This window comes from Acinonyx jubatus, chromosome D4 (assembly GCF_027475565.1).
Source record: "Acinonyx jubatus isolate Ajub_Pintada_27869175 chromosome D4, VMU_Ajub_asm_v1.0, whole genome shotgun sequence".
NCBI lineage: Eukaryota > Metazoa > Chordata > Mammalia > Carnivora > Felidae > Acinonyx > Acinonyx jubatus.
This window is the reverse complement of record NC_069391.1, coordinates 28,526,748-28,656,647: the sequence shown is the minus strand read 5'-3', so window position 1 is coordinate 28,656,647 and position 129,900 is coordinate 28,526,748. Positions and strand designations below refer to the sequence as shown.

Genomic DNA, 129,900 nt, shown 5'->3' with positions numbered 1-129,900 from the left:
TCAAAACTCTGCTAGCCTCTGCCCACTGTCTACTTCCAAAGACACTTCTATCTACATTTCTAGGTATTCATTCCAGTGGAACCCCAGTTCTTGGTACCTATTTCCATCTTAGTTCTATCTCCCATCGTGGGGTTTCCGCTCCTATGACCTCATGTAAACCTAGTTACTTCCTAAAGGACCTACCTCTCAATACCATCACATTGGTGATTAGGAAGTCAACATAGGAATTTTGAGAGCATAGAAACATTCAATCCATAGCACTACCATACTACCCTACCATAAAGTTTGTCAAATTCTACTGTTACTACCTATTCACTTTTCTACCTTCCTGTTGGACTGCAGAACAAGATCTTTGCCATTTTATGGTCGTATTGCATGTATCTAGCACAGGGACTGTAGGCCCCAAATTAATATTTATTGCATGACCAAGGAATTGATATGTAGAATAGAGTAATATAATTTTTTTCTTTTTATAATAGAATGTTTTCAATATTTATTAATACCTCTCTAAGGGGTAGCACATACAATTTTATTTTATGTTTTCCAGCGAATTTACACTTCTTTTCATTAATTTATCGTTTGTTATAACTTTTCCTGAGAAGCAGAAGAAAAAGAGAAATTGCTTTCAGCTTACAAATAAGATCATTGAAGCTCAAAGCAAGTAATATCTCTTTTAGAAGTTAGTGCTAGCTTTCAGATAGAAATCTCCTAAAAGTCAGCATTCAACACACAAAAATGATTCTTTCAAATGTTCAATATTATGATGGTTCCTTCTGTGATGTGAATAGAAAAAGAAAGAGCTCTGTATTTCATATAAAGAATTATAGGGTGCCTCTGTGGCTCAGTCAGTTAAGCATCTGACTCTCGATTTTGGCTCGGGTCATGATCTCACATTCGTGAGGCTCAGCGCAGAGCATGAAGCCTGCTTGGGATTCTCTCTGTCCCTTTCTTTCTGCCCCTCCCCTGCTATCTCTTTCTCAAAATAAATAAATCTTTTAAAAAGCTTAGAAGAAAAGAATTATATATCTTAATGTGGAATGTGAATGATGTAATCAGCTAAAATTCACACAGCTAAAAAAAGGTGTTCTCATTTTTTCAAAACATGGCCCAAAAGATATTGAAAATACCATTTTTAAGAATTCTTTTTTTTTTCCTTTTTCCCAATCAAAGATGTAGTGAAGTGTTGAGGTGAGTAATTGTTTCATCATTCATTCTAAACTCTACACAGTGCAGACTACATAAATTCAAGCCTATTATTCCTATGGTATTTATTTCAGGTTGATGTCAATTTACAGCTACAAGAACATTTAATTGAACTGTTGAAGAAAGGAGATGAAGCATTTCTGGAAATAGGAAATTACACTGATATTGGTAAACTGTAAAGAATCAACTTATAGGTGCCTCTAAGATCTGACATAGGAGTAATTAGTTCCATTTTATTAATTTCTAATTCTGTCTTCTATTTGTAGCACTAAAGGCATTATACTAATAATGGAAGAAATAAATAAAAAGGAAAATCTCTTACAATCCCACCTCACTAACAAATCCTGTGTTTTCACATTTTGTGTTCTCTTGATCAAAGGGAAACAATTTTGTGTGTTTGGAAGGATAGTGTACATTTTAATTTTTTTTAATTTTTTTTCACTTGACATTATGTTATAAACATTTTTATATGTTGCTCTTCTTCACAATAATACTTTTTTTAATGTTTATTTATTTTTGAGGGAGAGAGAGAGAGAGAAAGAGAGAGAGAGAGCACAAGCAGAGGAGGGGCAGAGAGAAAGGGAGACACAGAATCCAAAGCAGGCTCCCGGCTCTGAGTTGTCAACACAGAGCCTGATACAGGGCTCGAACCCACAAGCCATGAGATCATGACCTGAGCCGAAGTCGGATGCCTAACCTACTGAGCCACCCAGGCACCCCCACAATAATACTTTTTACTGCATGGTTTCTAGTCTACAAATTGATATTCTAGTATTTACTGAACCAGTTCTTAGTTTTCAGACATTAAACTGCTTTCAGATTGTCACTGTTATAAATAAGTTAGCAATGAGTACTTTTGCATGTGATTTTTACTTTTTCCTTAAAATAATACCGAGTGTCAACAATAGCAACAGCAGGTCAAAAAACTTGAAAATTTTCAAGGTTTTTGCTACTTCGTGTTCAAAAAATGACTACAATTTATACTCTCAGTGGTGTGCATTAGCGCACTGGTTTCAACATAAACTCGCATATATTTGCTAATAGTTGTGAAAAGATACAGCACTGGATTTTACTCCTTTAATAAATAGTCACATTAGTTTTGTTCTGTATGCGATTGTTGGTGTGTGGACTCATTATCCCTTTGTGGATTGTAGCCCCCTGATATAAGAACTCTTAAGACAATGACAAGTTTACAAGGGCAGCTGATAATCCTCTGAAGGGAAAGCGATCCCACCCCTAATTTACCCCTTTCCAATTTGCTGGCTCATTCTTTAAGTGTGTGATAGGGACTCATATTACACTTTATTCTTACCACAAAATCACCAATTCAGTATTTTCTGATGTTGGAACATGATATATATCATTTTGCACCTGATCTTGTAGAGGAAGTAGGGATTAAGATGAGTTTCTGCAGGCTCCATAATTGCATAATAGTGTATGTATTTCTGTTTGACATATAATCTAAAATTACAGAAGTAAAATAAGAAGAATCCCTGCACTTATGAGCGCCACCGAAATTATTCATGATTGTGTCCTTCTTTGAGATCACTATTGACACTTTGATTCTAAGGGGATTTATTTTTTTAAGATTTAATTTTTTTAGTTTTTTTTTGGCAGAGAAAGAGAGCATGCACATGTATGCACAAGTGGGGGTGGGGGGTGGGGAGGAGCCAAGAGAGAGGCAGAGAGAGAGAATCCCAAGCAGACTCTGCACTGGCAGCACAGAGCTCCTTGTGGGGCTTGAACTCACGAACTATGAGACCTTGACCTGAGCTGAAATCAAGAGTGGGATGCTTAACCCACTGAGCCACCCAGGCACCCCAGGGATTTTTTTTAACGCATGAAATGTTGAAATGTTTTTAAATTATGAAATTTTGTCAAAATAACTACTATGTACCACGTGCCGACTACATGCTAGATATTTCTATATACCTTATATCTAATTTTCCCAACAATCCTATGAAATACACATTCATTGTCCCACTGTGCAGGGTAGGAAAAAAGGACTCAGCGATGTTAGGGGTGTTGTCCAGGTACAAGCAGTAAATGGCTAAGCTGAATTTCACATCCAATGTTGTCTCTCTAACATCTATAACCTTTCATTTATATTGAAGTCATTTAAAAGTATAAGTATATTTTCTTCTCTAAACACCTATTTTTTATTATAAATTACACTTTGACATTTGTATATTTTAATTCAAAACATGATGAAATTATAACCAAAGTAATCAAAACACTCAACCAGTTATTATTTCTGCTTATAAACTAATAAAAATTTCTTTCTATATGAATGAAAAAAAGAACTAGTATAAATAAAAACCACTTTGGGAGCCTTATCTCCCAATGCTCTTTTCTGACAACTGTGCTTTGTGGGTAACAGCCTCATTGGCTAGTCTTTGAACATGATTTTCACCTTCCTGCTTTTGTATCTTAGTTCATTTTCAACTGCAAGCCTCCTTCTCCCACTATTAAGGGCACAATCCAAAGAATATCTTCCTTGTAATAGGTTTTTAAATCATGTCAATCAAAGTCTTCCCTCTTTGGAATAGCCATACTACTTTAGCCGATAACACTTCTCCATTATTTATATCCCATGCAGTGTATGGAAAGAACGGGAGCTTTGATCTTTTACAGGTGTGATTAAATATTCACCTCTAATCTAAATTATATCACTTTTTAAAGATCAGTGTGTCAGTTAACTATTGCTGTGTAACAAATCACTCCAAAATCCAGTGGCTTAAGACAATAAGCATTTCTGAATGCTTTTTTTTTTTTTTTAGAAAATGAGAACTTTTAAGATTTACTCTTAGCAACTGTCAAATATATAGTCAGTATTTTTATTTTTTAATTGCAGTTTTTAAATGTTTGTTTATTTTTGAGAGAGTGCAAGTGGGAGAGGGGCAGAGGGGGCAGGGGCAGAAGATCCAAAGCAGATCTGCACTGACAGCAGTGATCCCGCTTGAAATCATGAACCCTGAGGTCGTGACCCGAGCCCAAGTCAGATGCTTAATCCACTGAGCCACCCAGCTACCCCCAGTATTATTAATTATAGTCTTATAATTAACTGATAGTCCTAGTTCTCTTAAATCTATAAGTAAGCTAGGTGGCTTGTGGGCTAGCTGGGCTTATTTCTACATCTGCAATGAGACTTATATCAAGGGTGCAACTTTACTGATCTTGGCTGGGTTCCTTTCCATGTTTGGTAGTTGGCTGGCAATAAGATGATCTAGGATAACCTCTCAGGACAACTGGTTCTTTCCACACAATTTCTCATCCTCCAGTAAGCTAGCTTCAGCTTTTTCCACATGGAGGTGAGAATGCCAAGAGAAAGTAAGTGGAAGATTTCTTAGAGCGGAGCTCAGAAATGACAGTCGATTCTACTGCATTCTATTGACCAAAACTAATCAAAAGGAAAGTTCACATTCAAGTCATGGGAAATAAACTCTACTTGATGGGAGGAGCTGCCAAAATCAGTGTAATGGGAATATCTACATTTTAGAGCTACTATAAAATAAGGTATATGAGTAAAAAGTACTTGGCAAATCCTTTGAATATATAAATTCAACACATGCTAAATTATGTGTTCCTTATACATCTTGGTCCCCACATCCTGCACATGGTAAGTCTACAAGAAGTACCAAATGAATGGATTATAGAAATCTATAATTTAGAAGACTTGAAAAAATATTTTAATAAAAGTTCAAAAGTTGAAAAAATATTTTAATAAAAATACACAATTAAATAGACACATTATTGTCTCAAAATTATATTTAATTCAAGTTATGTAAAATACCTAGCAAAATAAAAACTGATCCTAAAAGCATGACAATTTTAACCATTTTTCTTTAAACTCTTGTTTCCTAATTCATATTTTTATGTCATATAAAAAGTGGGAATTTTAAAAGGAGGTATTTGATCATTTTCAATATATAATTTGTGCAGGACCATTATTTTTGGCAATAGATTTTCTTTTATGGGAGTGAAATAGAGTATATAAATTCTGCATCGCACGCTGGGAGAAAATCAGTATGGCTACACACTTCTCATGCTTCAAGGATTTTTACTATAATAGAAATCTACAGGAACATAACACCTTCGAACTTCACTGCCTCAATGTGTCTTACACAGACATGGTGAGAATGCATTCCTGTGAGTTTTACTTGCTGAAATAAAGCACACATAGGGTTTAGTAGCCAAACAAATATGCTGACTTTACTTACGATTTTAGAAGCTACCTTTTCTTGTCAAAGAGCTTTGCAACAATAATCTGAAAAAAAAAAAACCAAACAAACCAATATGTCAATTTTAGAAATGGGTAAATTAGAGAAAATTGAAATACCTGTGTTTATATATGTAGTAAAACTCAGAGCTGGAATATGAGTCCTACAAATGGATAAAATTTCTCTCATTCAATAAGAGAATAAAATCTTCTATCATAATGAAACCCATAATTTCCCTAATTTATCTCCTTTTATAGGTTCATATGTTTCTACAGAATCCTGAGGTGGTAATTCATTGTTTCTAACATTTGATTGGCATCTCATCTTTTATACATGTCAAAGGCAAGTTTTTATATCCATTAAAAAATACACAAGCTTGAATGTGCTACATATAATGTTTAAGATTTTTAAGTTAATGTTTCAAGATTAAGTAGTTCAAAAACTCAGACAACAATACTGAATAACATAAAAATCATATGCTCAGGACCTGGCTTTTTCATACTTTCACATTATTCCATATTTGCTTTTGTTGTAGTTAGGGTTCTCTCTAAAATCCTTGGTATTTCTATTACCTTTGCTCCTTCTCAGAGGTAATCTGGTCTCATTAATTCAATGTTTATCATTTATAGTTAGGTTTTCTAATATTTCCATACTTGCATTTATCTCTAATAACATATAATTTCATTTTGCAGAATTTTAAGCTTGATATAAATGATATCCTATTACAGGTATTATTTTGCAAATTGCTTTGTTTTACTTAACATTATGTTTGTGAGCATCACCTGTATTAACGTATGTGTTGCTCTGGTTTGTTTATCTTGACTGTTATATGTTTATAGCATTCTATTTTGTGACTGTATCCCACAATGTATTGTTTCTCTTATTGATGGACATTTCAATTATTTCTAATTCTTTCCATTTTCAACCAGTGCTGTGCTGCTGTAAAATCTTGAACATTTCTCTTCGTATACACATGGAAGAAATTCTCTGCCAGAAAAGAAGATGCTGAGTTGTAGGGAATATACACCTTCAACTTCACTAGACATTACCAATTTACAGCTCATTCACTGCATATGAGAGTTCCCTTTATCCACATTTTTTTTCCTTAAAGTAAGTTACATGCTTTCTTGTTATAAAGTAACATACTGTGATCCCTTTCTCCTCTTTGACCTCAGGGTATACTTGGCTACGTAGCTGCCAGACACTTTCTTCATCAAGATCATGGATCATCATTACACAGTAGGGAAGAACTATATCCGTTCCTCCACCATGGTTTGCAGCAAGAGAGGTTTGTTTCATTCTATGGGAGGAAGATATCAGGAATATTGAAAAGGGGCACCTCTCCCTGCTTCCATACGGAGGGAATGTGTGATTAAAGATTGACTATCTCCAAGTGAGTCCTCTGCAAATAAACATACAGATTTCACAGGACAAGACTCATGGAATTGTGTAGCCTGGGAATCACTAAACATCCTTACTCCTTCACCCCCAGATTCTCCTAGAAAGCTTTATATTAAAAAGCTCATTTTGTCTTTGGAATGAGGCACCTTTGGTATGCGTTGTGTGACCATCCAGGAGTCAGCAAATTTCCCCATCCTTCCTCCATCCCCCAGAAAGTGATAAACCTCTTTTGCCTAGTGCTCTCATTCTGATGTTCCAGGTAGCATCGAGTTTGCCTGATATTACAGCAAGACATTAACCTCTTCACTTCCTAACTGCCTCATTGATGATAGGAGAATCAGAGGGAGAGTTGGGAATCAGAGGGAAAGCATTTTCTCAACACAGCCGGAATGTAGCAAATCCTGAAATGTAACTCAGTCCTGCTTCTTAGAAAAAATGTTTTTTCTACTATACCATTTTTCCAAAATAATTCCCTTCAGTTTCTCTAGTTTGTCCTCTGAGGTGGGTGTTTTTTGTGTCTTTTTTTTTTTTTTTTGTATTTTCTAGAGAAAATTGGGTTTTATGATATATTTCTAGAAATGATATATAAGCATGAACTTTAGACTCAATATTATATAGACCCTCTGCATACAGTATTCTGTCTCCTGTCAAGTCGTACAAGACACAGAATTTCAGAGCAAGAAGGGATCCTCAAAAAGATCCTCAAAAAACCCTATATATATATATATATATATGCGTGTATATATGTATATATATATATACACGCATATATATATGTATACACACACGCGCACACACACACATGTATATATATATATATATACATATATATATGTATATATGTATATATATATATATATATATTTTTTTTTTTTAGTAGGCTTCACACCGAGCACAGAGCCCAACACAGGGCTTGAGCTCACAGGCCTGAGATCAAGACTTGAGCTGAGACCAAGAGTCAGATTCTTAACTGACTGAGCCACCCAGACATCTGGTAAAATTAAATATGGGAAGAAGGTGTCTGCTAGAAACATGCAGAGCCATAGTCATATTAATTTTTCCTTATTGTAACAGTAAAGAAAGAATAAAACTAAACCACAAAATCCTACCAAACAGAGATAACTATTAAAATATCATTGTCTGTCTCTCCAACTGAAGGAAGCATTAACAGGAGAATAGATAACTAAATTGGGTATTTACTTAACACCATAATAATTATCATAATCCTCTTGGGTTTGATTTCAGTCTAGGCATTTATTAAAATGTCTTGAGCAAATTATTTAATCTCCCCGAGCCTCAGTTTCCCCATCTGTAAATACAGGGAAATAGTTTTGAGGATTAGATGTAATACATTAGAAACTGAGAACAATATCTGCCAATTATCAGTGCTAGATAAAGCCTAACTCTTATTCTGTCTAAGTGAAAACGTAGATTGTGCTTCATTACGATAGGAAAGATATTTTTATATTTCATGTGTGTTTTATTTGGCTGTATACACATAGTTTTACATAGAGTACTCTATATTTTTCAATGTGCTGTGTGTTTCTCCCTTTATTTTCTTAAAGTTTATTTATTTATTTATTTTGAGCGAGAGAGCACAAGTGCAAGTGGGGGAGGGGGAAAAAGAGAGGGAGAAAGAGAATCCCAAGCAGGCTCAGTGCTATCAGCACAGATCCCCATGTGGGGCTCAATCCCACAAACCTTGAGATCATGACCTGCGCTGAAATCAAGAGTCGGACACTTCACCAGCTGAGCCACCCAGGCACCCCTCTCTTTCCTTTTTTATAAAGCAAGCTATCAGATCAATCAAAAACTTGATTATGTTGACACAATTTTATCTTAGGAACTGGCATCCTGCTAAGCCACACCCAAAAAGTAATTATGTTGTGGGAAAGACAATCAGTTCAGTGGAAGCATTTATATCACACACCAAACCACAACTTCCTCTTGAGCAGTTAGATTTATATATGCATTACAGATCAGAAAAAAGTGACAAGGTCTATAAAATATGACTTATATTAATATGAAGAATATGTGTATAATACACAAACATATATTTAAATTAGGAGAAAATATGCCAGAATGTTATCATGTACTTTTCTACATTTTCTGAATTCCCAGTATGAATTATGGTACTTTTATAATAAGAAAATTCATAAAAGAAAAGTAAAGGGATGTCTTCTCCCCTCTGTTAATTGTTTATATCTGAAACATAATACTTTTTTAATGTTTATTTATTTGACAGAGAGAGTGAGCAGGAGCAGAGGAGTGGCAGAGAGGGAGGGAGAGAATCTCCAGCAGTTTCATGTGGGGCTTAGTCTCACCAGCTGTGAGATCATGACCTGAGCTGAAATCAAGAGTCAGACACTTAACTGACTGCGTCAACCCAGGCACCCCAATACATTTTTTAATGCAATTCAAAGACAAGTCTGCAGGTGTCCAAATTGATATAATACTTCAATACATGACTGATGGAATACTTTATGTCATGAGTTAGGCTGCCTCTTCATGGCTTTGACTGTGCTGCTGCAACTGCCTGTATCCCCTTTTCTCCTTTTGCCTCCAACATTCCAGTATCACCTTAAAGAAGAAAATTTAACCGTATCTCCAGGTACAACTTGTTTCTCCTCCTGATTTGAGATCTTATTAATTACCAAGAATTGACCTCTCCTATCTTTGTGACCCACTGTGGCTTGAACATAAATATATTTATCATGAAGCTGAAACCATTTTTTTTTGCACTTTTCCAAGGAGATATCTGTACCTTGGGATTCAGACTGTAATTCATCTTTGTTTCCCCAGTATTTAACAGAATAGGTGCTCTGTGAATATTTGTTAAAGTAGAAAGGAGAAAGAGGGAGAGGGAATGAAGGATGGATTGTGTTGAATTGGAAATAGGCTATTGTAATGGACAATAGGGCTTCAGTCAAGAGAATTCTCCTAACCCAGCTATGATTGTGTATAGGTCCAGGGAGAATAAAAGGGGCTGGGTGTCAGTTGAAAGGTCTGTTTCACTAGACTCAGTAATGATTTGGGACTCCAACGTCTCTGCTGTGGAATGCTTCATTTTACAACTGAACATAACATACTTCACCAGTGCAGAGGCATTAGCGTAGTGGCAGTAGGAATGCTGGCTTTTGCCACCATAGGCCACTGGACATGGTGCCATTAAAATAAAGACAAAACAGTTTTGGAGGCCAGAAGCTGGGAAATCTCCATCATGTTAGTGATCCTGGTTGTGACATCAGCAAATCTTAAGAGTAGCTGGTATTCAATAAATAGTGGTGATAGAGATGGCCTGATTCTAAGGCCACCAAGAGCTGTCTCTTCTTAGGGCAGATCCATCTTCTTGGGGCAGCATCTCCATAGAATTGTTAAGGCTGGTGGTGGCTGTGGAATCCTGAATTAGTTAAAAGAATTTAATTACAAGTTAACTTCTTTACCAATTTATTTATCATAGTCCTAAGTTTTTGCAGGTGCTGGACACGTAGGAATGAAATGAATTTTCTTTTCTTATGGAGCTATAATTTTAGGAGGAAGAAACAGAAAATAAATAGATGAGTAAATAAATAATGTAATTTCAGGTGTTTACACCCAGGATGCAAAAGAACGAAATCCAGGGTCACTTCTAGGTTTTGGAGAACGATTATGCTGTTTACTGAAACACAGAGTGCTGGGGTTTCAGTGGGCAAAATCAATGTTTGATTTTGGGTAAGTAAATTTTGAGACATTGACTTGCATGGAAACATTGATTAACCAGTTGGATAAAGGATTAACCAGTTGGATCACAGCAATGAATCTCCACTGCAGAAAGCCTGAAATTAGGGCTAAGAACATTGGTAGTGCAGCCTGGAGCAGTAAGTAAAGGCTGACAGCCAGCGGCTCCCTGGACTGACTTGTAGTCCTTATATCCCGTCTAGGGGTATTCCCACATATGTTCAAGGATGTTTGCTCTGAAAGGAAAGGAGCTGGAATTGTTTGAGGAGCACGTGGAAACTCGAAGGGAGCAAGATTTGAGTGCTAACTCTCATGTGATCTCATTGATACCTACAAATTAGTAAGGTATAGTGTGTTCTGGTAATAGATGCATATGCAAAGTGTTGCGTGTAATTATGTAACGAAGTGTCCCAGTGCAATTGTGTGTTTTCACTGTATGAGTAATTCACAACATTTATTACTGTCTCCAGGTTAGTGATGTTATATTAGTGGAGACAGTGTGGTATAATAGGAGAGTACTGGATTTGGAGCCAAAGTGAGGTAATTCTCCTTGAATGAAGAACATGTTGCCTCAGCTGCTGGATGTCCTATTGGCAGACAGTCTTCAGCGGTCACCACCTTCAGGGATTGCTTCCACTGCAGACAAGCATGTTTGCTAAGCTCACAACCGTTCCTGGGGTGGCCCACATCCAAAGTGGAGAGACTGTTTACAGACCACAGAGAGAGCTAGGCCTCAGCAGCCCCAACACTTCTCATGCTGGATGTTTGAGTCTTCCCAGCCCAGGCATCAAATATGTGAGTAAAAGTTTTAAGGTGACCTCAGCCCCAGTGATCACCTAACTACCACTGCATGACCCCAAGTGAGGATTGACTAGCTAAGCCTAGTCAACCCTCAGATGAGCAAACTAAATGAGTGTCATTATTTTAAGCCACCATTTCAAGGTGGTTTGTTCACAGCTATGAATAACTGCAAGTATAATTGAATTATTTTACTTCTTTCTGCCTCAATCTCTCTATCTATGATATGGGAATCTTTTTATTAAAACTTCTGAACCTATCTCATGAGAATGTTGTGGAAATAACTTTAATAGTGTATGTAAACTTGCTTTATAAGCTGTAAGATGCATTAGAGGTACAATTTATTATAATTATCACCATAAATCATCATTAACTGGGAAGAGAGTGTACAGAATACCAGAAGAGCATGGCTTCTGATTTCAAGGGGCAATGATATCAGCTTTCAGTTAATTATAATTTATCCTAAGCACATAAAGATTCGTGGTCTACATATTGGGAAAAATTAAATGTAAATAGAAGGGTCTTAAATGGGAAGGCGAATGGAAGTCAAGAAGTAGGTTTAAAAACAGTAATGTAACATTCACTTTTCTTTATCTAGCTCTTCCATATATCTCAGATCAGAACAGTATTTTCAAGTATACTTATAGAGGGTACAATTTTGTCCTGTCCAGCTTCAAACATAGAAACTTGGCACTTAACAATTTGCTCTTTTGCACTGACTTAACATTGCCCCTATCCTATCTTTGTTCTCTTCCTCTATATACTTCAAATGCCTGTATCTCCAACTTGATATAAATGTATGTAAAGAAACATTCCAGAGATTTTTCATAGAGTAACAATCATAGGAGTTACATAACACTCCTATATATAAATATAAAATAAATAAATAAATATAAAATCTAAACAGTGCAAATGTGATTTGAAAGATAATAAAGGATCGATGATTACTTACTACCAAGCTTTTTAAAAATTTCATTGAAAATTGGGAATTCAACTACCAATGTGACCAGATTTTTAAAAAAATTTATTGATTTTCTAGATTCCAAGATTTTCCCCAAATCTTCATTAATGCAGCCTGCCAATTATTCCAGTTCCTGCTCCTTCCTTGGCTTTCTGGGCACCTCTGGGATTGCACTTCCTGAGCCCCTTATGGTAACAGTTGTGGTAAATTGTGAGTGTAAATTATTTTACTTTGGGTGGAACATTTTATTTTATTTTTTATTTTTAAATTTTGTTTACTTTGAGACACACACACACACACACACACACACACACACACGAGTTGGGGAGGGGCAGAGAGAGAGAGAGAGAACCCCAATCCCAAGCAGGATTCGTGCTGTCAGCTCGGAGTCCGATGCGGGGCTCGATCCCACAAACCATGAGACCATGACCTGAGCCATAATCAAGAGTCAGACACCCAACTGACTGAGCCACCCAGGTGCCCAAGTTGGGTGGGGCAATTTAATTCTGGATTTAGACCATCCCAGAGCTCATGTTCCCTCTGGAAGAGATCCCTCTTCCCCCTGCTGACCTACAGTGGATCTATAACATGAGCAAGAATAAACAGTCGTTGCTTTTTAAACCTTTGATTTTTTTTGTTTTTGTTCTGTTTTCTTTTCCCATAACATAACTTCCTGATACAATCTTACTGATAGAGCCCCTAATACTTAGTGACCAGAACTGATTGATGGGCTTGGCAAAGCTTGAGGACAGCTGAATCACAGCTCAAGTACAATTTCTCTCCTTTCCAGTTCTTTGTCAGTGGAATATAAATCGGTTTAGTAATTCAGCACTTAATTTGAGATGCCAACTTGTTACCACAGCGAGCACAAGCCAGCACTTCTAATCATATGTACTCTTTAGGCTTTCCAAATTCTATGTTAAACGTTGCTAAAATAGGCTAGCTATAGTGTCTCAAATTATATCTGGAGTTTCCTGAGGTGGGTTCCACAGAGAATACAGTGAGACTAGAGATTGGTATGCAGAAAGTTAATGCGAGAGTGCTGTCCAGAACAACACCTGTGACCAAGTGCAGAAAACAGAAGTGGCCCCAGGGAGATGCCGAACTACGATGCAATCATGAGGCCTCAGCTGACTGTATGGACAGCTATTTAGATGGCCCTTTCTATTTGCCCTAGTTGAAGCAAAGGAGCTTTTGTGTCCATGCACCAACCATTCACTGGCGGTAACTGATCACAGAGAGGTGTCATTTCAGCTGGGCAGCTGGCTTCAGAGGAGAGCAAACTGGGAAGGGGCTCAGTTGTGAGCTACCAGCGGCCACCACTCCTGGCAGCCGAAGGAACTTCTGCCTCTGTCCTGAAGGGGAGTCTGTGGTGTGACCCAGCATCTAGTACAAGAGTAATAGAAATTCCTAATAAGATCACTGGAGCCTGTACTAGGTTATCTCCTATGGAAACTGCTACCTCTTAGTTTTTGTCCACAATGATCTGTGCACTTAAACTGTTGTTTCCCAACTCCAATTGTCAGAAGCATATTTACCCTTAAGGATTCAGCTCAGACACCATCTAGGAAAACCCTACCAGGAAATACCTCTTGATGTTGTTTTCAGCTATGATTGTTTTCCTCTTTTGGACTCTCTTGACACTCTATGCCAGTCCTGTGTTATCAGTTTGCTTTGAATGGGGAAAAGGTCCTTTAAGTGAATGACTATGAAGCTGCTCATCAAATCTGAGGCGTAGAGAATTGAAGATGGAAGATGGTAGGGTTGGGGGGGATAACATGAGAAATTCAGATAGGACATTCTAGTGTCATTTGTTTCTCTGGGGTCCCACACAGATGACACTAAGCCTGGGAGACCCAGAGTATCTGCTGTTCCATGTTATGTCCTGTAAGCTAGGTTCTTCTCTCTTTCTCCATATTCTGTGGACTTTCCTTATTATTATCCTAAAGCTTCAGTAGAAGATTATTTACATGTCCCATTCTTGACTTGTCCTTGTTTCAGAGACTTAGAGGGAGAGCTTGGCCTTGTTTCAGAGACTTAGAGGGAGAACACGTAAGTTTCCAGGCCTTCTGCCCCCATTCCCACCCCTGACTCCATCCCATGATGGTTGTGGTGTTAAATATTGAAAATTTTGCTTAGGGTGAGGGAAATGTCAGAGAATAAGAATCTGAGCTGTCAGGTCTCACTGTTCTTTTCTAAGTAGAACTCCTCCCTAGAGAGTCAACCTCTGCTTATCTGTTTTAATTTTTATTTTGCAGGGAAGTAATTTCTTTATACTTTAACATTATTCTTATGCATGTTTTATTTCTTCATTAGACCTTAATTTACTTGAGATAAACAGTAAATTTGGGGAAATCACTAGAAGACTTAATTTTCCCATTGGCAAAATGAGTGGCTATAATTCTTCAAGGGCTCTTCTATCTGCAGAAGTTACTAATTTTATGTGAGTCAGCCTAAAATGATAGGATGTCACAATTCTAGAAAGGTTGAGAATACCTTATCTCTGGTTTCCATATTAGTTTGCTGGCAGATATGCTGCCTACATTTTTTTGTTACTGTCAAGCGAAATAACTGCTCTGGAACAGAGGGCGAGAATAACACAAAGAAAGTAAAACAAAGAAATTGCACAACAGCCATCATCAGGAACTCAGGGGCAATTTGACTTAAAGCAGCTTGAAATTTTAAAGGAAAACAGAGAATGCAATCTGTTTTCTCTTTTGCTTCCTGTTTCTTCTTTAAATAAGCACAGTCTATCTCCCCAAAGATTTTCCCCTAAAAAGAAAACACATTGCACAGCTTGTCCTATAATTTAAATCACAATTAAGCTTCCAGTTAGAATGTATCATCATAAATCTGCTATAAATCCCCCAGTGTTCCCTTAAATTCCCTTACCCTTAAACAGCATGACCCCAGGTTTATTTTCCCTAGACATAAAAAGTTGAATTATAGCTTATTTATGAGTTTCATGAATAAGACTAATTTGATTGCCATTTGTAGAGAAATTCTCACCAGGTTATTACACTCCTAGATCCCATTAACTAATAAAAAATATACAAAATAAATATGACTTCAAATTAGCTCAAGCAAGATTGCTGGCAACATTTCTTTATATAAAAAGAAGATGCCACTGACCATCACTATGAAGAATATTTCCTCCTGTTGCCCCTGCTCAGCACTTTGACCTATGTTAAATACAACCTACTTTTTATATACATTTACAAATCTGCCTTTTAGCCTGTCATTTATTCTTGGTGGGATATTGCTCCTTCACTGAGAATCTACTCCCTGTGAACAGTGGTTAAAGTTGTTCAGATTTTATGTTTTGACCTAAACCTGGGTACCCACTATAAATCCAGACTTGACTTGAGAATGTCCAGCATCTGGTAAAATAGGTCAGCTGAGGTTTCAATGACTTGAGGGCTTCAGTAATCACAGAGAAAGGAAAATGACCGGAGGCATTAAGACTGCTAGCTACTTCTAGGGCAGTATAAGATTATTGCAAAAAGTCATGCTTTGTAATCAATAAAATAACAACTGATAGCCCTACAGTATAAGCTCCATAAGGCAGAAATTTTTTGTTGTACTGTTCACTGACATTGTAAGCACTCAAGCATTTGTTGAATAAATGGATGGACTTTAGTCCTGGCTTTTTTCTATGATCAAAGTCTAGTTCTGTGATCCTGCTTCTTCATCTATAAAATGGAGATAAAAATAAAAGAATTGTTGAGTTACATAAAGTAACTTTGGAGAAGTGTTGGGAACTTGTGCAGCACAAGTATAAATACATCAATATTTTAAACAATAAAATTTTTAATAACTTAATAAGATGACTCAAGCTAAGTCTGAAATAAGATTATTTTAAATCCCTTGAAGGACAGTGATGGGCAAAACTGTTGTTTGAAACTTGCAAGCACTGTTTTTTCCCCTAAAATGTGAAGGATTAGTTAAACTTTTAGGCCTGAAAAGCCTCTGTTTTTGGAGAATCCTCTGAATGGATATTCAAGTTTATACAAATGTAGAACAATGCTCTCTGCTGAAATAGAAAGATTTTAGATATACAGCATAAAGAAAATAAACAGCATGCTTAATATTGAACATTTTTATTAATTTAGGCAGAATCTGTCTTAAAAACATGTTTCCCTACTATGTATCGATCTCAATTATTATATGCCTGTACATTATTGCTTGTCCTTATAGAAGTCGATAAGCATTTTGTTTTTCCAAGCAGTGACCCATAGAGATTGGGAGAGGAGACCTAGAAATGGCAGAAAAGAGTGGAAGACATGATTTTCATTGCCATAGGAACACATTGTCACAAAGGACATAAAGAGAATTTAATTTGGATTGCTGAAGCCCCACATGAATATCCCACAAATGATGTATTTTGAAGTAAAACAACAACAACAACCTCAAACTCTTAGAAATGTATTAATGTTACATTATCCTGGCCTGAAGTCCCTTGGGAAGCAAAGGGCAAGACCCCACCCTTATGGATGGGAGTGGGATTTGGGGAGAATGGAGTATTCAGAGAATGGAGACTGAAAGGGAAAAGCCAGAGGGCTGTGGATTCTCTATCTGCCACCCACCCAGAGTGGGGAGGAGGTAGAATGGAAGTCAATGTTTAGAGATAGGGTCAGAATGGGAAAGGGAGGAGAGTGATCAAGGTAATTCCTGAGGTTCTGTGCATGTTAATGTTTGATGGAGTATACAGGTAACTCTAGGAATTTTTAAAAGGGCAAAAGTACAACAAAACAACAACCAATGTTCATTTGAAAAATCTAGAAAACAGAATGAGTATTCTCTGGTTTAGAAAGAATGACCACCTTTATAATCTTTATATGTCCTTGTAGCTGTTCAACAGTTCAGTAAATATTTATGGAGCACAACTGTGTCAACAACTGGGCTGGATGCTAAGTTTACAGACTAATAAGGCACGACCACTGATATCAAGGTGCTCACAGTGGGGAGAAACAGCATATAAATGATTAAATACAATAACATGTTAACAGGAGTCTGTGTGTGTAATAAAGGAGCACAAAGGAGGAGCAGTAATTATACTGGGCAACAACCAGGAGGTGGTGATATTTGAATCATATTCTTTCAGTGTGAAACTGCAGCTGTTCCTCTGCATAATAGATGCCTGTTTTTACTTTACAGGTCAAAAAAGTAGGATGGGGAAACTATATGGTACTGACAGCCCTCTGAAGCGAAACACTGGAATGTGTATTCCATGGCAGATTACTCAGTTTTGTGATTATCACAGTGGTCACTGATGGTATTACACAAATAGAACACTGCTAGCTGGCATAAAAAAATTGCTTCAATGTTCTATCAGTGAGAAATAATCACTACGATTAACTTGCTGAACTTTAAAATATTGAATAATTTGTGGAATATATTAAATACTGCAATATTCTGCATTTTCAAGTCTTTTTTGAAAACTGTTCTTTCCCTTTACCTTAATCAGAAAGCGGCAAATGAACCCTCTAAACTTATTCATATACAACCAATATTTAATGTCTACCATGTGCTAAGCATTGAGGTATGTCACAAAGATATGTCACAATAGGAATAAAGGTCAGAAGAAAAATCTGAATGAAGGATTAAGAGATTAAATAGGGTGCAAGTAATTCCTCCAGAAATGGATCAGATCTGGGGACTGAAATAGAAATAGAAATGCACATGGGGTGAGATGTAGAGAGGATGGGTATTTCAAGTTCAGCATGTGCAAAGACACAGAGATGGAGAACATCAACATTTCAGAAATGACACAAAGTTTTTTAAAATGGCACATACAGGGACACCTGGGTAGCTCAGTCGGTTAAGCTTCTGACTCTTGATTTTGACTCGGGTGAGGTGTCTTGTGGTTGGTGAAATCAAGCCTCACAGTGGGCTCTGCGCTGACAGCGAAGAGCCTGTTTGGGAGTCTCTCTTCCTGTCTCTGTCCCTCTCCCATTCGTGCTGTCTCTCAAAACAAGTAAAGAAACTTAAAAAATAAAATGGCACATACAATGCTCCATTATCTGAGGCTTCTGTGATCTCCTACACTAAATCTTGATACTTCTTGCATCAAACATTATGTCTCTTCTATGCCCTTGACTGTGCAGTCTACTTTATTTATAATGCATTCTACTCTTTTTCTCTGGTTATGTCTTTATACAGGTCATCTCTACTCAACTATGGACTCCTTAGGGACAGACTCACATCTTATTCATCTTTGTATCCCAACACTTAACATACTTCTTGGCATAAGGTAGGCATTCTATAAATGCCTTTTGAATTCATTCATTCATCCATCCATTAACAAAGTTATCACATTATCTTTTGTCATTGGTTGGTGCTTGGTTTACAGTAAGGAACACACAAAAAAAGAGAAGGTGATCTAAGGAAGAAACAGGAGACTGGGAAAGTAGGTTGAGAATAAATTATGGAAAGCCTGGCATGCCACCTTAAAGAGATTAGAATTAATTCTGTAGGCAATTTTCACCAAGGGTTTACACAGAATGAAGAGATATCATATTTCTGATAGAGCAACATAAGTATTTTGTAGAACTTTAGAGAGGGCAGAGACTGGCACTAATAAGTACTACGGAAGTAGGAATTTAAGTCAGAATTCAAAGAATAAGAAATACTTGTGACTCTAGAGAATTGAAAAACGATGTAGATGACTACAGAGAAAATGTTAATTACAGAAGAGGCAGAATTTGTGAAATAAAAATCTAAGGGTGAAGATGTGTTTGGATCTCATAAGAAATAATAGTAATAAAAGGGAACCAATTGGAAGAAGATAAAGCAGATGTGTATGGATTTGAAATAAAAAGTAAGATACCATCATGACATAGAGAACAATGAATAAAATGAGAATTGTATTTGAGACAAAGGAGCCAGTAATTATCTCTATAAAGGAAGGGGTGTGGCAGAACAGAAGAGGTAAGCTGAGTAGCTTTGGCCATAAACCATGGAAGTGATAAAAGCCTGGAGAGCTGAAAAACTAAAATTACAAATATGAAATAAGAAGGGGTGCCAAGGTGACTCAGTTAAGCGTCCATCTCTCTCTCTCTCCTTTTTTTAACTTATTTTTATTTTTAGAGAGAGAGGGCGCAAGTGAGCCAGGGACAGAGAGAGGGAAAGGCTGAGAGAGAGAAGCAGGGGTCACCCGAAGTGGGTGAGCTCACCTGATGCGAGACTCATTATGACCTGAGCTGAAGTCAGGTGCTTAACCAACTGAGCCATCCAGGCTCCAGTATCATATCCAACTCTTGATTTCAGCTCAGGTCATGATCTCAAGATTTGTGAGATTGAGCCCCGTGCTGTCAGTGAGGAGCCTGCTTGGGATTCTCTCTCTCTCCTCTCTCTCTCTTAAAATAAACAAACTTAAAAATATACATATATGAAATAAGAAGATATTGCATTTTATGAATATTGTGTGAAAATATTTTCTTAAAGAGCTGGTTGGCATGAGACTTCTCTGTTTTCTTAGGAAAAGCTACTTTCTATATGGAATGTAAGAATGTGAAAGCAAGGCTTGGAGGAGCAAAACAAAGATCTGACCTACGTTTTCAAAAATGAGACCTCCTCTAATATGGTTGAACTTCCCTTTATAAACTAATACTGGATAAAATGTAATTATTGTTATATAAGCCATATGCCAAACTCAATAGCAAAAAAACAAAAAAATATAGGAAACTCACAGTGCCAGAAATAAACTGAAAAACAGAAGAGCAGAAACTGATGCCATGGCAGCCCTCCCAACATTTTATCCTTAGTTATACGGCCCAGGAGCCAGCTGCCGGGTTCCAGTGCACAAGCACAAGGCCTTGAGCCTCAGTGAGGCAGAGAAGCAGGAAAATCCTGGAGCCTTAAACAACTGCCAGTCACTGGGACTGGAAAAATCCCGCCTCGTAGTCTGGAAGAAGCAAAGAAGTTTGTTCTTTGCTTGGGGCTTTGAATAGGGGTTAAAAACAAAAGGTACCTGTGAGAAATAAAACACCTCGGCCTGCAAGATATAAATTTACAGTATCTGCATAATTCAGGAACTACAAACTGAGAAATAATCATTTACAAATGCCCCAGGATATTTAAGAGCCAAAGAACCCTGGCAGAAACAAATACATAACTGTTCTGAAGGGACTCTTTCACAACTCAGGGCATAAGAGACTTCCATAAAACAAAACAACCCCATCCCAGAACAGCACCACAGGAGGATATAAATCACTATGAGTAAAACTCAGCAAATGTTGTAAACAGTAGAGTTAGGAACTCAAAAGCTGGAAATAATAGAAGTACCTGAAAGAGAAGATAAAGACACTTGATTAAAGAGGCCAACTAATGGAAATCATGATGAAAGAATATAGGCAGATTTCACAAAGAACCAAACAGAACATGTGGTACTAAAAACAATATTGTCACTGAAATGAAAATGAATGGGTCTAACCAGATCCCATAGGTGAATCAATATAGTCACCTCTTTTTCTGTTCCTTATTTTAAATTATGCTCAGCTATATTTCTTGTCATATAGGCTATATGTGGTGTATTCAAAATGTGCTGCTATGCGGTACAATTTTACAATATGAACTTCCCATCATTATCAGTTCATGCCCTTGAACCCCAGTTTATCTCTCAACAAAATGAATCAACCTTTCCTTACATCTGCAGTCAAGGTAAAGTCCTTTTATTTTTTTCTTCTGTCCTAAATTGCAGGGAGAGAGGATTCATCAATGTCCCAAGAAGAGCTACTTTAGGACTCTAAAATTAGAAATGTGCATCCAGGGAAAGAGGGTCCTTCCCAGTGCTCTGGAAGAAAAGACCAAATCTTTTCCCTAGGTCCCTCTTATGGCTTGATCAGTGCCCCTGTTGGTACTGCTGCCTTGTACATAAGGACTAAAACTCTACCAGCCTGCCCATCTTGAAGCTTTCAAAAGATTTTGATCCATGATAATGAAACAACAAAAGTGCTCTATTTTTACTACATTTACTCTACAGCCTATCTTTACTTCCAGACTTTCCCTTTCCAAATTAGGGGAGTGTTAGTGGCTTTGTGCCTTGGTCTTCTTCATTTCCCTGTGATCTTAGGAGGCAGTTGTAAGTAAGCCATTAGTTATTTCATCATCATTCCATACGAACAGAAATTCCTTACTGTTCCTGGCCTGCTGGAAAACTAAAACAGATACATATCTCTCCCTTTACAAGCAATTTTCATTTAAGTAAATACTTTCAGTGGGAGTAGGTATGTATAGTCTTATAACTACTCATAAGTGCTCATCCAGAAGTGCATTTGCATATGTTTTCATCCATTTGACTTAAATATATGTGAATTATTAATCTATTAAATAAGTGCAAAGGCTAATTGTGTCCATTTTCACCCCAAAGAAATGTTTATTTCACAACTTGGTAAAACCCATTTTAGGGTTTGTTGGCAAATTAAAATTCTTTACTCACAAAGTGATGGAGACATAGTTGAAAATAAATGTATATTAAAATTGAATACACCATTTGTAACCAGGATGGAGCCAGAAGGTAGAATGCTAAGCGAAGTCAGAGAGAGACATACCGTATGATTACACTCATGTGGAATTTAAGAAACAAACGAGCAAAGAGAGAGAAAGAGACAAACCAAGAAACAGACTCTCAACTAGAGAACAAACTGATGGTTACCAGAAGGGAAGTGGGTGGGGGCAATGGGTGAGATAGGTGATCGGGATTAAGGAGTGCACTTGTAATGAGCACCGAATGATGTATAGATGTGATGAATCACTATATTGAATACCTGAAACTAATATAACACTCTATATGTTAACTATACTGGAATTAAAAACTTAAAAAAAAATTGAATAGAACCAACATATGTGAGCTGTAGAATGTAGGGAATGCAGAAACCAAGGCAGAGAGATAAATGCTTAACTAAAAAGATGTTAGGCCAGTAACCACTGACATTACAGACGGGGGTGGGATATGACAATACATAGTTCTTAAGTAAACAAAACTAACCCCCCCCCCCAAAAAAAAAACACTTATTTTATCCTCTTAGGAAGAGAATGAATTTCAAAACATAGGCCCATTATTGGCGGTTCTTGATAGTTCTACTGGTGTCCAATGCTGCAAAGCCATTCCTGGGTGAAGAAATTTTAAACATATGGCTTAAAATAGCATACCAGCTACACCATCTTTTTATACCTCACATAGGGACAGCACGACAGTGCAATCTGCCGCTGTCCCTCCTTAGTAGTATCAGAATGCTCAACTGTGAGTAAACTGGTCAGTTTTGTTTGTTGATAACAGCACACACTGATAAACACAGAATCCTATTAATGGTACTGGATTCTGAACACGAAGAGGAATAGTATATAACCATTTAACAATACGCGATATGAAGCTACACTGCTTGGGAGCAAATCCCAGCTTCTCCACTTATTACTTGGAGTAAGTTGCTTGACCTGTGTTCGCTCACCTGTGAAATGAAAACAATGTCACGGGTTTCACAGAGTTGCGACAGGATTTGAAAGCCCCTGGAACCCAGCCTGGCATAAATATTAACAATCCGGTTCCCAAAGAAATTCTGTGAAATGTTAGTTCTGCCACTGCTTTAACGGAAGCGCAGGGAAGGAAACACCTATTTGCCCACCACCTGCCAGCCCCACACAATTTCCTATGGGATCAGCACAGCTCTCGACAGCGATTACTAACGTCCCGCCCCGACGCGAAATTTGAGATGAAAAAGCCCGCCAGAGACCGGAGCTGCGAGGGGCGGAGCCAGTACGCCAACCCCGCCCCCAACAGTGCCCCGAAGTTCCGCGCCTTCCAGCACCGACAAAGCACAGCTTCTATTTTGGACAAATCTGAGCCAAATCGGATAAATTCTGAGTCTTCTGAAATACACTGGTAACACTACTTAGAAGCCTTCCCGCCTCCCTGCCTTCAGGACTCTGAGAAAACTGCCGTCCGCACCAGCTAGTTTCTCCCCCCTCCCCACCGCAATACCCGCGAGACTCTGGACGGGGCGGGGCCACCGGGACAGCCCAAGGCCAGATGGGACCTGAAGTGGGTGGGGTTGGCGAAACGTGAGGCCCTTGGCTGCAGTATGGGGCTGCCCGTGGGGTGCCGGACGCCGAGCTCAGCAAATGCCGCTTTCTCCTTTAGTCTTCAGGTCCCAGCTCTTGCATCCCTGGAGTTACCATTGTCGTGACGCTCTTTCCTAGCCCTCTGTCACTTTGATTGTTCGATGGGAGGGAAAATTAGAACCTCTAAGTTAGGCATCTCGTAGGCACCTGGCAATGAAATCGGCAGTGGAGGTGGGGTCCTTTGCTCGCGCCGAAATTCAAAGGCATAAATATTTCCGGCCTGGGTGTACATCGCGGAGCGAGTGTCTTAGCCACTATGTTGCAATTCGCTTAGTAGCGCCCAAGGCCAGGCAAGGGTGAACCCAGTCTCTGTTCTTGTGACCAGGAGTAGCTTCTGGGGAGCCTCAAGCCCGGAGGGCCTGGCGCAGTGGTGAGGCAGGTGGGTGAGCGGGGCCGGTTGGGCCTAGTCAGGCATTCCTGGCTGGAGAGGAAGATAGGGTTTTGTGTGTGTGTGTGTGTGTGTGTGCGTGGAAGGAGGGATTAGCAAGACTGGACCTCAGTCCTAAAGGGTTCCTGGAAGAATGTCTACTTTCTCTCCAGCCTTGGAGTGGTACAAACAATTGTTGATAGGAGGGCCTGGTGGGGCGAGGGAACAGGCTGAGTGAAAACAGAATCTTGAGAATATATGGGATTCATCTATTTAAGTAAATGTTGACGGACTCCCCGCGCCCTCGAGTCAGGCACTATTAGGGCATACAGCGGTGGAACAGGCGAAGATTTTACAGAAACTTTCATTATGATAGTTTGGGTAGACAAATACAAAAATACTGTTTAGCGTCATCTTTTTAATTTCTTAAATGTTTATTTTTGAGAGAAACAGAGTGCGAGTTGGGGAGGGGCAGAGCGAGAGGGAGACAGAATCCAAGCAGGCTCCAGGCTCTGAGCTGTCAGCACAGAGCCCCATGGGGGGCTGGAGCCCACGAACCTGAGATCAAGAGGCTTCACCGACTGAGCTACCCAGGCACCCCAGTTTAGCGTCATCTTTAAGTACAGTGAAGGAAAAAGAGGGGATGGGGACAGGTGCGTTTTTATATAGAGAAGTCAGGACCTCAGTATGGTGACATTTAAGCAAAGTCGTGAGTGTAGTAAAGGAGAGTGAGTCATGTCTGTATCGGGGAGAAGGACATTGGGGGCAGAGGGAGTGGGATATGAAATAATCGGTAGTTTCTGTTAAGAGTATGATAAAGATGGAAGGGAAGGCTGGAAAATTAAGTCGTTGACTTCCAGGTTGAATTAATGGTTTAATTAACTTCTAATTAAGTTGGAAAAAGTGTCCTTACTTCAGAGGAAGTAGCTCAGCAAGTGGCTCTTTTATTTCTATTAAGCCATTAAGTCGTTTTTATGTTTTAGTCTTTCTACATACGTCATGATTCCAGATTTCTGTTCCACTTATTGTATTTCTGTTTTGTACAGAACTGCTTTGTGGCCTGTTTGATTCCTAGCGGTTTACCTGTCCAAGTCAGTAGTGAAGATGCATGTTAAGTCAATCATTCTTGAGGGATTTAAGTCCTATGCTCAGAGGACTGAAGTCAATGGTTTTGACCCCCTCTTCAATGCTATCACCGGTTTAAATGGTAGTGGGAAATCCAACATATTGGACTCCATCTGCTTTTTGCTGGGCATCTCCAACCTGTCTCAGGTAAACTTTCTGATATATGTGAATTATAAGTTTGGGGAACCTCAAGAGAATCCTCATTGAACTTGGACACTATTGCCAGTTTTCTCTTCATTTGCATTTTTAAGTTTATGTGAGTTATCTTTTTTTTTTCATTTCTATTGGGTTTTTACTGAACTTAACCTACCATTCTTTGTTTAAAATTAGAATAAAGCTTGAGTTTTCTATAATCCAGGACACTTTTTTTTGTTTGTTTTTTCAATGAAGTATAGTTGTCATAATCTAGGGCACTTTTAAAAGCCTTGACTGCATTCACTATAGGAGGGGGGTCAGTAAAGTTTTTTGTAAGAATCAAATAACTTGTCTTATAATGTCAAACAACTTACGAGTACTTTAGTACTTTACCAAATTCTGAAATAACCATACAGAAGTATTCAATATGTTTTTATATGGATTTTAAATACAGTGCATATACTTCACTGCAGTCCTTTAGAGGTAGATGTTATTACTCTACTTTTTTTTCTACTCTATTTATAGATGAGAAAATAGAAATTTAGTGTTGCCTAAGGTTTATCCCCTTAAGATGTTTGGAGCAGCCCTCAAACTCAGGCATTTGGGAGTCTTATCCCAGAAGCCGTATTCCTACCCACTCACTCTGCGTTATAATGCCTTTTCAGGATCTAATGGGATTGGATGAATAGCGAAATTCTTAGATGCCGTCTTCCTAAATCTTTCAAATGAACTTCAGCTACGAAACGAATAGAAAACAAATGAACTTCAGCTACGAAACGAATAGAAAACAATCCAGTGCAGGGTTGGAACAGTTTTGTGGGGAAAGGCACTTATTTTATGTGGTTTCCCATTTTCCTTGCTTTCCTTGCCTGGCTGGCTACTTAGTGGATACTGCATGGGTGGTTTTCCAACAGTAAGAAACCCATTTTTAGTGCCATTTTATGCAATATGGGGTTTTGTAATTGACAAACTTTTCTTTTGTTTTAGGTTCGGGCTTCTAATTTACAAGATTTAGTTTACAAAAATGGGCAGGCTGGTATTACCAAAGCCTCCGTGTCAATCACATTTGATAATTCTGACAAAAAGCAAAGTCCTTTAGGATTTGAGGTTCATGATGAAATTACAGTAACGAGGCAGGTGAGTGACTACTAAATATTTGGATATCTAAGAACTTTTGTCTGACACGTTTTTTGGCAATGAGACTGCTGGAGAGAGAAAGTTTATGAGCAAAATTGATCAAAAACTGACTAGGTTTCTTAAGAATATCTTCCTTATGTTAAAAATTTGATCGTGCAAATTCCATCATTTACCAAGAGGATTGAAAGGGATCTAAAAAGCCATCAATCAGGATAAGCACTAATAACTATGCTTTAAATCTTGAACTATACTTGAATTTTCTCTGTACTGGAGTACCTCTAATAGTTGGGATCTTGCCATCTTCTGAGGTAACCTATTGTTACTGGATGAGTCTAATTAGAAAGTTATTCCTATAAAATGAGCTGAAGTACTGTCATCAAATTTTACACATTAAATCCGATTCTTTGAGAGCATCAAAAAGCAAATCTAATGTATTCCATGTTTTAATATTTAGGTGTTTAAATATTTAATATTTAAGCTAAATCTCTCTAGGTATTTCAATTGATAATTGTTTCTATTTCCTTAACTTGTCTGATCACACTGAATACAAATTTGCTCTAGGTTCTTTATGCCTTTTTTAAATTATTTTTAATGCATGGTCCATCAAATTGCATGTCCCAGAATTGGTCTCCTTAGGACAGGATTAAGCAGAATTGTCACTTCTTTCATTTTACGTACTCTTCTATTTTCCCCAGTATGTCTTTGGAGAGTTCATAATATGTTATGAGTTCATATCCACTTCACTTAAACTCTGATTTTTTAAATGTGTGTTATTAGCTGTGTTACTGCCATTTCTGTATGTAAGCAGGTTTTTGAAACCAAAGCAGGGACCATACATTGTCCCTTTTTCTTACTATAGTCCTACAGTTTTTTACTTTGTCAGTTTTATGTTTAAAAATTCTGTTAAGTCCTTTTGACTCTCCATCTTAGCATTATGTAATTTATTGATTCCCTTTTCTATTTTAATAAAAACCTCTAGTTAAAAAAAAAAAAAGTAAGACATTGACTAGTTTGAGACAAAATCCTGTTCTTTGTCATTAAGCATCCATCAAATACTCACCTTTTAGGAATTTTTAATAAGTCTCCTACTAATCTACCTAAAATTCCTGTCCTCATATAATCCATATGCCTATATTTTCACCAAATTTTTGTTAGAAAGACTTTGTTAAAATACTTATGTGTATACTAGGTTTATTGTTCCAAATATAGTAGTATGTGATCTATCAGCTTAATGCTTCTGTCAAGAAAAGAACTGAATTAACACTCATTCAGTATTTTATTAAGTGTTTGGTATGTGCTGGGCAATCTTGAAGGCCCTGGGAAATACAGATAGAAGAAGGACCTCAAAATAGGATGGGTGAGATGATTATGCCCAATAAGTGACAATGTAAGTGCTATAGCAGAGTGTGAACACGCTGATGTCTGGTATAAGTTGTTCGTTGAAGCTCCATAATTACTCTTTTTCTTTCAAGTATTCACAAGTCATGTCTTTATTGACCCATTTTAGAATCTTGTCAAGGATCAAACTATCACACTGCTATCAAACTCCTTGTCTTTAGTTTTTAGTATATGACTTCTGTTTTTTGGAAATTAAAAAGTGGAGGAAGGAGGGGTTAACCTCTGAGGGTGGGAAAGTTCTAAAGAATGATTAGGTATAGAATATGTTTTATACATACTAGGAAACATAAAGTCAAAAGTGACGTTAGAGATTTAGTCCAACGCATGAGAGATTAGGAGGCTTGTGTGTGGAATGTCCTTGGATTAGAAACCAATTGACCTGACTCTGTATTTTTGACCATGTCACACTTCCTCCATTATTTATTCAGGATTGGTTTTATTTATCATTAGTAGGACAGAACAGACAAGTGAAATATATTTGGAAATGTATCATCTTCAAGTTTTATATATTCATTTATATCTTTTAAAATATTTCCCTTTTAGGTGGTTATTGGTGGTAGAAATAAATATTTAATCAATGGAGTAAATGCAAACAATACCAGAGTACAAGATCTCTTCTGTTCTGTTGGCCTTAATGTTAACAACCCTCACTTTCTCATCATGCAGGTATTTTGTTTGTGGCCTTTATATACGCTTTGATATTGTTTATTTTTTATGATACTATAATACAGGAATTGCTTCTTTTTGGGTTTTTTGTTTTTTATATACCATTACACTGGTGTTTGGGCACCTGTTAAGAGGTTGATTAGTTAATATGTACTGATGTGTTCTAACATACACATTTGAAGTTTGAAGAATGTCTAGAAATAATTTTCCTTGACTTACAAGAATACACTATAAAATTTTTAAAAAAGATATTGTCATAATATATTCCTTTTAAAGGAATTCCTTTGAGTGTCGGACTCAAGCATTTTGTTATTTCAAATATATATTAAATTTTAAGAAATGTTTTTACTTAGGGGCACCTGGGTGGCTCAGTCAGTTAAGTGTTGGACTTCGCTCAAGTCCTGATCTCACGGGTTCATGAGTTCATGCTCCACATCGGGCTCTGTGCTGACAGCTCAGAGCCTGGAGCCTGCTTCAGATTCTGTGTCTCCTTCTCTTTTTGCCCCTCCCCCGCTCATGCTCGGTCTCTGTCTCAAAATTAAACACTAAAAAAAAAAAATTAAAAAAAAATTTTCTTACATGGAGACTTATTCAAATAAAAATTAAGTGCTAATATTATCTTGTCCTTTCTTGCCTCATCCAGCTGTCCTCTTAGAAAGTTACAGGAAGGTCAATGGCAGGATCCTGATGGGACCAAAATAACATTATTTTCAGTATATCACAGCCTCAAGGCTGAAAATTTACTTTAAATGAATCGAAATCATAAGTAATATGATGGTCTGAGAATTGGGTAGTGGAATTTTGTTTTGGTTTTTTTTGGTACTGATAATCTGGCATTGAAATAAAACATGTAACTATTCTATTTGAGGCCCAGAATTTCTGTTTCTAGAAATTATCTTGGAGTGCAGCAAGTAAAAAAAAAAAAATCAAAAGATGTCCAACAATTATGCTAAATTGTATATACTTATGTATTTATATACTTATTGGAGACTTCTGTATCATCAATATTTCAGATATATGATCTGAGTTGACTTTGTGTTATTTAAAAACTATATTACTGGTAAGTGAAAGTGTGAATAGCAGAATTCTAGAAGAAACATCTTTTCATGTAGGTAAGAGAAAGAATTCCCAAAAGGTTGGTATATTAGGATATAACAACTTCAGTGCAGGTAAATGTGTATGCCTTTAGTTGACTCTAATTTGTTATCATTACAGTAACTGCCATTTTATTTTTCAGGGCCGAATTACAAAAGTATTGAACATGAAACCTCCAGAGGTAAAGATACTATTTGTAGACAATAAAAGTAATAATTGTAGATACTGTTTTAATCTTCTAAGTCAATTTTTAAACATAATTTCTTCTATTCTTAAAATTCTTAGGAACATTATTAAGAATAATTAGTAAAGAAAGTTTTTTGGTTTTTTTTATTATTTGGCACTCTGGCACCCTACCTTTTTAAAGCTATATGACATTACCTTTCTGAGCTTTAGTTTCCTCATCCGTAAATTAGAGTCAAGAGTCCTTACCTCAGGTATTTTCTGAGGATTAAATGAGAATGTATAAGAAAAGGCATGGGCAGAACATTGTCGAGCAGATTTTTTTTAACATTTTTTTTTTTAATGAAGGTATAAGTGACCTATTAGTTTCAGGTGTGCAATATAGTGATTAATATATGTAGACATTGCAAAATGATCCTTATAAGTCTAGTTAACATCCATTACCACATAGTTTCAATTTTCTTTTTCTTATAACTTTTAGGGTTTACCTTCTTAGCTCTTAGCAACTTTCAAATATAGTATTATTAACTGTATTTTTACAGTTTTATTAACTGTAGTCACCATCCTATACATTATATCCCCAGAATGTTTGTAACTGGAAGGTTGTACCTTTGATCACCTGTACCCATTTTGTCCACCCTTTAACCCTTATTTCTGGCAACCCCTAATATGTTCTTCAGGATCTCATTTTTTTTCTTTTTAGATTCTACATACAAATAAGATTATACAGTATTTCTCTATCTCTGCCTGACTTATTTCACTTAGCATAAAACCCTCCAGTTCCATCCACGTTGTCACAAATGGCAAGATTGCATTTGTTTTAGGGGCGCCTGGGTGGCTCAGTTGGTTAAGCGTCCGACTTCGGCTCAGGTCATGATCTCACGGTCTGTGAGTTCGAGCCCCGCGTCGGGCTCTGTGCTGACAGCTTAGAGCCTGGAGCCTGTTTCAGATTCTGTGTCTCCCTCTCTCTGACCCTCCCCTGTTCATGCTCTGTCTCTCCCTGTCTCAAAAATAAAATAAACATTAAAAAATTTAAGATTGCATTAGTTTTAAATAGCTGAATAATAGTCCATTGTGTATATATACCACATTTTCTTTATCTGTTCATCACCAACACTTAGGTTGTTTCCATGTCTTGGTATTATAATGCTGCAGTGAACATGGGGATGCAGGTATCTTTTCAAGTTAGTGTCTTTGTTTTCTTTGGCTAAATACCCAGAAATATAATTGCTATATCATATGGTAGTTCTATTTTTAATCTTTTAAGGAATCTTCATAGTTTTCCATAATGGCTGCACCAATTTACATTCTTATCAACAGTATAGAAAAGGTTTCTCTTTTCTCCACATTATCACCTGCACTTGTTATTTCTTGTCTTTGTGATAATAGCTATTCTAACAGAGGTAGTTATCTCATGGTTTTAATTTGCATTTCCCTGATGTAATGATGTTGAATACCTTTCATATGCCTTTCATCTCTCTATCTTTTGTGAAAAAAATGTTCACATCCTCTGCCCAGGTTTTAATTAGATTGTTTTTTTCCTATTGTGTTGTATATGCAAGTTCTTTATGTATTTTGATATTAACCCCTTAGCAGATTCATGATTTACAACTACTTTTTCCTCTTCCCTAGGTTGCCTTTTCATTTTGTTTATGGTTTCCTTTGCTATGCAGAAGGTTTTCAGTCAGAAGGTAGTTCAGTCAGATAGAGTCCCACTTGTTAATTTTTGCTTTCATTGCCTTTGCTTTTGGTGTCAAATCCAAAAAATTTTTCACTATGACCAGTGTCAAGGAGCTTAACTTCTGTGTTTTCTTCTAAGAGTTGTATTGCCCAGTATTAAAAGAAATTTTGACTGTATCAAGCAGCCTTTCTCAACCAGTGTTCCATATCAGACTTAAACCCTACAGAAAAAGATTTGAGTGAAATTAATTCATTGCATTCAGTGGATTGCTTAGGGTATTAAGACTTAAAGTTTTTTTTCTTGGAGCCCCCTTGAAAAGAGTTGGTGTAAAGGAATGAATGTTTTCAACAAGAACAAAGGCTCTTTAGTTACTATTTTTTATTGAGAACTAAGGGGAAAACTGATAATTGGTAATAGCAGTCTGATTTGAACGTAGGTCATGCATATTTTCTTTAGATAACGTCTTAAGGGAAACTTCTAATTTGAAACCTGCCAAATACATAGAAATGAGAATAGTTTTGAGAGAAATAATCCTTTTGAGATAAGGATTGATGGTGTGTAGAAGCTTCTGAAAAAGGAGTGCTGGTAAAATTGTTTTACTTAGGAAATTATAATTGATAAGTACTTGCCTTTTTTAGAGTGCTTTTTACATGAATTATTTTGTGTAATTCTCAACAGTGTTGTGAGATATTATCCATACGCTATGGATGAAGAAACCGCAGCACAGAGAAGATTAAGTTATTTGCCCAAGTTCTTAAAGCACATGCCACAGTTGGGATGCACATGTTATGTCATGCTTCATCCTGTTGGCACAAAATGGCTGAAGTCTCTTGGAACAATTTTAAGTAGAAGCTTCTAAAATGAAAACTGAATGTTGGTAGCCTTTATTTTTTTTAAACTTATGTTTGAAGGAAAAGAAGAGGAATTATTGGCTTCAATTTTATTTTTTTATTTAAAAATTTTTATTTTTAAGTAATCTAAATACCCAACATGGGGCTCAAACTCAACAACCCCAAAATCAAGAGTTGCACGCTCTACTTGCTGAACCAGCCGGATGCCCCTGGCTTCAATTTTAAAAGAGATTTACTCTGCCTTAGTGTTGCATGAAGTTCAATTTTAGAATTGGAGTAGAGGCCAGAAATGTTTCTTGAACGTTAGGGCTGTGGGCTGTACGTGCATTTTTATGTACTTAATGTCTCTGGTCCATTTGGGCCTTTATTTTGGTAAGCATGCTTAGTGAGGTTAAGACCTTAAATGATATACTTAATGTAAACTCCAATGAGATTTATCTTGTATTCTTGAAACATTAATATAATTGTCTTCCAGATTTTATCCATGATAGAAGAAGCAGCTGGAACCAGGATGTATGAATACAAAAAAATAGCTGCCCAGAAAACTATAGAAAAAAAAGAGGCTAAGCTGAAAGAAATTAAGACGGTAATTAAATTTATATAAAATGTTTGTAAAGAGAGTAATTTTGCATTTAGAGTTTCCCTACTGTAAAGAGGAAATTTCCCCTCCCCCAGTTTTCCTTAAACTTCCATGCTACTTTTCCTTTCAGATTTTTTAATGGTACTTTACATACTGAAAATTTTGATTTTTCCTTTATTTTCCAGATACTTGAAGAAGAGATTACTCCAACCATTCAAAAATTAAAAGAGGTATACACTGTGTATGTGAGGACAGCCATCTAGAATGTCTCTCAAAATTGGTGACAATTTTTCATTGTATTCAAGATCATACACATAGAGATGAAATGTACACCACTTCTCAGGAATTTTTCTATGGGATAAGATAAGGAGTTAGAGTTGGTACTTGTTAATCAGACTTCTGCTTATAGAGGACATGTACTTCATTCATACCTATTAATCATAGTGATTTTGGAGATTGCTCTTCATAATCTCAGAAAATGATCTCCCAGATGGAGAGGTAGAATTGAGCAGAACATTTCTTGAGGACATGACACTCCTAGTAATCCTGTTGGTAGAGTGAATAATTTCTAGGATAATAGGGGCTACCACTGCAATTATTGCTGTCAAGACCATTGATAAGTGAAAGGTACTAAAACAAATGTCCAGGTCATTTCTATCATCTTTGTAGCTTGTGACATAATATTTCAGTGAAAAAATGCATTTATAGCACATTGGTTTTAAACTTTCACATTTAGGATTTCATTAAATGCTCATTAAAATTTGATACTTCTCAGAGTTGTATTCTGAATCCATAAAGTAATGTGGATGTTATTGGCAAATCTGAACAGGTGTGGTTAGGGATTTTAATTACTCTGTCCACCCTAGGGGGTCCTTATCAGAATCAAGTTTAATAATGTGTGAGCAAATGTTTGTAAATAGTTACATGATTGAATGTTGGGTAGGCATCTTGGTAAATACTATTTCAAAATACATGTAATAATGTATCATTGGTGGTTGTGTGGTTTGTAGACTACTTACTACCCCCCAGTCTGTGAACCTTGTGTCCACATTTCTTTGTTAATCCCAACTGCCTGATTATATATTAAAAGAAACAACCACACAGGATTCACTGGAGATGGTATAATGGTATCTGAAAAGCTAGAGATCTAATGTTAAAATTTCTATAATCCATGATCACTAATCTAAGACAAAGTCTATTATGTGATGGGAAATTTTATACATGTTGGTGTAGTTTGAGTCTTTCTAAGTTTGTTGAAAATTTTGAAGTTTGAGTTATACTTTATTGGTGATTTCTCTTCCAGGAAAGATCTTCCTACTTGGAGTACCAAAAAGTAATGAGGGAAATAGAACATTTGAGTCGTTTATATATTGCTTATCAGTTTTTGCTGGCTGAAGATACAAAAGAACGCTCAGCTGAGGAGTTAAAAGAAATGCAAGATAAAGTTGTAAAGCTTCAAGAAAAATTGTCTGAGAATGATAAAAAAATAAAAGCACTTAGCCATGAAATAGAAGAGTTGGAAAGAAGAAAAGATAAGGTCAGACATAATATGTAAGAACAGATAATATACTGTGGAAAAAAAATTGTAATAAGTGAGGTCCACTGGCATTGTCTTCTGTATTGATCATCTTAACATGTGATAATAACATAGCTTATAAAAAGTAAATCTTACAGAAGTTATACAAGAACATGATGACATGAACAAATTACAAGTATGCTGATTGGATTGGCTGCATTTGATTATAGGAAATTGGAGGTATACTCCGATCTTTAGAAGATGCTCTTGCAGAAGCTCAGCGAGTTAATACTAAATCTCAAAGTGCCTTTGATCTCAAGAAGAAAAATCTGGCAAGTGAAGAGAACAAACGCAAAGAGCTGGAAAAAAATATGGTTGAGGTAAGTAAATAAGAAGCTTGATTTAATTTCTCTCGGTTACACTTATCCATTTTATTAATATTTATTGAGTGTATGCTACGGACAGTATAGTTGTTTGGGCTGAGGATATAGCAGTGGACAAAATGCCTTTTGGGTATTCATTCCAATGAGGAGAATGATGATAAAATAAATGAAATCTACAGTGTGTTATATAGTGATAACAGATTTGGAGAAAAAGCAGGGTAGAGTTTTAGGAATATAAGGGAGGTGGGTAAGGTGTGGGTTTTTAAATTGGGTAACCACTGACGGTCTCATTGAGAAGGTGCTATTTCATTAATAAGACCTGAAGGAAGTCAGAGAACCATGTAAATAAATTGGTTGTGGGAGAAGATGTACAAGCCAGAAGAGCAATTGCCCCAGGTGCCAAAGATATTGGAAATATAAGGAGATTGATCAGTGTGGCTCTTCAGCACTAAGTAGTAGGAATGCAGAAAGGTAAAAGGTGTAGGATCACATGTGATTTTATAAGACACGTGAAGGACTTTGACCTTTATTCTGAGTGACATGGGAAGCCACTGGAGTTGGCTGAGCAGAGGAACAACATTTTTTATATTTTAATAGTACTTTTCTTGATGTTTAGAGAATAACCTAAAGGGAAGAAGCAGGGAGGAAATCCAGGTAGTAGGTACCAGTCTAGAGGATAGCCCTTGGATAAATGCAGTATAAGTGGGTGTATTGAGAGAAGTTTTGGGATTTTATGAGTATTGTAAAGGTAGGTCCAACGAGTGAGACCTGGCAGATTGGTTGTTGAGTTGGTTGTTAAAAGGACTGAAGGATACTACAGATTTCTGTCCTTGACAATTGGAAATATCATTAGCTTAGTAGAGAATAGGAGGAAGTACAGTGTGAACATAATAGGCTTGAGGTGCCTGTTAGACGTCTAAGTAGATCTGTTGATTAGGTAGTTGAATATAGGAATATTGAAGCCAGTCTAGAAATAGAAATCAGAATAACAGATGTTGGCATGCCCCTGGGCTAGTGCAGACTTCTTTTATATACACTCCTTTCTTAGCTAATCCCATCCAGGCCTGTAGCCCTATAATATTTATATGTTGATGCCTTTCAGATCTATAATTAGCCTTGACTCCTTCCCTGAATTCTAGATTTTTTTGTCCAGCTATTTAATTGACATTGTTACATAGATGACTAACAAAATGTCTAAAACTCATTTGTCCAGTTATTTAATTGATATTTTTACACAGATGACTAACAAAAAGTCTAAAACTTTACATATCCAAAATAAAACTCTACCTACCCAAACCTCCTTGAGTTATTGAATTTTTCCCTATGTCAGAAAATGGCGCCACTATTAACTTAATTGTTCAGTCCAGAAATCCTAGAGTCTTCTTGCATTCCCCCCTTTTTCTCAAACTCTGTATCTAATCCATCAGCAAATTCTCTTGACTTTAAAAGTACTTCCTGAATATAGCCACTTTTCATGTCTATCGCTGCTTTACTGCAGGCCATCATGTCTTAGGAGGGATGCTGTAATGATGTCCCTGTTAGTTGCCTTGCTTTTTACTCTTGCCATTCTACAATCTGTTCTTTACAAAAGCTAAAATATAAACTGGATCACATCACTCTTGTTCTTAAAATTCATTAATGGTTTCAAAGTCACATGTATAATTAAATTTAGTCTTCACCTTGGCCTGTGAGACCCTAGCTCCTTTCCACTTGCTCACGGTGGTCCAACACCAAATAGTTCCCCAAACACCCAAGCATATTTCGCAGAGCTTGCCTAGTGTGGGTCCCCGTAGTGTTAGCATGATCGATCACTCCTTTTATTTCATTTAGGTTTCTGCTCAAAATGTCATCACAAAAAGGCCTTCCTTCATTGTTCTTAAAATAGTTCCCATCAGTTTCTATCCCTTTACATTGCTTTATTTTTTTACTATGCTTCTCTAGAATATAGGGTCCCTGAGGAATCTGTGTCTTTAATGTCTAGAACAATGACTGATACATGGTAAACCTCTAATAAATATTTAATGAATCATGAATTAAACTTGTGAGCCAAAATTTCTGGCCACTCTCATGTAAATAATATAGCTGGATTTTTTTTTTCCAGTGTTGTTATCTTAGTGTTCATGGTGTTCGTGTATATAACTTAAGAGGGGTTAATTATTAATAATGCTGTTTCCACTAGTATTTAATATTTAAATTTTATGGTCTTTAATAGTTTATAAATATGTTTTCATGTACATGCTCTTCATCCTACAATCTCTGCTTTGAAGCTTGGAGTAGGATAGTTATTAGTTCAATTTTAGAGCTTTAGAAAGTGATTTTTAGTTGCTTCAAATCGTTTGTTTATGCTGTTTTAGCTAATTTCTAGATTAGACCGTAACACACAGAATGAAAGTATTTCCAGTAGTATTTGGAATACTAAGGACACATTTATCCTAAAAACAGCGTGAATTTTAAAATGAGGATTAAGTATTTAAAGTTGGGATGGTTAAATTATTTTCCTTTTAACCATGCCCACTTCAAATTGCTATGAAATTTGATGGCATAAGGGTATGGGTAGATAAGAAAAAATGGATGTATTTCCTAAAATATAATACTCTTCAATATTAAAATCTTCCTGAAGGATTCTAAAACTTTAGCAGCAAAGGAAAAAGAGGTTAAGAAGATAACAGATGGGCTGAATGCCCTTCAGGAAGCAAGTAATAAAGATGCTGAAGCTTTGGCTGCGGCACAGCAGCACTTCAACGCTGTTTCCGCTGGACTGTCTAGTAATGAAGATGGAGCAGAAGCAACTCTTGCTGGTCAAATGATGGCCTGTAAAAACGACATAAGTAAAGCTCAGACAGAAGCCAAACAGGTAAATACAGACATTCAGCGCTGTGTAATTGCATTTTTTTAGAAGCTCCTTTACATTATGGTGATCTGATTATTTTCAACGTTTTATAACCATTGCCAATGTCAAGGAATTTGTTACTCTGCTACTGAGTAGCGCTCAATACAGTGAAATTGAAATATGCTAACTGCTAAATATTAATGATAGTTTAAGATGCTATAAAATATTAAATACCCTTATAGGTTAGTTGAAATTATAAATGCAATAAATGCTTTATTCTATTTTGTAGTATTGTATGGAATATTTGAGGTTAATTTTTTTTTTTTTTGTGCTCTTTTTACTTTTTTATTGACAACATAAAGTTGAAGTCTTAAGCTTTAACAGGAAAACAAACATCCTTTCCATTTCTGTGGTCACCACACTTGGTTCTTACCTTTCATCCTTGGAAGTATCTCTCCCTCCCACTTACCCCCTTCTCGTCTTTGGTTTCCCTATACTGATTTTATAACCTTTGAAGCTTGTCAGTAAAGACTTTCAAATTGGTTTAGATAGTTGTGCATCTTTTAAAGTCCTATGAGTGCAACAGTTTTGATTGCAGAAAAAAAATATATATATATACACAGTCTTTATTTTTTTAACAGAGGGCTCATCTTTACAAATATACATGTTCCTGTGTGTGTTTGTATTAATCATATTCAGCATTTTCTGTTAAATGTTTGCAACTTTTCCACTCAACGCTGAAGGTCACAAAAAATTTGTAAGAAATCAATAACAGAAAAACTTTTAAATCCTCTCAGTTTTTCTGTTAACTTATTATATGTTGGGAAAAAGCCACCATTACTCAGTTTTAGGGGGAGGAGACATCCAGCCAGATCTCAAAGTACTAGTTCATGCTTTTGAGGAACGGTACTCATTTATATAAACTAGCATTCGCATATCGGACTCCAAGCATTGAAATTTCTCTTGTCAGCTTAAGTTCACTTTCCTGTATAATTTTCTTACTGCTCAATACAGTCTCTCCACTGTTAATTGAACAACACTCACAAATAGTATACAAGTACAAATATGCATACCTAAGTGGAAAGGAAGGGAACTAGTTAGTGTTCTGATTAGTAGCTTTCTGATGTGTTTTTAACTTAATCAGCTAATGACAATTACTCTTTCATATAATTTTTGGACTCATTAATGTCATCCTTTGTAAGTGTTAAAAATATGGAGTAAATAACTTAATGATTTATGTTAAGCATATATTTTATACTCTGAGTAGTTTTATGAGCAGAAACTATTGGGAAATGATTGATTTCTTTAAGATATTAATGCAAGTGACCAAACAGTTACATTTTCCAAGCTGACGTTTCTTAAACTAATCTGCATCTGTGGCCATTTAATCACTAGCACTATCTGCCTCACATAGTCTATTAAATTTTCAATAACAGGCTCAGATGAAGTTGAAACATGCCCAACAAGAATTAAAGACTAAACAAGCTGAAGTTAAGAAGATGGATAGTGGCTATAGGAAGGATCAAGAAGCTTTAGAAGCTGTGAAGAAACTTAAAGAAAAACTTGAAGCTGAAATGAAAAAGCTAAATTATGAAGGTTTGCATTGAAACACATGATATTAAATCATTAGGAGGTAGTGATTGTTGATAAAAACTAAATAAAGGAAATAGCAAGTAGGAGTTTGTTTTTTTTACCGTATTAATGGGTGTTAGTATGAGACATACTCGTAAACACAACTGATCCCTGAACAACACGTTTGAACTTGCATGGGCCCACTTACTTGAGGCTTTTTTTTTTTTTTTTTTTTATAAATACAGTTGAGTACTGTAAGTGTATTTTCCTTATGATTTTCTTAACATTTTCTTTCTCTAGCTTACTTAATTGTAAGAATACAATATACAATACATATACAATGTGTGTGTAATGTTTATGCTACCAGTAAGGCTTCTTGTCAGCATTTGGCTATTAGTAGTTAAGTTTGGGGATCAGAAGTTAAACACAGATTTAGGGGCATCTGGTTGACTCAACTGGTAGAGCATGCAACTCTTGGTTTCAGAGTTGTGAGTTCAAGCTCCACAGTGAGTGTAGAGCCTACTTAAAAAAAAAAGTGAAACATGAATTTGGAACTGTGTAGGGAGGAGGTGTCTGTCAGTGCCCCTGATCTCCTGCAGAACAACCCAGTTGTTCAAGGGTCAACTAAGTATAAAACAGGTCTTTGATTTTTTTTTTTTTTTTTTTTTTTTTGCAGTGCTATATTAGTGTCAGGTACAAAACCTAGTGATTCAACAGTTCTGTTCATTACTCAGTGCTCATCATAAGTGTACTCTTAATCCCTATCACTTATTTCATTTCACCCATCCTCCCACCCACCTCCTCATCAGTTTGTTAACTATAGTTAAGAGTCTGTTTTTCGGTTTGTCTCTTTTTTTATTGTTTCTTGAATTCTACATGTGAGTAAAATCATATCGTAATTGTCTTTTTCTGACTGATTTATTTAATTTAGGATTGTAATCTCTAGATCCATCCACATTGCAAATGATACGATTTCATTCTTTGTGGCTGAGTAATATTCCATTGTGTATGTATAGCACATCTTTATCCATTCATCTATTGATAGACATGTGGGCTGCTTCCATGATTTGGCTATTGCAAATAATGCTGCAATAAACACAGGATGTTTATATTTTTTCAAATTGATGTTTTAATTTTCTTTGGGTAAAAACCCAGTAGTGGAATTACTGGATTGTATGGTAATTCTATTTGTAATTTTTTGAGGAACCTCCATACTCCTTTCCACAGTGACAGCACCACTCTGTATGCCCATAAACAGTGCATGAAGGTTCCTCTTTCTGCATATCCTTGTCAGCACTTGTTTCTTCTGGTTTTGATTTTAGCTATTTTCACAGGTATGAGATGATAACTCATTGTGGTTTTGATTTGCATTTCCCTGGTGATTAGTGATGTTGAGCATCTTTTCATGTGTTTATTGAACATCTGTATGTCCTCATTAGAGATATCTCTTTTCATGTCTTCTGCCCATTTTTAATTGGATTATTTGTTTTTTTGGTGTTGAGTTGTATAAGTTCTTTGTATATTTTGGATACTAACCCTGTACCGGATATGTCATTTGCAGATATCTTCTCCCATTCCATAGGTTGTCTTTCAGTTTTATCATTTGTTTCCTGTGCTGTGCAGAAGCTTTTTATTTTGATGTACTCCCAAGTTTATTTTTACTTGTTTTCCATGCCTCGGGAGACTAGAAAAATGTTGCCATTGCCTGTGTTGGAGAAATTACTGCCTGTGCTCTCTCCCAGAACTTCTATGGTTTCAGGTCTCACATTTAGGTCCTTAATCTATTTTGAGTTTATTTTTGTATAGGGTCTAAGAAAGTGTCCAGTTTCGTTCTTTTCGTATAGCTGTCCGGTTTTCCCTACACCATTTTTTTGAAGAGACTGTCTTTTATATTGCATATGCTTTCCTCCTTTGTTGAAGATTAGTTGACCATATAACCATGGGTCTCTGGGCTCTGTCTTCTGTTGATCTGTATGTCTGTTTTTGTGCCTGTACATACTGTTTGGATTACTGTGCCTTTGAAGTGTGTCTTGAAATTTGGGATTATGATATTCCCTGTTTTGTTCTTTTTCAAGATTGCTTTCACTATTCAGGGTCTTTTGTGGTTCCATGCAAATTTTAGGATTGTTTGTTGTAGTTCTGTTGGTATTCTAATAGGTATTGCATTAAAACTGTAGATTGCTTTTGGGTAGTATGGAGATTTTAATGTTGTTTTTATTCTTGTCTATGAGCATGGAATATCTTTCCATTCATCTTCAGTTTTCTTTAATCAGTGTTTTATAGTTTTAAGAGTACAGGTGTTTCACCACCTTGGTTAAATTTATACCTAGGTATTTTATTACTTTCGGTGCACCTGTAAATGGGATTGTTTTCTTAATTTCTCTGTTACTTTGTTACTAGTATATGGAAATGCAACGGATTTCTGCGTATTGATTTTTGTATTCTGCAACCTTAGTGAATTCTTTGATCAGTTCTAGAAGATTTTTGAGGGAGTGTTTAATGTTTTTTATATATGGTATCATGTCATCTGCAAATAGTGAAACTTTTACTTCTTTCTTACCAATTTGAATGCCTTTATTTCTTTTTGTTGCCTGATTGCTGTGACTAGGACTTCCAGTACTATGTTGCATAAAAGTGATGAGAGTGGGCATCCTTGTCTAGTTCCTGATCTTAGAGGAGAAGCTGTTTTTCCCCATTTAATATGATAGCTATGGGTTGTTCATATAAGGTCTTTTTATGTTGAGGTATATACCCTATAAACCTACTTTGATGAAGGCTTTTATCATGAATGGATGTTGTACTTTGTGAAATGCTTTTTCTGCATCTACTGAAATGATTATATGGTTTTTATCCTTTATCGTGTTGATGTAATGTGCTAAGTTCACTGATTTGTGAATATTTAATGTTCTTTGCAACTCAGGAATAAATCCCACTTGATGTGAGTGATTTTTTTTAACATATTGTTGGGTTCAGTTTGCTAAAATTTTGTTGAGAATATTTGCATCTGTATTCATTAGAGATACTGGCCTGTAGTGTTTTTGTTTTGGTTTTGGTTTTTTTTAGTGTCTTTATCTCGTTTTGTAACAAAGCAATGCCGGCCTCTTAGGAGGAGATTTGCAAGTTTTTCTTTTCTATTTTTGGAATAGTTTGAGAAGAATAGGTATTAACTTTTGTTTAAGAGAAGGTAGAATTTGCCTGTGAAGCCATCTGGTCCTGGACTTTGGTTTGTTGGGAGTTTTTTTGATTACTGATTCAATTTCATTGATGGTAGTCAGCCTGTTCAAATTTTCTTTAAAAAAAAATTTTTTTTTAAATGTTTTTATTTATTTTTGAGGCAGAGACAGAGCATGAGCAGGGGAGGGGCAGAGAGAGAGAGAGAGAGACACAGAATCCGAAGCAGGCTCCAGGCTCTGAGCTGTCAGCATAGACCCTGACGCAGGGCTCACAGGCTGTGAGATCATGACCTGAGCTGAAGTGGGACGCTTAACTGACTGAGCCACCCAGGCGCCCCATCTTTTTTTTTTTTTTTTAATTTTTTAAAATTTTTGAGAGAGAGAGAGAGACAGAGCATGAGTGGGGGAGGGGCAGAGAGAGGCAGACACAGAATCCAAAGCAGGCTCCAGGCACTGAGCTATCAGCACAGAGCCCGATACAGGCTCAAACTCATGAATCGTTTTTCTTGCTGAATCTTTCTAAAGGTTTGTCAATTTTGTTGATCTTTTCAGAAAACTAACTCCTGGTTCCTTTTGTCTGTTCTACTGTTCTTGTAGTTTCTATTTCATTTGTTTCTGCTGTAATCTTTATTATTTCCCTTCTTCTGCTGGTATTGGGTTTTGTTTGTTGTTCAAAGCTCCTTTAGGTATAAGGTTAGATCCTTTGAAATGTTTTTTGCTTCTTGAGGTAGGCCTGTATTGCTGTAAACTTCCCTCTTAGAAATGCTTTTGCTGCATTCCAAAGATTTTGGACCATTATTTTTTCATTTATGCATTTTCTTGGTTGACCCATTCATTATTTAGTGGCATGTTTTTATCCTTCATATATTTGTCCAGACTTATTCTTTTTTTTTTTTTTTTTTTTTTTTCAGACTTATTCTTGTGGTTGATTTCTAGTTTCTTAAGTGCTGTGGTTGGAAAAGTTGCATGGTAGGACTTTCATCTGTTTGAATTGAGACTTCTTTTGTGGCCTAATTTGTGATCTCTTCTGAATATATTCCATGTGCACTTATTTGAAAAGAATGTATATACTGCTATTTTAGGATAGAATGTTCTGAATAGTATCTATTGGATCTATCTGCTCCACTGTGTCATTCAGAGCCACTGTTTCCTTGTTGACTTTTTGTTTGGATGATCTATCCATTGATGTAAGTGGGGTGTTAACATCCCCTACCATTATTGTATTACAATCAGTTAGTTTCCTTTATGTTTGCTATTAGCTGCTTTATGTATTTGGATGCTTCCATGTTGGATGCATAAATATTTATAACTGATATATCTTCTTGTTTGATCGCTTATATAGCACCCTTCTTTGTTTCTGTTCACTTTTTGGATGATAGATGCTTTTCTATCCCTTCACTCTCAATCTGCATGTGTCTTTAGGTCTGAAATTAGTCTCTGTAGGCAGCACTCTTGTTTTTTTATCCATTTTATTACCCTGTATATTTTGACTAGAGAATTCAGTCCATTTACTTTCAAAGTAATTATTGATAGGTCTATACTTATTGCCAATTTGTTACTTGTTTTTATAGTTCTCTGTTCCTTTCTTCTCTTGCTCTTCTCTCATGGCTTGCTGGCTTTTTTTTTTTTTTTTTTTTTTTTTTTTTTTGGAATATACTTGGCTTCCATGTCTTTATTCTTTGCATATCTATTACTGGCTTTTGATTCGTGGTTACCATTGGGTTTGTATATAACATCTTAGTCACATAGCAGTCTGTGTTAAGTTGATAGTCGCTTAAGTTTGAACCTGTTGTTTACTCCTCTTACCCCAACCCCCACATTATAGGTATACTTCGTTTTACTGCTTCTGTACTTCTTATTTTTCTTATTTCTGCTTATGGTCTTTTCCACTCAGAGTCTCCTTTAACATTTCTCGTAGGACTGGTTTAGTGGTCATGAATTCTTTAAACTGTTGTTCATCTAGAAAACTCTTTGTCTCTTTCTTCTGAATGATAGCCTAGAATAATCTTGGCTACAGGTTTTTTTTTTCTTTCAGGATTTGAATGTATCCTGCTACTCCCTTCTGGCTTGCAAAGTTTCCGCTGAAAAATCAGCTGATAGCCTTATGAGGTTTTCTTTGTTTGTAACTATCTTCTCTTAATTGCTTTTAAAATGTTCCATATATCACTGTTTTTTGCCATTTTAATTACCATGTGTCTCACTGTGGGCTTCCTTGGGTTGATTTTGTTTGAGGGTCTCTGTGCCTGTTGGATCTGGATTTCTTTCTTCTTACCTAGATTTGGGAAGTTTTCAGCTATTATTTCTTCAAATTTTCAGCCCCTCTTTTTCTTCCAGGATCTTTATAAAGGGAAAGTTATTACACTTGTTGGTATTGCAGAGCTCCCCAAATCTGTTTTCATTTTTTATTATGTTTTTCTACCACCTGTTCAGCCTGATTGTTTTCTGTTACCCTGTCCTCTAGGTTGCTGATCCATTCATTTGTCAGATTCCTCTTGTGTGCTATTTGTGCTATCTAGTGTATTTTTAATTTCACTTATTGAGGTCTTCATCTCTGATTGGTTCTTTTCTATGTTTTCTCTCTTTGTTCACTCTTAAGTGCAGTGAGTATCTTTACCATTTCTTTAAATTCTCTATCAGACATATTACTCATCTCCATTTCATTCAGCTCTTTTGCTGTGGTTTTACCTTCTCTTTCCTTTGGGATATATTCTCTTGTCCATTTTGTCTAACTCTGTGTGTCTATTTCTACATGTTAGGAATACTAGTTATGTCTCCTGCTCTTGAAAGTAATGACCTTATGAAGAAGAGTTCCTGTAGTGCCCTGCAATGCAATGTCTGTTGTGCACTAGAACCTGATGCTTTAGCTGTATCTCCTATGTGTAATGCATGTACCTTAGTATTGTGACTAAGCTGTTTTTGCTTTCAGTCCAGTCATCTGGAATGTTTCTGTTTGCCTGTCTTGGACAGGATTTGGTCCCTGTGTTGTTAAGAGGGCCAGTCTGGAGCCATTGTGGGCTTGAGTTGAGTCAGATCAAGTGTTTGCCAGAGATGCGGTAGCACGGAAGTGTTTCTTGCTTTCCCTATGTTGTACCCTGAGAAAGTTTCTTTGGTGGGTGAGGCCTACAGTCAAACCAGATATCTGATTGTAGCCCACTGCTAGGGCTGCAGTAGGACTGATATGTGTAATTATCCTCTCTTCTCCACAGTGTAGCTGTTATTTTGGAGTGGTACAGGTCCCCTGTCAGGGCTACTTGTACCCTGCCTGGCTTATAGCACTGGTTTGGATGAATTCCAACCCAGGGCATATTGGAAGCGGTAGGTCCACAGCCGAAAGTGGGGTGGGGCAGCAGAATTATCAAGGTTTGCACAGGTCTGTTGTGGGAGGGGACAGTTTTATAACATGGGGTTGAGGCACATTGTTAGCAAAGCTAGATAGAGAGCTGTGCTGTTTCCTGCAAGTGTCTGTGTGTCTAGGCCGAGGGACTAAAGAAGGAAATGGTGCCTGCCAGTTCTTTTGTTCCTGGAGAAGTCTCTCAAGGATTTCTGCCCCTCCAGCACATTCTTTGAGATTAATACACAAATCTCCCACCAGTATATTCCAGGCGTTTTTCGAACTGCTACTGTTAAATGCTAGACATCTGCGGGGCTGTTTGTTGTGCTGTCTTTTTAAGGGTGAGGAGTTAGTTTCCTCTCAATTTCTTGGCTCTCTTAGAGCTGACCCTACTGATTTTTAAAGTGCCAGGAGTTAAGCCCTGCTAATGATAAGAACTTGTGAAGTTATGCCCCTCTGGTTTTCAGAGGCAAATGTTATGGGGATTTGTCTTCCCCTTATGGGTTCCTTGTGCTTGTAGCCTGGTGTGACTGAAGGTCCATTTCTTCTGTTTGTGCCCTTGGTGTCCTTTCCTGCCATTGGCATTCCTGCAGTTCTGTTTGGCTCCTGACTCTATCTCTGTCCTTCCTACCCTCTTCCTTGTGGCCTCTTCTCTACATTTAGCTGTGGAGAGTCTGTTGTGCCAGTGTTTGGGCCATTTTGGGTTGTTTACACTTATGTAGGTGTTATCTGGTAGCATCTGTGGGACTTGGTGAAGTCGGGATTCTCCTATTCCATCATCTTTCTAGCTCTTTGAAGTTGTGAAAATTTACTACTGACAGTTTCCTGCTTCAGTTACTGAAGTGCCACTAGAGAATTCCCAAAATGTTATTTATTTCCACATTAGTGGTTATTCAATTCATATATTGTTTCTTAGAGTGGAAATTACTGTTATTTGTTGGTAGTATTGTCTACTTGATTCTTCATGTTAAGCATGCTTTTTATTTGATGCCAGAAATCTGTATTTTGCTTCTAGGAATGCTTTGGAAATAGAGGTTTCCAAAACTGATAGTTTCTTTAAAACAGAATATTTGTATTTTTAAAATTTTGTTTCAATTTACTTGTAATTTACTATTCAGAAAACAAAGAGGAAGGACTTCTGGAAAAGCGCAGGCAGTTATCTCGTGATATCAGTAGATTGAAAGAAACATATGAAGCTCTCTTAGCCAGATTTCCCAATATTCAATTTGCCTACAGGTAAGAGATTTAAACCTAAAATTTTAATGTAGCAATAGCCAAGATATATTTTTATTTAAGCTTGGAAGACAGTGAAAATTTCATTTACATCAAGTTTTTTGTATGAAAGTATTGTAAGCTGCTTTTCCTTAATTGGGGTTTTTTTCCCTAAACATTTATTGAAATGTTAACCAAGATATATTTTCATTTAAGCTGGAAGGCAGTCCGAAAATTTTGTTAACATTACGATTTTTGTATGAAAAATATTATAAGTTGCTTTTCCTTAATTGGTATTTTTTTCTTAGATGTTTATTGAAACGTTTCAGATGTTGGCAGGGGAATTCTTAAGATCAAAATGAGGGAAATTTAGTCCACAGTTTCTGTAAATATCTACATTAGCATTTTACAATTTGTTTTGCTACATGGGTTTTTTTTTATGGAATACTCAAAGTAATGTGTTAAAAAGAACATCAACATTATTTTTGCTACGTTGAAAACAATATATACTGAAAGAGTTTTTGATTGACTTAAAGCAATAGCTGACTAGTCATCCGGAACATTTAAAAATTTTTGTTTTTCTTAAAACTGTATATGCTTCTCTTTCGATTGAATGTGTTGTCAGAAAGAGCTCTTGACTACTAAAATATAACTTAATCTGTTTTATTGTTTCACATTAATTTTTTGTCATGTGTTGTATTTTAGGGATCCAGAGAAGAACTGGAATAGAAATTGTGTGAAAGGACTTGTAGCTTCTCTGATTAGTGTGAAAGATACTTCTGCAACGACAGCTTTAGAATTGGTGGCTGGGGAAAGGCTCTACAATGTTGTAGTAGACACAGAGGTAAATTAATTATAATGAAAGAAAATTTACAATTGGTCTTTAGCTGGAAAAATCATGAGTTTCTACAATGGAGTACTTTCTTTATGTTTTAAGCTGTTCCTAAGGTTTATAAGTACAGTAATTCAGTTAATGACTTTTATTTTATTACTGATTATATCGTATTTGATTAACTGTATTCCCAAAGAAGTCACATGCTTATTCAGGAGCCCAGAATGCTTATTATCAGTCTTAGACTTTTGATTGTTTAGGATGGTAGGCACTAAATATTTAATTGTGGATTCCTAAACTTGTACTCTTTCCATCTGAATATTTTCTGTCATTAATATTTTCTTTATTTCAAATGCACAATGTTTTAGGTGACTGGAAAAAAGCTACTAGAAAAGGGGGAATTGAAGCGTCGATACACTATAATTCCACTGAATAAGATTTCAGCCAGATGTATTGCTCCGGAAACTCTGAGGGTCGCACAGAATCTTGTAAGTCTTATTTATATGTTTTATGTACATCTTACTTGGTTTATTTAGTTAGGGGACATTAACTTGGGGGACATAATCATATATGGAACCATAAAGTTGTATTGTTACCATACTTCAAATAGTTAAGCTACAAAAAAAAGTAAGAGTTGGCTTATGTGAAATTAGAAAGAGAATAGAAATGGGGGAAGACAAACTCCCTTTGATATTTCAGAGTTGTAATGTTAAAATGTCTTTAAACCTTAAGTGAGGTCACATGACTATCACATGATAACATTAAATTTCTGATCTCTGAGTTGTTAGATATACAAAGCTTATAAATACCAGAATTCTTCAGTGTTTTTTTTTTTTCCTGTCAGGCACAAAGTGCCCACAGTGACAATGGTTTTGGAAGGTGTCCATCAGTCTTGCAGAGATGCTTCTCTATTAAAGTATCTCTACATTGCCTTCCAACCTCTGGACATACAAAGGCAGGAACTGGGATACCCAGTCAGGTGCTAAGGTGGACCTAAAGTGGTATTGCTATTAGTTAAAAAACAAAAACAAAAACACACACAACCCCCCTTCCCCCCAAAGGAGTACAAGACCATACATTTGGTTATGGTTGTGTGACTGTAGGTAATAACATGAAGCCAATCCTAATGTTCAGCAGTGATACCATTTTTTTATTGAGCATCAGTTGAAATGGCAGTTAGGAAACCTAGAAATGCATTTGTATTTAAGATACTAAATGTATACTCAGTGTTCTTGCTGATGTTGAGAAGCCTTCAATGAAAATTATTTCAAAATACAGTTGTATTGATACGTATACTATTAGGAGAAGGAAAATGAGTGCAGAGTAATTAAAAGGTGGTGTTCTAGTTAGTACTTCATTTACTTTAAAAAATTACCAATGGGTGTGGAAGGTTTTGGAAGTTATTTCAGCTTTCGGACAAGTCCGAGTGTAAGTAGTAAATTGGGATTTCAGGTAATGGCAAAAATACTTATATTCAGATCTCTTCAACCTTTTTAACGGTAGCTGCTGTGTCAGAGAACAATGCTGAACATTTGTTAAACAGCTGCCTTCATTTTGATTTCTCTTGCTACTACTAAGCTCCTTAAAGAATGCTTAGTTATTTTAAAAAGATGAGCAGAAGAAAATATTATAAACAAAGGTTGAGAAGAGGCAGTTGGATTAAAAAAAAAAAGAAGAATTAAAAAAAATTTTTTTTGACTCTTGCAATTGTTAGTTGTGTTTTTACTTTGGTAGTTGGTAGGTGGCTGCCCTAGCATGTGTTTTTGTTGGTCTGTTTGTTTGCCCTAGCATGTTTAATTTGAATGAAAAAGTATTCACTGTGGACCAGCCAAATTACTAATAGTTGAAATAAAACATTTTATAAAATTGGGTTGATCCAGCAACAGCTGTATTTAAATTTTTTTTACTATTTATTTATTTATTTATTTATTTATTTATTTATTGAGAGAGAGAGAGAGAGAGAGAGACAGAGAGGGAGAGAGACAGCATGAACAGGGGAGGAGCAGAGAGAGGGAGACAGAATCGGAAGCAGGCTTCAGGCTCTGAGCTGTCAGCACAGAGCCTGATGCAGGGCTCAAGCTCACAAGCCACGAGATCATGACCTGAGCCAAAATCGGACGCTTAACTGACTGAGCCACCCAGACGCCCCAAGCAACTGTTGTATTTTAATTAAGAGAATGTGTCCATAGTCCATTTTGAATTTAGAAACTTGGTACTGGCTCTTGCTTAATAGACACTCTCATAATGCCTGGTGCCTTAGCTAAATATTTTATGTAGCTGTAGAACTTTTAGTGTTTAAACTTGAAATTTGTTCTAAAACTCTTGAGTTTTCCATAGCATTTTAGAAAGTTCAAAAGGAATTATAGTGTTCAGTTAAGTATTACTTAAATTTCTAGTATAGCACTTCTGTTTTATAAAATAATATTTGAAAAGAAAGGAGTAGTATTTACTGTGATAGATCTGTTGTTTTTCCATAGGTTGGCCCTAACAATGTTCATGTAGCTCTTTCCCTTGTTGAATACAAACCAGAACTTCAGAAAGCAATGGAATTTGTCTTTGGAACAACATTTGTTTGTAATAATATGGATAATGCAAAAAAAGTGGCCTTTGATAAAAGGATAATGACCAGAACTGTTACTCTAGGAGGTGATGTATTTGATCCTCATGGAACATTGAGTGGAGGTACGTTATGTGTTTGTTTTTTTGCAAAAAAATAAAAATAGTTAACATTTATTTAATTCATATTATGCTAGGTGCTTTACAATTTGCTTTTTTTTTCTAAAAAAATTTTTTTTAACGTTTATTCATTTTTGAGAGAGAGAGAGATTGAGACAGGGCATGAGTTGGTGAGCAACAGAGAGGGAGACACAGAATCTAAAGCAGGCTCCAGGCTCCGAGCTGTCTACACAGAGCCCAATGTGGGGTTCGAACTCACAAACCACAGTATGATGACTTGAGCCAAAGTCAGACACTCAACTGACTGAGCCACCCAGGCACCCTGATATACATATTTGCTCTTTTTTCTCATTCCTTACAACTATTTTATAAAGTAGTTTTTTTCCCCATTTTTTTTAGGGAATTAAATGAGAAAAGTTTAGTAATTCACTCAGTGGCAAATAGTGTTAGAGCTAGTATTTTAACTCAGTTGGATTACAGAGCTAATATTGAACCACTACTATGGTTTCCTCTGTATGTTTATTGATAACTTATGATACTCCAGGAACCATGCCATTAATTCATTTAACGTTTCAATAGCTTATCTATGAGATAGGTACGATTATAAAAAGTAGAAGTAGAAAACAGTTATTAAGCATACTCGTTTTCTAGTGACTTGAAAATCTTTTATTGAAGTGCAAAGATCTATGGATTTGACTTTCTGTTTATTTACTTTTAAGGTTGATTGTGGTTTTTTTGGCTTTATTTACTTTTGGGCTTAAAACTAAATGATGAACAAAAAGGTAAAAGTAAAATATTAACAAGATACACAAGGTATGAGATAAACAGCAACAAAAAGAAAGCCTAGAAGACAAGAGTAATACCAAAAAAATACTCAGTACTAAATGTATTAAAAGAAAAATGATCATGCTCTATTGATTATATAAGTTTTTTTTTATTAAATTTAATTTTAGCGTAGTTAACATAGTGTGTTATATTAATTTCAGGTGTACAATTTCGTGATCCAACAATTTCCTACATCACCCAGTGCTCATCCCAACAAGTACACTCCTTAATAATCCCTGTCACCTATTTCACCTATCACCCTACCAACCTTCCATCTGGTAGCCATCAGTTCTCTATACTTACGAGTCTGTTTCTTGGCTTCTCTCTCTTTTTTCCTTTGTTCCTTAAATTGCATATATGAGTGAAATTGTATGGTATTTTTCTTTCTCTGACTGACTTATTTCACTTAGCATTATACTTTCTCAGTCCATTCATGTCCTTGAAAATGGCAAGATTTCCTATTTTATGATTGAATATTATGTCTATATATATATATGTATATATATACATATGTACATGTACACACACACCACCTCTTCTTTATCCATTCATCAGTTGACAGACACGTAGGGCTGGTTACATAATTTGGATATTGTAAATAAAGCTGCAATAAACGTATGGGTGCATGTATCCCTTTGAGTTAGTGTTTTTGTGTATTTTTGGTAAACACCAAAATCGCACCAGTAGTGCAATGGATGGATGATAGGGTGGTTCCATTTTTAACCTTTTGAGGAACCTCTGTACTGTTTTCCACAGTGACTGCACCAGTGTACATTCCCACCAACAGTGCAAGAGAGTTCCTATTTCTCCACATCCTCTACCACACTTGTCTCCTGTGTTTTCATTTTAGCCATTTTGACAGATGTGAGGTGATACCTCATTGTAGTTTTGATTTGCATTTCCCTGATGATGAGTGATTTTGATGAGCCTCTTTTCATGTGTCTTTTGGCCATTTGTATTTCTTTGGAGAAATGTCTCTTCATGTCTTCTGCCCACTTTTTAGTTGGATTTTTTTGTTTTTTGAGTCAAGTTTTGTCAATTCTTTATATTTTGGATACTAATCCTTCATCAGATATGTCAGGTACAAATATCTTCTATTCTGTAGATTCTCTTTCAGTTTTGCTGATTGTTTTGTTCACTGTGCAGAAGCTTTTTATTTTCATGTAGTCCTTTCCTTTGCCTCAGGAGACGTATGTAGAAAAATGTTGCTATGACCTGTGTCATTGACATCACTGCCTGTCCTCTCTTCCTGGGTTTTTATGGTTTCAGGTCTCAGCTCTGTCTTTAGTTCATTTTGAGTTTATTTTTGTGCATGATATAAGAAAGTGGTCTAGTTTTTTTTGTTGTTTTTGTTGTTGTTTTTTCCATGTAGCTGACCAGTTTGCCCAATGCCATTTGCTGAAGAGACTGTCTTTTTCCCATTAGATATTCTTACCTTCTTTGTCAAAGATTAATTGACCATATAGTTGTGGGTTTATTTCTGGGCTTTCTGTTCTTTTCCATTGATCTAGGTATCTGTTTTTGTGCTGGTTCCATACTATTTCCATTCCTACAGCTTTGTAATCTAACTTGAAGCTGATACCTCCAGCTTTGCTTTTCTTTTTCAAGATTGCTTTGGTTATTTGGGGTCTTTTGTGGTTCCATATAAATTTTAGGATTGTTTGTTTCAGTACTGTGGAAAATGGATTGCATTAAAAGTGTAGATTACTTTGGGTAGTATAGACATTTTAATAATATTTTTTCCAGTCCATGAGCATGGAATATCTTTCTTTGTATCATCTTCAGTTTCTTTCATCAGTGTTATAGTGTTCAGAGTACAGATGTTTCACCCCCTTGGCTAAGTTTATTTCTAGGTATTTTCTGTTTTTGGTAGGATTGTTCATTTCTCTTTCTGCTGCTTCATTATTAGTATATAGAAAGTGCAGCATATTTCTGCACATTGATTTTGTATCCTGCGTCTTTACTCAATTCCCTGATCGGTTCTAATAGTTTTTTGGTGGAGTTTTAGGGTTTTCTATATATAGTATCATGTTATCTGTAAATAGTGAAAGTTTTACCACCTCCTTACCAATTTGGATACCTTTTATTTCTTTTTGTTGCCTAATTGCCTGAGCTAGGACTGCCAGTGCTATGTTGAATAAAAGTAGTGAGAGTAGGCATTCTTATCTTGTTCTAGATCTTATAGTAAAATCTGTTTTCCCATTGGATATTATATCAGTTGTGGGTATTTCATATATGGCCTTTATTATGTTGAAGTATGTTCCCTCTAAACCTACTTTGTTGAGGGCTTTTATCATGAATGGATGTTGTACTTTGTCAAATGCTTTTTCTGCATCTGTTGAAGTGATCATATGATTTTTATCCTTTCTCTTGATGATGGATCACATTGATTAATTTGATTATGGTCAATAACTTTTTTCATGTATTGTTGGATTCGATTTGCTAGTATTTTGTTGGGGATTTTTATATATACGTTCATCAGAGATAGTGGCCTGTAGATGTCTTTTTTTTTTTTTTTCTAGTACCTTTATTTGGTTTTTGTATCAGGTTAATGCTGGCCTTGTAAAATGAATTTGGAAGTTTTCCTTCCTTTCCTACTTTCAGAATAGCTTGAGAAATGTAGGTATTAACTCGTCTTTAAATGTTTGGTAGAATAAGCCACTTTGTCCTAGACCTTTGCTCTTTGGGAATTTTTATATTACTGATTCAGTCTTCTTGCTTGTAATCAGTCTGTTCAAATTTTTTATTTCTTCCAGTTTCAGTTTTGATAAGTTATATGTTCCTAGGAATTTATCTGTTTCTTCTGCATTGTCCAATTTGTTGGCATATAGTCATAATATTCTCTTACAGTTGTTTGTGTTTCTGTGAGGTTGGTTATTATTTCTCATCTTTCATTTGTAATTTTATTTGAGTCCTTTTTCTCTGTTATTTCATGGTTCTGACTGAAGATTTATCAATTTTGTTCATCTTTTTAAGGAACCATTTATCTGTTTTGTTCTTTTAATTTCTATATCATTTATTTTTGCTCTAATATTTATTTTCTCCCTTCTGCTGTTTTGGGGTTCTGTTTTTTCTTTCTTTAGCTCCTTTAGATATAGTTGTTTGAGATTTTTTTTTTTTTTTTTTTGCTTCTTGAAGTTGGCCTGTATTGCCCTAAACTTCCTCTTAGAGCTGCTTTTGCTGCATCCCAAAGGTTTTGGACTGTTTTCATTTTCATTTGTTTCCATGTATTTTAGGATTTCTTCCTTGATTTCTCGGCTGACCCATTCATAATTTAGTAGCATGTTTTAATCTTCCATATATTTATTGTTCTTTCTAGACTTTTTCTTGTGGTTGATTTCTAGTTTCATAGCATTGTGGTCAGAAAAGATGCATGATATGACTTAAGTCTTTTTGAATTTGTTGAGACTTCTTTTGTGGCCTAATATGTGATCTGTTCTGGAGAATTTTCCATTTGAACCTGGAATGAATGTGTATTCTGCTATTTAGGATGGAATGTTCTAAATATATTTGTTAAATCCATCTGATCCAGTGTGTCATTCAAAGCCACTGTTTCCTTGTGGATTTTTTGATCTTTCCATTGACATTAGTGGGGTGTTAAAATCCCCTACTATTATCGTATGACTATTGATTAATTCCTTTATGTTGTTATTAACTATTTTTTATATTTGTGTATTCTCATGTTGGGTGCATAAATATTTAAAATTGTTATGTCTCCTTGTTGGATAGTTGCTTTTCTTATTATATAGTGTCCCTCTTTGTCTCTCGTCACAGTCTTTGTTTTAAAATCTATTTTGTCTGATATAAATATGTCTACTTAAGCTTTCTTTTTGACATCCATTTACATGATAAATGTCTCTCCGTTCTCTCATTTTCAACCTTCAGGTGTCTTTAGGTCTGAAATGTGTCTATCTTTTTTTTTTTTTTTTAAATGTTTATTTTTGAGAGAGAGAGACAGAGGCTGAGTGGGGGAGGGGCAGAGAGAGAGAGAGAGAGAGAGAGAGAGAGACAAGAATCTGAAGCAGGCTCCAGGCCCCATGCTGTCAGCACAGAGTCCAACATGGGGCTTGAACTCAAGAACCGTGAGATCATGACCTGAGCCCAAGTCAGATGCTTAACTGACTGAGCCACCCAGGTGCCCCTGAAATGTGTCTCTTGTAGGCAGCATATAGTTGGGTCTTTTTTGCATTCTGTCCCCCTATGTCTTTTGATTGGAGCATTTAGTCCATTTACATTCAAAGTAAATATTGACACGTAGGTACTTATTGTCGTTTTGTTTCTGAAGTTTTTCCCTCATGCTTTCTCCTCTTTCATGGTGTGCTGGTTTTCTTTAGTGCTATATTTGCATTCCTTGTTCTTTATCCTTTGCATGTCTATTTCTACTTTTCTATTTGGATACCATTAGATTTGTATATAACGTCGTTTGCATATAGCAGTCTATGTTATGTGATTTGCTTAAGTTTGAACCCATTCTTTACTGCTCTCCTCCCCACCTTTTAGGTATTTAGTGTCACATTTTACATCTTTGTATTTTGTGAATTCTTTGACTGATTTTCTACAGAAATACTTATTTTTGTAACTTATGTGTCTCCCGCTTACATATGGTCACTTTTGGTCTTTCCTTTCCAGTCAGTTTCCTGCAGGTCTGGTTTAGTGGTCATGAACTCCTTTCATTTTTGTTTCTCTGGGAAACTATTTTTCTTTCTATTCTGAATGATAGCCTTGCTTCATAAAGTAATCTTGGCTGCCTATTTTTCCCATTCAGCACTTTTAGTGTGTTAGGCCACTCCCTTCTGGCCTGCAAAGTTTCTGCTAAGAAAGCTGCTGATAGCCTTATGGGGTTTCCCTTGTATGTTACTGTCATTTTTTGTCTTGCTCCTTTTTAAAATTGTTTATCACTACATGTTGACATTTTAATTACAATATATCTTTGTGTGAATCTGCTTTTGTGGATTCTGTTGGGGGTTCTCTGTGTCTCTTGGAAGTAGACATGTTTCCTTCCCCAGATTAGTGAAGTCTTCAGGTATTATTTCTTCAAAATTTCTGCCCCCTTTTCTCTGTCTTATTCTTTTGGGATCCCTACCATTCAAATAATACTACATTTGATGGGGTCACTGAGTTCCCTTAGTATACTCACTTTTTGAATAATTCTTTTATCTCACTTCTGTTCAGTTTGATTATTTTCCACCTCTCTGTCTTCTAGGTAATTAATTTGTTTCTCTTCCATTGCATCATGGGTGTTTGTAATCTCATCTATTGCACTCTTCATCACTGATTGGTTCTTTTTATCTCTGTATTAAGGGTCTCACTGATGTCTTCCACTTTTTTCTCAAGTGCAATATCTTTATGATTATTACTTTAAGTTTTCTATCAGTCATGTTACTTGTATGTGTTTTGTTTGGATCTCTGGCTGTGGCATTGTCATGTTCTTTCATTTAGGATAAATTCCTATGTCTTCTCATTTTGTCTAAGTCTCTACCTGTTTCCAGGTAGAGGGAAAGCAGGTGTTAGGAAAGTCAGTTACATCTTCTGTTCTTAATGGTAATGGCCTGATGAAGAAGAGTTCCCTGGAGTATAGCATCCCCTGTTCTCCAGGTTTGGAGTTTCTGGGAGTATCTACAGTGTGTCCTGTGTACGTTCTCCTGTTGTGTACTGGCCTCTTTATCCTTCAGGCCAGTGGTCTACAGCAGTTCTTTTTGCCTGTCATGGGCAGTGTTTGGTCTCTGGCCTGAATGTGAAGCATTTTATTAACTAGGTATGCTCTAGTCTCCTTGTGAAATGAGACCTATTGCCAGTGGAGTCGAGGCTGCATAAAATCATAGGTTTGGAGGGGCACCTGGGTGGCTCAGTTGGTTGGGCGACCGACTTCGGCTCAGGTCATGATCTCAGTTCTGAGTTCGAGCCCCGTGTCGGGCTCTGTGCTGACAGCTCAGAGCTTGGAGCCTACTTCAGATTGTGTCTTCCCTCTCTCTACCCCTCCCCTGCTGAAGCTCTGTGTCTGTCTCTCAATAATAAATAAACATTAAAAAAAAAATTTAAACTCCTATGTCTGGAGATATGTGTTGGCAAGGGTTGGACTGGTCTTTTGGGGGTAGGAGCCTACAGTGATGGGACTTGAGGCAAGCATGACTGGGAAGGGTGCATCTGCCTGAGCATGGGAGATGGAACTTGGTATAAGAATGTTAGGTAGCAAGTGTCTGTGCTGTATTGGTTTCCACAGATGGCCCTGTGTTTATGCTGAGGAGCAGGGAGGGAAATGGCTCCTGCTAGTTCTTTGTCCTAAAGGGATCTCTCTGTGAATGCTGCCTCTCTGGGACAAGCTTCCAGATGAGCTCACAGCTTCCCCACCATGTGCCCCAGATGCTCTTCAGAAAGCAGTTACCATACTGTTTGTAGCAGGCTGTTTGCCCCACTGTGTCTCCAAAGAGGGGCTCCAGTACCCTCGGGGCTTTCCCATAGCCAAGCATGCTGACCTTTAGAACTCCAGGTTTTAATCCCCACTGGTTGCCACAACTCACAAAATTTGGTCCCTCTTTCTTTTGAAGCCAATTGCTACAGGGATTTGTATTCTCTGCATGGCCTCCCCTATGTGCTCGTGCGTCTCTGTGACTGCAGCTCCCACCCCACCACGGTGGCCACAATCTGTTTCTCTCCCAAACTGTGTCTCTACACTTCCTGCCTTCTTTGATGTGGTCTCTTCTCTGCCTTAACTTGTGGAGTTTCTTCTGCAGTTCAGGTCAATTTCTGGGGTATTTCAGGTGATTTGATTTGATTCAGGGGCCGAGGTGAGCCTAGGGTCTTCCTACTCTGCTTCCATCTTCCCCACAAATCTTGAAGGTAGGTTTTATATCATTTTGTCCTCAAAATTCTGTGTGGTAAATAGGATGGGGGTTTTTGTTGTTTTGTTTTTAAAATAGGAAAGTGTGGGTTTGGAATGACTTAATCCAGAGTTCTATTCCTAATTTAAGGATTGGTTTTTCTTTTGAATACCTACTGTGTCACAGCTACTTAATAATACTGAGAAATTATAAAGTGTCATAGCCCTCAAGGAGCTCACAGCTTAGTAATCAATAGTATTACTTTCTTCTGTTCTTCTCATGTAGTCTGTTCCTGTTTTGTTTTTATTTTGTTTTTCTTGCATTTTGCCCTATTAGGATATTCTAGCCACTGGGAAATTTTTTTATTTAGTACATTTTTACTTTGCCCACTTCATCAGGAAACACTAACTTCTAATTTCTGTATGCCACTTCTCCTTTCAAAAGTAAAAGAAAAAATTAAATCTACCCTTGAGAATAAGATAATGATCATATTCTTCTTATGTTTGTCACATTGAATTTGCAGATCTATGTTGAGTGGTCGAGTAATAACAGACTGAATAGTACTTAGTACCAGGCAACACTGTAAGACTGTGCTGTCCAGTACAGTAGCCATACATGGCTGTTTACATTTAAATAAGATAAATAAAAATAATAACCTCGATTGTACTAGTCACATTTCAAGGACCCAGTGACCATTAATAGTTAATGGGTAACTGGGCAATGCAGATAGAGGACATTTTTATCCTTTAATGAAGATCTATTCTCAGTGCTTTTTCATCCTTATAGCAACTATATGGGGAGTATATTACTGTCATCTCCAGTATGCAGTGAAATAACTTGCTGGTAAGTGGCAAAGCCCAGGATTTGAATTCAAGTAGTCTGTTTTTACAGTTTGTGCCTTTAACCAAACCAAGAGACTGAATAATGACTGTTAAGATACTAAGTGACATAATTTCTTTCTAGGCCAAGAAAACAATAGCCAACAAAGAATAAGAGGATTAGTATCTGCAATTGGAGGATAAAGAGAGATCAAATATTAAGTATCTAAAATAGGAGAAACTTTAGATTTCATTGATTTGGATGTTCTTGAAGTTCCTACTTAGGAATGGCAAATATGCAACTCTTTATCATATTAACAAATAACAAAGTGCTCATAATAGCATTGCTAATTGACTTTTGTATTCTCCCATCAAACCTAGAGTATTCTTGCCAATGTAACCTAGTATTGTCAGACATTCACAGTTGTTTGTAAAGTGAAACCAATTTAGCTGCTTCCTCTGCTACATCAAAGTTCAGGCCAGGTTATGATGTGGTGGTAAATAGCCCCCAAATCCCAATGGTTTACAAGTTCATTCAATAATTATGCTTCTTTACCTGTAGATCAGTTATTTCTGTTCAGTGTTATTCTTATTGTGGGACCCAGACTGAAGGAAAAATAGCCCTTACTGTGAACATGCTTTTCTCATGGGAGAGAGGAGACAAATGATGAATTATGTGCTGCCTTTTAAGCTTACTTTCAAAAAAGGCACATTTTTCATTTCATTGGCCAGAGCCAATCACGTGGCTAAGCTGATACTCTCGGAGAGATTAGTGGCCCTGGGAGGGGTGGGCCTAGAAGGCCGGGGCAGTGATTATTTGAATGAATAATCCATCACATCTTCTTAGAAGTATTTCTTATCAAGTATGTATGTCCTGAGATTCCAATGATGCATTGAAATCTGTATCTTCATAAGCTCACTATAAAAGATTTGCTGTTGAATCTTTTCAAGTATAATTCTCAGAAATTTTTTTATTGTTTACTAAATATGTGGTAACTTAATGACTAAGGTCTGTTTCAATTTGCTTCAATCAGGTGCTCGATCCCAGGCAGCTTCTATTTTAACCAAGTTTCAAGAACTCAAAGGTGTTCAAGATGAGCTGAGAATTAAGGAGAATGAGCTACAGGCTCTAGATGAGGAATTAGCAGGTCTTAAAAACACAGCTGAAAAGTAAGACTTTGTTGAATTAAGTTGTATTTTTAAGTTTCTTTTTGGTCAAAGATTTGCATGGTAGAAGATGAAAGAATTTTAGCTAAAGAAATACAACTTCTGACTTTTATCAGTTAGCTTTTTCTGATAAGAATGTCATTGTTATAAGAAATTAGGGAAAGCTAATTAAAAGGAAGAAAAAACATCAACCAAATATTTTTCTTTCCCTGTTGAGATACACTGTTAACATTCTACTGGGATTGGTGGGGAAATCCATACTCTGGATGTTGATACCAGAGGGTACTGGAGTCTTTGATTTGAAATGATACACAATGTAGCATTGATCAGATACCAACATTAAGTTTAGTAGCATCGTGGCTATCCTATACATTATTAAAGATCACTGAGCTGCCTACTGAGGCATGTAAGAAAGTCACTGTTAAAGTGTTTCCTTACTGTGTTTCTTTTGTAGGGGTATGGGTATGCATATGTATGTGTACCTTTCAGTATTACTTCTGTTTGTGTATGGTACAGGTACATTTTTTTTTTTTTAATTGGCGTCATGCTACCTCATGTATCTTTTCATCACTTAACGTCAGTGCCAAGTACTCTTGTAGGAGCTGGGAATACAGCAGCGAACCAAACATAAATCTCTTCCTTCTTCTTGCTTTCAAAGTTAAATTGGTAAAACATGTTAGGTAACACTGAGTTCTAAGAGGAAAAATGCCACAAACCTACAGTCTCCAAAGATGACAAATGGGAACGGAGTTAAAATTAAAATCAGACATTTTATTCAGAATTCACAATACTGAACAAAGTTTAAAAATCATATATAAATAAACTTCAAAATATATATGGTTTTGTAAATTTTAAACATTCATCTTCTGAAATTATCAAAACTTAGAATGTTGCCAAGACTTTTTTGGAATATTATATGTATAGAAGAGATGCTCATAATTAGTCAAAGTGGTCATTCCAACATAGATATTATATCAAAATGCCCACTCAAACATATACATACAAAGCCTGCTTTTACCTTCTTTAACATAAATTACCAAAAAGTGAGTATCTGTGGAAACTTCGGCAAGGCAATGAGTTTGCAGCTGGCATTTGGCTTGGTGCTGTTACCTTTATTCAGTAGTATTGGATCATTTATTTTGCAGAGTTGTCTTGTGGACTGATAGTGGCATTGAGGTCAAGGAAAGGAAATAGATTTTTAAAAATATGAGAGTGGAAGTATCAACTAAAGCCATTCTTTCACAGACCATATCAGGAAAATAGCTTTTATCTTTTTTTTTTCAAGTTTCTATACTCCCCATTTTTAAATGAATTGAAAAATGGCTTTAAAATTACAGTTTTAATTGCTGTCAAGCATTCTCAGCCAAGAATACTCAAGGGAGTATTTATGTTTTATAAGTTGCTTCCTTTTTCCTCAGACCTCATGAATTTCTAGTGTCAAGCTGCCTTGTGAATTTATTACAACTTGATATTTCACTGCGGCTGAATTAGCTAAATACCTTCCAAAGAAAATATTAAGCAGCTAGAAATGGGCTAGATTACAGGGTTTACAAGAAGAGCACAATATAATGTTTAGTTCAGTACTAGGTCTTTTAAAACTATCAGTCTCATTGCAGAATGTTGGGGGGAACTTTTTATTAGTATTTGAAAATGGGAATTGATAACCAGATTTTTGAAATTTTGTGTGATTGTTGCATATTAATGTATTCTTGTGGGAAGCTGTTGTGGAGTTTGGAGTTTTTCTTCTTGGTAAGGCTCAGTAGAAGAGACCATTTTTAAGGAAACCTATTTATTTAAAGGTTATATTTAGTGCTTTCTAAAATTAATATTTCTGTAAATAGTTGTCAGCCTTGGCCGTTTAGAGTCGTTTACCTTCAGTGATCAAATCAGACTTGAATTTGATTCCTCAAAAACTGAGTCTTCAAAACTATTCTTGTAATCAGTGGCATCTTAATATTGTTTATATTGAGGGGCACCTGCGTGGCTCAGTCGGTTGAGCAACCGACTTCAGCTCAGGTCATGATCGCATGGTTTGTGAGTTCGAGCCCCACGTCGGGCTCTGCTGACAGCTCATAGTCTGGAGCCTGCTTCGGATTCAGTGTCTCCCTCTCTCTGTGCCCCTCCCCACTCATGCTCTGTCTTTCTCTGTCTCAGAAATAAATACACATAAAAAAAATTGTTTATATTGTATGTGAGTTTATTTTAGGCAAGAGCCTATTGTTTGAATGCATGTCTCAAATATCAGAAAAGTTGTGACCATTTATTGTAAACTTCTCTTTTTCTAAGGTATCGCCAACTAAAACAGCAGTGGGAGATGAAAACTGAGGAGGCAGATTTATTACAAACCAAGCTCCAGCAAAGCTCCTATCACAAGCAACAAGAAGAATTAGATGCCCTTAAAAAAACCATTGGTAAGATAAAAACATTCTGTGCTTCCTCTGTTTATACTGATAAACAGAGTATCATCTGTTTAGATATTTAGATCTCATCTTTATTATATATTTATTTGAATTAGTTACCTTAAATATTTTAATTATTAGATACTATTATATTGCCAAGTTCTGCCCATTTGGAGCAGTATACATTTCCACCAGTGGCATATGAAAGTTGTCAGTTCTCTAAATCCTTTCTTTTCTAGAAAGTCTTTAAAATATCTCCAATGTGATTGTTAGAAAGAGGTAGCACATTACTGTTTTCACCTGCAGATATTGCAGGGGAAGCCTAGAATCTATTTGATCTGTTCCTCAGACCTTTTGGTTTCTACTTCTGTGAATATTCTACTTCTTTTCAACCATTTTTCCTATTGACTTGCTTATGGTTTATTTCTATTGTTCTCATACTTAAGAGTTACGATTTCTTATAGATTATCTACATTATGAATATCTTTCGGTTTATGTGCTTGTCTTTTAATTTTGTTCATAGTATTTTTGTTAAACAGAAACTTTTAATGTTTAATTCAATTTATAGCTGCTTCTACAGAACCCTCATTTTAAGAACTTGTCTTACACTTTTAATTAGAATTTAATTGTATATGGTAGTTTTAGTTTTTCTCATTCCATAGGACAATATCCACCTACCTATTACCCACTAATATTTTCTTTCCTTTTTATAAAATTTAAAAAATTTACCCATTTTGTTTACCCCCTATCTCTGGCAACCACCAATCTGTTTTCTGTACTAAGATTTTTTTAATTGGTTAAGATTCCACATGTAAGTGATATTATATGGTATTTATCTTTCTCTTTTTTTCATTTAGTATAATGGCTTTGAGGTCCATCCATGTTTTTGCAAATGGCAAGATCTCATTCTTTTTTTATAGCTGAGTAATATTCCATTATATATACACACACATTTTCTTTACCCATTATCCATGAGTAGATGCTTACCTAAGTTGTTTCCCTTGGCTATTGTAAATAATGCTGCAGTGAACATTGTGGTGTGTATATATTTTTGAGTTACTGTTTTTGTTTTCTTCAAATACCCAGGAGTAGAACTTTTACATCGTATCTATTTTTATTTTTTTGTGGAACCTCCATACTGTTTAACATAGTTGCTGCAGTAATTTGCATTCCTCCCAACAGTGCATGAGGGATTCCCTTTTCTCCACATCATCTCTGACACTTGTTATTTGGTTTTTTTTGATAATAGCCCTTCTAACGTGTATCTATCTTATTGTGATTTTGATTTGCATTTCCCTGATGCTTAGTGATGTTGAGCATCTTTTCATGTACTGGGTGACTATGTATCTGCTGTAGAAAAGGGTCTATTCAGATACTCTACCCGTTTTTTAATCAGACTGTTTGGCTTTTTCTTTTGAGTTGTAGGAGTTTCTTACATATTTTGGGTGTTAATCTCTCATCGATATGATTTGCACATATTTTCTCCCATTAATTATGTTGTCTTTTCAATTTGTTGCTCTACAGAAACTTTTTAGTTTGATAATTGTCCCAGTTATTTTTGCTTTTGTTGTGTTTGCTTTTGGTGTGAAGTCCAAAAAAAATCAGTTAAGACCAGTGTCAAGGAGTTTATCACTTATGTTTTCTTCTAGGAGTTTTATGGTTTCAGGACTTACATTCAGGTCTTTAACCTATTGAGTTAATTTTGATATGTAGTATAAGATAATGGTGCAGTTGCATTCTTTGGCATGTGGCTGTCCAGTTTTCTAAGCACCATTAATTGAAGAAACTGTTCCTTCTTCATTGTATGTTCTTGGCTCCTTTGACCATTCATGCATGGGTTTATGACAATTTATTTCTGGGCTCTGTTTTGTTCCATTGATTGGTGTGTCTTTTTTTTATCATTTTATTTTTTTTTTAATTTACATCCAAATTAGTTAGCATATAGTGCAACAATGATTTCAGGAGTAGATTCCTTAATGCCCCTACCCATCTAGCCCATCCCCCCTCCCACAACCCCTCCTGGTGTGTCTACTTTTAATGCCAATTCCATACTGTTTTGATTACTATAGCTTTGTAATATAATTTAAAATAAGGAGTGTGATGCCTCTGCCTTTGTTATTCTTAAGATGGCTTTGGCTATTCCATACAGATTTTAGGATTCGTTTGTTTCTGAAAAAATGCCATTAGAATTTTGATAGGGATTTTTAACGGATCTGTAGATTGCTTTGGATAGTATGGACATTTTAACAGTATTCTTCCAGTCCATGAGCACTGAATATCTTTCCATTTATTTGTGTCTTTTTCAGTTTGTTTTATCAATAAGTGCATTATAGCTTTATGTGTACGGTTCTTTCTACCTTCTTGGTTAAATTTATTCCTAGGTATTTTATTCTTTTTGATGTAATTATAAGTAGGATTATTTTCTTACTTTCTCTGATAGTTATTGTTGTATAGAAATGCAACAGATTTTTTTACATTGATTTCATATCCTGCAACTTTACAGAATTTGTCTATTCTAACAGTTTTTTAGTGGAATCTTTAGGGTTTTCTATATATAATAGATCATCTAGAGAAAGTTTTACTCCTTTCGAATTTGGATGCCTTTCTCTTTTTTTTTTTCCTCTTTTTTCCACATTGCTCTAAGTAGGACTTGAGGACTATGTTCAATAAAAATGGAGTCAGTCTTGACTGGTTTCTGATCTTAGAGGAAAAATTTTCAGCTTCTCACTGTAGATAGGGTATGATGTTAGCTGTGGGCTTCAGTTTTATCATAAATGGATGTTGAAATTGGTCTAAGCTTTTTCTGCACCTATTGAGAACATGCTTTTTATCCTTCATTTGGTTAATGTGGTGTAGCCCATTGGTTGCAGATGTTAAACCAGCCTTGCATCTTTGAAATAAATCCCATTTGATCATGGTGTGTCATCCTTTTAATGTATTCTTTAATTCAGCTTGCTGATATCTGTTGAAGATTTTTGTGTTTGTGTTCATCAGGGATATTAGGCAGTAACTTTTTTCCTCTGGTGTCCTCTGGTTTTGGTATCAGGGTAATGCTGGCCTTAATAGAATGAGTTTAGAAGTGTGCCCTCCTCTTCTGTGCTTTGAGAGACTGAATTCACCAGTGAAGCCATCTGGTCCTGGACTTTTGTTTGTTAAACAGAGATTTTTGATTACTGATTCCGTCTCCTTGTTAATAATTGGTCTGTTCCGATTTTCTGTTTCTCATGATTGTCTTCGTAGGTTGTATATTTCTGGGAATTATTGTTTCTTCTGGGTTGTCCAATTTGTTGGCATCTAATTGTTTATAATACTCTCTTGGGATCCTCTGTTTCTGTGGTAGCAGTTGTGTCTCCCTCGTTTTTCTGATTTTACTTGATTCCTCTCTTGTTCTTAGGCTGGCATGAGGTGTATCAATTCTTTCTGAGAAGTAGCTTTCACTTTCATTAATCTTTTCTATTATCTTTTAGTCTCTTTCATTTTACTTTTGCTCTGATCTTTATTTCCTTCCTTCTACTAACCTTGAGCTTTGTTTTTTGCTTTTTAGTTCCTTTATGTGTCAGGTTTTTTGAGATTTTTCTCCTTCCTTGATGGAGGCAGCACTATAAACTTCACTCTTAGAACTGCATTTGCTGCATCCCATTCAGTTTTGGTATGTTGTATTTCCATGTTAATTTGTTTTAAGGTACTTTTTAAATTTTTTCTTTGATTTTTATTTGCAGTGATATTGTGCACTGAAAAATAGCATAGGATATTATGTAGTTAATGGTCTCCAGGGTTGTATTTGTATCTGCATTCTAACACAGTGTGTGGCAATTGTGACACTAATCTACTCATTTTATCTTGCTTTTTTTTCCTGTACAAATTAGAGCTAAATAGGCAAAGAATACAATGTAAGTTTGTTTATGAAATTAAGCTTTTTGTCCACTAAGTAAAGGAGAAATACCATAGTTATACTCTTGTTCTGGCTTAGGAAGCATATTACAAGTATATTAAAAGGTGGTCTGTGATCTTTTTAGTAAGTTAAAGACAAAATTTGTTACTCAGTTTCATAGGCTGGGAAATAATTTCCTCATAGTCTTTAGATAATTCAAGTGTGGTTCTTAGGCAGGGTTTATGTTTCAACGTAGCATTTCTGGAATAAGGTTGGAACAGTTTTTTTAAATTTTAGCCTAAATTCTTTAGATCATATCTTCTGTTAAAAGGTGAATTCATAAGGCACTCATAAACCATTGCCTATAACTGCTAATAGTTCAAGGACCTCATTTAGCTACATTTGCCTGCTTTATGATGCAGAGGAAAGTGAGGAGACTTTAAAAAACACCAAAGAAATTCAGAAAAAAGCAGAAGAAAAATATGAAGTATTGGAGAATAAAATGAAAAATGCAGAAGCTGAAAGAGAGAGAGAACTGAAGGATGCTCAGAAAAAACTGGATTTTGCCAAAACAAAAGCAGATGCTTCTAGCAAGAAAATGAAAGAAAAACAACAGGTAATACCTTTCTTGAAATGGAACCAATCTTTAACATCAGTATAGAGCTGAAGGTGGTAGAGCATCTTGGGTTAGCCTCACTCATCAGTGTTCATCACAAAATCTAAAAGCACAGTATGCTTCTTTAGGAAATAATTATGCGTCGTATGAGTCAAATTAAAACATTCCTTTCTGAAAACCCTGTAATGGAGTGTCATAATGGTAAGGATAGGTTGCATTGTCTTTCTAATTTAGAGAAAGAGCAAAATTGCCTTTTGGTAAATGCTGCACTTAAGAGTAGACCAAAGCTTATGTCATGCGATAGAGGTATGTCCTATCAGCTCCAAGTGTTGACATTTTTATTTGGTGATCATCTATGAATGGATCCTGTGAAAGATTGATATATGACAAAGCATGTTATATTTACAAAGTACCATTCAGTTGTAGACTGGTGATACCTGATTTTATCTTTTGATAGTGCCACAGATGGAATTTGAACCTAGCCTTTTCTGCCTCCAAAGGCTTTGTTCTACATCACTTTTCTATATGATTCTATTTAAATCTGCTTTTCTTCATATTCTGTCACTAAATAGCTGCACAAAGTATTTTCTAACAAACTAAAGGCTATAGAGGGAAAGAAGAAAATTGAGCAGCTGGGTTTTTTTGACATTTAAAAAAGGCTTTTCCTTTGCTAATTTATCTGTTAACGTAGAATTCTAGATTGTTTTTCCCTGTAGGAATAACAAAATAAACAGTTTATGCCCAGTTCTTTGAACCTGTAAAAACTGTACATACATTTGTAATGTTTAACTAAAGGAAAATAAATTTTCTTTCTCCTCCCTTTTTCTGGAGAAGCAGCTTATATGTGTTTTGGTAGTTGAATAAGCTGTGGGTTTTACTTGCATGGGAATCTTAATAATTTTGTTGACATGTATCTATTTTTCAGTAGTTAATAGTCTGTTGAATGTCTGAATAACATTCTTTTAGGAAGTTGAAGCTATCACTCTGGAGCTGGAAGAGCTCAAGAGAGAGCATGCATCCTATAAACAACAGCTTGAAGCTGTAAATGAAGCTATCAAATCCTATGAAGGTCAGATTGAAGTAATGGCAGCTGAGGTGGCTAAAAATAAGGTACTTACCGTGCTGGAGAAATTACAAATGTTAATCCACTTATGAAATGTTGGCTTGAAGATGTTTGACTTTAGAAGTCTTGATCTCTTCATTCTTTACTTATTGAGACAGAGAAAGAGCATGAGTGGGGGAGGGGCAGAGAGTGAGACTCTCAAGCAGAGTGCGATGTGGGGCTCAAACTCACAAACCCTGAGATCATGACCTGAGCCGAAATGAAGAGTCGGACGCTTAACCGACTGAACCACCCAGGTGCCCCTCTTCATTCTTGTCTTGATGAGAGGCAAAAATGATGATTCCTGATCCAGAAAGAGTCCTGAAATAATATTACTAATTGTTTTAATCTGGGTCTACTCAGAAGACGAAAACTACACAGTAATTTGTTTTTTGTTTTTGTTTTTTCAACGTTTATTTATTTTTGGGACAGAGAGAGACAGAGCATGAACGGGGGAGGGGCAGAGAGAGAGGGAGACACAGAATCGGAAACAGGCTCCAGGCTCTGAGCCATCAGCCCAGAACCTGACGCGGGGCTCGAACTCACGGACCGCGAGATCGTGACCTGGCTGAAGTCGGACGCTTAACCGACTGCGCCACCCAGGCGCCCCAAAAACTACACAGTAATTTGAACAGGCAGAGTTTAAATAAAAAATTTAACTACAGTAGGAGTTTGGAATGATAAGGGATGATCCCTAAAGAATAAAGAGAATTCTAAATTATATAGGAACAGCCCTTAAAGGGAATAGCCACTACCACCCTTAGGGCTGAGGGAGTGCACCCATGGAAGGAACAAATTGGAAAAGAGCCATAGCAACTATAGGCTGAAAACCAGATCTAGTTGAAGATGTAACTGTGGCCCCCTGGTTGTGAAGTTTGCTGGAGTGCCATGGGTAGTCATCCATAGGGAAGTGCCACGTGGGATGTAGGGGAAATTAGCCCATGTGAACATGTTGCAAAGCCCTGTTCCCCTCTCCCCATCTGCTGGATGCCAGGGAAGCCATGTAGGTTGCAGGCCCTTGCACATGACAAACTTGCCTTTGAGAAAAGCACACCAGAACTGGGAAGTAAAGCCTCTTCTTTCTACAGTTTCCTTACAGCATCCTTTACTATTGAGGCTGACTATAGTTGCAGCTGGTTGGGGAGAAATGTTCTATCAGAAGCAGGGAAGTGAAGGATGGATTTAGGACTGAGGGTATTTCAAATGTTATGAAGACATTCTGTCACCTGCAAATTCATACTGTGGTATATCTTTATTAGAGATTGTCCCTAATGAATATTGGAAATTCTCTTGCCCCTTTCTTTGATTTTGTCTTTGAATTGCTTTGTTTCATATTGAGGTATAATTGATCTATATTAATTTCACATATACAACATAATGATTTGTTTGTATATGTTGCAAAAAGACCAACCCATAAATCTAGTTAATCCCTCACCACACAGTTACAAATATTTTTTGTGATGTGAACTTTTAAGATCTACTGTCTCAGCAACTTTTAAATATACAGTACCACTGACTACACTCATCATGTTTTTTAAGTTTTGTTTCGTGTTGCTAATTGATACCGTTTGTAACTAACATTGATTTTTATGTTAACTGAATGTAATAGCTTTCAACAGGGTAGTTCCATTCAGTTTTCAGTGTGGTATTTTTGTCTTGTTTGTGTCCTCTACATGCTTTTATGTTTTCCTTTGATATGATTGTTGTAACTGTTGTAGCCTATAGTGTTTTTGGAAAGTAGGTCTTTCCTCTTGATTCTCTTCATGGATACATTAAAGTTTTTTGTTTTTAACCCATTATTTATCAAATCAATAGAACAGTTTTTAACTACTTTTTTTGAAGTTAAAATCAAAATGCTTTTCAGCTTTGTGGTCTGTGTTACTGATTAAATTTTTTAGTTTCTGTTCAGTTTTTATTTTGCCTCCAAAGTAAATTTTAGTTTTTAAAAATATTTTTAGTTCCCTTCTGATTTGTTGTCTTAATCTCATTTTTCCCGTGCATATTTTTGCTGTCTTTCATGGACATCATGTTGTAGAATTTTAAAAGTTAGATATGTTTTTAAAGATAATTTTGAAAATAAATAAGCTACTCCTTTCCTGATCTAAATAAAGTCCGAACATGTACATACTTCCATTTCTCTTTATGGAGAAGTATAAAATAGATCACTTGGTTGTTAAAGGTTGTTTTTTTGGGCTCTGCATTCTAAATTGTTTCCTTTGCAGATAAGAATATCAAAGGAAACTCCCAGGGAACTAAGAAAAGAAACTACCTACTAATTAGACAAACAAAACTAAAATTTCATTTCTGTTCAATCTTAAGTAACAGATTTCCTATCATTGTAAAAAAAGGTTAAAACAGTGAAAATTGCATTGCAGTTTTTAACCTGTAGGCATGAGAGAATCTTCTTCATAAACACTTTTTTTTTTTTAAAGATACAGTGTTAGTTAATAAACTTATATTTCCCTTTGGTTAATATCTTAAGCAGAGTATTTTTCAGTTTCTCTTCACAGGTTTCAAAAAGCTAAAATATCTTCAGGTTTTTATATGAATGTCATGTTTTATTTTCTTTCCTCAAAAGACCTCTGATGACACAGATTAAACATTATAGGGAAATTAAGGCACTTTGAGTACCCTAACCATAACATCAGGTATTCTTTGTTGCTCATCTTGTTTCCTAATGAGCATGCTAAAAACATTCCTAAATTTTTCCTTGTGGTTTGCATCATGAAGATCCATTCTTCCTCAGAAACTTAAAGCAGGTTGTCCTACTTTGGTTTTCCCCCTACCTAAATATGGGTTGAACTAGGTTTTTTTGGTTTAGATATTTGTGTGAGTTCTTTCAAGATTTGGGTGAAGCAATGGGATTTGCAGGGCAGGTTGGTGATAGACTGAATTGCAGTTACAATTACCACTTCTGACATTGAGCAGCTCCAACCTTGGGAGGTAGGGAGATATTCAAAGTCAAAGCAAGAAAGTTTTTCTTTGTGCCACAAATCTATTTATTGAAAAAAGTTTCTTGTATTTTTCTGTTTTGACCCTTGTGCTAGAACCAAACATTATGACCTTCTGTTGCACCGATAAATATGGCTTATATCTACAAAGGGAAGAGCAGAAAACCCGGCCTACATCCTTCCCTTCCTGATAAATGACATGTGGGGATCTGGCATAGTATCTTCTTGTTAACTACCCAGAAATGCCACTTTACTGAGACCTCACAAGTCAGTTTCCTGTAGTTCACTGTATCCCCAGAAACTTTGTTGCTTCCAGCACGAACACTGTATCCCATCTTTTTTCTAGGGATAGAACAAGTTTTCTCCTGTATGCAAATTAATTAGTCATTTTAATGGGGATATACAATGTAGAGGGTTAGGTGACCATCTGCCTGTAATCACATTGCCATCTTGCCCAGACGCTCTTTAGATGATCTTTTTATGCCCACATTACTTTGCTATATATCATCTTCTGTTTGTTCCAGGAGTCCGTAAATAAAGCTCAAGAAGAGGTGACCAAGCAAAAAGAAGTGATAACAGCCCAAGACAATGTAATTAAAGCTAAATATGCTGAAGTTGCAACACACAAGGAACAAAACAATGATTCTCAGCTTAAAATTAAGGAACTGGACCACAACATCAGCAAACATAAACGGGAAGCTGAAGATGCTGCTGCAAAGGCACGTTTGTGTTGTTTATTTCTACCCGTAATCAGATTTTTGCTTCTGAGTTGTTGAGATATTCTGGTAAACTGCTCAATGGAGAATTCAGTATAAATGGCAGAAATACGGTATAACAGAATTTTGAGGCTTACTGCTATTTTAATGGCTTCTCAGCAATGCTTATTTTTACCACCTGGCATAAATCTTTCTAAATTTCAGGTATTTATTCCTATGTATAAGATGTTTCAGTGGTCTCCCATAGAACTAACCATTTTTTAATCCCTAGATATTCAGATTAATATATTAGTTGTGATTATATATTTTGTTGCCTGTGAGTTTTCAATTTATTTTGAAATAAGGTAAACGATATATATTTACAGGCAACTTCCAAAACCAGGACTTAATTGGCTTCCAGATGTCCTTAAGAGGATCAGTATAGTCAATTTTGCAGCCTCATCTGAAATCTGATGTTTTGCTAGCAGCTGTCTTTTTTGAAGTTATCTCAGTTTTTTGTTCACTCCCGAAAGTTTCTTTCTGGGGCACCTGGGTGACTCAGTTGGTTAAGCGTCTGACTCTTGGTTTCCTCTCAGGTCATGATCTCACAGTTCATGAGTTCGAGCCCCACATCGGGCTCTCTGCTGACAATGGGGAGTCTGCTTACGATTCTCTTTCACCACCTCTCTCTATCCCTCCCATCCCCCTCAAAAGTAAACATTAAAGAGAATACATGCTTTTGCAGAAATTCGCTGCTTGGTTAAGAGGCTGCACTCATGAAATCTTAGTAATTTGCCCATCATGTTTTCTTACGAGTGTGTAACCGTTTGATGCCTTTTAAATCTTGTTTAGCATCTTAAAAGTATAAGAGATTTAACTTCAAAAAAGTCAGAACATACAAAATAGTCACCCCAACCCTCTGAAAGAGCCCTGTGTGACTGTTCAGGCTCACACTTAAAGAAAATATTTTTTCATAGCCACATCACTAATTTCCTAATATTTTTTTGTATTGATTTTCCATTAGCCTGGTAGCCTAGTATTAGTGGATTCACTGAAATGTTACCAATGTTAATATTACTGTTAATAGGTTTTTGGTAATTGAAAGTGCTAGTAGTGGTGATTGCTATGGGATTTTATTTACGGTTAAGGTGAAAAGGAGAGTTAAAAGTGGAACTGCTAAAAAGTCCAGGATTCTTTGAAGTCTATAGTTTGTCAAATATTAATTACATACCAACTAGTATCAGATAGTAGTAGGCCAGGCACTAATGATAAGGATGAGCAACATGTACCCAGAATGCTTTCATTGACCCTATGGATCAGCAGGGAAGGTAGATTGGAAATGATCATCTTTGGAGCCTGGAGGTGAGACCGTTCCCCTGGAATTAATGAGGATAAACAGACTGACAAGGATTAGACTCTATCAGTCAGAACCAACCTTGAACAATTTTAGTAGAAGAAAGTCTTCTTTAAGCACTATAATCTAAAATTTTTTTTTAACTCTTTTTACCATATAAAGAAATACATTACTGTGCCTTGTCCAAAGAGGGTGACTAGGCAATGGAGTCAAAGTTTAGAGCGGCTTTTTATTTACCTAGTATATTTTAGAATTATAATCAGTCAGGGGCGCCTGGGTGGCTCAGTCGGTTGAGCTTCCGACTTCGGCTCAGGTCATGATCTCACAGTCGGTGAGTTCGAGCCCCGCGTCAGGCTCTGTGCTGACAGCTCAGATCCTGGAGCCTGCTTCAGATTCTGTGTCTCCCTCTCTCTCTCTCCCTCCCCCGTTCATGCTCTGTCTCTGTCTCAAAAATAAAATAAAACATTAAAAATTTAAAAAAAGAGAGAATTATAATCAGAATTAGGCTTCCACAAATTTACCAAATCTATGACTTAAGTATTCTTATGAGAATTTTAATTTTCACAAATTATTTTTGAAGCAATAGATTGAGTTTGGTAAAATCTGAAGGAGGCTTATCTTATATTCTAATGGAAATGATTTACATGTATAAATTTCTCTGAGCTAGCTTTTCTTTTAATGCTTAGGTAATCTTTTTCCTATACAATTTTTTTTTAACCTATTCTCTAGGTAAAAATATTCATACTTAATAGTAAACCTATACTAACAGTGAACCTCATTTTTGCAGATGAGTCATTGTGGGGTTTTCTCCTAAATACTTAAAATTAGTAAACATTTAAGAAACTAGTTTTTGTTTTTTAATTTTTTTTTTTTTAATGTTTATTTATTTTTGAGACAGAGAGAGACAGAGCATGAACAGGGGAGGGGCAGAGAGAGAGGGAGACACAGAATCTGAAACCGGCTCCGAGCGGTCAGCACAGAGCCCGACGTGGGGCTCAAACTCACGGACCGTGAGATCATGACCTGAGCCGAAGTCGGACGCTTAACTGACCGAGCCACCCAGGTGCCCCAGAAACTAGTTTTTAAATGTCGGTTTGTAAACAATGATAGATTCCTCCATTATCCTCCGTGGCTAGGTCTCCAAAATGTTGAAGGACTATGACTGGATTAATGCAGAGAAACACCTCTTTGGGCAACCTAATAGTGCCTATGATTTCAAAACCAACAACCCAAAAGAAGCTGGTCAGAGACTTCAGAAGTTGCAAGAAATGAAGGAGAAACTAGGAAGAAATGTCAACATGAGAGCTATGAATGTACTGACAGAAGCTGAAGAGCGGGTAAGTCCTTTTCCTTGGACTCTCTGGCCTCCTTAGGGGATGAGTAGCACTAATAGCTCTCTGTGACCCCTGTGGCAATTACTAGAGTCAATCTTTGGCTTGATACTCTTGATACTGGATTTGTTTTCTTGTTCTCCCTTTTCAGTTCTCTCTTACTTGTTTTTGCATCAATTATTTATATAGTCTATTGTCCCTTGAAAAGCTTTTCTACTGGCTTTGCCCAGAATACCATCTATCCTTTTCTTATTCTTGGTATAAATAAGAACATTTTTACATGATTACTCCTCCCATTTCTATAATTTCTTTCAGTTGCCTTGAAAAGGCCTTGAAAAATAAGGCTACTCTGCTGTGTGCCTCCTTACCAGTCATTCCATAAATACGGTGTTCCTTTTGACTCTAGGGTATACTAGAACCATTACATAAGTAATGACTAAAATTGTTATATGCATAACCACTCCTTTCCTAATCTGTAAATCCAGCATCATCTTCTGTTTTAATGTTCACTTACGCAATAATGTTATCATCTCCCCAACCCTGACAGAACTTTGAATCCGCTGTGTCACTAGAAAAATCCACAGGGAAAAGTAATTCATATTCTCAACAGCTCCGTAGGAGATAGCAGTCTAATTTTATATAATGCCCTATACTTTATTTTTTCTAAGATTCTGTTTGAATTTGTATCAGAGAGTTATGAGAACTCTCTAAAAGTGGCAATACTTATGAGCTCCATTACTTCTAAAAAGTTTTGCTGTACTGGGTTTTTTTAAATTGTTATTGACATTACTATCTACAAAGAACCTGTGTTATGTTAGATACCAAACAGGCTAATAATGCCCGTGTTGTGATCTCTCTATAAATGTTCCCGCTGGTTTTTATTTCTCCATTAAAGCTTTGCAATATATGTTTTGTGGAAGAAAATCTTTGGTCTGAATTTGAACTGTGTATCATGAAACTTGTTCACTTGTTTGCTTTTATTAGATAATAATAATTGGGTCTTTTTTTTAAAAAAAATTCACCAACTCGCTTTCTTACCCAAAGGGAAGGATCTATTGTTGATAAGCAAGATGGCCTTTTTTTTTTTTTTTTTTTAATGTTTATGTATTTGAGAGAGTGAGAGAGCATGGGGAAGGGGCAGAGAGCCGGAGACAGAATTGTAAGCAGGCTCCTCACTGTCAGCGCAGAGCCTGATATGGGGCTCGAACTCAAAAACTGTGAGATCATGACCTGAGCTGAAATCAAGAGTTCGACGCTTAATCGTCTGAGCCACCCAGGTGACCTTGTTTTGTTTTGTTGTATTTTGTGTCTGTACACATAAGAAATTGAATTATGCAAGGAATAAGAGAAAAATGTAGAGGAGGTTTTAGGAGCTTTGCTATAAAGGAGAGAGACAGCAAGGAAGCTAACAGGACTGGTTACAATTTAAGGGAGAATTTGAAGACTCCTTGAAATGTGAGGCTTTGAGGAGAAATGAGTTAAGATTTTCATAAAGTTCTGTTGCTACTTATGGTGTAATTCTCCCTTTGCAGCCTCCTTTAAATTTTTTTCAGTGAGTTTCTACATTAACCAGGGAAAGCCCATTCTGAAGATGTGATGTTTGAGCTGAAACTTGAAGCACCAATTATGTCGTATACAGAAAAAGAGCATTCAGGGAAGAGAGAACAATGCAAGGGCTATAAGGCTATATAATGAGCTTCTTATGTTCAAGGAACTGAAAAAAGACCACATGGCTGGCCCCTGGGGAGGATTGGGATGTCAAAAAGTCGGAGATAAATAAGGGCCCAATTATGTAGGACTTGGACATCATGGTGAAGAAATGAAACGTTGTGTTACTAAGACTGACCTCAAGAAGAAAGCATGCAGGGCTACTTTTGAGTTTACATACATTTTCCTTTTTGCCTTGGCTACTAGAAGGATATGAGAATATCAGTATCAAAGTACCCCAGGAGCTTGTCCTATAAATTCTTAATTATGGCAGCTAAATTTTACATATAGGCGATATATTTACCTTTCTCATAATTTGGTACACGTTATGACTCTTAATGCAGTGTATCTTTCTGGTAAACAGAAGTGTATATATTCTACATACAAACTAAACCTCTATTCCTGACTGAATTCTAGAATAGAAAATTTTACATTTTTTCAATTAAGCATGCTTTTTATCTTACCAGTATAATGACTTGATGAAGAAGAAGAGAATTGTAGAAAATGATAAATCCAAAATCCTTGCAACTATAGAAGACCTTGACCAGAAGAAAAACCAAGCCCTAAATATTGCGTGGCAAAAGGTATTTGAACCCAAAATATTATCATTTATTCTTTGTGAGGCAAAGATGAAGAATACTGTCAATAGATTTATACTCTAAGATGAATTTGAAATGGCTGATTTGTGTTTGAATGAGGCACACGCCTTAATTAAAACCTCCTGACTTTTAAATGTATTTTGTACTTTTGGACTTGAGTACTACTGATAATGCAAAGCTAAGTTTGTGTCGCTACATCATAGTCTCACAGTCTACTTCTCTGGTCCTTAAGTTATATTAAATTTCTGACTTTCTAGATTTCTTTATTTGTCATTCTTACCTTGTTTCCAGGTCTGTGTTACCTTTAAGGGAGATGCTATTTGTCTGAAACCTTGGAGTCTGTCCAATATGTGCCATACTCCACTCCCTCTGCTTGAAGCTGGAAGCAAGCTCGGTTTTGCACTGGGAAAGCTCTGATTGTTGGAAACTTCCCAATGATCTGTTTTGTTCTAACTTCCTTGGTTTTTCTTACCCAGACTCAACAGAGTTCAAATATTTGTTATCAGGACATTTTTCTAACAAGATTGGCATATTCCTTACCACTTACAAGTTATTCATGGCATTTCAGAATTCATCATTAAGAATTGTGTAGATTTCTGGCAGAGCATTTTGTACATGTTACTAGTTAACACATATGAAGCAGATACTCTGTTTTCTCTTAAAACAATTCCATAACTGATAGTTAACCATCCATATTTTATAGATGAAGAAATCAAAGCTTAGAAAGGTTAAATCGATCCTTAACAAGATACTAGCCAACCAGATCCAACAATACATTAAAAGAATTATCCACCACGACCAAGTGGGATTTATACCTGGGATGCAGGACTGGTTCAATATCCACAAAACAATCAGAATGATACATCACATCAATTAAAGAAAGGACAAGAACCACATGATCCTCTCAATAGATGCAGAAAAAACATTTGTCAAAACACAGCATCCTTTCTTGATAAAAACCCTCAAGAAAGTAGGGATAGAAGGATCATATCTCAAGATCATGAAAGTCATATATGAAAGACCCATCCCACCCCATCCTCAATGGGGAAAAACTGAGAGCTTTACCCCTAAGGTCAGGCACATGACAGGGATGTCCACTCTCGCCACTGTTATCCAACCTAGTATTGGAAGTCCTTGCCTCAACAATCAGATAACAAAGAAATAAAAGGCATCCATATCGGTAAGGAGGAAGTCTAGCTTTCACTCTTTGATACTCTATATGAAACATGATACTCTATATGGAAAACCCAAAAGATTCCACAAAAAACTGCTATAACTGATCCATGAGTTCAGCAAAGTCACACGATATAAAATCAGTGCAAAGAAATCAGTATAGGTTGCATTCCTGTACACCAGAAATGAAGCAACAGAAAGAGAAGTCAAGGAATCGATCTCATTTACAGTTGCACAAAAAACCATAAACTACTGAGGAAAAAAACGTAACCAAAGAGGTGAAAAATCTGTGCACTGGAAACTATAGAAAGCCTATGAAAGAAATTGAAGAAGATACAAAAAAATGGAAAAAGATTCCATGCCCATGGATTGGAAGAACAAATACTGTTAAAATGTTGGTATTACCCAAATCAGTACATATTCAATACAATCCCTATTAAACAGCACCAACATTCTTCACAGAGCTAGGACAAACAATCCTAAAATTTGTATGGAACCAGAAAAGAGCCTGAATAGCCAAAGCAATCTTGAAAAAGAAAACCAGAGCAGGAGGCATCACAATCCGGGACTTCAAGCTGTATTACAAAGCTGTAATCATCAAGATGGTATAGTACTGGCACAAAAACAGACACTCAGATTAATAGAACATAATAGATAATCCAGAAATGGACCCTCAAATGTATGGCCAACTAATCTTTGACCAAGCAGGAGAGAATGTCCAATGGAATAAAGACAGTCTCTTCAGCAAGTGGTGGTGGGAAAATTGGACAGCGACATGCAGAAGAATGAACCTGGACCACTTTATTATAGCATACACACAACTAAACTCAAAATGGATGAAAGACCTAAATGTAAAACAGGAAACCATCAAAGCCCTAGGGGAGAAAGCAGGCAAAAACCTATTTGACCTCAGCCGCAGCAACTGCTTAGTCAACACATCTCCGGAGATAAGGGAAACAAAAAGAAAACTGAGACCTCATCAAAATTAAAAAGCTTCTGCACAGCAAAGGAAACAGTAAAACTAAAGGGCAGCCAACAGTGGGGGTGCTCCTGGGCAGCTCAGTCGGTTAAGCTTCAGACTTTGACTCAAGTCATGATCTCACAGTTTGTGAGTTCCAACTCTGTGTCGGGCTCTGTGCTAACAGCTCAGAGCCTGGAGCCTGCTTTGGATTCTGTGTCTCCCTCTCTCTCTCTCTGCCCCTCCCCAGCTTGCCCTCTCTCTTTCTCTCTCTCTCTCTCTCTCTCTCTGTAAGGTGAGTAAACAGTAAAAAATAAGATAAAAGGCAACCAACACTGGGGCGCCTGGGGGGCTCAGTCGGTCAAGCGTCCAACTTCAGCTCAGGTCATGATTTCACAGTTTGTGAGTTAGAGCCCCGCATTGGGCTCTGTGCTGACCTCTCAGAGCCTAGAGGCTGCTTCGGATTCTGTGTCTCCTTCTTTCTCTGCCTCTCCCCCACTTGTGCTCTCTCAAAAATAAATAAATGTAAAAAAACAATTTTTTTTTTCCAAAAAAGGCACCAGCATAATGGGAGAAGATACTTGCAAATGACATATCAGATAAAGGGTTAGTATCCAAAATCTACAAGGAATTTATCAAACTCCACACCTGAAAAATAATCCAGTGAAGAAATGGGCAAAACGCATGAATAGACACTTCTCCACAGAAGACATCCAGATGGCCAACTGACACATGAAAAAATGCTTAATATCACTCATCATCAGGGAAATACAAATTAAAACCACAATGAGATACCACCTCACACCTGTCAGAATGGCTAAAATTAGCAACTCACACAACAACAGATGTTGGAGAAGATGCAGAGAAAGAGGATCTCTTGCACTGCTGGCGGGAATGCAAACTGGTACAGCCACTCCGGAAAACAGTATGGAGTTTCCTCAGCAAATTAAAAATAGAACTACCCTACAACCCAGCAATTGCACTACTAGGCATTTATCCAGGGGATACAGGTGTGCTGTTTCAAAGGGACACCTGCACCCCATGTTTATAGCAGTACTATCAACAATAGCCCAAGTATGGAAAGAGCCCCAGTGTCCATGAATGGATAAAGAAGATTTGGTATACACACACACACACACACACACACACTGGAGTATTACTTGACACTCAAAAAGAATGAAATCTTGCCATTTGTGACTACGTGGATAGAACTGGAGGGTATTATGCTAAGTGAAATTAGAGAAAGACAAATATATGACTTGTGAGGAATTTAAGATACAAAACAGATTAACATAAGGGAAGCAAAAATGATATAAAAACAGGGAGGGAGACAAACCATAAGAAACTCTTAAATATAGAGAACAAACAGGGTTGCTGGAGGAGTTGGGGGTGGGGGAATGGGCTAAATGGGTAAGGGGCATTAAGGAAGACACTTGTTGGGATGAGCACTGGGTGTTATACATAGGGGGTGAATCACTGGAATCTACTCCTGATATCATTGTACTATATTCTAATTTGGATGTAAATTTAAAAATGAATAGGTAGGAAGGCAGATGGATGAATGGATAGATAAATGCATACATACATAGATGATCTAGCCTAAGATCAGATAGCCAGAGGTGGAAAAACTGGGATTCTTTTTTCCTAAATTAAGACCAGTTAAAATTGCCTTTAGTTGCTAACTCCTGTCACCCTTGTTGCTCTAAATTTGGGGCAGTAAGCAAAGAGGTTTAGAATTGTTTTTCACTGGATTCTCATTCAACAAAATCCCAAGTACGTTTGTTTTGTTTTGTTTTAAGACAACTTTGGCAGATTTCACAGTTCTTTACTTTTATTTCTGCTTCCCTAGTTGCATATGTTTGTCTCCTTTAGGATAATTCCCTATCCACTTATGTGGAAGTTTTCCTGTATCCATCCTGGCAAAAGACTCTCATTCAGAAGATTCCAAACATAGTTACTCTGCTGTTTGGTACTTTAACAGTCCCATGCCTCTGGGATTTAATTGGGCACCTTGCCTCTTTTTTGCTTTTTAATTCTGTAATTATTCAGGATTCTGAAAACTTCATTTTTAGTAATGGTAGTACAATTATCCCTTTCAGTCACCTGGTTTTTAGTACCCTAGGACTTATTTTCAGTGTTCCATCTCCCTGTGGTGTTTGTGTCTTTTTAAATGGATGCATAAAGTTGGCCCCATTACTCTTGTATAAGTGTGGATATAACACTAGGTCTGAGGTTTTGTCTCTTGTTTTCCACGTGATTCCTGGATTAATGCAAGTACAAATTTATCCTTTAAATTGATGTTCCCCCAATTTCCAGAGTTGTCTCAAAGCAGGTAAATTTATTGAGTACTTATTATATGTCAGGGACTATTCTCATAGTAATTTTCTCACTTAATCCTCATAATAACCTATTGAGGTAATAGTGTTATCAGTATTATATACTTCCTTCTGGCTTCTAGCATACTCAATTCACAAAGCCAGAGTATTTTCAGCACTGGCTGTGTCTTTTATTTTTCTATTTCCTTCTTAACCATATTAGCTTTCCAGAATTTGATTGCATTTCATCTTTTATCTATCCATGAATATAATGCATTTTCTATCTTGAATAGGGCTATATTTTGCCTATAAATAAGTTTCTCTTTTCTTCTTTGGAGGAGTTTTCACTTGGGTTCAGGGTTGAGTAGCATTCCACTATTTTAATCCTCTCTTTAGTGTCTTTCTCCTGCCTGCCCAAAAAATTAAAGAAAAGCAAAAGAACCAAAACTGTTTATGAATACTCTGCTATCTTCATCATTCTCAAAAAAAGACCGCGGTCCTCTCCCATTGTGGTGAACCTCACTTAGCTGTAGAAATGTATCCCAGATAAAACTAAACCTGTTTCCTCTGTGTAGGGTACTGTCCAGCATGTACTCAGTTGCTCTTAAAACTATTCCTTGATAAATCTGTATTCAGTGGCACTGATTTTTGGTATGTAGAGATCCTTATTACTACAAATATTCATGAACTGTTTATTTGCACTTGAATTTAGAGATTTCTCTAGAGAACATGACTGTCAGATCCTCATGGTTGTGCATGTGTATGTATACACTCTCAGATTTCCTGAACTAAGGTTATTAGTCACATATTTGAAGACAGGTGGCCAAATTCTCAAATCAAGTGTGTATGCACAAAAATTACCCAGTTTCAAACTAAAATATTGACCCTAAGTCTCTCAGTAATCTACTGGGGCTTGATGGGATAAGCCAAACAGCTTCTTTAGTCTTTTTCTGTTGGGGTCCAATCCTTTTCCTGTCTTTTGACAACTTCTTTGGCTGAGACAAAGCCTATAGAAAAGTACCAGTCAACACCTTGAACAGATCTGGTTGTTTGATTTCATGACTCTTTTTTTCCTAGACTTTACCCTCATCTTAGACTTTTTAAGGTTAGCTGATAACCACTGGCCTATCAAAGCTGTCAAACGAGAACAAGATTTAGAAGAGAATATGTTATGCCAAAAAGTTTGTTTCTGCTTCTCCAACTCCACGCTCAGTGTCTTATACAGTTGTAGGTCTCTCAAGATTCCTACAGTATGGCCTACAAAGTTATCAAAAGTTAGAGCAGAGCTCAGTAAATTATTTCTGCAAAGGAACAGGTAATAAACATTTCTGGCCTTGTGAGCCATATAGTCTCTGCTGCAATTACTAGATTGTTGTTTTAGTGCTAGCAGCCATAGACAAAACATAAAAGAATGGGCATGGCCAGATTTGTCACATAGGCCATAATTTGCCAACACCTGAGTTAGTAACAGACAACAAAATGCATCTGCTGGATTGAATATACACATATCAAAATTTGATTCTTTGAAAGCCTTCTATAATATTTTATTTATTTATTTAATCCAGGTTAACAAGGACTTTGGGTCTATTTTTTCTACTCTTTTGCCTGGTGCTAATGCTATGCTTGCACCACCAGAGGGGCAAACTGTATTGGATGGTCTGGAGTTCAAGGTTGCTTTAGGAAATACTTGGAAAGAAAACCTAACTGAACTTAGTGGTGGTCAGAGGTGAGTAATCCCTTTACAGATTTAGAATTCCTCAATCCTCTTATTACAATCCATCATCTCATTGCCGACCTATTGGCTGTTTTGTTTTGCTTAGCTGTCTTAAGTGTACAATTTAAGGAGGTTAATATGTAAGACTGCAGATTGTGGTTAGAACTTGTGATTAAAATAGTAGGCAACAAAGGAAATAAGGGTAAGCAGCTAGAAAATGAGATGAAATTATGAAAAACAATTGATTTCAGACATTGGGAAATTAGTAGCCCAAGAGTCTGAAACTGTGAGCAATAAAACAAAAGTGCTAAGCTCGGGGTTCATGTCTGCTTTCTCCATAGAATTTCTGGATTGCAGATGCAGGGAGGGGGAATCAACAAGAATCATAGTAGTTTCACTGAATTAAAGAAACAGGTTAGAATTTTGGGAGGCCCCAGTAGGCTGCACCCTAGCATTCAGTCTGTAGTGTCCCTGAAGTGAAGGCTAGTCTTTACACACAGCAAAGTTCATTGTAAGCCTTGAAGAAATCAAGCTGATCCTCATGTAACTAAAGTGTTTCTCAGAACAAAGCCTAATGCTTTTAAAGAAAGACAACAAAATTTGAGACTGTAATGGAACACAGTGTCTGGTATCTGATAAAAAGTACTGGACAGAAATCAAGAAAATGATGTGTAACGTAGAGAAAAATTACTCAATGGAAACAGACCCAGAAATGACAGGTGATGAAAATAGCAGACAAGGAAGTTATAGTATTACATTAATTAGTTCTAAGAATTACAAGGAGAAAAGAATGTGATGAGAAATGTAAGCTATAAAAAAAAAAAAAAGAATTTAGGGGGCACCTGGGTGGCTTGGTCAGTTAAGCGTCCAACTCTTGATTTCGTCTTAGGTCATGATCTCACGGGTTGCAGGTTTGAGCCCAGTGTTGGACTCTGCACTGACAGCGCGGAGCCTGCTTGGAATTCTCTATCCTCTCTGCCTCCCCTGCGCCCCTGCTCATGTGTACTCTTTCTCCCAAAATAAATATTTAAAAAAAATTTTTTTAAAGAATCTAGTAGAATTGCTAGAGATAAAAAATATGCCCAAAAGGAAAAGCTCACATGACATTAGCAGATTAAACAGTGTAGACACATGAGTGAATTTGAAGACACAGCAATAGAAAGTTAAAGCTAAAGTGAGAAGCACAGAACTGTAAACAGTGACCTGTGGGGCAATATTAAGCCATCTAACATATATGTGATTGGAGTTCCAAAAAGAGAGGAAGAGGTAAAGAAAAATATTTGAAATAATGTCCCCAAATTTTCCCGTTTTGATGAGTTCTATAAACCCACAGACTTAATGTAGGTAGGATAAACACCACACAACCTCTCCCGTGACATACATACAGTAACACAGCAAGCCATGTTATATGAAATTGTGATTTGTCTTCAGGCAGCCAGAGGCATAGTATTACATACCAAGGAACAGATATAAAAATGACTTTAGGATTGTCAAAAACTATGCAAGCCAGGTATCTGGAACAACATCTAGAAAGTGCTAAAAGAAAAACGTGGCAACCTAGAATTCTATGTCTAACCAAAATATTCTTCAAATGGAAGTCAACGTAAATATTTTTTCAGAAAAACAACAGCTGGAGGAATTTGCTCTCAGCAGAACCGTACAAGTTAAAGGAAGTTTTTGGATAAAGGGCAAATGATACCAGATGAAAAAACTCAGATCTGTATAAAGGAATGAATAGTGTTGGAAATAGCATGCTGTAGACTTCAGGGAAGTTTTTCCCCAGCCTTACATGGTGATTCAGACAATCGGCATACTAAGGAAAAACTTAAGAGGTCATGTGGACTAACTCCTTACCTGCAGAGAACCAAATAATTAAAGCCTACTGAGAGAAAATTGTGAATATTCCCATAATTAAAGACAGTTAATTTTATATTTTGTCCCCTGTAGGATGTGCAATCTGTAGTTCTTAAATTGTTGTCATGTGCCCTATGATGCCATCATGTAACTTTTATGTATGTAGAAAATACTAAGACCTGTTAATTTCCCTAATGAAGGCCTTTGCCATTTTTATGAGAATAGTACTCCCCTGATTATATTTCATTATGATAAAATTCCTAAATATTTTAACAGTCTAAGACACCTTCTGGTGCCTGTTAACCAAAGTTGAATTCTACAGTTCAAATCCCAACATCTAACTTTTTTGCCAAAGTCCTACATAATGTTTTGAGGAGAACAGAAAATATATGCTTACTTTCTTTTTGAGACCTGGAAATTATTTCTATAATTAAGATGATACAATTTTCACATAAATACCATTATTTTAGATACATACCCAGCATACTAGTTTAACTCTTGATGAGAATTTTTTTTTCTTGGTGAGGTTTTTTTTTTCCCCCCTGCAAAATTAAGTTGAAAGAAAGCGCAATGCCTTAAACATTTGGTACAGAGAAAGCCAATAAAAAATAACTTTAGGTTGCTTGAGAGACGTCAGCTGCCCTTTATAGAGGTAGATGTCAATCTCACTGTTGTTTTTTATGGTAAAGAAAAAAATCTAAGAATTATCATGATACCTGATTAGAAAAAAAACAGCTACAGTAATGGGGATGGCTAGCTAGAAGAGAACTGAAAAAGAGCTATAGAAACTCAGATGTGTAACTGCAAATTTTAAATAAGGTGTATTGGGATTCTCCAGAGAAACAGAACTAGTAGGGTATGTTTTTGTGTATAAAAGGAATTTTCATCTTATCGTGGAGGCTGAGAAGGCCCACAGTTTGTTGTTTGCAAGCTGGAAACCTAGGCAGGCCAGTGGTATAATTCAGTCCGAGTCTGAAGTTCTAAGAACCAGGAACACTGAGTCTGAATATCCATGTCCCAACTCGAGTAATGAGGCAGGAAAGAACAAATTCTTTCTCTACCTTTCTTATGATTCAGGACTTCAGCAGATTATGTGATGTCCAACCACATTGGAGAGAGCAAACTGCTATACAGAGTCTTCCAATTCAAATGCTAATTTCACCCAGAAACATTCTCAGACCCAGAAATAAAGTTTAGCCTAATATCTGAGTGCTCTGTGATCCAGTTAAGTTGACACACAAGATTAACCATCATACAATTGTTTGAATTTCTGACACTGGGAATTACTTCCCAGTAATCCCAGTATTATGGGATTACTGGGTCATTATCTATACAATTTACTCTTAAATGGTGCCAATAAAGAGTGTGTGTGTGTGTGTGTGCGCGCGCACACACGTGCACACATATGCAGACATAGTAAAAGTTTGAAAGAGGGTAACTAAACCAGTTCTACTATTACAAAGATAGTAGCTGTTGACTATATACTTACTTGTTAAGACTTTACTCTCCTGCTACCAAGGCATCTAATAGCAACTGGGGAAGGAAAGAAAAAAATTAACATGCTCTTTCCTTAAGGATAAGTGCCAATTATAAAATCCTGATTATTTGACGGGAAAGAATGTAAACCTGTTTCAAGATAAATAAGTTTCAAAATAAAACTTGAAGAGAAAAACTGAAAAGCTGAAATAAACATTTTAATACCAACAAAAGTGTTGAACTTTGAAACTTTAAATTATTTCCATGGCAGTCTTTCAGCTAAATCTGCACTATCCATAAAAGGACAGCAGATTTGCTTCAGTATTTTGGTAAAAAATGATAAAATCAAATTTTGATAACTTTTCTTCTGGTCTTTTCTTAGGTCTTTAGTGGCTTTGTCATTAATATTGTCCATGCTCCTCTTCAAACCTGCTCCAATTTATATCCTGGATGAGGTAGATGCAGCCTTGGACCTTTCTCACACCCAAAACATCGGACAAATGCTGCGGACTCATTTCACGCATTCTCAGGTGAGAACCAGGAAGACAATGTCTCCGTGATAGTTTTCGTATAGTATGTGTTTATTCAAAAACTATTCTTTAGTAATGGCCAATATGAAGATATTTAGGATTGAAGAACATGAAAGCATTGTATCTCTTTAAATATACAGTGATTATTTACATATATGCACATTCGAATAAGGAAAGAAGGTTTGGTTTACTGTTACAGAAAGAGCCAGGCATGACAATTGTTGGTTGTATCATGAGGGAGAGTCTAAGTTTTTCATAATTAGAAATTAAATATGGTTAACGTCATTATTTTCTCTAGCTTGCTGCCAAAGGATACACAATCAAAGGAAGACTGGCTTAGGAACATACCTAGGCATCAGAAAATCATGTGGTGCTTGATGGGGTACTTGTCATTTTTCCTGGGTGGGAAGTAGAGAAAAACCCCTTTAAGAACAGTTAGTTTTTATTGAACTGTTGCTGCAGGAGCTGGGGCTGCCAAGTATGGTTATATAGATAATGCAGTGTACAACTCGGGGGTTTCACTTAATCGTAGTTAGCGTAGACTTATTTATTATGGTCCATTTTTACCAGGTAACAGTGAAGTGGTGCCTATTTTGAATTCTATAAGTGTTCCATTTGACTAGTGGTAGTGCTGTGGGAACTTGTAGCCTTTGATATTTTTGCAATATCACAAAGAAAAATATTTCACCAGAGCATTTAGAGCTAGCAACAAAACAGTGATGCCAGCTGCAGAGGATAGCAACAAGCAGTCAACCAGCAGGAAATAGTAAATTTGGGTAATGAAGCACTCAAGGTAAAATTAAGACTCCTAAAACCCAAATATAGAAAGCTAGAATTCATTTAGGTGCCTAATATTATAACTATTTGTTACTTGCATTTGCTTTGAGCCATGCATTGAAAGAAATAAAATCAAAATATCTCTAGACAATTCTTAGTCCCAGAATAAAAACAGGAGTGCTTTTCTTCAAATTACAAAATACCTTTTATGCTTTTTTTCTTTTTCCCTCAAGTTCATTGTGGTGTCCCTAAAGGAGGGTATGTTCAACAATGCAAATGTCCTGTTCAAAACCAAGTTTGTGGATGGTGTTTCTACAGTAGCCAGATTTACTCAGTGTCAAAATGGAAAGATTCCTAAGGAAACTACATCCAAGGCAAAAGGACCCAAATGACCACCTTTGAAGCTAAAAGTACAGATTTACTCCTTTACCTTGACCTGTTTTTTAAACATAAAGACCTTGGGATTTACTTATTTATGTAAAATGTAATGTTGTTTTGTTACTTAACCTGTATTTTCTCTTCCTTTATGTAATCACTTATAAATGAACATAGATGCCTCTTTTCTTAATCAGTGTAACTATGGTCCAATTACTGTGATTGTGATTTTATGCATGTCCTCAAATGTTTTTTCTTACACAATTCTTTATACTAGGGAGCCTGAGATACCTGGTTGGTGGTGCATTGTTTGTAAAAGCTAAAAATAAAAAGAAACAGATGGAATTAAGTTATAAGATAAATATAGCTGATAGTCAGCTTTTAATTAGTTTAATTCCTAAGGTAATATTAATGTGTTTTCTGTTGTTAAGAAAGTCATTTAGGTAAGAATTATAAAGCAAGTGTCTGGACCAACAAAGGGAACACACAGGAAGCTGTTAGGCATGCACCAAGCTATTTGTTGTTAGTTCTGTGAAGATACAATGGCAGAGCCCTGATTGAGACCCAGATAGGAAACCTTTGGAAAGATTCTCTCACTTTAATGATGTTTGGAGATCATGTTTCTATATGCTTAGTAATTGGTCTGTGCAATCTTAAGTTTTTAAAAAATCTTCACTAGTATTTTAACAGAAGCCTGGGAGAAGGTATGTTGCATTAAGTCTCATGTTTTCAAAGATTTTTGTTATTAGCCTTTTCATAATCCAATTAATAACAGTCTGTTGGTGAATGAGAATGTAGGAGCCAGCAGACTAAACCAAATTTATCTTTTTCCTTGAGTCTGATGAATATATAAATAGATCCATCCATTCTACCGAAAGAACTCAAAATTTGATGATTATTATATATCTTAGTGTCTTCTTTCCAGGTCAAAAGGTTGAAGTTTCTTTAAGAACTCAAAAGAAGCGCTAACAAACACCATTTGGTTACTATGTGTAGTTCTGCATCACCAGAGTGTCTCCAAACTCTGAATTTTGAAAGCGCTCACATGATCTAATCTGATCTTGAGTATATTATTTTGGCCCTGTATCCCTTCTTGATACTCAGTTCCTTTATGTTACCCTTTCCCTAATATATGCTTATGGTTCTTGGCTTTGGCTTTAACATTCCTCATCCTTCTCATACACAACTGAGGATGTCAGATAACATCCAGGTAACTGATACAATGGGACACACTGGAAAGGACTGAATCTGGAATTCATTCTGTCCACTATGGGAGGAGAGGGAGACAAAGTTATAAATGCCGAGTTACAGGAAGTCTAATTTCACCTATAACAGACAGGAGTTTTTTTATTTCCTTTCAAATGTATTGAAGATTTGCCAAAACAGTTCTGTCTGTTCACACTTGCAGTAAGATCACATATCTGTTGACCACAACCCAGTCAGCACTGGCTGTTAGTTTTATTATTTCTGATTTACTAGTTATAAAATGGTAGTTCATTGCTGTTTTAACTGACATTTGATAAATAACTTGTGAGGTTGAATATTTTGACATCTGAACTAATTTTCTTTACCTCAGATTTTCTATTTGCTTCCTTAATTTTTGTCTCATATATATCATGCTTTTTGATGATAATCCTCAAACATATTAAATTTTTATGAGTAATGTCAGTATATTGTGATTAGAAGACGACATGAAGGGGAGAGTCAGGGACCTTTAAAGTTCTGCAATAACATAAGTAACCTTTACTGAGCTCTTTCTAGACATCAGAGGCTATTCGTATTTGCATCCGTTTTCACATTTGAGTAAGTACTGTTGATCAGCATTACATAATTGAGGAAATTGAATTGAGCACAAAAGTTACCAGACTTGTCTGTGGTGACAGTAGTTAGGGGCAGAGCCAAGATACCAGTCTTGGCAGTTGGGCTCCAGAATATTACCTTTCTGACAGTTTGAACATTTGTGTTCATTGTACATAATAAATTTAAGACACACCTGGGTGAGCAGTATGCACAACATGAGAAAATTCTTTCTAGGAAGAATGTCAAACATTTGAAAAGGATTCCTTCTGGGTTTTTTTTTTGGGGGGGGGTTTGTTTGGGCATTTCATGTACCCTAACAAATGCAAAAGCAAAAACTTGAGAAGCCATTCTCTTCTGATACAGTGAGGTAATCAAATAGGCCAACCACTCCCGCCATCATGTTGTCTGCAAATCAGGATAGGTTTTCTTCCTTTTTGATCTGTGGGCCTTTATTCCCCTTTCTTGCTGTACTGGCTTGAAGTTCCAGCACTGTGTGGTATAAATAATGAGAGCTGGCATATCTTCCTTTTCCCCAAAATTCTGAGGAAAGCATTCAGTCTCTCACCACCTAAGTATAATGTTAGCCATAGGCTTTTTTGGTTTATATTCTTTATCAAGTTAAAGAAGTTTCCTTCTGTTCCTAGTTTGGTCACTTTTATCATGGATGGGTTATTGAATTCTGTTCATTGCTTTTTCTGCATTGATTGATATGATCATGTAAGTGCTTTAGCCTGTTAAGAATGAATTACATTGCTTAATTTGTGAATATTAAACCAGCCTGGTATTCCTGAATTAAACCCTGCTTGGTCATGGTCTATAATTCTCTTTATGTAGAGGCATACCTTGTTTTATTATGCTTCACGGGTAACTGCATTTTTTTTTTACAGATTGAAGGTTTGGGGCCACCCTGCACCCAGCAAGTCTGCCAGCACCCTTTTTCCCCACAGCATTGGTTCACTTTGAGTCTGTCACAGTTTGATAATTCTCACATACTTTCACACTTTCTCCTTGTTATATTTGTTATGGTGATCAGTGATTATGACTCACTGAAATCTGATGATGGTTAGCATTTTTTAGCAATAAGCTATTTTTAAGATACATACTTTTTTTAGACCTAATGCTGTTGCCCACTTAATGGATTACAGCGTAAATATAACTTTTAAATTTAAATATTGGTTTCAGGAGTAGAACTCAGTGATTCATCATTTACATACAACATCCAGTTCTCATCACAGGTGTCTGCCTTAGTACCCATAACCCATCCCCCAACCCATGGCCCTCCATCAACCCTCAGTTTGTTCTCTATCGGTAAGTCTCTTGTGGTTTGATCTCTTTTTGAATATTACTCAGCCATCAAAAATTAAATGTTGTTGCCACTTGCAACAATGTGGATGGAGCTAGAATGTATTATGCTAAGTGAAATAAGTCCATCAGAGAAAGACAAATACCATCTGATTTTAAGAAATCAAAACAGATGAATATATGGTAAAGGGGGGTATAAATAGAACTTTTATATGCACTGGGAAAGCCAAAAAATTTTTTTTGCCTTGTTTTGCTTGCTGTATTGTAGTATCAAACTGAACCCAAAATGTTTCCAGGTTATGCCTGTTTTATAGGATTCTGTTTGCTAATAGCTTGGTTGTGATTTTTGTGTGTGTTCATTAAGGGCTTTGGTCTGTGTGGGTTTTTTTGTTTTGTTTTGTTTTTCTGGCTTTGTTTGGTTTTGGGGTAATACTAACTTCATAAAATTAATTGGGAAATGTTCCCTCTTCTATTTTCTGTGTAAACTTCATAAAATTAATTGGGAAATGTTCCCTCTTCTATTTTCTGTGTAATTATATAGAATTTGTGTTAATAATTCTTCAAATATTAGAATCCTCCTATGAAACTCTAGGCCTGGAGATTAGGGGGCGGGATGGGGGGAATAGAAATACAATTTCTTTAATAGTTATGGGGATGTTTAAATTATCTGTTTTACAAGTGATTTGTGATAGTTTGTGTTTTTTGCTGAATTGTTCCATTTCATCTAAACTGTCAAATTTGTGTGCAGCAGTCATGGTATTTCCTCATTATCCTTTTGATGTCTTCAAGCTCTGAAGTTATCATTTGTTTCATTCCAGATATTGGTAATTTTTGTTTTTTTCTCTGTCAGTCATGATGGAAGTTTGTCAATTTTATTGTCTTTCGAAGAACCAGTTTTTTATTTCATTTACTTTATTGTCTTTCTGTTTTCATTTACTGATTTTGTCTCATTTCCTTTTTTCTGCTTTGGGCTTATTTTGCTCTTTTCTAGTTTTATGGTAGAGGTTTAGATTGTTGATTTGAGATCTCTTTTTGTAGCAAGCAATTAATGCTATCATTGGCCCTCTTAGGTAGTAATCTTTTAGCGTCATCTCACAGATTTTGATATGCTGCATTTTCAACTTTAACTTCAAAATATATTCTAATTTGCTTTGACATTTCTTCTGACTATTGAATTCTTTTGGAATCTATTTCTTAAGTTTCCAGATAGTTGGGGATTTTCCAGGTAGCATTCTCTTACTGATTTCTAGTTTGTTCTGTTATGTCAGGAATCAGTTTTTTTTAATTGTTAAAAAAGGATAGATTTAGAAAACAAAATAGGTACAAATTCAGTGGTCTAAGGTTCTACCTTAATGTATATTTTAGATAAATATAAAGTAAACCCAAATTAAATAGAAAGGTGGAAATAATAAAAGGTAGAAGTCAACATATACAGGACAGAAAAACAATGGAGAAAATTAAGCTGACATATTGATTTTGTTTTGAGAACCAGGTATCTATAATTAGACCATTCAGGCAAACCAGAGAAATTACAAGTCACTAATATCAGGAATGAAAGAAGAGTTGCCACTGTGGCTTTTACCTAAATTAAAAGGATGCAAAATTATGATGCTTTTCATGCCAGTAAATTCAATAACTTAGACAAAATGGAAAATTGGAAAAATAAAACTCACTAAAATTGACAAGAGTAGACAGAACTTGAATAGCTTCACATCTGTTCATGCAATTGAGATGATTAAATATCCTCTCATAAGGAAAACTTTAGTTCCATGTGGTTTTATTTGTAAATATTACTATTCAAAGACAAGTGGCAGGGGGGAGGGGGCAGGGGAACACTTCCAACCTGTTATAAGTCCAGGGTTCTAATACTAAAACTTGACAAAGACATTATAAAACAAGAAAATTACAGCCTGGTAGCCCTCATGGTCTGAAGAGCAAAAACCCTGAAAATATTAGCAAACTGAATCTGATAACATTTATAGGCGATAATAAGCCATTTTCAGTTTTTTCAATAAATGGTACCAACAGCTAGGTATTTATACAAAAAAAAATTGCCTTCACAACATACACAAAAAAATAACTAAAGATGAGACATAGGCCTAAAAGTAGTAGTTATAACACCTCTAGAAGAAAACAAAATTTTTGTGACCTTAGATTAGGCAAAGATTTCCTAGGACACACCAAAAAAACACAAACCTCAAAAGAAGAAAAAAAGTATCAAGGAACATTAAAATTTTAAGAATATTTTCAAAAGACAGTCTTAAGAAAATGAAAAGTCAAAGCACAGAATAGGAGAAATTTGGAATGTTCGGAGCTGACAGAGTTGGGTGCAGAATGTGTCAACTCATATGTTGACATTGTCATGAATGGTGGGCAGAACTGTCACCTAGGCATAAACCAGGGTGGGGCAGCACTCTGTGCTAGCAATACTGATAGCATTTTCACCTCCATGCATTTGAATGTTTTGTTTTTTTTTTTAATGGTGGACTCACTTAGAAGTGTCTTTAATGAAGCTATAAAAATTTTTTTATCCCCCCCTCCTGAGTACGTCTTTAATAATCTGATAAAATGGGAGTTATAAAGCATTTCTGCATACCAAAACATGGTTCTTTTGCAGAAATGCTCTTATTTCTGTTGTAGTCTGAAATAACTTTTCATGGAAAAGCATTTTTACTTGGACAGGTGACTAAGACAAACTATGGTTATTAAGTCTATGGCATTTGGTTAGACATTTCTTAAAAATGAACAGTATGAACCTGTCATAATAACCTGACATTTGTTGCAAATACTAAAATTGTAGCTTTCAAATGAAAATTAGAATTCTGGCAAACTTGTATTTGTCATTGTGAGCTGGACATCTCAATAAAGACTGTTCTGATAATACTGGTGGTCATATTAACAGGATTTTTTTTTATATTGTATTGTGAAATGTGTTAACATTTTGAAGATCTGCATAATGCAATCAATGGTGGTTTCCCTTGACTAATGTGTGATGCTACAAAATCCTGCATGGGTAAGTAAAATAGCCTAAGTACAGGAATCACCAGTTAATTTTAATGTTATAAGGGGCAATATTTTTATTAATGGAGTTTCAGATTCCACGTGGCAACTAAGAAGCGATCCCTTGTTGCATTGTGTTATTTGTATCAAGAAAGGATTATCTACATTATGTAATACTCCAATTACATATTTATTCTCAACTGTAGCAAACAGAATCCTATAAACCAGGCATACCCTGGGGACATTTTGGGTTCAGTCTGATACTACCACAATAAAGCAAGGAAAACAAAGCAAAAAAAATTTTGGGGGGTTTCCTAGTATATGTAACTCTAGGTATGAAACTTGAATAACTTGTCTAAACTTCCACAGCTAGAAAATAAGGGGTGGGAGAGGGGAGCCAGGATTTAAGCTCAAGACTGTCCAGATAAAAAGCCCATACTCAGTCCTTATGACAAACTGTGTTAGGTATACTCCTGTGTTTGTGCCTGGAGCTCAGCTAACGTTCACATTCTGCCTTTAATAGACAAGATACTTGTCATGCACGGGTGGGAGCAAGGAGAGATAACACTTCCATCCATCATAGAGAACAAAGATTGTGATTTAGTCCTAAAGCTCATGCCACTGGTCATTTTATACCAATCTAGTGAAATGTGGCTAATAATCCCTTAATTGTATGACAGAACAGTAGGCATAAGCTGCCCCTTTTCTTGCCATCAGTTAAGGGCCAGAGTTTTCTTTGATAGGTTGAAGCTTTACATATTATCCTTTACGCAACTTTTCTGATGTGGTTTGTAGGATGGGCTCTTATTGATGGTCATAAGCATCTTCTGGAGTTTAGTGTAAGGCTCATTACTCCTTTCTGCATCTTGCTCCTCACGTACATTACTACACATTTAACAGTTTGGCATTCTAAGCCTCTAACAGCCCACTTTATGGAGTTTCAGCTTATCCTAAACTAACTGCCTCTATGAACCCTACATGCCACCCAATCTGCAACAGTTGCCACTCCTGAATACAGCTTTCTTCTTGTGTTTGCTCATGTTCTTAATGCTGTGTCAACAGCATACCCATCCTCCCAAGTTGTACTTAGAAACCACCATCTCTACAGATCATTCTCTGTTCCCATCCCCCTTTCATAAGGCATCGAAGAGTATTGGATAATAGTAGTAAATGAACACATCTTAGTTCTAGTAGATTGTGAACACCTGAGTGCAACTCTTTAAAGCCCGTAACCTATTAATGGCTTGAGCTCAAAGATGATTTTAATTTTTTTTTTAACGTTTATTTTTGAGACAGAGTATGAATGGGGGAGGGTCAGAGAGAGAGAGAGAGAGAGAGAGACAGAATCTGAAGCAGGCTCCAGGCTCTGAGCTGTCAGCACAGAGCCCCACACGGGGCTCAAACTCAGACTGCGAGATCATGACCTGAGCTGAAGTCGGACACTTAACCGACTGAGCCACCCAGGCGCCCCAAAGATGATTTTCTTAATGAGAGTGTAAGAACTCATAAAAGTTCAAGATGAAATAGACCATGGTATTTAGCTCATGTACCACACTATGGATTAGCAAACTAACTAGAATGAGATCATCAGACCCATATTCACTCTGAGAAGTTCCTATTAGGGTTTTGTCATACTATCATACTTGTAAGGAAGTCTCCCAGTAAAATTTTATAAGCAACAGAGACTTTTCCTCCAAAGAATTAATAGAATCTATAACAGCCCTTTTATATGTTGTGTCCTACTCTATTTTTGTAGGTGTGGAAAGTCTAAACTATTGTGTCCCAAAGTTGAAAGGTTTTTATTTCACATTTGTCAACTTTAATAAAAATTGAGTATGACACAAATAGAAATACGTTTCATGCCCCTGGATCAGAAGAATGCATGTTGTTAAAATGCCCATACTACACAAAACAATCTACAGATTCAATGCAATTTCTATCAAATTACCAATACAGCATTTTTCACAGAACTAGAACAAATGATACTGAAACTTGTATGGCACTACAAAATAGAGCAATCTTTACAAAGCTGGGAGTATCACAATCCCCAGTGTCAAGTTACATTACAAAGCTGTAGTAATCAAAACAGTGTGTTATTGGCACAAAAGTAGACCCATAGATCAATGCAACGATAAAGAGCACCTAGAAATAAAACTCATACTTATCTGGTTAATTCATCTGACACAAAGGGGGCAAGAATATACAGAACTTTAAATCCCTTTGTAATTTAGGTATAGAAGTTTGCTTTTGTGCTAATTACTTGGGATCAAAACTTCAAGGCATGTTTGAAGAAGAGAGAAAAAAAATCTGAAAATTACTAGCTGAGATTGCTTCCAGCTCAGTAAAAGGACTAATATATTATTTTTTTAATGTAATTTATTTTCCAGTTAGCTAACATACAGTGTATACAGTGTGTTCTTGGTTTCGGGGGTAAAGGAAGCAGGTATTAAACATCCTGAGTACCACGGCTTTTGGGGACCAGGAAAAACATGAGTAATTTATTAATTCCAATACTTTAAGCTTTATTTTCCACTCCCTCTCCCATCATTTTAATCAGGGCTAAATGAACCAAAAATGCACTGTGATGCTAATCCATAGCCTGTGTTATTCCCTGGTTGCTGCTGAAAATTTTAGATTCAGGATAAGGAGAAAAGAAAACAAGCCTACAGTTACTGCACCTAGTTTCATCTATGACCTGATTTTAACAGCTCAACAAAGTTGCTGTTATTTTCACAGAATGAGAAAACACTGGCTCAGAGAAGTTACTTGCTCAGTTAAGGTGCAGCTGGTCATCATTTGAATATGTATCTAATTCCAAGGATCCTGGTCTTTCAACTACACGGTTGTTTCCAATACGTTATTCAATAATGTAAAAACCACTTAAAGGGAGAAACTTTTCATACAAAATTTAGACATGTGTGAGCATAAACTTTACAATGAATTCCTTTCACTTATATTCTTATAAAACCAAAATAAATGGAAAATACAAAATATAAGAAACCACAAAACCAAAATTTAGCTCAACATTTATCTACTTATGCAGATGAAGGGTGAAATAAAGGTGTTGCTTTGCAGGAGACTATGATGCTACCTTCTAAAGAGCAAATTCTTTTAATTTTAGCACATTAATGTGAACCACAACTAATTTTCCCCAACACTTCCCTCACTATGCACCACAATAAAACCTTGTACAGTCTATCATAAAGGCATTTAGTCATCACCTACTCATGTATATATTAACAACTCTGTTCTCTTGAGCAAGGGAAACAAAAGCAAAAATAAACTATTGAGACAACACCAAAATAAGAAGCTTTGGCACAGTGAATGAAACCATCAGTGAAACAAAAAGGCAACCTCCTGAATGGGAAGAGATGTTTGCAAATGACATATCCGGTAAGGGGTTAATATCCAAAATACGTAAAGAACCTAGGCAACTCAACACCAAAAACAAACAAAAAATAACAAATAATCCTATTAAAAATGGGCAGAAGACCTGAATAGATATTTTTTTCCAAGAAGGCAATATAGATGGCAAACAATGAAAAGATGTTCAACATCACTAATCATCAAGGAAATGCAAATCAAAACAATGAGTTCACCTTACTCCTGTCAGAATGGCTAAAGTCAAAAAGACAGTGTTGGTGAGGATGTGGAGAAAAGGGAACCCTCATGCACTCTGGTGGGAATGTAGATTGGTGCAGCCACTGTGAAAAATATCACGGAGGTTCCTCACAGAATTAAAAATAGAATTATTATATGATCCAACATCCCACTGCTAGGTATTTACCCAAAGAAAACAAAAACACTAATGCAAGAAGATAGATGTATTCAGTTACTATTATGGAATTTTTTTGATGCCTTACAGAAGGGGGATGGGAGGGGCGCCTGGGTGGCTCAGTCGGTTGAGCGTCCGGGTTCGGCTCAGGTCATGATCTCGCAGTCTGTGAGTTCGAGCCCCGCATCCGGCTCTATGCTGACAGCTCAGAGCCTGGAGCCTGCTTTGAATTCTGTGTCCCCCTCTCCCTCTCCCCCTCCCCCACTCATGCTCTGTTTCTGTCTCAGAAATAAACATTAAAAAATTTTTTTAAAAAGGGGGGGGGGATGGGAATAGAGAGGAATCAGAGGTGTCTGTTGAATAGAACCTTGAATATACCATTCTTTCCAACAGCATACCCAGGGTGATTTCTTCACATTGAGAAGAGCATGAGCAAAACCAGACTGAAATCACAAGGCAATGCCATTCCAGGCAAAAGGGAAGAGCATGCATAAGGCATGAAAACAGGACACTGAATGTTGGAGAAATGAAAATGTTTCTATATGCCTGGGTTATATTTAGATTGTATAAATAGAATCAAGAAATGAAGCTGAAGAGTAAGGAGGAAAAATGAACCTTGGGCTCTGTTAGTGGAAATATAAATTGGTGCAGGAACTAAGGAAAACATAGTTTGGAGGTCTCTAAAAAATTAAAACTGCCATATGACCCAGCAATTCTACTTCTGGGTTTTTAGCTGAAGAAAACAAAAACACCAACTTAAAAAGATACATGCGTCCCCATGTTCATTGCAGCATTATTTACAATATCCAAAATAAAACAACCTATGTGTCCATCGATGGATGAATGGGTAAAGAAAATGTGGTGTGTGTATATACAGTGGAATATTACCCAGCCAATAAAAAAGGAAATCTTGCTATTTATGACAATATGGATAGACTTTGCATTTTGCAAAGAGAAATAAGTCAAGGAAAGAGAAATACTGTATGATCTCATATGTAGAATGTAAAATAAACCAACACAAAATCCTGTGTGTGTGTGTGTGTGTGAGATTGGTGGTTGTCAGGGTGTGCGTGTGCGTGTGAAATGGGTCAAAAGGTACAAACATCTAGTCATGGGGATGTATTGCATGGTGACTATAGTTAATAATACTGTATTCTCTATTTGAAAGTTTTTATGAGGTATCTTAAAAGTTCCCATCACAATTTGTAACTACGTATAGTGACAATGTTAACAAGACTTATTGTGGTGATCATTTTGCATTATATAAAAATATTGAATCACTAACTAGGCTTTTTGTGGTGATCATTGTGCAATATATACAAATATTGAACCATTATGTTGTATACCAGAAGCTAATACAATGTTAAATGTCAATAAGAGAAAATGAAGCTGGAAAAGTAGTCAAGGACTGGACTCAGAAGTCTATCTGACTTTAAACTGTCCTCTTAACCAAATTCTGGTTTGAATGGAAAATTGATGCTAGAAAACCTCATCAGAAATCAGGAAAATAAAATTGAAACGCCCTCCTAAAATATAAAAGGAAAATAGTCAAACAGGAGAAAAACAATGTGAAAAAAATCATTAATATGTGGATATGGACCCAAGATCCAACCTTGAAAATTTACACAATTCTAACAAAAATAGTAACTAGGGACATGGTTAAAATCTTCCTGAGTGGGGAGAAAAATACTGCAAAGGCAGGTAAAAGATAATTCATGGATTTTGGGAAAAATTGGTGGAAAAGAAAACACACTTTCTCTACTTCCAATTTTCTTTTTGTCATAAAGGCATCATCCACAACTAAATTGAAATTTGATATATTCAAACTCGAATTCATGTATGTCAATTGCCAACTCACTAACTCTTCAACTCCAAACACACTGAAAATCTACTACACTTTTTTGGATGCCTCCTGCTTTGTCTAAACTACAGACATGACAACAGACCAACTCAGTTACCCATGATAGGAATAAAGTTTGGCCGAAATTAGGTGCTTAACCCCTGGAGACGGTGACACACTATCAGAGTCAACAAGTGGCTTTAAGTTGCCTCTCTGTTTCATCCGGTTCAGGTACCCTCCTCTTTTCCTTCCTCCTGAGCCTGTCTAGGCAAGTCTTGCTGACAAACCTGATCTCACATTTTCACCGGGCCTCCTTTTGGTCTTTCAACACTGCCAAGCTCTTGTAGGTCCCATGCCACTATTTCTGCAGGTTATTTTTTTTTTTTCCACAACGAGTTTTTTCCCCAAAGCTCTGCTCCTACCAGACTCCCAGGTCCAACCTTAGCCTCTAGAACAAAAATACTGGCTAGGCTAAACCTTGGATCCCCTGCTTGTCTGGGAAAGAAATTTGGACCCTTGTAAATATTTTTAGCAACAGTTATCTAAAGAGCAATTTGAGTCATAAAGTTTTTTCTTTCTCTGAAAGAACATCCAAAGTTTGAAAGAGTAGTGCCAACTAATCTAAGCAAACATAGTTATTACAGAATCCCTTAAATAAATCATGCCCTCTAACTATCACTGGGAACATTAGCAAATAATCCAGATACAAAGGCTTGTTGCACATTATGTTTATATTATTTAGCAACGGCCACAAATGGAGTAATTTCTTAGCACAGAATCATTCAGGGTGAAAAATATCAGATTAATGTGTTGGTACAAAAGCCTGTTTATTCATGTGCAGTTTTTACATATTCCACTGAAACGCAATTAGCAGTCTTCATGTACATCTTTCCTGAGAACACATGCTCATCATAGCTTTGCAGTCCTAATTTTTGACTTCTCACCCAAATTGCCATTTCTTTCTCTTTTTTTATGTTTATTTTGAAAGAGAGACCACATGTGTGTGTGCATGGAGAGGGCAGGGAGGGGGTGTGGGAAGGGGTGTGGGAGGGATGAGAGATAGAGAGGGAGAGAATCCCAAGCACTGACAACATGGAACCCAATGCAGGGCTCAGTCTCATGAACCCCAAGATCATGACCAGAGCCAAAATCAAGTCACTTGCTCAATGGGCTGAGCCACCTAGGTGCCCCCCAAATTACCATTCTTAATCCAAACTCCTATTTGCAGAAAACACCCCATTTCAATTTGTATTTTCTCATAGCATGTATATATTACTCAATGTTAAAAGGTTTCAAAATGAATTTTTATTAAAACCTACACCTTCATTTTGATCGTCATGATAAAGGATACAAAATAAGTAGGCAGCAATTATTTTGAGAGGGAGTGGCATCACTTTGTGGATCGATTCTGTTAGAAAATATGGAGGCAAGCTATATGCTGAATACTTATGCTATCTGCCATGTCATAAGAAAGCAAAACAGCCCCATAGTTTTTCCATTCCATTTATATAGGACATGAAAAAAGTACTAATAGTAGTGCTAGGATTTTAGAATTATTCTGGAGTATTCTTATTTTTTTTAAATTTTAAATTGCATCATTAAAATCATTACAATTTTAAAAATTTATTCTAAGTTATATGAAAAATGTATGTGCATAGCAAAAGAAATGTAAAATTTATATCTATAAATTGAAAAGAAAATTCTTCCCCTCTCCACCCACATTCCTATTTCCATACTAACCACTTGAGATCATTTCTGTTTTAGTCTTTCTTTCCTAATTAATATTCCCTTACTGTGTTAGTATTATGTGTCAGTATCACAACGTTCCAAGGTTTTATTTGAGCAAGTTTCTCTTTTTTATTAATTTTTTTTGTTTAAAACCATTTTTTTAATGTTTATTTATTTTTGAGAGAGACAGAGTGTGAGCAGGGGAGGGTTAGAGAGAGAGGAAGACAGAATCCAAAGCAGGCTCCAGGCTCTGAGCTATCAGCACAGAGCTCAATGCGTGGCTCCAACTCACGAACTGTGAGATCATGACCTGAGCTGAAGTTGGACACTTAACTGACCTAACCACCCAGGGACCCCCCCAAAATAATGGTTTTTTTAATATTTGTTTATTTTTGAGAGAGAGGGAGACACAGAATCTGAAGCAGGCTCTCACCACAGAGCCTGACACAGGGCTCAAATTCACAAACGGGGAGATCATGACCTGAGCCAAAGTCATACACTTAACCGAGCCACCCAGATGCCCCAAAAATTATGGTACTGAGGATAACATTGTTAAGAAGTCTAGGAACAATGATAGTTTATATCTGAATTGGATGCTGGGACACAAAACAAGTTAAAGAAAACTGATTTAAATATAGAAGCTGCCTAGTGACTAATATGAAATTTCTCTGCTTGAGCTATCCTTAACTCTTTTTCCATATCAGCCTAGTCTGAACTGATCATACATAGTCGTAGCAATTTATTAGCAATTATCTGAAGGAAGATTCTAACAGCAGTGAAAGTGGATAGAATGTCTAAGAAATAATCACCTACATATGAGTAGCAGTAGGCTGTCAGAAGCTTCTAGTAAAAAAATTAACAACAAAAAATCACTTAGAATATTGTATATGACATGATATACAATATAAATGTAATATGTAATATAAAAATAGTAAAGTATTTATAATACAGAGAAAAATGCTTCAAAAATTTTAAAACAGTACTAAATTGAGGAATTAGGTAATTCCTTTTCCCAACATATATGAAATAAGAAAAAAAATTATAAAACAAAATTTGATTAAATGAAACAAGAAACTGAAATAAAATAGTGCTGAGAGGCAGACAAATTAAAAGAAACTGCATAAGATAAGAAAAGTTATAGTGACACTAAAAAGCAAATAGAATTAAAATTTCCATTACAAGCAGTTAAGGTCAGTCTGAAAAATCAAATCAATATGACAAAAGGAAAATGTAAGGTACTCTTTTACTCACAGAAAAAGAACAGAGAAAAAGAAAATTAAAATAATAACGTAGAGTTTAGCCAAAAGAGACTTAATACAAAATAATTAGTTCCTGAAGAAGAGTCCAGAACACATGGACCAAAAAAATAAAGATATAAAAGAATATTTTCCTGAGGTGAAGAAAGATTTGAGCTGAAAAGGTCTAACTGAATGTTTAATGCTATAAAAACACATGGATAAATCCTTTAAATAAATAATATGTAAAATTTAAATGTAAATAGATAATATGGAAATATTTAAATATTTCTATATTAAATTAAATATTTAAATATATTTAAAATATAAATAAAATATAAATAAAGAATTTATATGCATTTTGGCAAAGATGTTGTACAAAGGGGAAAACTCTTGACTGGCCTTGATATCCCCTTCACAATAGTATATATCAGAAGATATTTAGAATCTACATGGGACAAAGTTGTAACAGATGAATTGTATATTCAGCCAATTTGTTAATCAGGTGAGAAAGCAATAGAATAGTACCTGAGGTGTGCAAAGTTAAAAATTTTATATATATATATATACATATATACACACATGTACATATATGTATATATATACATATATACACACATATGGCACCTACAAAATTATTATATGACACCTATAAAATTATATATTTATGTATATATATATATATATACACGCATACATACATACATGTGTGTATACACACACACACACACACACACACACACACACGGCACCTACTTAGTCTTCCTGGGAAAGTAAAACAAACCAACAATGAAACGCCTCCAATAAATAGTCTAGCTACAATACAGAATCAGGGGTACCTGAGTGGCTCAGTAGGTTAAGAGTCAGACTTCATCTCAGGTCATGATCTCACGGTTCCTGAGTTTGAGCCCTATATCGGCTCTATACTGTCAGAAGCTGGAGCCTGCTTTGGATTCTGTGTCCCCCTCTGCCCCTCTCCCACTCACACTCTGTCTCTCTCTGTCTTTCTCCAAAGTAAATAAACATTAAAAAAATTAAAAACAGAAGCCAAAATACAGTATCAAATAGGGAAGATGCAGTTTAAGATTTTAATGGTGACCACTGAAATCATCATTGAAATTATTCTAAAATAAAATTACAATACAAATGTAAAAATAATTACTGAAAGAAGGCAATCAATTGACCATGAGATGTACCTGGCCAACAAAGGGAGCACTGTAGGCAGAGTCAATCTTTGATGTGTGCCAAAATATCACATAATTTTATTAAAGAATTATTTATCAGGAATGTTAATTGGATGTTGCAGGGAAGGGCTTTAATTCTGCTTCCATATATGTATGCTAACAAGTACTGATGTCCTATTTGTCCACAGGAAATGGGATAAAGTGGATAGAAAAAATTTTTAGTTCATATTTGTGTAATATCTCTACTAGGCACTTTACTCTCTACTGGGTGCTATTTTTGCGTGCTTAAGTCTCACAACATCCTTGAAAGGTAGCATCATCAGGTCTGTTATACAGAAGTAGACACCAGCTCAGAGTCTGGAGCCTACTTTGGATTCTGTGTCTCTGTTTCTCTCTATGCCCCCACCCCCCACTCACACTCTGTCTCTCTCTGAAAAATAAATAAACATTAAAAAAAACCTTTTTTTTTTTTTTTTTTTAAGAATCAGGTTGTTTAAATAATGTACCCAAGGTTGTATGGATAATAAATGATAGAACTGAGATTTGAATACAGTTCATGTTATTCCAAAACCTGGGTACTCCCTGTCCACATTATACCATTCCCATCAAATTCCAAGTAAATAATTTCACCCATCACTCAAGATGGAAACTTTTTATCTTCAGCTCATCCTAGGCTAATCTTAGCAGTTTAACATTGAGAGGACTCAGTTTTTCCCCATATACAGTGTGTAATTTATAAGTCATTGCAAGGTTATGCCTGTTTGACCAGTTTTAAAATCCATGATTGTTACCAAAAATCATCACAGAGAACAATACACTATATATATCACCTTTAAAACAGACAGTCCTATTTGTGATTTCACACGGCAAAATAATTCCAAAGCAAAGTTGCCATTTAAAATTGCATATAGTCTGCAATCTATAGACTTAATGCATTCCCTATCAAAATTGCATTTTTCACAGAACTAGAACAAAGAATCCTAAAATTTGTATGGAACCACAAAAGATCCCAAATAAAGCAAACTTGAAAAAGAAGAACAAAACTGAAGGCATCACAATGCCAGATTCAACATATACTATAAAGCTGTAGTAATCAAAACAGTATGGTACTGGCACAAAAATAGATCAATAGAACAAAATGGAGGGCCAAGAGATAGATTATGTCGCAAATTCATCTTCAGTTAAGGAGGTAAGAACATACAATGGGAAAAAGATAGTCTGTTCAACACTGTTGGGAAGACTGGACAGCTAGTTACATGCAAAAGAATGAAACTGGCACACTTTCTTACATGATACACAAAAATAAATTCAAAAGAGATTAAGGACCTAGATGTGAGATCTGACACACACACTAAAATAATAATAAAAATTAAAATTAAAAATTAAAAAAAGAGCACAGGCAGTAATTTCTCTGACATTGGTTGTAGCAACATTTTCTAGACATGTCTCCCAAGGCAAATTAAACAAAAGCAAAAATAAACTACTGGGACTACATCAAAATAAAAAGCTTGTGCAGAGTGAAGGAAACAATCAACAAAACTAAAAGCTAACCTATGGAATGAGAGAAGATATTTGCAAACAACATATTTGATAAAAAGTGTCCAAAATATAAAGAATTTATACAAGTCAACACCAAGAAAAAAAAAAACCCACAAATAATCCAATTAAAAATGGGGCTCAGTTGGTTAAACGTCCAACTTCAGCTCAGGTCATTATCTCATGGTTCATGAGTTCGAGCCCCACACTGGGCTCTGCACTGTGAGTACAGAGCCTGCTTGGGATTCTCTCCACCCCCCTGCCCCTCACCCACTTGTATGTGCTCTCTCTCCAAAATAAACTTGAAAAAAATGGGAAGAAATGAACAGACATTTCTCCAAAGAAGACATCCAGATGGCCAACAGACACATGAAGAGATGCTCAACATCACTCATCATTGCATTTGAAATGCAAATCAAAGCCACAATGAGCGGTCACCTCACAGCAGTCAGAATAGCTAAAATCAAAACACAAGAGACAACAAGTATTGGCGAGGGTGGAAAATGAACTTTGTACACTGTTGGTAGGAATGCAAGCTGGTGTAGCCACTATGGAAAAACAGTATCAAAAAATTTAGAAATACAACTATCACATGATCCAGTAATTCCATTACTGGGTATTTACCCAAAGAATATGAAAGCACTAATTTGGAAAGACATGCACTCTTGTCTTTATTGCAGCATTATTTACAGTAATCAAATTATAGAAGCAACCCAAGTGTCCATCAATAGATGAATGGATAAAGATGTTGTATAGATACACAACAGAATATTACTCAGCCATAAAAAAAAAAATGAGATCTTGCTATTTGCAACAACATGGATGGATCTAGAGAGTATAATGCTAAGTGAAATTAGTCAGAGAAAGACAAATAACACATGGTTTCACTCATATATGGAATTTAAGAAACAGATGAAGAAAGGAAAAAGGACAAACTAAAGAACAGATTTTCAACTTTAGGAAACAAAGTGATGGTTACCAGAGGGGAGGTAGGTGGGGGGATGGGTGAAATAGGTAAAAGGGATTAAGAGTACACTTAACATGATGAGTACGGAGTAATGCATAGAGTTGTTGAATCACTGTATTGTACACCTGAAACCAATATAGCACAGTATTTCAACTATATTGGAATTAAAAAAAATTTTAATTGTATATAGTCCTTATTATATGCAAGTGGTGCCCAATTTAAATGCTTTTCCTTCTGATTTTTAAATTTGACATACTACCTGAAAAGAATTCAAACAGGCTAGATTTACAATGCGCAACTGAGTTTCATAAAACAGAGAACCTATATAGCATAGTAATGTTTACTACATTTCCATTAGAAGTCTACATTCTAATTATTAAGTGGTCACAAATCTCTGTTTCATGCAAAATAAAAATTTGTTAATATCGTAATCATAATTATGCTACCTTAAATATATTGGGGCTTTAAATTTTATTAGAAGCATTAAAGTGAAATTAGAAACAATTTAGCTCCCAATATACTGACATAATGTTAAAAGAAAAAGTGGACTTCGCAGGCCAAATTAACTCCATGTGTGCATTTAAGTATTAATTAAGTGCGTGTGGTTTAGACTGGTGCCTGTGGATCTGGATTTAGAATGAATACTTCAATGGTATGAACTTGGAGACAGTCATTGTCTGGCATAAATCACTCTGGTTTAAAGCTAAAGTAACATTCAGAAATTCAGGAAAAGCATGGATGGAACCAAGATTCAGATATTGATACTATAAAGTTGAAAAGATTTATAAGTAACCATCACAAATAGTCACCAATTCAAACACAGGCAAACATTCACACTTCATCTTCCATACATAGGTCATAAAATAGATGATACAAATTTTTATTGGCCTTTGCAACTTCATAAAAAGAGGGAAAACTTTTGACTATATATTTTTCAACAATATTTTTCTCTGTACAAAAATATGTGGTTCACTATAGAAAACATATTAAAGACAATAAAAATCACTTGCAATATCATTACCCAGTTATAACCACTCCATATGGTCATGTTTTCGTACTTCTCTTTTATGTGTGGTATATACATCCTTTTTTTTTAGTGCATATTTTTACATTATTTTTTCTTTAACAACACGTAAATAAAAACTTGATATCTTTCAATGTTCTTTTACTATACAATTTAGAATTATATGTATAATTATACATATACATCAGTTATAGCCTTTATTTTTATATGCAACATTTTAATATACACATATATGTTTCAGTATACATACATGCTGTAACTATTATAACAGCACTCCAACTGGTCTTAAGGGTTAACTTGCTTCAAATTTATGCACTCCTTGCTTGTTGACTTAAGTCTCTTGGTTTGTAGTAGAACTTTGAGATCTGCAGACAAATGGCCTCTGAAGAGTGAAGGACCAGACTTCCCCAGAAGATAAATTCTGACTACATTCTCAAACAGCTGCCGAAGATGCCAGCAAGTCTGTTCAGGGTCATGCCCACATATGAGTCATTACCTGTGCACCTGCTTTTTCTGCACCAGCCCCCTCCATTTTTCTCATGCCTTCCCCTTTAAAACCCTCTGGCTTTGCCTGGACAGAGAAGATGGACTTTGAGACATTAGTCCACCATCTTCCCAGATTGCTAACTTCCTGAATAAAACAAACTTTTCTTTCCCACTATCACTTGTCTCTTGAGTATTGACTTTTAAGCAGTGAGCAGCTGAACCTGAGTTTGGAACCAGATAGTTCTCTATCTGGTAACATGATGGAATGCATTTACATTTAAATGACAAATAATTATAGAAATTGTTCATATTTTGTAAAAAAAAAAAAAAAGAAGAAGAAAAGAAAAAAGAAAAGAATGTATAAAAGTCCTATGCCTTTTAAAAAAGAAATTCTATGTATACATACTATATGTATAGTGTGTATGTATAAAATAGAAAAATAGATTCTTTTAGGCAATCTAATAATTGTGGGTCCTTTGATTACTTGCAGATTTTTTAGTTATAAGTAACTTTGCAATGAACAGTGCTATAATTAAATCTTTGCACACATCCTATATATCTGTTTTTTTCACTGCTTGGTAGATGATACATATGTAACAGGTGTTTATTAAATGAATTATTTTTCAAAGCCTTTATAGATGTAATTTCAAACATCATTCTGCCTTTGATAAGATCTTTCCAACACTGAAAATATGTTAAATAGGATAGTAATTCTATTTCTGAGATTTTTGCTATGGCCTTGTAACAGTCTCATCTTTGATTTCTTCGTGAATCCATTGCTCACTCTACTTCAGTATCCTAAAATGCAGAACTGATTATCTTATTCCCTTAAAACTCTCTGTTCATTCCCTGTTATCCACAAACTGAGTATACAAGGACAATCATATTTAAGCTGTGGTCTGCACTGCCAGGCCAGCCTCCATCACAGGCTCCTGTGCTCCTGCAAACCTTGCTCCAGGTTCAGTGTCATGCACACACTCATTCTTGCCCCACACGCCAGGCAGCATTTCTTCCCGCTGATCACTTATTCTTGAAAGCCTAATGTAAGCATGCCTTTCTTTGCATCATGCATTTCTCCATACAGCTAGGCTTCCAAGAAGCTAGTTCTTCTATTATAGCCCTTATGACTCTAAACAGTATCTATTTGTTTATATTTCTATATCCTAAACTAGACTATCAACTGCTTGAGTTCAAGAACAGTCTATTCACCTATGCTTCCCTAGCACCTTCATGACCGTGAATAATCATTTTCTTCACTGTGTATTCAGAATAAACAGTAACTAGAATGTTTCACACACTTCTGATGATTTTTAGCACCCCGTTTTCAGTAATCGAAGTGACCAAACCCTATTACATTTTACAGAGCAGAACTGGTAGTCTCAGGAACTTGGCATTTACAAAGTCCATTTTTTGGGCAAAGAGATAGGACACTACAACTGACTTCCATAGTTCACCTATCTCCAGTTTCAAACAAAATGAATTTAAAATGTAGCCTCTGTAATATGGTTTCATTTTTTTTTTCTTTGATCGAGCTCTGTATTCCTCTGTGTGAATAGGAGATAAATACACACACACACACACACACACACACACACACACACACACCAAAACCAAAAACCAAAAACCAACATCTCTACAATATTTAGAAAGTATGGTTCATAGTAACCTCAGAACATCCTAACGGAAAGAGAATTAAAGTTTTATCTAGGATAGCGTGGTTTATGTAGATTAGGGTTATTCAGTCTTATGATACAACATATCATAGACAATTTTTACTCTTGTCCTCCAGACTTATCCCTTAAATGAGCTTTCCTGATTCATGGGAACTAGTAACCTTTTCACACTCAGCATTTGCTCACCCCAGCCAACAAGGGAGTCAGGTCAAGATGAACTTTAAATAACAGTAGTGAATAGGTTTTATGACCTGCCTCAACAGTAGAGAACGGAAACATTTATATTACGTGAGAAAACGTTTGACATGGCTATAAAAGGCTGCTGATTTAGTCATATTGGGGTCAATACAAGACTGGGTGTTCAAGAGGGCACAGGAAGTGGGGCAGGGCCTACAAAAACTGACCCTGATGCAAGCTGATTCTTAAGAAGGCACCAGGGTTGAAGAGTCCTTATTCTGTCACCTGGAGATGCCAATTAGGCAGTTATGGACATAGTAAAGAAAATCTAGGCATGATGGAATACCTGGGGTCACAAAAAGGCTATGGAAGCATCTCATTAGAAAAGTATCAGGTAGCCATTTTGTAAAAACCATTGCTGGGTTAACTAAAAGGCAAGATTCATCATCTCTGGGGGCTTTTCTATCCGTTTGCCTTTGTACACACACACACACACACACACACACACACACACACACACACACACCTCTCTATGCCAAAGAGAGATCAGTGTATCCAACCCCTCTGAGCAGCTTTTATTAGTCCCCTCAACCATCTAGACTTTGTCTTCCCAAATCGTATTTCCTTTAAGATATAAAATCACCTTTTCCACAACCTTGGTGTTTTGTACTCAGCCCTCTTGTTATTTGCTTCTATTTTTTACTCTAATAAACATCTTGTTAAATATAACATGCTAAAGAAAAGTACACAAGTCATAAGGGTATAGCTTGATGAATTGGAATGAATGCATTTACCCAAGTGGCTGGGGACATGTTGGCTCTAGAATACCTGTACAAGGGCAGTTGGGACTGAAAATATTATCAGAGAGGGAGGTAGTCCTGGGGCCATGACTTGAAGCAAAGTAGAACATGAATAGTAAGTAAGAAAGAAACTCAGTCCTAAGAACTGGGCCAAGGAGGGAGTGAATAAAGAGTGTTATGATTCAGTCTGAGGGACCCAGGGCTTATCACTGATGTGCTAAGGTATTCTGGCTACCAATGAAGCCTAAGAGACTAATGCTAGGAGTTGTTGGGAGGTGGGATGGGGGTAGAGGGGAAACAATAGTGGAGAAGGAAGTTCTGGGAAGTGGGGATTGAAGAGACACAGGAGCAAAGAGAAAAGGAAATGCTAAAATGAGTTACAAAAGGCAAATACTAAGTTTTCTCTATTTCTACACCAGTTTTATTGCCAATCTCGTATGGAGAGAATAAAAAAGTTACAACACTTTACTTTTTCAGGCTTATTGAGATATAATTGGCATACAACATTGTAGAAGTTTAAAGTATACAATGTGATGATTGGATATATATTGCAAAATAATTAATCATGATAAGGTTAACACATCCATCATCCCACGTGATTACCCTTTGTGTGGGTGTGGTGAGAACATTTAAGATCTCTGTTAGCAACTATTAAGTACACCATGCTATATATTAGATCCCCAGAACTTACTCCTCTTGTAGCTGGAAGTTTGTACTCTTTGAACAACATCTTGTTGCACTGGATCTACTCTACCAGTTTTCACAGGTTTGCTTTGTTAGGGAAAGACCTCCAGTCAGCTCAGCTTGGGGTGCTGGGTCACCTGGGGGGCATCCACAAACAGGCAGGGCTTGCTGTTGGGGTCTCTAGTCAGGTGAGGCTGCTGCCCACGCTCTGAGGTGGGGAGGCAGCCGGGTACCCTCACTGCACTCCTCAATCACTGAGGAGGCAGGGCTTCCCAATTGGACAGGGACACATGCTGTGCTCTGAGATCAGACAGGGCCACAGGAAGCCTGTAGCACTTGGGCAGATCCACAGGCTGGGTTTACTGAAGGGGCAGGCAGCTGGCTATCTATGCTCTGCATTTAGAGAAGGTTTCTGCCTGGGCTCTCTATTCAGATGGGGCCTCTAGCTACAACCTGCAGTTTAGTGGGGCTGGAGGCTATTCTTCTGGTTGGGTGGGGTCAGTGGCTGGGCTTAGCATTTGGGTAGAGGCTTATCCTGTACTGGCTGCTGAGGGAGCTGTAGGCTGGGCTCTCTACAGAGTGGGTTTTTATCATGTTGTGATTATAGGACACCTGTATTTGGCCAGGTCCCCATTATTGGCACTGAGCTCCTAAAACTCTAAAATTTGCTCAATGTTGAGAATGATAAAGGTGTCTTTTGTTATGTTAACGAATGCCTTTTGAACTGCCTCTGGCAACCTAAGGGGTTGGGGCTGGTTGCCTGGGGAGCCAACTGTTCCATTCCGGGGAAGGGTGGGAACTTTCAGCCTGCAAACCCCACTCCTTCCCCAACCTCAGAGGAAGGGAGAGGGGCTAGAGAGTGAGTTCAATTGCCAGTGGCCAATGATTTAATTAATCATGAAGCCTCCAGAAAAACCCCAAAGGCTAGGCTTGGGCAGGCTTCCAGCATGAGGAATTGTGGAGGTGCTGGGGGAATGAGTGATGCAGTGGGGTGGGCATGGAAGCTCCAGGCCCCTTACCCACACCTTGTCCAATGATGTCTCCCTATGGCTGTTCATTCATACCCTTTAAAATCCTCTGTAATGAACCCATAAGTAAGGAAACTGGTAAGTAAGTAAACTGGTGAGCCACTCGAGCAAATTAATGAAACCGAAGAAGGTTGTGAGACCTTTATAACCAGGGTCAAAAACCTAGGTAACAGTCTGGACCTCAAATTGATACCCAAAATGGGGGCAGTCTTGTGGAACTGAGTCCTTAACCTGTGGAATCGGACACCACCCCCAGGTAGACAATGTCAGAATGGGTTAAATTGGGGGACATGGGGTCAGTGTCCATAGAGAATTGAGTTTCTTAGTGGTGTGGGGAAAAAAAAGTACACATTGAACTGGTACCACAGTCTGGGCCCCTTGGCTGCCTGGAGTCCTTTTTCAGGCTCCGTGGTCAGGTGGAGCTGGAGTCTATACTCCAGTTGGGCAGGACTTCTGCCCTGGTTCATGCAGTGGCAGGGCTGTAGGACTGACGGATTTTGCCTGGAGTGTCTGACCAGGCTGTCTGGTCATCTAGGGCTGGAGGCTATGTTCAGCAGTTTGTAACCCACTTAAGCATTTAATATATTCCCATCAACATTCTTATTATTTCAAACTCAATTATTTCCCACTATCCCCTTAGAAAACAGGCATAACTTGCTCTCACTCTATATTTGTATTTGTTCCCATTGAGCACTTAGAGAGGAGAATTCTTAGCTATATGGATTAAAATGAGTAATTGGAGAGAGAATAGATGTGACTGGGATTTACAGTATCTCACTGAAACACACTTAGAGAAACCATAAGCAAGCAGTGAGGCTTAAGCAAATCTGCCATGGAAGTGTATCCTTCCCTGTGGTCCATGAGTCTTCATAGGAGCTGCTAGGCCCTCATCTGCTTTCAGGGCAGATAGCATCCTTAATTCTTTTCTTGTTACAAGGCAGGCCTCTGACTCTCACTATTTTAATGAAAATGTAACAAAGAATAGGATTTGTGATTTTTGCTCAGTGTAATGATAGTGTGTTGTTCTGGCAAGATTTTTTACCGAAGAGAAAATGGGAGGCGCTGAAGAAAGAATACATTGCACTGACACCACCATTTAGAGAAGCCACAGCATAAACAGATGAAGCAACTTGCTCAAAATGGTTAGTAAGAGGCAGAATAGAGAAAGTTTTTTATTTTTTAATTTAAATGTCATGATCAAGACTAAAATATTTATGGGAATTTGAAAAGGTAGGAATTTATAGAAGGCATCACAATTATTAGAAGCGAAGTTGTCCTTTTTATTATGAAAACTAATTTAGTGCATCATCAAGGCATAGTATTACTGTCAATGTTCTTGCTTGTGATGGTACCTTTAGAAAATATTTAGCTGCACACGGAGCATATAGATGCTATTATATAATTTATTGTGATGCAGATGTTAAAATCATTTTTGCTACAAAGCAATTTATACTCAAAAATGACTATAACCCTTAACATTTAAGGAGTCATTTCGCTTAAGAAGAAAAATTAAGAAATCTTTACTCTTTGTAGTAGAAATGTGAAACAGCTGCATTTATTCATAAATAGGTCAAATGAGCCATTTGTCAAACAAAACACTTAAAGTATTATGTCAAGGAGTGGTGAAATCATTTAATGCATGAGAAGAACTGAAGCTATAAGATAATTCAAAACCCAACCAACTAAGTAAAAATGGTCTAATAGGAAAAGAGTACCTGACTGTTCCTGATATTTTTTAGGTTTCTTAAATGGCATGACCCTAATTTAATCAAAATAGTAATGACTTAGTAATGCTTAACAATCTTTGTGAGATTTACAACAATTTATTTCCTAGTTTTTAAAACCAGTTTTTGGGGTTCAAATTCCAACTAGGATGGAGTGAACACACTCTACCTTATTGCTCCCACTTATTAAAACTTATTAAGAACTCTCCACCAAATACATAAAGACACTGAGAAGTCTGAAAAGTAAATAATAGCAAGCAGAGTTGAGAGAGAATTACGAACTTAAAGAATAACCAATACAGCCTTGAGTATCCTGTTGTTGTTTTTTTTTTTTTTCCTCCCATGACTCCTACCTTACGTTTTAGGGCATCCCAAATGTGTGGGTATAGACAGAAAAGCCACCAAGAAACTCTCTCCCCTTTTCTGGCCAAAGGATGAGGAAAGGGAGCCCTGTACAACAGCTGTAAAGGAAATTCCAGTTAAAAACAAATAAACAAAAACAAAAGAATCTCCCGGACTAGCCTTATGCAAGCCCCAGCCATGAAGTTGCCCTTGCTTAGCAAGGATAGCAGTGGTGACCACTCAGGCACCTAAAACTGTGAGATAAAATCTTTCTTTCTGACCAGAAGAACCCAGAAAAGAAGTCTCTATTATCCAAAGAGTGTGGGATTCAGGTTATTTTTTTTTTCTCCCACAACTTTGCTGCTGAGCTAGACACAATCCTAGGAAGTATATGATATCATAGGACACTAATATTTTAGCTTCATGGCCAGAGAATCAGCAAAAAGGATCTCCTGAAGATTGAGTTGGGTGTTGTGGAGATCACATAAAGGAGCAATTTATAGTAAGATATTTGTCTGTATATCATGTCCAACACTCACCCTCTGAATTGCACAAACAAAAATCTGACCTGAGGTGTGCAGACTGGCACAAACAGCACTGTGTAAACTTTGAAAACTAAATTGACATCTAAACAAGGCCCACAAAAGACCGGTTAAGATATGCATCTGAACCTAATGGGGTTGGTTGCTACTAAAATAAAATATCAACATTCTCTGAAGAATTTAACAAGCTCACAACATAACATCTAAAAAATTTTGGATACACTTGAAAAGTACTTGATGAGAAGTACCAGTAAAATCTCAATAAAACTCACAGATGCTAACCCTCAAATGACCCACATGCTGGGGTTATGAAACAATTTAGAAGAGAAATAACCATGTTTTATGAAGTAAGGACAAATATTAGTAAAATGAATAGAAGATAAAATTTCTCAATAAGGAAGTAGAAGCTTTATAGAAAAAAATATGGACATTTTAGAATTAAAAAATACAATAATGGAATTTAAAAATATTGCTTAAATAGCTCACTTGCAAACTGGATATGACAGAGGAAAGAATCAACTAACTTGAAGACAGACCAATGGAAATTTTCCAGTCTGAAAAAAGAAAAAGTCTGGAAAAAATGGACAAAGCCTCAAGGATCTTGTGGAACAATATTTAAAAAGTAAGTATTCATGTCACTGGAGTCCCAGCAAGAGAGAAGCAGAAAATCAAAGCAGAAAATTTGTTTTAAGAAACAGTGATTTAGGAGCACCTACGTGGCTCAGTTGGTTAAACATCTGACTCTTGGTTTCAGCTCAGGTCATGATCTCATGGTTTGTGGGATAGAGCCCTATGTAGGGCTCTGTGCTGACAGTGCAGAGCCTGTTTGGGATTCTCTATCTCCCTCTCTCTCTGGCCCTCCCCTGCTCTCACGGTCTTGGTCTCTCTCCAAATAAATAAATAAACAAAAAAAAAAGAGAAAGAAACAATGAGCTAAAAGTGGTGAAAGACTTAATTGAGCAGATAGAAGAAATTTGGTGACATACAACCAGGAGAAATGCAAAAACAAATAGCAAACAAACAAAAACAAACTACATCACAATATGTAACAAACTACTAAAACCTGAAAATGCAGGGGGAAAAATCTTGAAAATCAACCCAAGGAGTAAAACACACAACATACAGGCAAATGCCAATTTAAATCACCTCATTTGTTTTTTATCATAAAACCATGAGGGACAGAAAACAGTGGAAAAGTATTTTTGAAGGGCTAAGAGAGAAAACTTTCTATCCAGAGAAAACAGCCTTCAGAAATGAGGAAAAAATAAGGACATTCTAAGATGAAATAAAATGAAGAGAATTTGTCTTTAGCTCATCTTTTCCAAAAGAAGAAAGTTGTGTAGACAGAAGAATGACACCAGAGAGAAACTTGGAATTTAAGAATGAAGAAACAGAGAAATAGTAAATAGATAAACTTTTTAATTCTCTAAAATATGTATCAAAGCTTATAAATTCCTTTCAGGGGTTTTCATTGGGTCTTCTTGATCTTAAATATACAGATTTTCTCCAAAGCATCACCCCTGCACCCCACCTTGGCAGCCTTTAAGCCTTTCTTAGCCATGGCCAAAATTCTAAAAGAGGCATATAGATAAGTGAAATAAGGAACATGCATAGTTGGGATATTGTTACATTTGATAGGAGGGATGAAAATAAGAATTTTAAATGTCACTTAAAATCTCGGTGTTTAAAAAAAAAAATAACTGAGCCTGGTGGTTCAGTCAGTTGAGTGTCTGACTCTTGATCTCAGCTCAGGTCATGATCCCAAGGTCATGGGATCTAGTCCTACTTGCTGAGTGTGGAGCCTTCTTGGGATAAAAAATTTTTTTTAATTACTAAAAAAAACCTAATAGTTGAAGGTGTCTTTTTGTTAATAGGACACAAATATTTAGAGGCTAGGTACTTTTTCACTGCTCCTTTTTGCAGGGTCTTTTTTCTTTAGTTCATTACTTTCTGGTTCATGTCCTCTTCCCTCTTCCTCACCCCCCCACCCTTTCTCTCATCCTACTATATACATATATATAGTAATCCCTACAGCAATCACTAACAAAACCTAAGACATAAAACCAAACAGCCACATTAAAGTAAAATACTAAAACATACTCAAATTTTTGGTAGAAGAAACAGAAAAGTGAAAAACAGAAGGACAAAGGGAAAACTAGTAAGAATGTGGTAAGCCAAAATCCAAGTCTACTAATAACAACATTAAATGAAAATAATGCAAACACACCAATTAAAGGACATATTTTTCAGATTAAGTAAACAAAGATGACCTAATTATATTCTAGGATAAGTGTGCCCTTGGGAAAAGTAAATAGCCAAACATTTTGTGTAACGATGAGTAAATAATCTGAGTTAAAGTGATACCTGGAGGCGTCAAGTATCATCATGATCTGTTAGAGTGGAGACATATGGAGGCTAGATAATAAATGAAAACTCGCTCACAGGGGGACACTGGGTACATGGACCCACCTAGCAGTCCTTTTCCTGGTTCCAAATGTATTCAGAATAGACATCCTTGATAATGGCATACCATCTAAAAACCATTCTAATGTGAAATTCTAAGTGGAAGCTTCTGACACTACAAAACTCCCTTCCCATACAGCAAATAAAAAATCCCATATCTCATGGGATTGGTAGATATTAGTGCCAGTCGTAATCTACAGAGTGTAGGGTTGGTGGTCTAGCCATTTCTCCACTTACTTCACTAGTATTACTTCACTAGTTCCTGCCAAAAACCAGATGGATTCTAGAAACTACCATTAGACTATGGCAAACTCAACCAAAGAGTAGTCCTAATTACAGCCACCACACCAGGTGGGAGATCTTTGCTTGAGAAGATTAAAACGGCCCTAGGTACAGAAAATGTAGCTACTGATTTATCGAATGTATTCTTTTCCATCACTATCAAATTAGAGAATCAGAAATAGTTTGAATTTACATAACAGGCAACTGGATATATTTACAATTTAGCTCAGGATTATGTGAAGTTTTCCTTCTGCTATCATAATATATTACGAAGAGGTCTGGACAAACTAAACATCTCACAAAATACCACATCGATCTACTATATCAATGACATCATGTGAATTATGCTAGAGGAGCAAGAAGGGCTAGTATCTTAGGGACCTTGCTAAGACACATGTGCTCCAGAGGATGGAAGATAAACCCTATGATGACTCTGGTATGCTGCATTAGGAAAATTTTAGTAATTTAGTGATCACACGTATTCCAGGACATTCTGTACAAAGTAAAAGATAAATTAATGCATCTTCACCTTCCAATACAGAGCAAGAAGAATGATGATCAATAGGCCTCTTCAGATTCTAAAGGCAATGTATTCAGCAAATGGGTATACTGTATTGACCCAGATACCAAATGACATAGAAGCTCTGAGTGGGCCCCAAAACAGTAAAAGCTCTTTAGCAAACCCAGGCTATGGTGGAAGCAGCTTTGCCATTTGGAACATGTGGTATTACCAGCTATGGGGGAAAAATGACATGTTGGAACCCACCACAAGCCCCAATGAGATATTCATGACGCAGACCCATGGGGCAGGGCCAAGTCACCTGCAGCAGAGACCCCAATATCTGTAGAAAAACAACTTCTGGTGTGCTACTGACCCCTTACAGAGAATGGAGTATCAAACCACGGGTTACCAAGTGACCATTTGGCCCTAATCACCCATCATTAGCTAGATTCTGTCAGACTCAACAAGTCATTAAGTCAGGTGGGCCCAGCAACAACCCATCTTAAGATAAAATTGCAACATCAAAAATCAATCACAAATCCCTTATCATCTAGCACACAACCTCCCTGTAATTCACCAGTTATACTGCCATCCTCCTACACATCTGGTTAATCTTATCCACACCTGTTCAATCTCAGGAGACCATGTCAAAACGATTTCCCTACACCAAACCTACCCCGGCCCAATGGTCTGAGTCACACTGTGATGGTGGCTCATCTCAGCGGCTGGCAAGGAGTGAGAGACACATGCAAATACCTAAAGTCTATTACCTTCCAGGATGCCCAGGTCTGAGGATACAGCACATGCTCCAGGGATGAAAGACTTACCTCTGGCAAAGTCAAAGTCTGCTTCAACCTGATCACTCGGTTATACTATCCTTGGCTTCAGTTTTTCCTCCCAACAGCTGCAAGTTGTCTTGAATTCATCACAGGAGATCGTCGCTGTCTGCTATCTCTGGCCTTCCCCAGAACAGCCTCAGCACAGTCCTCTTTCTACCCAGCCCAATTGCCAGCAGCCTGATATGGAGGAGCTGGCCCCTTCACCCAAGTGCTTCCATCAGGAAAGGTTCTCCTTTGAACACCAAGAGTGACACCGGAAAGCCAGAACCAGGGAGAGGAGGGGAATGTGAAGCTTCCCAGGAAGGCAAACAGGAGCCCAAAAGGTGGACTATGTGGCATTGGGTGTGTGGGGGAGTAAGCGTGGGTCCAGTGGAGGCACAGGGAGAGGATGGTCTGGGATGTGCTGAGCGTCAGCTCAGAGAATGGTGGAATCAGTGCCATGACCACTCTTCACAGAGGAAGCCTGCTCTTGTGGAATCTCGGGAAATATAAAGGAATTGGGAGAGGGTGGCAAGGGAGTTCTGGGATGAGAAACACTTGGTTGCTCTAGATGCCAGATGTCTCTCATCCCAGACTCCTCCTTTAAGTCTCGTTCCTGCCACTTGACACAACAGAACATAGTACAGAGGGCTCCATGCTTATGCCCAGTAGTATAAATTTTCTGTTACCATTGCTGATTGAGCTAATATTGCTAGGGAGGGGTATCTAGAATGGAGAGTGCTGATCTATTGGTGGAGGGAGACAATGAGTATCAGTTGTGGCTCTGAAACCAGCTGAAGTGGCTACAGTTGTCCCAACAACTTTCCTCTCCTGCAAAGTTCATTCAAAAAGAGAGGTCTACGAGAATCCTATAGAAGTTGCTCCCAAATTGTATATGAAGCAGATTCAACTTGCACAAGGGGTGATTTGTAGACACTATGATATATCACCCAGATCTCCCTTCGGTGAAGAACTTATTGCCCCAATTGTTGGGAGTGACGCAGATTGACAGCCTTCAGCTGCCAGCTATCTCAGGGTCTACCTCAGCTGCAGTGAGTCACCTTGCCCAAGGTTGAACCCCTTGCTGCGGGAGTCTACGTCTAATGAACGATTGCTATAAGTCTATAAAGCCTGGCCATCTTGGCCCAACTCAGGACAACTGCTAAGGGATATTCTAGCTCCAGAGCAACTCTGGGAATAGGTTGAGGATGCCATTCGCCCTGGCTGCCTCATCGCTGGACTTCTCTCTCTCTGCTCAGTCCTACTTCCTTCTCCTCCCTTTCACAGTGATTGTCTCCAAGGGGGTCCCTTAATAAACATTCAGCAAACTAAACCCAGTCTTAGGGTCAACTTCTGGAAGAACCCAACCTGTAACAATACTTCACACTCAATTTGAATTTTTCTGTTTTGTATTTGTTAATTTCTGTCATTTTCTCTTAAAATTATTACTGGGTAGGGGCACCTGAGTGGCTTAGTCAGTTAAGCATCTGATTCCTGATTTCAGCTCAGGTCATGATTCCGGGGTTGTGGGATTGAGTCCTGCACTGGGCTCTGAGCTGAGATTGGAGCCTGCCTAAGATTCTCCCTCTCTCTGAGTCCCTCCCCTACTCACATTTTCTCTCTTTCTCTCTCAAAATAAAGGAACATTTTTTAAAAAATTTATTGGGTAATTTCTTGTCTGTGTCTTATTCTCCAGACCAGAGAAGTTTAGGTTTGAAGGAAACATTACTGAAAGAAAACATTAGTTTTCTTGTGTACATCCCCCCCCGCCCCCATAATGTTCTCAACCTCCACCTGTTTGAATATTTTCAACGGTATCTGGATTACACAGTAATGCACAGCTCTGATGTTTACAAAGTCTCCTGCCATGATGAGTAGAAATCTGCCTTCTTGTGTCTACCAATTTGCCTTTGTTTTTGTTTATTAATCAACTTCCATAGGACAGTTTCAAATAAATGAAAACACCTCGCATGTCCTCTGCTGAATCTTCTTGAGGTTAAATAAATCCAATTTCATCAACCACTCCTAATATGTTTCAAGACTCCTTACCATCATAGATCCACCTCTCCTCTAAACTTTGTAAACTTCTCATTCTTTGGTATAAACCCAACTCAACTTTTTGTACTGTTCTGTCATCCCCTTATCAAAAGCATCTTGTCCAGGGTGGACATTCAAACAAACAAACAAACAAACCAATGTAGATTGACTGGACAGATAAATACTTCAAGTTAATTAATCCTTTTCAAGTACTAATATACTTAAAGAAATGTCCAAACCTTTCAATTTAATCCTCCTAATCCACAAATATAATGATTGGCTCATGAATGTTATGGTGGGAATTCTGGTCCTTTTGTTGGACTGATATGATTTATTAATAGTATCGTTACTCCATGAAATGATTTGACAAATCAGAGGTAATTCAGTTTTTCATTCTTTTAGTTAAAAGTGAGTGACTGATTCTTATTACGATTGGCATCACTAATGACAGTGTGAGATTCAGCATTCTGTGCTCTGCCTCAAGGACAGTGAAAGGATGAACTAGCTGCCAACTTGACTGACATTTTATGCAAGTGACATGAACCAATATATCTCTTGTACGTGGCGCATTGAAAATTATAATTGTGTATTTAAAAATGTATACAAGCTGTATTTTATATCAGCAGCATGTGTTTTGCAGAGCAGTAACACATGACAAGAAACAAACATCCTTAAGTTGCTACAGAAATCAGGCTGCTGTCATAGTTAACACACATAATTTCTTTCTGAGAATGAAAAGTGTCCACTTCAATGAGAAATTCTAATTATTAAATTCTGTTTTTAACTCTGAGTTCCATAGAGGGCTGCAATCCACAGCTTTTGATAACTTAAATGGTGATTTGCTTTGGAAACTACAATGATATGAGGCTTATGTCATTAGGAAGAAAAACTCATTAAATTAATTCCCGGTTCCTAATTTACTTTAGGAAATTATTAATGTTGAAAAGATTAGTTGGGAGGAAGATTGATGAGTTTAGTTTTTTCACGGAACACTGAGGTTATAAAAAAAAGTCAACTGATTTATCATTTTTATATTGTGTGTACTTCCTATCTTAATGAACAAGTTGACATTTTATTCACTCGATTTTTATTATTTCATAGTTCGCTAAGAAAATAAGCTTTCTAAGAGTTTTCATCTTTGACAAGGAGATAAATGGCATAGCAGATATAAGCATGGAATTTAGAGTCAGACAGAAGTTTTAAATCCCAACTCACTGCCTATTAGTTATGTGACCTTGGTCCAGTTTTATTTTACCTTTATCTGTCAATTTTTTCTCTTCAGAATGGCAGTAATAATCACTTAATAAGTGATATTTTATATCACTTAATAATGCTTATAAGCATTAAATGAGGTGGTATACCTATACACTGTAGATGCTCTCAAATGGTCATTATATTTTGGATGTAGTAAGATTCAGGAGCTTTGGTGCAATTAATGCCTTCTATGATCTAACTTAATTAATTGTTTTCTATATTAATAAGAGAAAAATGACTCTAACACAAATGTCCATTAATACTTGGAGAATAAAGAGGAGAAATTCAAGTATTCTGCCTCCAAAGGCCATTGTCCCCACATCTTAGCACCAACCACAATAGACTATCTTATGGAGAGGTTAGTGATAACTTTTGAGAGAAAGATGCAGTCCGTTTTTCTTTAGGGCACCAGGGAGAAAAGCTATAGGAAGACTACACTATAAATATCTGACATAAAGAAATCTCAAAATGAGAAGGAAGGAAAATGTAATTGATTTTTTACTGTATGCCAAACTCTGTGATAAGTATTTGTTGAAAAATCAGTATCACCATCACCATCTCATCATCAGGATGGCAGTAATGACAGCTGCCATAATTAAGGACTTATTATATAGCAAGTACTTTACATATGCCATTAAGTTTAATTCCTACAATGACCTTATAAGGTATATGTTATTTTATCTAATTTATTGATGAGGAAAGCAAGGCTTAGAAAGTTGAAGGAACTTGTCCCAAATCATATTGCTGGTGAATGTTGGCATTAGAATTGGAACCCACTTCTATCCAACAAGGACCAAAAAAGAAGCAGTGACTGTTCTTTTTCAGTTTGCTTTTCTTTGGGCTGCATCAACACAACGTAATATCCTCTCATACACTTTGTATTGTCTTCTAAAGGTGTAACCTTTGGATAAGCATTGCAGGGCCCAGAGTGAGGGACCCGGTGAGCTCCAAGCTAAACACCAATAGTTGTCAGGACCATCTCCATGATTTTACAATCCTCTTCAATTTTGTTCAGTGTCTGTTGGACATCACTCACCAACCACATAGTTATGTAGTCCACTTAGGCCTGCACTTAATACCTCTGTTGCTGTAGCCCAGGGCACCAAGGTTGTCCCAGTCACTGCTACAATCTCAGCTGCTTCCAGGGAGCCACCAGGCTTACTGAGTGCTCTGGTATCCATAAAAATCTTCCTTGGCTAGCAAGAACTTTGCCCCCAAAGAATAGCTGGAGAGTGCTTATACTATGGAGCAGAAACTATATCTTATGATACATTCAGGTGCCTGTTCCTCAGGTGGAAGTTCTACAGTTGTCTTGGATTTTTCTCTTCAAATACATACCCTGCAAGCTTCCCCCAAAATGAGAAGTTTTGGGCTGTTACATGGTTCACATAGGGGTTTCTCTTATGGAGACTCTCTAGCACCTATAGGAACCGATCTAAACTATAGTTCAAAAGCCTAATAGGTTATTTCCCCCTTACCAAGTTACTTCTTAAGTGAATTGTAAAAATTCTGCTGTGAAATAAATATTGAAAATAAAATATTGATCTCATAATTAAAAGATAACATTTTATACATTTTAGGTGCCAGTTACATTTATAAACATGGTCTTTAAAGCAATTTGGACTTTTGGCAGTATTATCTTTTGTATTAAATCTGTAATGCTGCTATTCAAAGTCAGGAGTAATTAATTAGAGGCACTAAGAGACACTCAGGGATCTCAGAAGGGAAAGTCTGTTGAAAAAACTAGCAAACAACATATTATGGCAATAATATCTTTTCAAGGTGCAGAGAAAATGACCCAACATACCTTAATTGGTTTCTTATCTGACACTCATGAGATCTCAATTGTGAAAGATATTTTACTGTGGAGGATAAAAAGAAAACATCCTGGAGGCTCCAGTGAGTGAAAGGGAAAGGTTACTAAGGCAATCAAGGTGAGTGAATAGATGTTTGTGTGATGCCCAAGGTCTAGACTGGAAACAAGAGGAACCCAAGGTTTACCAATTTCAAGGCAAACCTGAGCTTAGCCAGTGGGCTAGAAGGTCAGTGGAGACCTGTGGTAATCACATGCAGTGAGTCCCAATGCATAACTGCAATACTAAGAAGAGCAAGTTCCATTTGGCAACAACTTCCTTGAAAGCAAGTTAAGCTAAGTTGCATCACAATGTTCTTGGTCTCTTTATCTTTTTTTTAATTAAAAAAAAATTTTTTTAAGGAAGCTCCATGCCCAATGTGGGGCTTGAACTCACAACCCTGAGATCAAGAGTCATATGCTCTACCAACTGAGGTAGCCAGGCTCCCCTTTGTCTCTTTTTGAACCTATATCACAGCTGAGCTGGGACTACAATATTTAAAGCTACTTGGAAAAGGATGCTGTTTTATGAGAAATGGGAGAACCAGAGGGGTTTGAGCTCGAGTCACAAGGAAAGTTTGTATGGAAAAGTTGAAAAAATGAGAACATACAATTTTGTAACTTGAAGGTACCTTAAATAACCATCCTGCCTCATATTAGTTATAGTCATTGTAACCCAGAAAGTTTTACTCCATACCACAGGTTCAGAGCTTGGACTGAAACACAAGTCTTTTTAATTTCTACTGCAACATTTTTTTTCCAGTCAAGAGAAAATTTAAAAAAAAATTAAAAAAGAGAAATTTTAAAAAGAGAAAATTAAAAAAAAAATTAGAAAATTAAAAAAAAAAGAGGGGTGGGGGACACTGTAAAGGAAAATGGCCAGGATCTCACTGGACATGCTGGAGAATTTTCCTGTGGTCAGGTTTAATTTGCTAGCATATTCTTATTTCAGCAAATATTTACTATGATCCAGGCATTTTTATATTTAATCCTTGCTATATTCTTATGAGGCAGGAATTATTGAATTCTTGAATAATGACACTAAGGCTCTAAGAGGTTAAATAACTTTACTCAAGAGGATAAGGTAATGACCCAGCCAGGTTCCAGCCCCCATGTTTTTTGGTCACCAAGTCCAGGGTGCTTTCCCTGAATATTTAAAAATTGGGTTTTTGAGTAGCTATGACCTGGCTCCAGCATACTGCTGCCCCAGTCAGTTTCATAGGGAACTCTGAGGTTGAAATAGCAATTCAGAGATTTTTATAAATTGAGGCAAGTGTTTCAGACATTTGTCAGCAAATGTCTGGCATCAACTAGCTATTGGGTGTCAGCTACAGCTTTTGGCCAGGATTATTCCCTGGAACATTAATACATGGAAGCAATATTTCTATATTTGCACTGCTACTGAGGCATTTTCAATAATTCAAACTAAACCAGGGGGCTGATGACTTATACCTGTATAAAAAAGCAAATATGGATTATTAAACTGAGTAGCTAAAAAAGGACTTTAGCAGAAATTGCTTCAGAAAGTTCAAATGGGAATTTGAAAACCTGTTTGGCAATGTGGGTAAGTGGCCCTCATTTTACTTTAGATGAACACTCTTGAATGTTGGCTTTGACAAGGCTCTCCTGATTCTGGAGGAAGGAGTCTTCCATGAAAGGTGAAATTACTCATGTCAGTCATCTCAGTTTGCTGATTGCCTGTAGGCAGGGCCTGTCCTCAGATCAGGAACTGGAATTCTTATGTCTGATTAATTTTTTCAGGAAAATTTAAATACATAAAAAAATCATCCAGAAGAAAACAAAAGACATAGTCACAATATCTTGAAATAAAAGCTGTTGATCTTTTTTCCAGGAACAACATAAGGTGTTTTTGTTTTTTGTTTTTTTTTAGAGAGAGAGAGGATGCAAGTGAGCAAGGGGTGGAGGGAGGGAGGGAGAAAGAGAGAGAAAGAGAGAAAGAGAGAGAGAGAGAGAGAGAGAGAAGCAGGGCTCACCCAGGGCTCATGTTTACCCAAAGCGAGGCTCTGCTCACCAATGTGGGACTCAAACTCACCAACTGTGAGATCATGACCTGAGCGGAAGTCAGATGCTTAACAACTGAGCCCCTGAGGCACCCTATGATAAATATTCTTTTAAACTTTGCATACATCCATTATTATTTCCTTTGGATAAATGATTAGAAGTAAAAATTTGGGGTCACAGTTTAGGTAGACATTTAACATTTTGGATATATTGCAAGACTGCCCTCCAAAAGACTGTGGGAACTAAATATTCCTACCAGCTCTGTCTGTCAAAGTATTAATGATGTATTTTTTTGCATTTCTTCAGGAAAAAACCAGGTAGCTCCTTTGTGGTGGAGATAAACTTGGTCCCAGGAGTAATAGAAACAAAAGCACCTGAATTTGGTGAATATAATGACATTATTTTGGATTATTTGTGAGAACTATACTTAAGGAGGACCTGAATCTAAAGATTTGGGAGAACAAAATGAAGACTTTGGTGAGCCACTCAGCCCTACCTGGAGAGTTGTGTGAACATGTATGTGTTTGTGTGTGTGTGTGTGTGTGTGTGCACAAAAGGCTGCGTACTCAAAACATGGAGGGTTCAATGGTTTGAACAGAGAAGTATTCCTTTCATTTTCCTAAGTTTCTTTTCATAAATTAAAATTTTGTTTTAATGTTTATTCGTTTTTGAAAGAGAGAGACAGAGCAAAAGCAGGGATGGGGCAGAGAGAGAGGGCGACACAGAATCTGAAGCAGGCTCCAGGCTCCCAGCCATCAGCCGCCAGCTAGACCTGATGAAACGTGAGATCATGACCTGAGCCAAAGTCGGATGCTTAACCGACTGAGCCACCCAGGCGCCCTTCCTTTACTAAATTTTAGATAAAGCAAGATATTATTGCAATATGGTATAATTTATTGACTGATTTTATAATTGTTTATTGAACACCAAGTGAAAAGATTGGTGTTCCAGATTTTAGATTAATGTGAAAAAAAAAAACCCACTCCTATTTTTCCTTCTTTCCACTTTATTAAAGCTTTGTATGAGAAGTGAACTGCTGTGCAGAGATGACATCTGCTTTGGATAGAATAATAAAAACTGGATGTGCATTTCTGGAAATGAGTAGTGTGCTTACAATAATGGATAAAAAGTGCATAAAAAGAAAGTGTTTGAATGATTTTGGCTTTGAGAAAAGAGACAACATAACAACCCAAGATCATATTAAATAAACAAGAACATTGCATTATTGAGGATGAGACCCTGGTGCACATTAGCTGAAGCAGGGGTATCTAAAGTAAACTAGGAGTGGGCTTCTCTATGAATTTTGCCAGCGGGAATGCAGAGGCTTTTGCAGTTCATATACCTATCAGGCTTATTTATAATAAGAATTTCTGTCCTCAAAGAAGCTTTCAATGATAGAGGTAGTAACAGGGTAATAAATGGTAAGTATGATATAATCCCCATCTTTAAAGAAACTTCAGTTGAAGGATGTGAATAAGGAAGTGTGGGTGGGTGGGTAGTCTTGAGAAAAAGCTGGATCAAAATACCAAAGTGTTTGAATTCATATATTTTGAAAAATGCATTTCTCTGATTATAAAAATAATCAATTTGTTATTAAATATTTTGAAAAAAAAGCAAAGGATTAAGAAGATAATAGAGATTACCCATAATCTCACAAGCCTTTTGATTTAAATGGCTATATACGTATATACTGTATATGCATAAAAAGTTTATCTTTATATCTTAATTTGGAAATATGTACAGAAGAGATAAACAACTCAAATAATTACTGTCTTAGTTTCATCAGAAGTTTAGAGGATAAAGTTATTGATATCTTATTATCAGTCTCTATGCCCTATGATTTTCACAAAATTATTGGAGGTGTCATTCTCACCTCTGAGCTAAGAGTTTATTAATATAAAATCTTTTGTTGTGAATTTGTTAATATGCATTTGAGCATTACCTAAAATAATATTTTAAAAAAGAGCTTATTAAACATTTAGGCACAAATTGAGTGGTTTACCTCCATAACAGCCTTATTTTGTTTAGAATCATTTGCTAACTGGAAATTTGAGGTTAATACCTCTAGAGATAGAAAGATAATTGACCTAATGTTAGACTAGATTCCACATAGTTGTGAGGTTTCTCTGACCTACTCTCAGGAAGAATCTTTAATCTTTCTAGAGCTAATGTTGCTATCTCTATTTTCCTGATATATAGTATACACATAAAAATGATATGTTTATTCCTTCAAAATATGTAAAGAATTTAAAGCATTGTTATAAGCTAGTTTTCATTTTTTGGAGACTTTGAACTTTGTAAGAGATGGTTTTTCTCCTATTTTCTTGATCACAGGGGGGCTCAAATCAAATGTGTATCATACCTTTAGTACATAGAAGACATAATTAATGGCTTGTATTCGGGTTTAGGCTTATCCTGCCTTATTTCTCTATGTCCCTTTCCCTCATTTCCTTGCCTATTTTATTTAACTTGGTTATGCATAATATTAGCCACATTTAAAGCTGAAACCCCAGTGGCTTACCACAACAGTGGCTTATTTCTTGTTTATGCACATCATAGGTTGGTGTAGGGGTCTGCTCCATATGTCACTCAGCAGCCCATGATGAAGTTTTACCAAGTGTAGCTGCACCATCTGGAATATGCAGTCTCTGGTTGTTGTAGCTAGAGAAGAGTCTGGAAAGATGCATGTGCTATTTTCACAGAACTCACTTCTGTTCATCTTTTTGTTACTTTATTGACCATACTTGGCTGCAAGGCCCGACCCAATGACAGGGGGGTCCAGAAAAGTAATGGTTCGATTAGAACACTTGGTGAGCAGACTGCCTCTGTCTCAATGTATTTTTGACAAGATTTTGAGAAGTAGTTTTAGAATTAAGTAGATTATAAATAACATAAGTGTTGTCATTTTTGTAGGTCAAAAATGGTTAAATATCAGCAGTTTTATATAGTTCAGCTTAATAAATGAATGCATAATGTCACAGCATTTTTCTGAATTAACACTGTCCTTGCCCTCAAAAAAGAGACTGCCTATCAGCAGGAGCACATCTGCATACAAATAACTGCATTTCATTCAGAGAAGAACTGTGCCAGAGACATGTAAAATGTCATGGCAATAGGGAAGAAAGCATGACTAGTCATCTAAGAGCTTGTTAAGAAAGGTGTCACTTGTTAATTGTTGATGGTCATTACAAGGAGAAAGTAACTTCTAGTCAGAAGGAATGACATGCAAAGAAGCATAAAAATGAGGTGGGGGAGTTTTGTTTAGAAAAGCCCTGTAACAGAAAAAAAAAAGTCAAGAGAAAGGCTAGCTTGAAACGAGGTCATAAATATAGATGGGATCAGGCTAGAGATGATTTTGTGTGTCATACTAAGCAATTGCCACTTTTTGCTGATGGCAATTTGAAGTTACTGACTGCCTGGTGTGATGGGATCAGATCTGTCTTTAGGGGATAAGGAAGGAATCACACTGTAGGAAGACTGGATGTTTTAAAGAAGAGTTTCTTAGGTACTTTTGTGTTTCTTTTCAGCGTGGACACACACATCCTTTAAAGTATACAATAAAATCTCCTAAACTTATAGTAATAAAATATCACAAAAATTTAGACAAGAAAGGAGATTGATGGGTATGGTATAGACCAGGTCTCTGGCTAATATTGGGGAGGAAAATGGCTGGTGAAATACTTATCATGGTTCTGGCTTATAACCTGAATCTTGTACACTGACATCCTCCAAGGTTCCTGCTATATTAAAAAAATACTGTTTTTGGAACCCTAAGAGTTAGATGGGACCTTAAGTGGTTTCAAGGTCTACACTTGTTTTCTATTTAAGAATTTTCCTTATATTTAATAAACTTGAAAGTAGCCATTGAGTCTTAGGCTTGAATAGGCCCTTGAGGATCTAATTTATTCTCAAGACAGATCATTCCATTAAAGAACAGTGAAAGTGTTTTGCTGTTGTTTGCCATTACAAAGAACAATACTTGAAAAATGGGAAGAAAAATGAGTTTGGCTAACAACCTCAAATAGAGTTTTTTCAATTTTAAACCAAAGGCCCTATAATGATACATGATTCATCTTAATGGAAAAAAGAAGTTATTTAGAACTATAATGAACAATAACCACTTCAACCTTTTAATATCTTTGTGTACTGGGGAGATAATTCATATCAGAATGAAAACAAGTCTCTACACCATCCTCTTCTACAGAAAAGTTTAATGGGAGGAGTGAGAATGAACAAA

General features: G+C 36.5%; 1 protein-coding gene and 1 long non-coding RNA gene across 5 annotated transcripts; both read left to right on the top strand.

Moving 5' to 3' along the window:
- Positions 1-9,768: 9,768 nt before the first annotated feature.
- LOC113593643 (uncharacterized) lies at positions 9,769-18,665 on the top strand. 3 transcript variants are annotated; one of them, XR_008291065.1, is made up of 4 exons: positions 9,769-10,535; positions 10,745-11,336; positions 12,379-12,510; positions 18,463-18,665. It is a non-coding gene; the product is annotated as an uncharacterized LOC113593643 (long non-coding RNA). The 3 variants fall into 3 exon arrangements; XR_008291064.1 differs by having other exon boundaries at positions 9,769-10,886; positions 11,012-11,336; positions 18,463-18,664; XR_003413911.2 differs by having other exon boundaries at positions 9,769-11,336.
- A 4,934-nt stretch (positions 18,666-23,599) lies between these two features.
- Positions 23,600-91,166, top strand: SMC2 (structural maintenance of chromosomes 2). 2 transcript variants are annotated; one of them, XM_027039588.2, is made up of 26 exons: positions 23,600-23,797; positions 24,832-25,057; positions 26,033-26,182; positions 28,124-28,246; positions 29,484-29,522; positions 32,532-32,642; positions 32,822-32,866; positions 33,940-34,173; positions 34,383-34,532; positions 37,156-37,389; positions 38,802-38,961; positions 46,560-46,677; positions 47,359-47,497; positions 47,854-47,973; positions 49,963-50,167; positions 59,657-59,792; positions 62,076-62,200; positions 66,482-66,675; positions 67,642-67,785; positions 71,253-71,447; positions 73,914-74,114; positions 76,283-76,399; positions 82,426-82,586; positions 86,287-86,434; positions 87,445-87,621; positions 90,274-91,166. In XM_027039588.2, exons 2-25 carry the CDS (start codon positions 24,890-24,892, stop codon positions 87,601-87,603), a joined length of 3,576 nt encoding a protein of 1,191 aa, XP_026895389.1. In that variant the 5' UTR covers positions 23,600-23,797; positions 24,832-24,889; the 3' UTR covers positions 87,604-87,621; positions 90,274-91,166. The 2 variants fall into 2 exon arrangements, with proteins under 2 accessions (XP_026895389.1, XP_014932701.1); XM_015077215.3 differs by lacking the exon at positions 90,274-91,166 and having other exon boundaries at positions 23,601-23,797; positions 87,445-90,183.
- The last annotated feature ends 38,734 nt before the right edge of the window (positions 91,167-129,900 follow it).

Coding starts and splice junctions, on each gene's coding strand:
- SMC2 (XM_027039588.2), top strand. CDS start 24,890: ATGCATGTTAAGTCAATCATTCTTGAGGGATTTAAGTCCTATGCTCAG. Junction 25,058..26,032: donor GCATCTCCAACCTGTCTCAG/GTAAACTTTCTG, acceptor CTTTTGTTTTAG/GTTCGGGCTTCTAATTTACA. Junction 66,676..67,641: donor AAATGAAAGAAAAACAACAG/GTAATACCTTTC, acceptor ACATTCTTTTAG/GAAGTTGAAGCTATCACTCT.